At 44.2% G+C, this 121896-nt stretch overlaps 1 protein-coding gene across 7 annotated transcripts; it reads right to left on the bottom strand.

Moving 5' to 3' along the window:
• Nucleotides 1-2167: 2167 nt before the first annotated feature.
• Nucleotides 2168-50148, bottom strand: VANGL1 (VANGL planar cell polarity protein 1). Of its 7 annotated transcripts, XM_058538882.1 has the most exons (11): nucleotides 49102-49586; nucleotides 43048-43131; nucleotides 42764-42885; nucleotides 42167-42268; nucleotides 40731-40933; nucleotides 33488-33620; nucleotides 29040-29647; nucleotides 11137-11270; nucleotides 9570-9702; nucleotides 8442-8676; nucleotides 2168-4828 (listed from the first exon to the last, which is right to left on the bottom strand). In XM_058538882.1, the coding sequence occupies exons 5-11, from the start codon at nucleotides 40799-40801 to the stop codon at nucleotides 4568-4570; spliced, it is 1575 nt and encodes a 524-aa protein (XP_058394865.1). In that variant the 5' UTR covers nucleotides 40802-40933; nucleotides 42167-42268; nucleotides 42764-42885; nucleotides 43048-43131; nucleotides 49102-49586; the 3' UTR covers nucleotides 2168-4567. The 7 variants fall into 7 exon arrangements, with proteins under 7 accessions (XP_058394865.1, XP_058394864.1, XP_058394861.1 ...); XM_058538881.1 differs by lacking the exons at nucleotides 42167-42268; nucleotides 49102-49586 and adding an exon at nucleotides 50049-50148; XM_058538878.1 differs by lacking the exon at nucleotides 42167-42268.
• Between the last annotated feature and the right edge of the window lie 71748 nt (nucleotides 50149-121896).

Below are 121896 nucleotides of genomic sequence, written 5' to 3'. Positions count from 1 at the left end.
GATAATACCTCAAGGTACAGTGACTGAGGGATTGGAATCAAGCATGAGATTTGAAATTCCATTTACTGGCCATGAGACCTTGGGCAAGTCCTTTCCTCTCTGATCATCCTTTTTCTTACTTGCAAAATTGAGATAACCCCTATCTTAAAGGAATTCACATTCTAGAACAGTACCCAACATACAATACCTGATAAACACCTGTTAGTACCCTTCTCTTTCTTCTTTGACCAAATGTTTTGCCAAAAACATGATCCAAAATCTAATTTTCAGAGCATCCTCTTGGTTAAACTCCATATGGCGATTTCAGTGTAGTGTCTAAACTACCTTGATTCACTACTGCACTGAACACCATTCAAGAACTGTGCTGCTGGCTTAAGAACAATTCATATTTTATTTATAACGGAATATGACCACAAGGTTACAGAGTAGTAAATTCACAGTAGTGATTTATTTTTTGTAACAAGATCCATAATGCAGAAGAGCTACCCAGAAATACATCACTTTACAATCGCAGGGTCTCTGCTGGACTATTTAAATATTATGTTAACATTTCTGTGCTACTTGTAGTAATCAATCTTATTGTTTATGAAGCTCAATTTTTAATTTATATTGAGAAATATAGAGTAAGGCTTCCAGGGTGGTGAAGTTGGAGCAGTAATTATCATAGAACTTGACCTTTCTTTCTCTGTTTCTTGCTGTTTTCGGGTCACTGGGTCCTGAGGCAAGAAAGAGTCTAATGGACTTGCCTGCAGGACAGCAGGCTCTCCAGAAGACATTTCTGTGCTAAAGCCATTTACTCCTGCGGAGAAGCCAGTGTAACTGAAGGAAAGGAATACCGGAGGGGAGGGAGAGGTAACTGGCTTTAGAGTAACCTCCCCAAAGGTGGGTGCTGTTAAGAAATCTCTCAAACACAGGGCATGCGTGGAAATACACACACACCCTCACACACTCATCCACATAAACACATTCACAAGTTATCTGCTGACACACACCCATCTGCTACAGATAACACAGATGTTCAGATGTCTAACACGTAATCATACTGTCCATCCAGTAATTACACTCAGAGAAATGCTCACATATACGGAAACACATACCCACACACAAATACATGTCCCCGTTTAGGGAGCCTTACAAAGCAGGGCCCAGATAGAAAAGAGGAAATCAAGAACCCTATTTTGTTGGTTTCACTGAGTGACTGGACACTCTCTCCCCCAGGGGCGGGGGGTATGGAGGGGCAGGGTCACCCATTTCTGTCAGCCCCACAAACTCGTGGCTTGCCACCAAGCTGCAGCTGTATATAGATACATGCAGGCAGGAGTGAAGAGGAGACGCAAGAATGAGAGTTAACATACTCCACCAAGTATGATGGAGAGAGGGGAGCACCTCATCCCTGTCCAACACACATCCGCACAGCCACAACCTCCCCACTGAAGAGGAGGTCCAAGTGCGAGATGCACCACCGCCCACCCACCCACCCACAGGCCACCTACCTCTACCCATTTGCTGTACAGACTTTGTCCTGGCCGCAGATTTGAAAAGGAAGGAGAGAGAGAGAGAGAGGGAGATGGTGATAGTTGGGCAAAAACTGGTCAAGCCTTTTCTCTAGGTTCCACTTTGCGAAGTTCAGTGATAGTACTATGTGTTTTGACTTAACTGACAATGCAAAGGATGGATGAACTACAAAACCTTAAAATCCCTTCCAACTCTAAGAATGCAGACTTTTTAACATTCAGTTCATGGACGATTAAAAATTGTCATTATCTTCAACAGCACACACTTAAGAATGCAAGTTATCTACCTGTTAAAACATCACGGGAGAAGGGAGCCATCTCAGACCTGCACTCCTCATTAAGGTCTTCTTCTCTGTAACTTTTAACGTTCACATTTTAATAACTTAGGTTGAAAGTTATAGAAAATCTATAAACGTTTACGGCAAATGAAATCCTATCTCCTCCGGTGTGAACGTATCACGTATTCTACCAGCCCTAGGGCACAGTTTACCCCCTTTTAAAAAGAACAGCCTATTGATTCCAAGAACTGAAATAAAAACGCATTGTGTTCAATTGTGTGATGCAGCTTTCTGAAACCTTCAATTTTTTTAATGTCATTTACATTGTTCCCACTGCACCAGTAACTCAAGCTATTAAGAGTTTGAAAGTGCAAACGCTTTGTACAAAGATCCTGCATTTTATTTTGTTATTCTTTCAAAAAGGGCTCAATACAAAGTCAGTGTAAAAAAAATCGATATTCAATTTGAAACAGAAACAATAATTTCAGAAAGTTTGACATTCTCCTATGCAAAGACCGGGAGAGAGAGAAAGGGGCAGAGAGAAAATAAATTCTTTAATTTAAACCTTTCTTCACCCTGCTGGGAATGCACACACCAGAGCAATGAAGCCAACTTAACCCCTTCTGGACTGGTAATTTAAGACAGGGTTGGAAGCACAGTATTTTAGAATGCTGATGAATAGTGTCATTATGAACTATATGTTCTATATATGAACTACACGAATTATTTACGGCACTTCCAACTGCTGTGTTGCAGAAGCAGCAGCTTCTGACACATTTATCTGGGACATTATGACCTTTATGCAGCCAAAGTCTCATACACATTCACCATCCCTTGCCCTATCTCCCCAAATATATTTCCTGAGAAAGACATCATCATGAGGAATGTCCAGTTTGAAGGGAACTAAAGGCAAAAACTATGGAAAACAAAAGCACCATGGTTACATGGTATGTGTTTTCCATAAACAGAACCATGTAGTTAAATAGTACATCTTGGCTCCATGCCATACCGACTCCTCCTCTCTTCTTTTCCAACACATCTTCTTTTTCAGCTGAAGGCTGTTGATTCAAGAACACAGTTTACTTTTGCAGGTACAGATGTATTACAAATATCCAAAGCCAATTTTGATTTAAAAAAAATAATACACAAATACTGCACCATTTGTGGAACACACAAACCAGTAAGGGTACATGTGAGTACACACACACGGAGCATTTTGACAGTGTCATTCTTTACTAAAGCAATGTAATTGATTACCCTGAAAACCTGGGGAAAGCAAGACCAAATACTTTGTAAAGGTCTGTCGCGGAGATGGGACAGCCAATGGAGGCACAGATGGCCCGCCTGGTGTCTGGATGTGGCTCCATAATGAGCTCCCCCGCAGCAGGGCTCCACCAGGACGGCTCCTCCACCCACAACCTGGCCATGTCGGCTCCCCTGGGCCAAGGGAAAAGCCCATTCAAACCAGCTGCATTAAGGAACAGATCACGGATGAATCATTCTGGACCATGAGACTGGCTCCCTACTTTCCTTTCCCCAAGCTCTGCAGCTTGTCCATTCCTTCTCCTCACTTGATCGATAACTACAAGTAATTACAACACCAGGTGCTGAACAAGCCCCCACCTGGTAGTAAGTGGCAGAGGTGCGTTGCACAGTGACAGTGGTCAGAAATTGGGGGCTGGGCAGCAGCAGCTGTTGCTGCAGTGGGTCTGCATTGTTTGGGTCTCCCTTGGCAGGGCAGCTTGCTACGAAGCTTTCTGAGAACTTATCTCCCCAGGAAACGAGAGGCTCCACACTGAACCCACCAGTCTCAGAGTCACAGTGCCAGTTTCCCCCGGTCTGTGCGAGCAGTGAGGAGGAGAATCGGGAGGAGAGGGGCCCCTCTGCAGCCTAAAAGGGATATTCTAGCTGCTTGCTCTCCCTGTGTTCTATCTGGTGGCATTCCCTGGTTCCCTATGCAAACAAGCACGGGACCGAGCGGAGGCTGTGCACAGATCCCGGGGGCACATGTGCAGAGCCAGGTCCCAGGCAGCTCTGAAGGCTGGGCTGCCCTGGCCAGGCCTGCCAGCCAGATGGGGGTGCAGTGTGTGTTGGGGAGGGCAGGATGGAGTGACGGGCTTAGGGTCACCTGCTCAAGCCAGCAGGGAAGCAAGGTGAGAAACAGGGTTTTCTCTTTGGGAAAAAAATAAAATCATTAAGAGCTGTAAACTGACAGTGCACATTTTTTGTTGTGATCTTTCTCTGCAGAACCTAAGGCAACAAAGATGAAGGCAGGCGTTTCCTGAACCGCCTGTGGCTCCCGTGGGTGACATGGTACTGGACACTTACATACACAAACCCATCGATGGAGATGTCATGTCTGGTTTCCTGAAGCAGAATAGAGATGTGTCCCCTAGAAGAATGTGAGTGGGTAGACCAGAAGCAAGGGGAGGGCGTGGTGCTGGACGAAAGACAGGGACTAGTTGCTGTAAGGCAAGGCTCCCAAGAACCACAGGCTCTGCTTTGGTTTACAGCTATCACAGAAACGCCGGGGAACGGCTCCTGGAGAAGTCCCATCCACAAGTCAGGCGTCGGCAGTCACTGCTGTCCAGAGCAGACGTCCACCACCTCCTTCCAAATAAAGTGCAGATGGTCAAAGGACACTGGTCTATCACCTGCCAGTTTCAGTCAGCACTGGAGAATAATAATAAAAAAAGATGCCCCTCTGGTATACATATATATATCTCTATAAATTCCTTTTTTTTCTTTTTTAATAAAGCCACAAATATAGAACTTTTAAACAGATGTCTCAGACTGTAAGCGAAGAACAAATTTGTGCGATTTGGGGTCTATGAACTCTTCAGAGAGTACGATGAATGGAATTTTCTTCACATTGACTACAAGGCTGAAGTCTAAGCATTTAAGGACAAAAACGATTCCATCCCGTAATCCGTTTGTCACAGCCTCGTCGCTGACGAGTCTCCACTGCGTAGAGAGCCAGCGCTCTTTGTCGTACTGCAGGGTGGGGCCGGCGCTGAGGTAACGCTCTAGGAAGGCCTGGAAGGAGAGAAGAGAGGCCGTTAGGAAAGTAACACCTGCTCCAAGGGCAGTGCTGCCAGGAGGCTCTCTGTTCTTACACCTGTGAAAAATGTCTTCCCAATAAACCAAGACAAAGCCCAGCTTATCACACGACTTTCCCATCAGACCCTCACGACTGAGTTGTTGGGGAGGGAAGACTTCTCTTTATCCTTCACCAACTTCCAACCAGAGGGTGAAGACGGTGGTAAGCACAGAAGCGAGGAAGGTGGGGTGGCTGGTATCAGTGTTTGCCCAGAAGCCATCGAGGAGGTCCCAGCCCAGTCCCAGGGTACAGGCCCCACTGCACATGCCACTGCTTGTCCCTGTTTGTAGGGTGCCTCCTCCTATGCTGAAAGCTCCTCAGGGCAAAGGCCCGGGCACAGAGAAACACTCCAGAAATACAAGCTGAATAAATAAAGGGATATACTTGCATGCCCAAAAATGCACGCTCTACTACTTAGTGGTTGTGTGACTATGGACAAGTCATTTAACCTCTCAGTAAGTGGAGATGATAACAGCACATAACTCACAGGGCTGCTGTGAGGATCAAGTGCCAGTAGGTAAGTACAACCAATGAGCGATGGTTATTTTATGTTGGATTGAGTGTGTGCACGGCAAGTCCAAGCGATGCCCAGACTCATGTCCGCCTCCCCTCTCATGAGTTCTCGGCCCCAGCAGTGCTTAGCTCCTTGGAGTGCTGACTTCCCCCACCTTCACATGTGCTGTTTCTCCTGCTGAATGTCGTCCTTCAGCAAAGTCCTCTGGCCCTTTAGATCTCCTCAACCCATACTCTGAACCTCTCAGACAGATTAACATGCCTTCTTCTAAGCACCTATAATCGTTGGTGTGACTCCTGTGTGACATTTTACTTTCTGAACAATCATTGCTGACTTGCCTGTCTGCCCCCACACTGGACTTTACTCTCCTGGAGGGCAGCAACTGTTTTCTAAATTTGAATTTCCAATGTGCCTGGCACACACTAGGAGCTCAATAGCAGGTGTATTAAATCAAGAAATACGTTAATTTAGCTGCGAGAAAGAATGAGCCAGTGATACAGTTATAAAATACTGGGATCTACACGCTGGTCCTGGAGGCAAGTCAAGGACGGTTTCTAGGGGGCAGCCCCTTCCATCCACATCTCACTGCTGCTGCTACCTTGTTTCTGACCTGTACGCATATGTTCTGCGGCAGAAAGAAGACCCTCGCCTAAACACACTTCCAATATAAAAACAGCTCTTATGAGTCATAAGGAAAAGAAACAACTCAACAATTAGAGAAATGAAATAAGATAATTTACAGAAGAATAAATATTAATGGAAAATTAACATGTGAAAAGATGTTCTACCACATTAATAATTAAAGAAATATGAATTAAAATAAAAAGTATATGTTCCTGTTCTTATATGGGCAATGATTAAAAAGAATGATGACACTCAATGCTGTCGAGTGTGTGGGGGAAATAAACAGTCTTGTATCCCTAATGCCAAAGTCTAACACAGTAACATCCCAGGAAGGACAATGCGGCAGGATCCACCCTTTGATCCAGCAGTTGCTCTACCAGAAATTTATCCTTCAGAAATACTTGCACAAACGCACAAAGACATATGTAAAAAAGATATTTGCTGCAACACTGTTTAGACCAGGGATTGGCAAACTTTTCTATAAATGTAAATATTTTCGGCTTTGCAAGCTACACTCCGTCACAACGATCAACTCTGCCTGTGTGTAGACAAAGCAGCCACAGACGACTGTAAATAAAAGGGTGTGGCTGAGTTCCAATAACACTTGATTAATAAAAACAGCCAACCCCTTGTTTAAACTAATGCAAGATCTTAATCCAAATGTGCATCAATAGCAACCAGTTAAACAAATCACGGTATTCAGGGGAGTGAGATGCAGCTTTCAAGAGAATGGTCAGATCTGTGTGATAGAGATCTGGGAATACTGACACGAAAAAACAGCCAGAAACAGCTTTAAGTGAAAAAAGCAAGTTTCCAAACTCTATGTGTGTAAGTGCGTTCGTGTACGTGCGTGTGGTATGAGACCCCATTTGTTTTTTTTTTTTCTCCCGTTTCTGCTTTAAGCACACACACACCCCTCTCTGAAAGAATACACACCAACTCCTCATTAGTATGAACAGTTTGGGGTAGGGGAATGAAAACTTGACTTTGTACATTATACTTTAATGTTTGGATTTTTGTATAAAGAATATATTATTTTTAATTCAGAAAAGTATACTTTTTTTAAATGACAAAGAAAGTAACCAGGAAACTTTAAAAAATCTTGAAATAAGGAAAACAGCGGCCCCCGTTCTACGTGGTACGAGCTATCCCTTGGCACAAGCAGGCACACGGGACTCATCTGCAACCACTGTGTTCACATTTTGCATTCTGCTCTTTGTAACTTAATATTCTAACAAAGATTCCTCTACGTTTCAGTAGATGAGATAGCATACTTTATAAGCCACTGTTCTATTTTTAAGTTATTTCCAGTTTGGAGTTATTCTAGATTATTTCGCAAAAATCATCTCATATTCATTCACGTATATATCTGATTGTGCTGAACACTTTTTCTAGGACAGGGATTAGTGAGTCAAAGAACAGGGGGAACCTCGTGGTTTCTTACTGAGTATTTCTGTACTGCTTTCCTAAAGGTTGTTACTGATTAGTGACAACACAACCAGCAGTTGTGCAGGGCGATGTATGAACACAGGTCCCTAATAACGCCAGCTTCCAAATGTTCCACGTGTACTGTGTGCCAAGCTCATTTACTCTCCACCACATGATTTACGTGTCATGTTGCCATATTTAATATAACTTTCACACAACAACCTTACCAGGTAGATACTACTATTATCCCTAATTTATAAAAGAGGAAACAAGCGTAGAGTAACTTACACAAAGTCACAAACTAATTAAGTGGTGGAGCCAGGATCTGAACCAGCCTCTGTCTGAGGAGCAGTCATTTGCTAAACCCTTACTCTATTTTGCCTCCTTGGCCCATCCCTCTATTAGATACATGGCTGTTTCCTGTAATGTCCCTAAAAGTGTGCTCCTATCATAATCTAAAAGGCCAGTCAGTAAAACTAACTCCACAACATCCAAAATGCCTAATGAAGTGATGGCATTGTTTCTACCACTCAACATAACAGCCATTGATTCAGTCCTCACCACCTGACAGGCACTGTTTTAAGCACTTCACATGAATGAACTCTTTTAGTTCCCACAACAACCCAATGAGGTAGGAATTAGTACTATTCCCAATTTACAGATTAGGAAAGTGAGGTACACAGCCATTAAGCTATGTGCCCAAGGTTTCCCAGCTGGTTGGTGGAGCAGCCAGGTTACAATGAGTCAGCTCAGCTCCAGGACCCACAGAGTACCCCTAACTACTACCTATATGGTCTCCAAGTCAACGTCCTTCCTCTGCTTGAATCTGGAGGCCTTCAAGAGGCACACTGAAAAAACAACTGTACCAAAATAACACAAAATAAGTGAGAATCACTAATTCTTATTAGTTGGTGCTTTAGAGGAGCTTTCGACTTTATCACTCCTGGTAAATAGGACTTCCCAGGCTTGGTGACAAGTCACACCTTTGGGGTCATGCTGTTGGTGATACAGAAGGCCAGGTGTTGCAGGATGCTCTCCATGCTGTGGTAGTGCTGCTGCCGGGTGGTGCGCAGGTACTTCTGCAAAGCCCGGGCCATGGAGGGGAAGATGGCCTGGGCGGCCTCCCTGGGGTCCATCACCTCCCCTGGGGCTTTCTGCTGCTCCTCGGCCTGGAGACGCTGGATGTGGATGAAGGCCTCCTCCACTGCAACCACCAGCCTGGGAGGCAATGAAACACAGTAATCAGGCCGCGGCCTGGTGCAGGGCTTGAGAAGTGAGTAGTCATAAGGACCTGGAGTGACTCCTGCCCACCTGCTGTGTCCCAGCCTGCCACCAGTCCACCCAAGGTTCCCATCCTTAGCTGTCACTCCAGATGGTGGAGAGGGGAGGGTGGGGGAAAAGAATGCAAAGGTGAAAATAACCCGTGGAATGGGGCCTTCAGTGTGATGAGGAAGGAGCCCTGCGACCGGGCGATGACTTCTGTTCTCAATTCTGCCACTCATGAGCTTGGGAGACTCACTTCGATCCTTTTCATCTCTACGATGAAGGGCTAGATGAAAAGAGTTCTAAGGTCTCTCAAACTCTGGCCATAAAAGGCTCTGCAGGCACTGAGAGGTGGCTGGTGGTGCAGAAGCAGCCTTACAAGGAGCCAGAGCTGTATCCCCCTTGATCCAGCCACCCACACCAGCAACCCCTGGGAAAAAGGAAGGAAGAGGCCCAGCACACATGATGGAAACCACCTCTGTCCACTTCAGTTAATATAATCAGATCTTGAAAACCAGCAAGGGGGTGTAGGACAGGGCCACTCAAAGTGTGGGCCGTGGGCCAGCAGCTTCCACATTAGCTGGGAGTTTGCAAGAAATGCAAATTCTTGGGCCCAACTCCAGACCTACTGAATAGTAAGTAACCTTTGCGGGTGGGGCCTGGAACCTGAGACCTGTGTTTTAATAAGCCCTCTTGGTGATGTTTATGCATGCTCAAGTTTGAGAAACACTGGAGCAGGATACATTCCAAAGGTTCACACAGGTCATGTTTATAAACTGAAATTTCATTCTAGTGGTAAAAAGAAACGTCTACTACAAAAGGGTGTTAGCGTCAGGGGGGCAATATACCTTGCCCTCCGCTTCTTCACCCGCCGTTCATGTTCTGCCTCTTCATAATACAACTCGTTGTGGCTTGAGTCCCTGCGCCGAGCCGCAGCAGCAATCATCGCCCGGGACTGACCGGTGGCATTGCTACTGGGGCCTTTGGGGAAAGGACGGAGGAGGAAAAACAGTTTTAATGCCATGGGGCTGCAAAACAGAGCAGAAAACTCGTACCACGGTCTGTCAGTACTGTCCACCCATCCCCTGTGAAGCACAGACACCAATCCCAAAAGTAACAGCAGAGTGAACAGTGCCCTGCTCCGTATTCAATATGCTCACAAGAGGAAGGAAGTCTCCCTAAACCCCAATTTGATCAGTGGAAATGGTAAAAGAACTCAGAAGGGGATGAAGAATGCTCGACAATTAAAATGTTGGCCAAAAATAATACACAGAGCGTGCTGAAGATGCTGCTTACCATCTGTTACATAAAGTTTCAGTTCCCCATAAGGGCAGCTGGAACATCATATTTCATCAACAAGACAGTGAGAGGGAACAAGAGGGATGGGAAGCACAGGACAGAGAAGAAAGAAAGTCAAAGGGACATGGAGACATGGACCACACAGGAAAATAAGCCATGCTGGAACGTCATGGTAGCCACAACTTTTACAGAAAATACCAATGCTTGGGGGCTTGCAAAATGGCCCACTTATTAATACAGACTTAGAACTCCTTGTCTCATTCCCCCGACCACTTAACTTTTCAGAAGGTCAAGGCAGATCACATGCTTTCTTATGTATCACCTACTTGGCTAATGACTTGGTTTCGCTAGTGGGAATTTTTTCTAAGTTTTCAGATCACAGGCAAAATTTACTAATGCTTCAGGATTCATGAGAGCGTGCACAGCTCATACAGCCAACAAAAAGCAGGGGAGGATATCGCCACCAAAAATGGTACCGTCTATAAATCACTTGACTTGCTAACAACATGATCCTCTTCTAGGGTTTGTGAAGCTCTTGCCCTCACCCAAGGTGCCCTGGGAGAAGTGACACGGTGTCCTGTTTCTTGCACTTAACTATCTGATAGCCTGGAACCTAGCTCTGATGTCCCCAGCCTGGCCTCTGGCCTCCTGCTACCCCCTCAACTCCAGCTCTTAGTCAGGATTAAGAAATGCCTGTAAGTATCTCACCAGATGTCTGAACTATGGAGAGTTACAGTCTTAATGGATTTGGGTAGCTGAGTCTTTGGGTAATTTATCCAAATTTTGAAAAGCAGCCCTTTCCTAATAGCTTTCAATATAAGATGTTCCCAGCAGGAGGCAGGAAACACACATCACTATTGTTTTCGATCATAAAATCCCAAAATGAATGAACCTCCCACATATGCAGACTATAAATCAACATTCCTCTGAAAAATATGTTTGCCTGCAAAAAAAAAAAAGGAAAAGAAAAAGAAATTCTTCTGAAATGAGAATGTACCATCAAGACAAACACTGAGAGCAGGTAGAACCAAAGGGACCATAAAGTTTAAGCTACACAGTTGCCCAAACTGTGCTCTCTACACCCACCAGAGACACTGTCTGAAGGCCCGTACGTACCATCTACATTGTAGACTTTCAGCCCAGCCATGTGCTTGGCTGCTCGGAATTTGGAGGCTGTTAGAAGGTTGGGGTTATAGATGGTGAAATCTTTATAGTAATTTTCCAGAACCACCAGTGCTGCTCGCTGGATACTGAGAAAAGAGGGCAAAATTAATGCAAAGCTTTTTCATTGAATAAGCAAGTCCTAAGTGATAAAAGTCTTCTTTTGGAGTCAGGTGAAATAACAGAACATCGAGGATAATGTCACACAGAAGGCTGCTGGCTTCACCACACCTTTTGTCTCCAGGATGAGAATTTAAAATGAAACTGAGCCCATCATCAAGCAGCTTCTGTGCCCTCCCCCAGACACATCTCATCTAGCCGATAGTTGAGAAAGGAATAAGTTATAATTCATAACTCAGATTTGTTTCGGCTACACAGAACTTTCCTATTTTTCCCAGTTTACAAAAGAGGAAACTGAAGACCCCAAAAATGTCACGAGACCTACAGATGGTGGCAGAGCTAAGCTGTGAAAGACCAAGATGTAGATTCAGGTTTCCCAGGTCCCAGTGCAGTGTTTCCCCTCCACCTCAGAGCCCTGGTGTAAGCACCACTGGGTTTCAGGTTTTCTATAGATCAGAGCTACACCCACACCAGCAGAGCGCCCGTGAAAGAGGCTGTCTGCAGACAGTTAATCCTGATCCCTCCTCTGCATTCTATCCTAGCCATCCCAGGTCAGCTAGCGTTCCCTCTGTCAGAGGCAGCAAGACCCTTTCCCCTTAGCCCCCTGAACCTCAGCTGAGATTTAATCTTTCTTGGTCTACAGGCGTCCTGTCCCTTGGACTGCTGTCTCTGGTCCTCAGGAGGGGTGTACAAAGGGGACTCTCCCTGCCCCAATGTCCTGCAATCTTAATCTATCACCTGCTTGGCCCCTCAGAATGCAGTGGAGCAGAGAAGAGGTAACACCACCAGGTAGGAGGGTGGATGAGAGAGGGGCCCATACTCGGTATTGGTGGCAAAAGAACATGCTTTTGGTCCTAGATACAGGACACTCATCACTTCAAAGAGCAACTTGTAATAACACAGCATGTTTTTTTTACATACCATCTCATTTGACACCCACAATCATTCAGGGTAAGGAAACTGAGGTTCAAAAATCTACGATCTGCACAACAGCATGCACCTACCAGACAGGAGAGCTGGACTCCAATCTAGATTTGCAAACCTCCAATTTGTGCTCCTCCCCCACGACTTGTGGCCTTTGTGGGACGGTGTATGTACTACACCAACCACCAGTGTGCTAAATTCCACAAATTTATTTTTATCTTGCCCTTTAAATTTTCCTTCTTAATCCCCTGCTAAGTAGATAACCTCACAGGGATTATTTACAATAGCCTGGGCACCAGCACGGGGTTGCCTTCGATTCCTGGATGACCACACTGTGTTCCACAGCTCTCTGGGTGGCTCAGGGAATCCTGACTTCTCACCAAGACAAAGCAGCCCCTACCTATCAACTGGACACTTTGTCAATCCACCCTTCAGCTCCCCTTGGAGCTCTCCTCCCAGAGTTGAACACAAAATCCAAAAATGATCCAGAAGGCCATCAGCAAACCTTTTGCCCGAGTCACGGCAAAGCTTTCTTACTTATATCCCAACAGTGCCTCGATCAGTGATCTGCATTCAGTTGGTGCTTAGTATCGACTTAGATATGGGCACTCATGTGAGACTGGGGAAATCTGATGAGACCAACCTGGTATGAGGGAAGAATAGGTTCCTAAGAATAAATCCACATTTTGAAAGCCTTAGTCATTCAGTTACTCAGTTGCTCACTCAGCACTTTCATTTTAAGTACCTACCTCTGCCAAGCCCTGGGAATGCAAAGACAAGACGGAAGAAGCTGCTTCTTAGCCCAGCATATGTGGAACACAAGCCCTGTGACAACGAACTGGAATACACGGGGTTGAGTAAGCACAGAGGAGACCTCTGACTGCCCGGGGCTTGGGTGGGTGCAAGAGCAGCCCCCTGAGGAAGTGAAGTGGTCTCTGAGTTGAGGTCTGTGTGTCACAGAGCTTTGTCCAGAAGTCCTCTCTGCTCAGCTGGAAGCCTTGCCCGGGGGACCTCCTCCCTGTCCCTCTGTCTCTGGTATTCTCCACAGCAGGGCAAGCGCTTGTCCTTCACCTCCCAGTCCATCAGAGATTTACCACGGCCCTCTCTCTGACAACACCCACACAAACCTGCCCTCTTCTGCACCTACAGCACCTCCCACGCCCGGGCACTGCCTTTTGGCGTCTCCGGGCTTTGTGAGACAAGGAGTCCCTCCACACAGAAATAAGTCTCAGTTTATGTGCACAGGCACACTGGGGTGCGACTATTTCATTCCACGCTATCCAGACACAGAAACATCTCTAGGCTCCTGGATTCCAGCAGAAAATTATTTCCCTGATCAAAATTTAAAAATTAAAAGGCAACTCAGAGGTTATTCTCAGGCCTATCTTCAAAGCAAAGCCTCTTGTGGTTGTTGGCTTGGGTTTTTCTGTTCAGTCAGGCCAGAAGGAGGAGCCCGGGGAGTCACAGTAACTTAGCTGGGGCCTGCGAGGCGGGCAAGGGACCTGGATCGGAGCCTGGTGGCCCTATTTCCCAACCTCTCCACCTCGTAACCACAGACAGTGCACTGGGCTGCCCCAAGAAGGGGTGTCTGCCCATGCCCAGCCCCAGCAGGGCTCCCCTTGCCAGGGCGCACACCACACACTCTGCCACCTTCCGGCACCAGCCTCAGGCAGACGCTCCACACCGGGGCAAGCCCAGCCTGCACACAGCCCGCCTCACGCCAAAGCCCGGCCGCCTGCGGAGTGCTCGGGATGGGGCGGGTAACACGGGACAGGAGTCGCTGACGTTGTGAGCATGGGTATGAGCGTAGGTCTCACGGTCCTCCCAAAGCTCCAGAACCTTCGCTGGCTCAGAAAAACTGAACAAGGGGGGAGGTTCAGGTGGCGTTCTTTTCCGCCAGCACCATCATCTCAACGGGGGCACCAGAATGCCCCACAACCAGCCGTGGACCTGGCCAGCCCCCCAGGCCGACAAGCTGACAGGGAGCTGAAGGACTCTCAGGGGAAGTTCAGAAACACTTCCAAGAGTGGTGCACACCATCGCCTACAGAAAACCATCTGTGCAACACTCGACACATCTAGCAATGTCGGGGTGTGAGAAGCTCCACATAAATGAAGTACCCAAATTTAAAACAAATGGTTCTGAGACGTAGATTAAAATCCAATATGCCTTTTTCCACCTTTTTTAAGAGCGTGAGCTATGTAACATATGATTTAAGTCTTGTTGGTGACTCAGGATGATTATCGCATGCATTAATTACGCACTGTGCCATGTACATAACACAGCGGAGACGTCAGACCCCACAGGAGGCAGAGGCTAACCGTCCGCACGCCCCACGCTGCAGTACAGGCTGAGCACTCAGGCTGTTTCTTCACATCTTTCCTACATTCTCCCTTACTACCGGCCATCAAAGTCATTCCTCGATGCTGTCAACCTACCTGCCTCTGGCAATCATCCTTCTGTTCTCATACAGCCTCAACCTGGATACAAAAAGAGAAAATAAGCTCCAAGCAACCAAGAAGGTGCTCTGCTCCAGCTAAGTGATACCGGCTGTGGCACAGGGTCACAGGAGTCTGATGTCTGTTTCAATATAACGTCTAAGGTCCTTTTCACGTCTGTTCTGGCTCCCGATTCCTGCTTTGGATTGGTGCAGTTTGTTAGATAACTGACTTTAGGATAAAACTACCATACTACTAATATATCATTTGGGTTCCCAGTAAAAGAAAGGACAATTCAGCACCTACCGAGGGGACATCCTGCAGGACACCCTGGCACCGGCCTAAGTCCTGTCCCCACAACGCCAGGATGCAGGAGCACCCTTTTCCTCAGCCAGTCAAGGTTCAGTATCTTCCTGCCTCTATTCCTTGGCATCCTCCAAATATGGCATCTTACAAGGCCAAAGCAGGACCAATTTCTTTTAAGAAGCCTTTTCCAACTCTCTGGTCCCCACTGACCCATCCCTAAGCTCACAGCATCAACAGCCACCACACAAGACTGGTGAGGTCTCCAAGCGTGCCAGTCTCCCTTTTCAACAGGCACGCCTGTGCGAGTCCCCCAACATAAGGGACACATCCTTGGACTTCCCCACTGGTACATAATACTCGTTGGCTCAACTTGCTCTTTTAGGAAGCCCTAGAGTTCCCATAGGTATAGGATCAGTCCTGTGTATATATTTCATAAAACCACAGTGTTTCAGAGGCAAAAAGGGCCTCAGAGATGAACAAAAGCAAATCCTTAAACTAGTCCCAGTCTCTAGACCAGACCATCTCTGGGGAAGGAGGGAGGCAAGAAAAACCAAGTTGGTAAGAAACCCTCATCTCTCATATCACTGTCATATTCAGGGACAACAGGCAGTAACCTGACTAAACAATGCTTATGCAGAAACCCTGTATTACAAGCAGGTGGAGCCTGATGACAGATTGTGGACAGAGCCCTGCCAAAAACCCATGGCAAGGAGCATTCTCCCAAGGCCCTCTGAGCTCAGTTAATACCGCATCCAATACACCCTCCCAGGTCACTATCCAGGGAAACACCCTTTCACAGACCACATGCATTTGTGGAAAACAGCATGGGGATATGCATAGCAATAACAGAAATTCACTTGAGACCTACACATAAAAACAGAAATTCAGGAATCTGAGAAAGCATATGAAAAGGCAACATGGACAATGGAATATTCAAGATCAGAAGAGGCCGATGTTGTTACCAATGGAAAAGTAACCCCCTCAACTCTGCTTGGTCGCTGCTGGTCTAAACTTGAACTCAGGGAAAAGACAGGGCAGCGAGGGATCAGCACCAATGTCTGTGGGAATTCAACAGCCACATTTAAATTTGAAATTCACTGTTGATCATGTTGCCTTACTGGTCTAGTTTCTTTTCAGGACAAAGAAGGCAGAATGTGAAATGTGGTGGCCTTTTGTGTCTAATCAACCACAAAAACACTTCCAGTGTCATTGACAACTGTTACACAACTGCCATAGCAACGGAGAAGAGGGGCTCGCCCTTGTGCTGCACTTCTTAAACAGACTTGGAGAGAAGCATCTCCAAACACAGTTCAAATTTTAGCTCATAAAAATCTGAAAGACATATTTTTGAAAGGTAAATTCTGAAAAACAAAACCAAATTAACACCCTGCATATCTGTAGCTCCGCCTGCCTCCCCCGTGCTCTGTGCCTGTCTGCTGTGGGAGAAAGGATGCACAGTGCAAACGCGGCAGGTCTGGCCCCAGACAACGTGACTCTTGGCTCTTTCATTTATTCTTTGACCTTGAACGAATTAATTTATTTCTCCAAACCTCAGGTGCTTCATCTGTAGGATGGGAAGAACAACACAGAAAATCCTGCTATAACATAAGTGGGCTCAAAAATACCCAACTGGATAAAATGTTTTACTGAAAGGTTAATGCAATGACTGGGGCAAGGGTGGTCTAGGTAGCTAGTCAGAAATTCTAGCAACAGACTATGAGATCCAAATATACTGCCTGTGGCAGTTATCTCCTGAGCTTAAATATCAATGGGGACAATTCCAAAGTCTATGGCTTCCGAAGACTTCAAAGTCAGCTGGAATTTAGGTTAGGAAAAATACTGGAGACTAGGGAGTCCACCCTCCACTTTCCAGCTTCCCAAGGGGAAGTTGCTTGCCTGGTTTGGGTTTGTTTTAAAGATTAAATGGCCCAAAGCAAATGGCTCATAAATGGCAGCACCGTGAGCTTACATGTCCATGTACATTAGGAAGGCCAATCTGTCCCCTACGTGTGCCTGCACTGCCCTCCCTACCGAGGGCCCACCATGTGGGTACTACCACAGAAAACGTGCCAGGATGGTCATGTCCACATAGTTTTCCTTAAGGACTTAGACCATAAAATTATGCTACTCTCTGTTTTTATGCAGTATTTCCTGCCAATATCAGCCTCCTGAAAATCAAGCCTAGCTACAGGGAGGCACTCATGGTACCCGAAGTGGAAAAAGCACTGGGCTAAGAGTCAGAAGGCCTGGATTCCGGATCTGATCCTGCTACTTTGTAACCCTGGATAAGTCATTTCCCGTTTCTCGGCCTGTTTCTTGGCCCATGACGGAGAGATAATGCCAACAATTGCGTGTAGTTGTTGAGAACAGCAAATGAAATAATGCCAGTGAAAGCATTTATAAACTATAAAGCATTATGCAAATACAAAACATTATCATATTACTAATGAGTGTGAGCATTTTGCAGCAAGGGATGGCTTGGTTGGTGGCTAGACAATTCACAGTGTCTAGGCATAAAAGCGTGACCCAACACCTCCACTTACACTGAATCACAAAATTTCAGTCTTCACAAAATGAAGAGAATCTTAGTGTTCACCCAAGCAGAGACACGAAAATCAAAGAAATCAGAGTCTATCTAGTCCCAATCCATGCACCAATTCCTTTTATAATCCAACCCCTGCTTGAAAAGAAAATTCACTCTCACTTAGCATTGATACAACCTTTCTTTAAGTTCTACCCACTGGTCCACTCACCATCTCCTCCTGGACCCAAGCCCCTCTTTCTTGGGAAAGCCCACCAAGTACTTGAAGCAAACAATTGTGGCCACAAACCTCTTCCCTGTTAACTCTCTTATTTTGTAGATAAGGGCACTGAGGCCTAGAAAAGCATTTGTGCATGCACACATACACATTCACACACGCACACACACGAAGTTGTCTATTTCCTATTCATTCACTTTCCCCTGGATTTGACTGTAGCTTCTGCAGTTAAATACATGCTACTAAAGTCAGAAATATTAAGGCTTTAGAGCTTATCCAGTCTGAGGCCCTCACACTTTACAGCCTTTAACTCCTCCCAGAGCAGGAAGAAAGGCCCTCCCTGACAGGGCCAGGTGGGGAAGGCTCATTCAGGTTTTAGCCACCTCTTTTCAAATATTAATTTGCTCCCTTTAGCTCTGTCAACAAAAACAGCTTTCTTCATGCGTGAAAAACGTGAAAGCATTTCTCACAGGCTAATGCCCTACGTAAATGCCAGCCACCCTTATTCTGATTACCTAGGGATGTGCTGACAGGAAAGCACTAAAGAGACAGTGTCCTAGTCACAGAGTACAATCTGCAACAGCCTTCTTTCAGGGTAAGCACTCTTCATCCCGTGAGCCAACTAAGATGCTGACATTCAGAAAAATCGTAATAACCAGCCTCCCTAACTCCATTCACAGGCAAGTATGAATTATGAGCACTTGCTAAATCCCAAGTTCTGGAATATGATGTGAAGAAGACCTCAAGGGGCTTAGACTCTTGTTGGTGGTGACAACCACGCAAATAGGTAGGTACGATCGAGTGACTCAGGGGCTGTGACAGAACACGTGATTGAGGATGGGGGTGGGCGTTTCAGGTGAAGATCCACAGAGGAGGCAAAGCTGAGTTTTTGAGTTAAGTCTTAAAAAATGAATGATGGTCACACCACGTGGACGACGGACTGTAGAGCTAAATCCAGGCAGAGGAAGCAGCATAGGCAGAAATAGGCTGGTGCTAAACAATGTTCCCAAATATCTACAATAAGAGCAACAGGGTCAGCGTTGAGTCATAGAACAGGTTTGAGAAACCTGTTGTCAAGGGTTGAATAGCGTCTCCCCAAATCCACATCTCCCCAAGACCTCAGAATGTGACCTTATAGGGTCTTTGCAGATGTAATTATAATACACTAAGATAAGGTCATACTGGTTTCTTTATAAGAAGAAAAGAGGACACACAAAGACACACAGAGAAGAACGCCATGTGACGATGGAGCCGAGATGAGAGCGATGCAGCCTCAAGCCAAGGAACACCAAGGACTGCGGGCAACCACAAGAAGCTAGGAAGAGAAGGAAGGATTCTTCCCTAGAACCTTCAGAGGGAGCATGGCCCTGCTGGCACCTGGATTTCACACTACTAGCCTCCAAAACTGGAAGAGAAAACTGTTTTAAGGCACCCAGTTGGTGGTCTTTTGCTACAACAGCCTTAGAAATGAACACATTTGTATTTTGGGTAAGAAGGATGGAGGCAGGTAAAGGGCAAGGCCAGGCCAGGAAGAATGGCAAAGAAGAGAGAGGGTGAGGAGAGAGGGCAAATGAGGGTGAGGAGGAAGAGTGTGGGGCAGAGAGGGAGTGTGTGGGTAGCAGAGAGGGTGAGCGGGCAATGAAGACCCAAAGGACACCAACAGTAAAGGCTGCCCAGGTACCAAGGTCTCCCTGTCTCCTACTCTTTAAGGCATGGTTGCTCCCGTGGCTGCATTTTAGGCCTGAACCCAGGGTCTGTGAGAAAACTCTGAAACATAGCACCCAAAATAAAGTTGATTCAGCTTTTTGTGAAAACTCCCAACCTGGGAGAGCTGGCTGATGCCTTAGGTTTTATCTGACTTACTTCTTCCCAGAAGAGTCGACAGGACTCCAACCTGGATGTGCAGGTTTCACTGCTCCCTGGACTTGGAGATAAAGTGACTTCAGTGTGACAAAGAGGACCATTTGCAGCAATATCCATGGGAGTCACAGAGATGCAAATACAGTTAGCCCCTGAACATGTTTGTCGCCACCACCTCCGCTGAGAACCTGGCCCACAATTGTTTACATCTCCTGGCCCTCCCGCCTTTTAATTAAAATGTTTGTCTTACAGCTGCATTTGGGGAGGTAGCTTACACAAGTCCCACACAGATAACAGGCAACGATCACCTTGGAACTTGAGGACAGGGAGCGGCAAAAACGGGAGTCAGCTTGTGCTTATTAACACAGATCTTGGTTAGACTGCAGAAAGATCTGGTGGATTTTCCAGAACCTTGTCACCATAGGGCAGGAGAGACACACACTGCTGCTTGAGACCTTGAGATGCGAGGCAGACTGCCCACCCTGAGAGGGGACACACCTCAGTGGTCCTGTCTTGCTGGCGCGCCCTGCAGAGGCCCTTCTCCTGGCTACACGGATTCCCGGGTGACCCTGGCCTGCTGGCTCCTCAGCTACATGGAAGCTTCAGTGATCAAGTTCTTTGAATCAATATTTGAAAGTGTCCCTGGCCTAGCTGTTGAATACTGGGCTGCAGACAAACCCTGAATCCTCACTGAAAGATAGCAAACTGCGCCTGGAAGCCAGGGACATCCACTCTAACAGCTCCAAGGAGGTAGAATCAGCAGGGTTTGGTCATCATGGAATGGACTCCAAAGCAGTCTGAGGGAGCGTGCAGAGCACTTCTCCACGCCCTTTACTGTCCCCACTTTTTCTGATAACAAAGTATCATCCTGGAAAATACCCTCTCTAATAATATAAGCAAAACCCCACAGCGAGCGTGCCGAGAGGAGAGCACTCTGTCCACACCGGGAGGAGTCTGTGAGGACTAGAAGCAGCTAACAGCGACAGGCAACCACCTGGTTCTTCTGGTCTCAGGAACTGAACAACAAAAAGCCATCATACACGTCATCCCTCGTGGCCGTAACGCCACGATCCACTGGGCGGTTCTGAGTGTGCTGACAGCACTGACGAGACAGCCTCCCTCTGAGCAGATGATCCAGTCATGGCTGGCTGTCCATCTGGCTGTCCTTCCCACAGCAGAGAGATGCTGGCAGGCCTCTCACACTAGGAGGACCTACGAGACATGCTTCCTCTCAAGTGACAGGTTTGGCTATTGCCACAGTCTGCTTGGAGAGCTCAAGCCCCGCTTCCTGGCCAGGGCACAGACCCCACCATACTGCCACCTCCCTGTACCATCCACCTGGGCTGCACCCGCCCTGCCTGGGATGAGAATTCAGCTTTCTCAATGCTTTAATTTACTGTGCTGAATCACATTAGATAAACATCAAAGACAACCGCCTGCGTAGGTTTCTCTAAGAAGGAGATTTAGATAGGGGCTAAAAGCACCTCCAGACCCACCCAGGATGCTCGACTGGCCGCCTCTTATCCAGCTTCACACTCCTCAACGTGGCTACCTCTGGCCTTGCGAACAACTACAGGAGCACACAATGAAAAGTCTAGAGACTGAGGGCGACCAGCCTGGCCAACTGGATCTCTGCTTGCAGAGACTGAGCCAGGCCAGACACAGGGCAGAGCTGGGCAGTGGCTTGGCCGCACAGGGAAAGCAGGCCCCTGTCCATTTGCCTTCTTGAGTGTTAGCACCTTACACACACTCTACCAAATCACACCCATCAATCCATGGGTGAGCCTGCAGAATGCCAGGCCCTGCCTGCAGTGTGAGTCCTCAGGAAATGGAGCAGCACGTCTGTGGCCCTGCGGGAAGGCCATCGAAACCAGCTTTATGTCCGTCCACGGCCTCCTTCCCCGTCAGTGGCTGCACTCTGTGAGGGGCGACTCCTCCGGGCCTCGGAGCGAGGCTTGCGGGCAGACGCTGTGCGAGGGAAGCCTTCCCAGTTGTGGCTGCTGCCAGCAGCAGCTGTGCAAACACTGGGTTGCAGTGTCCAGCACCTTACACTCTTATTAAAGCCACTTTTAACAGGCACCACAGGGCCAAGCCACAAACGGCAGCTCCGAGCTCGACTTCGCAAGTCTCCCACAGTCTAGCAGAGTCTGAGCAAAAACCCTCACACGCACTTTTTAGCTCTTATTCGTTTTTATCCTTTGCTTTTTTAGGGAGTGGGGCTGAAGACTGGCAAATATCTTTACTGAAAAGTAGTTAAACAAAACGTACATTTCTAAAAATGAAATTATACATGAAACCATGATCATAAATAACACGAACCAAAACCTCTGGTGGTCATTTAAAAACAGCCCCAAACTTCACAGCCGATGGCGCTGGGCCCTCCCGAGACCGTTGGTATTAGTCTTGAACATGGGAGGGAGTGGCCACAGCCCAGGGTGACAGCCAGATCTACTCAGCAGTGTAATCACCAGCTTGGATATTATTTGACCCAGAATCACAGACAAAAGATTTCAAGGGGAGCTGGATACATCCTGGAATTACTGGAGTAACCTTAACCTCCCCAGGAGACTCTCCCTTTCTCACTTCTAACTAGAAAACCAAGTTCCATCCCAAGAAGCAAGGCCCCACTCAAGCTGGGAGGACACAGGCGTGGGCTGGGGGAGGGACAACATGAGCTCTGTTTCACCAGGGTCCAGCTATGCTCATTGAAGCCTGTGGCTTCCTGGGGCTTTGGGGTCAGAAGTCACCAGAGCGCCTAACAGTCCTGTCTTAGCTCGGGCTGCCATAACAAAATACCATAGACTGAGAGCCTTAAACAACAGAACTTACTTTCTTACAGTTTTGGAGGCCAGAAGTCCAAGATCAAGGTTTGGCCGATCCAGTTTCTGGTGAGGGCTCTCTTCCTGGCTTGCAGATGGCTGCCTTCTCACTATATCCACACGTGACCTTTCCTCAGTCCTTGTGCACAGGAGAGAGAGACAGAGAGTGCACGCAAGCTCTCTGGTGCCTCTTCTTATAAGGACACTAATCTTAGCAGATCTACGACTTCATTTAACCTTTACAGACTCCATCTCCAAATACAGCCACAGTTGGGTTTAGAGCTTCAATCTATGAATTTTGAGTGACACAATTCAGTTCGCAGCATCCCACCTCTGGCCACCCAAAAGTCATGTCCTTCTCACATGCAAAATATATCGAGTCCATCCCAATAGCCCCAAAAGTCTTAACTCATTCCAGCATCAACTCGAAGTCTCAAGTCCAAAGTCTCATCTAAATATCATCTAAATCAGATATGGGTGAGACTTGAGGTACAATTGCTCTCCAGCTCTGAACACATGAAACCAGACAAGTTATGTGCTTCCAAAATACCACGGTAGATCAGGCGTAGAAGAGACAGTTCCATTCTAAAAGGGAGAAATTGGAAAGAAGAAAAGGGTGATGGGTCCCAAGTAAATCCAAAAGCTAGCAAAGCAAATTCCATTAGATCTTGATGCTTGAGAAAAATCCTCTTTGGTTCAACCCCCTGCCCTCAAGACCCACTGGGGTGGCAGCATCACCTCCCTAAGGCTCTGCAGAGTGGCCCTGCCCAAGCAGCTCTCTGCAGTGGCCACCTGGCCCACTGAAACCAAGGTGGGGGGCATCTTCTGAAACCAACAAGGAAGCAGCCTTGCCCCCTGGGCCTGTGGTGGGAGTGGCAGCCCTGAGGATCTCTGAATCACCTTTAGAGTCACGCTTTCCTTTTCTTGAAGGATAATGCATGTTCACAGCCTTCTTTCATTCCACCACACTTTCTCTGTTTCCTTTAGTCCCAGCTGACAGTGTTTCTACTGGTATAATCCCATCTTTATTCCTGGCTTCTGCTGAGATGGCTGCTTAAATCCATGGTTCAGCCCCATACTAATCTCCATATCAATGGTAATTCAGCCACACCCTTGGTATTCCCTTCAGTACACGCTTCCTCATGTTTTGCAATGTGGATAGGCTGAGAATTTTCCAAATCTTCAAGTTCAGATGCCTTTTTGCTTAACAATTCCTTCTTCATGTCATCTCTCCCCTCTCACATTCTACTATAAACAGTAAGGAGGACCCACGCTGCACCTTCAATACTTCATTTAGAAATCTCCTCAGCTAAATATCTAATTCCATCACTTGTAAGCAGTCCCTTCCACAAAACACCAGAACATGAACACAATTCAGCCAAGTTCTTTGCCAATTTATAAAAGGATCACCTTTTCTCCATTGTCTAATAACATGTTCCCCATTCCCCCCTATGAATTTTGAGGGTAACATATTCAGTCCAAACAGTTCAACACAACAATGTTACAATCATACATAATTATAAACTTGTTCTGTTTGAAAAGCAATCCAAGAATCATTTCTTCTAAAGCACAGGTGGTTCTGTGACCAGTAACCAGACCTTTGATAAAAAGGTCCATGGTCAATGCCAATTTATAAGATACTCTTAGTCTCAATGAACAAAGCATGCTTAGAAACCCAAATCGTTAAAGCCTGCTGACTGAATTAAGAACAACGGAGCTTCAGCAAAATAAATATGTTACAGAATGGGTCATTGTGAATAGACAAGTTTCCTAGAGGGCTGGGACAAGAGTGACATCTGCTTTTGTGGTCTCAGTCTCTATCTTTGCTGATGACTATCAGCTATCACTTCTCATTGATGTTCATGTGCCTCCTTATAGCAGCTCTTTCTCCTATTTGAAATATGTTACTTCTGGCCTTTTTGAGGTATAAAAGTCAATAATTAAATTTGTTGGAGCTCTATGAAAAGTAAGAATAAGCAGACTCTGAGAAGGAGAGCCTGAGGTTGTGGGTGTCTGCTACATGGTGGACCCCAATGAACCAACCCTCACAGTACTCCCCACCTTGTGCAGTCCTCTCTCCTGAAATCGGGCCTGGGGCCCTGACTTGTTTTAACAAGAGAATGCAGTGGAAGGATTACTGGGCCAGTTCCTGGTCTAGGCCCTAAAAGGCCTGGGAACTTCTGCTGTCGTGTTCTTGGGAGCCCTGAGAAGTCTAGCTCCCCTAACAAGGAGACTACTCCCCCACAGAGGGAGAGAACCACAAAATACATGGAAAAGGAAGAAGCCCAGGCCCAGCTGACTCACCATGAACTGCAATCACACGGGGACCCCTGGCCGAGCAACCTAAGAACCTTCTAGCTGAGCCCAGCCCACAGAACTGTGAGAAATAATAATAAAATGATACAATGTTGTTCCAAGCTACTAAGTTTTGGGGTGGTTTTATATAGCAATAGACAAAAGAAGTCTTCTTTGGGATATGTGACATACAGAAAGTTAAAAAGGTTTGACCACACAAAGGCTCAAACCTCCTTACTGCTGTGGTTAGAAGGCCCAGGCTCTGTTTGCTAACTGACGGAATAAAAGAACCAATGGGCTAAGGAATGCCTGCAGAGTGCAAGTCAGCCACCTCTGATGAACCTCTTCATTCCTGAAGCTATGAGTTAAATGAAATAGGCGAAGGTACACAAAAATAGCTAGCACCCAGCCTGGCACATGGTAAGCACTCAAAAAATGCTTATGAGTTCATTCATGCGTTCTTAAAGCAGGGACGTGAATGTGAACACATCTATTCAGAGGCACTATGGTGAAATGGTTAAGATCATCCTGGAACCAGACAGCCTGGGCTGAAATCCTGACTCCCACAAACACAAACTGTGTGGTTGTGGACAATCTACTTAACTCTTCTGTGCCTCAGTTTCCTCATCTGAAAATGAGGATAATAGTACCTACCCTCACAGGACTGTTGTGAAGATTAAATGAGTTGTATGTTAAGAGCTCAGAAGGTACCTGGGACATGGGAAGGACTAGGTAATGGTTCATTGTTAAGGCTTTTGTTGTGTCTGTTGTTCTACATCTCAGACTTAGGCAGTCAATTACTCTAGCTTCTATGCTGCAAAAGTCACAGTATTTACCTTTCAAGATTTCCAAACTGAGAAATTATTAATCAGAATAATTAAATGTCATTTTTAGTCTCTTCTCTCTTTTCTTCTGCGTTTCTCCCCTAAATATAGTCAGATCAAAACTCACCAGTCTTTGGTGAAACCCTGGAAGAGTCAGCAACTCATTGTGAGAATGAGGCCACAAAAAGTGACCAGTGAGGTGTGTGTGGAGAATGGCAATCCAGATGTGCCGAGACCCCAGGATGCTGTAGGGGGGCAGAGGTGTGACATATAGGAAGGTCCTTGTGGCCATGAGCAGCTTCCTCAACTTACAGCTTGAGGCCCTCAACTGTAAGGGGGGGCACCATGACCCCACGTGCCCCCACTCCTGACAGGGTGGCGAGGAGTAGACGGAACATCCGAAAAGCCCCTTGTAATCCCTCAGGCCCCGGGCAAAGGTCAGGAAGTATCTGAATCTTATGGTGTCTCACTTTGAACAATAACATTTTCTAAAAGTTTTCAAATAAGTCCAAAACCCCATTCCTGCCAACGAGGAGGACCACAGCAAGTACCTTTTATGAGAGCTAACAAGAAGCATATTTTCTTCAAGAAACTAAAGAACAGACATTCTTTTGACAACTCTCAAAAATAGCTCGGTTGATTCAATAAAATCATCTTTGAAAACAAAACACAAAAAGAACCCACCATTGCTCTGTACCTAAGCCCAATAGGTCGCTGCTCCAGGGAAGCTTCACATAAAGGGAGGGCGGAACGGAACAGCCTGATTGCATGGGGTCTGATGAGGACCTGCTATTCTGATCCTGGCGACTGGCTCTTTGTCTCTTCTCATTTCCCCTTTCCTCCTGTCTGCTTCTACACTTTACAAAAGGGCTTAGAAGTTATATTTCTGGCCCAGTGACTCTTCCAGCACCGCTGGGTTTAGACCAGATTTAGCCCAAGGACCGGCGGGTGACTGAGCCCACAGTGCCAGCAGGGAGAGACGCCAGCCTGCTCCAGCTCACACAGACTGGCTGTTACACGGCAGCCGGCCCTGCCTGAGGGCTCTATTCGCGAGTACAGACGTCTCTCCTGCCTCAGCCTTCTTTCCACCCCATAATCAGAGTCTCACGTGAGGGACTAAGGGGGCAAGGCAGGGAGAAGAGGAAAACAAAGGGCCCTGAAGGGAACGAAAGGAAGACACTGGGACCATCACACTCCCCCAGGGCTGCTGGAAATGTCCGCCTTTGGGTCTCCCTGGGGAGCTGGGGTTTATGGCTCCAGGGTTAGCGAGTAAAGACTGGGCAGTTGTTGGTCGCAGTGAGGACAACCACGGGCGGTTTGCAGCAAGCCTGCGGGTCATCCATGCAACCAATCTTGCCACTCCCACCAGGTCTGCCCCTGGCTGGCATAACTATAAGGTGAGGTACCAGGGCTGCCGCCAATTTTCTAAACACACCACAGGCATACTGTCCTGGGGCTGTTTCGTTTGTCCCCTCCCCACCCCTACCTTGACTCAGTATTAGAGGGAGGAGCACGTGGCCCCCCACCATCCTAGACGTCCTTCCCTTCCCTAGATGCATGCCAACTAGGGCTGAGGCCACAACACAAAACCATAGCAGGCCTCACTGCTGGCTACTTCCATTTACCGAGTCCCAAATATCACTCGTCTCTCTGTGACCAGAGCTGGATTTCTCTCCACCCCCTTAACGTTCGGCAAAACCTGTCCTGTCCTGAGACAGACTTGTTTCCCGCTGGGCTTTATTGCTGCCACTGTCTGAAATTCTCCCGGTCCTCCTGTGTTCCCATCACCCGTACCCAGGCCTGTGTGAGCAACTGTCCACTGCGCAGCGGTGCAGTGCACTGCTCTCCCTCCAACGGACCGTGAGCTCCACTAGTTCTAGAATAGAGCTTTGAAGGCAGCCATCCTTGTGTCTCTGGAGCCCCCGTCCTGCGCTCTGCATGTAGCAGATGTTTAATACAAGTCTGCTGGTCATTCTCCAACGTCAGATGCGGGGAAAGAAAGCTGTCTGAGATGAACAAGCAGCAGTGACTTACTTGCCTTCAGAGTCCTACAGGTATCTGCCAAGGACCCGAAACACCTGATTCTGCTGCGTAGAGCCTGTGAATCAGATACTGATTCCCTGCAGGGTCAGTCAGAGGGGCAGCAGCCTTGAATGTTAAACCACTCAGTCCTCGGGTGGCACAAGCTAAGCCAGAGGAAGGAAAGAGGGTGCGGGCCAACACTGAGAGGGTTTGGCAGTGTGACCTGACTCCAAACCGGGATCCGGCCACCTCCCTGGGCCCCAGCCAAAAATATGACAAAGCCCATTGTTCTGATAGCCACTAAGGTGCCCTTGCGATCTTGGCTGCTTTGCCAGCTACGATATCACAGCAGTAATAGCTACAATTAACTAAGGGCTCACCATGTGCCAAGCAGGTTACACACATTGGCATGTACTGCCTGAGGAGGCAGGAAGGCCCAACGAGAGGGCAAAGTCAGACATCCCAGGTTATCCATGCACGCAGTAACCATGAGTGCCAACTGTGTGCTGTGCTCTAGGCCAGGCACGCAGAAGCGAGACACAGCCCCTGTCCTCAGGGAGTTCATAATTTATGGAAGAAAACAGACAGACAAATAGGCCAGTAAACACAAAGTGAGAGATGCCATAATGGGGGCATTAAGTCAAGCCTGGCTTCATGACATCTGGGTGAACCTAAATGAGGCTAGCCATGTTATTTTGTACAAATTACTTAAATCCCCTAAACTCCAATTTCCTCATCTGTAATAACAAATTAATAATACCTATGTCAAAGGGTTCTGTGAAGACTAAATGAAGTGCTTACCTCAGAATAAATAAAAATAAAATAAATGATTATCACTCTTTTAGTTAACCATAAAATAATTAGATTTTATGCACAGATGTAAAGTATGACATCTCCATGTATTTCTAACTTTTTCTCTTGCACACATTTTCAAAACATTCAACCTTTACAAGTTGGAGTCTCTAATCTGCACTTGATTCTTTCCTGGAGGGTCACCAGGGTGACTATATAATTTATTGCCCAAACCAGGACGTCTCTGAGAATGAAAAAAAGGAATGATTAATAATTCTACTAGGATAACAGGGTAAACCAGATGTACCATTTTGGGCAAAATGGAGCCACTGATCACTTTGTCCATCATTCACAGGCCGATTCGAGGGGTAAGGTCAGCAGCCATCACTAGGCATCCTTCCTTCATCACTTCCGGGAGCTGCCAACAACTCGGAGAGCAGGCCCAACAAAATCCCAACCTGGATGAGAGCCAGCAACTATGCCACCCCATTCAGAAGTCGGGCAAGTCAATGTACACGAATACCCCCCCACACACACATACATATGCACACACATACACCCCTTCTCCCAAAATGTGAAGAAAAGAGTCAGACCCTGGTCCTGGCTTGGCAGCTGTCATCACCCCTCACCTGCTGAAGACCAGCTGTCTTCTAGCAAGGTATCAGTAGTCCTTCCTGCCTCCCGAATGTTCCCCCTTACCTCAGGTGTCCCAGGCTGTAGAAGCGGGACTCGCCGTCGGTGGAGCGGACCACCTGCAGCGTGAACATGGGCTGCAGCTGCCTGAGCTCCAGCAGGACGATGGCCAGGTAATGGATGAAGAGGAGGGCGTCCACGAGGGAGACTGCGTATTGCACAATGCCCTGGTAATTTCGGTCCCGAGAGTCCAAAATGCGGACCCCATAAAAAAGCCAATAGGAAACCACAAAAAGAAAGATGAGGACCAACAAAAGGGCACGGAACACAAATACCCGCGGCACGTCAGCCCTCTGCTTGCGGAAAAATAGTGCCCAGGTCCCGATGAGCAGAATGAGGAGTTTGAATGCCACAGAAATGAAGAGTCCCTCACAAATCGTGCCACAAGGCTCCAGCTCATCCCTCCACAGGATGGGGGGTAAGAGGATGAAGGCAATGGGGGTGAGGAAAACTAGAAGTCCAAGAACCGAGGCAACGGTGAGGCCCAGGTAGCGCTTGCAATCCAGTCCCACGCTGTCCTCCATATCCTTGCTGATCCTGGCAATGTCCTCCTGGGATATACTGTGCTCTGAGGTGCCTGTGATGGCCGTGGTGGTCTCTCCCCAGTTGTCATCCTGACGGGGAGAAAACAACGAGGATGAAGAGCCAACACGGGAGGTCACTGGTAAAAACCACAAAGCAAGAACTTGGAGACACAGTGGACATGGAGGGCCCACCTCACTGAACCGACCCACAGGCATGGGCTTCCTAGAAAATGGAAGCTTAATGCTTTAAATACAGATATTTTTTTAACTTCAACAATTTTCACTGAAATTTTTAAAAATGTATCATATTTACCTTTTCAAACAGAAAACATAATTTAACTTTTTTGTTTGTTGGTTTCTTTGGGTGACTCATTAGTACAACATTGATTATCATCGCTGTATTGGAATCCCCCCCGGAGGCTCGGAGGGGCTGGGGCTGTCTGCCCCAAGACAAACAATCCCCTTGTTAGACTAACGCGTGAGCGCTCACCTGTGGCACAAGGAGAGCACCCTCTGCATTTTCTTCTCAGTTCCTGGCTGGGTTATAAAGGCTTACAGAGTCCAACATCTGGAAGTGGGGAGTATCACACCACACCTTCCAGCAGCTCCGAAGAACGAAAAGCACGGCAGGGGGACTTAACGTTGCCATGTGCAGATCAAAGCTTACTTGTAGCCACTACACATTTTTTTTTAAACCTCCATGATGTTTTCAAGACCCATAAGTATCAGCGTCAAGCACTCTTTGACAACACTTCTCATTGAACCAGCTAAGCAAATTCAAGTATCTATGGCCAGGACAGCTCAAAAATCCCACCCCAAACACATGTTCTTATCACAAACTGAACATCAAGGTCATAGAAATACTGAGATTACTATAACGTGTGTCTTTTTCACTTTCTTGCTTTCTCTCTTTATTAAACTTAGAGGTAGTTCCGAGTTGGAGCAAGTAGTCTCTCCATTTAACAAGATCCAGTTGTTAGGATTTTAAACAATTTTGCTATTTCACTGGTAACTGTCTCCATTCCAAAGCAACAAAAGAGCGAGAAGGCAATGAAAAGCCACATGGGGTCCAAAGAGGTTTTGCCTCTGAGATTTGTGTACACGATTTAACTTGGAAAAAACAGTCAGGTATAGGGTCAATTTGAATGAAATTAATGTAGAAGATATCAACTTAGAAAAATCTAGTTTAAGTTAACAGCTTAGACAGAGAGCTATCTCAGCAAGATAGAGATCTCATAACTGAACACTAACTTCAAATCTAGTAACGATCAAAAAAACACGATTTATGAAATGTACAGGCTGTGGCAGAGAGGCGGTGGCGGCGAAGGTCTCGACCTTGAACAAACAGTTCTTCAACTTGGAAAGTTACAAGTATCACACGCAAGGAGGGAAATTACTATTTAAGACAAGAGCCAGGAGCAACCAGGACTCAAACGCTGCTGGTGGGAGTATAAAATGGTACCACCACTCTTAAACATGGCTCTGGCAGTTTCAGATAAATTTAAATATACACTTAACTATATGGCCCAGCAATTCCACTCCCAGGTTTTTATCCAAAATAAATGAAAACATATGTGCACAGAAAGACCTGTGCAAGAATGTTCTTAACAGCTTCCTTCATAATAGCCTAAAAGGGTGCAACCTCAGTGTCTGTCCATGAGGAGAATGGATAACAAATTGCGGTATATTCACACCATAGAATGCTACTCATCAAAAATAAAAAAGAATGAATTGCTGAAACATGGATAAATCTCAAAATCATTACGCTGAGTGAAAAAAAGTCCAAAACAAAAGAATATGATTCCAATTATATTAATTCGAAAACAGGCAAAAGTAATCTACAGTGATAGAAATCAAAACAGGGCTTGCCATGGAGGGGTGGGGTGGGGGCAGGGATTGACTGGGAAGGGCATAAGGGAATATTCTAGAGTAATAAAAAACATATCTTGATAGGAGTGTGGGTTATATGGGTTTATTCAGCTGTTAAAACTTATCAAACTGTACACTTAAGGTCTGTTCATTTCTGTGTGTAAATTTACTTCAATTTTTAAAAAAGAAAAAAATCATTGGCAGGAGAAATAATAGCCACAAATTCAAAGATGGACAACTTGCTTTAAGAGAAGATGAGCTCACAGGCTAAGTAAAATAATTTACTTTGTAACACTCTGAGTGAAGGCAAATACTGGATTCCATGTTTTGTACTGGGCCTACTATTCAGTTGATCATCAATGCTGAAATAACTATCAATAGCCTTGCGGTAGTATTTTGTTGACCACCACATGGCTCTGACTTAGCTACTCACCCTTTTTCCTGCCAAACAGTTGCTAACTAAATCCCCTGTCCATTTTAAGAATGTGTGCATATGTGTGCCTAAAAAATGTAGATGTCCAAAGAGTCCTCTCAAGCTTGAGGTTCTTAGAACAGAAAGGATCGAAGATCCTCTAATCCAATCCTCTAGATTTTCAATGAAGAAACCAAGGCTCACAAAGGTTGTGACTGCCCAAGGTCACAGAGCTACTGAGAAGTACAGCCTCCAAATACCCATTTCAATGTTTTTTCCCACCACATCATTCTGGTGTAAACACCAACAGCTTCCCAATGCAGCTCCCACTAAGCTACAAGATGTAGAGAAGATGAAAAAAGAAATGCCTTCATGGTGAGCCACCAGTACCTCTGAATCCACATCTAGGAGAAAACTGACTCCCTGCAGCACTTGAGAGCTGTCCAGTCTTAGGGGCGGCCCCATCCCTCCAACCATCCCTCCATCTCCCCTTCCCAGAGCCAGGTAAGGCAGTGCAACAGTAAGTACCCACGATATTTACTTATCACTGGACAATCCCCACATTCATCCCACAGCTGCAACTTTGGGTTCCAAGAACACCCTGTGGGCTCTAAGAAATTCCAAGTTCAACCCATCTATCTGCTTATAAATGTACCCAGAGGTACAAAGAGACATATGCTTATCAATAGTGCTATATCTTCACAGCTGTGTGTGCATACATGGCTTTATTTTGGGCCAAGGCTGGCCGTGCATATACTTCAAGAGCTGTGGAGGATGTGCAAATATGTTTCTGAGTATAGCTCAGATGTTTACTTAAGTCAGGTGGGCAGCCAGACAGTTGGGACCCAGAGAGAAAAAAGCACACAACGTTTTTTAAAAATTAATGAATTGCCCACATTTAAAAATAGGGTGATTTCACATTAAATCCTAATTTCCAGCTTTTCTTAAACATTGCAAGACCCAGGAACACTGAATTCCTGAGCAGTATTAAGGGTTCGGACCTGAGGAGTTCTGTTCCCTTGACAGAGGAAATACACTCTCTAGTTTGCCACAGATCCCATCACTCCACGCCACAGCCCTGACACTGAGGCGCCACACAGATTGCTAACTATCCCAAGTCTGTCTGATATATTTTTGCCCCTTCTTTGTGACCCAGGGCCCATTTCTTTCATCTATGTTTTCCTACCAGGCATCTAAGTGTGCAGCCCCTGGTTTATTTCATATACCTGGTAGTGATGCTCACTCCGGGCTGTCCTAACCTCTTTGTTCTTCTTCCCAATAAACTCAGGGTTTCTGGAGAGGGAGTTTCCTTCCCTCTCTTTTACTGTTCCACTTTGGAATGAGTCTCCAGAGACTCCAGCCTATAACTTTTCCCTTCTCTGCCCTGTCAGCCTTGCTGGCTTCTTTTCACCACCATTCAAAGCAGGCCAACCAATCACACTTCAGAAGAATCCTCAGGCTGGCCAACGGCAGGACAGGCTGTCCTTAGACCAACAAGAAACCACAGGACATAGACAAACTAATTAACATGCTAGAAAAATAAAGATAAAAACCCAAGAGAACCTATTGCAACAAGACTTAGGAAAACATTTACCAAAAAGAGTCTTGATTAAGTGGCAGTGTGCTTACAGACTGCCTTTGATCCTTACCTGAACTTCCTCCGTTCGAGTAGAATCATTTGCCAACAGGGGCTCTCCAGTGGGAGCCTGAATGGTGACAGATTTTTCTGACCCTCTGCCATCTTTACTCCGGGGGGATTTGTGTCTCTCTCTATTTCTTTCCCTTAAAAAAAGAAAGATAATCAGCATCAAAATACGTTATAAATTTCATTTTGAATTTAGGAAAATTCTACACATATACACACACACACACACACACACATTCAGTGCCAATACCCACCCATCGCCACCCCCCTGCAAAGAGTAAGCTGGCCTTTACTCCCTTAGTATTATTTTTTCCGCCATTCCAAGACCTAAAATAAAGACTGTCTCTCCTCCTCTATCAACATTGATCATATTTTTTCAAAGCCTAAAATTGTGAATTTTAGAATTTCTCTAGCTAAGACATATTTTATTGTAAAATTACTGACTTGATTTGATTATAATTAGCCTAAATTTATTTATAGGACATTTTTATTGGGACAACACTGCAAAACAGTTAAGCTCTGGTGTGTCCAAAAAAATCTGGGACACACTGTCACCTTACACCTTTGGACAAGAAGAGAAGAAAGGAAATTCTAAACCAGTACAGAGAATCATTTACTTCTCATTCTTATAAATTCAAAACTAAAACTCATTCCCATAGGTTCTAGCTGAACTCAAAGACACCCACAGAAACAGACAAAAGCTAGGACAAATGTCACCAAGAGGTGAATGTACAAGTGTCTGTGTATGTGTGTATGTGTGGTGTGTGGTATGTGGCTGGTGTGTGTGTGTGTGTGTGTGTGTGTGTGTGTTTTCAGGCCTGACGAACTGGGTGGTCTTCCAGGATGCCTGTGAAAGCACCCTGCCGTGAGTCAATCTTGCAAATCACTGCGCAAAGTCCAGAGGTCACAACCTGGGCATTCACCACCTATGGAAACTGGCGCTCCTGCCGCCAACTGTGAACAGTCAATGCAGGAGCCCCCACCAAAGGAGCCCCTCAGGGGCCAAGAATAAGTTCCTTCAACCTCCTCTCCCACAGGCTGCCTTGACATCAGTCCTCCTTCCTTCAACCACTTGCCCTTCTTCCCAAGGTCTCCCAGGCAGGACAGAAGCATTGCACACAGACTCTGGGGACAAACAGAACTCAACTCTGCCCTTGCTAGATGTTTGACCTTGCACCAGTTATTCAACCTCTGAAAACCTCAGTTTCCTCATCTATGAGATGGGGATAATGATAATACCACAGATAATGCATGCAGTGCTCAGTACAGGGGAGTGGAGTGAGTGCTCAATACGCAGTAGATATTATTGCTATTTCTATTAGCCAAGGGCAAAGAGCGGTGACCTGACTTTGTGAAGCAGAGTATGTGTAACTTGGAGAAAGAGATGGAAAGGGAACTGTTAACACACAATCGAACACCTTTCCCTCCACAGCACATCTCCTATTAACCTACTACTTAGCTAACAAAACCACATGCAGACTTCCTGCGGTCCAACTTCTACCTTATCAATACCTCCGTAGGATAAGCATTGGTTAACTCCTTCAAAGAGCAGGGAGGCTCCCACTGCCCCAAAGCATAACTTATCATTACAACCTATTGCTAAATTAGAGCCTAGAAACAGACGTGTTGTGGTCAATTCGGGTGTTTTGTTTTAACCAGGCAGTTAGGGAAACAGCAGGGAGAATTTGTTTGTTTACCCAGAGATGTATCCACCAATGCTGCTCACTCCACTCCTCACCCCAACCGACTGAGCACGTTACTAAGTGCTTTATCATGTTAACTTCATTCAATCCTGACAATAACCCCATGAGGCCATGTTATTGTCCCCATTTTATAGACAAGGAAACTGAGGCTCACAGAGGTTAAGTGACTTCCCAAAGTCATAGTAAGTGGCAGAGCAGGATCTGAACCCAGGTCTGTTCCCGTTGCCTCATTCGTACCCACTCTGCTGTACTGATCTGAAGAGCAACAGGAAGATTCAGTAGCATAAATATTCCTGATGTCACCCTCACACCCTCCACTTGAACTACTAGAGCTATGAGATTTGCCTTTGCAGCTCCTGCTGGGAGTCATGACTAGACTGTGACCTTGGATAGCACAAAGCTGTGTGCCCAGCTCTCTGGGCTGCCAAAGACAATCACTTCAAAAGAACTCACTGTGAGAAACAATAAACAGTTTGGGAGATATTTCCCACATGCCTGGTCAGTCCTGAGAATGAATTGTTTAGACTAAGTCTAGAACCACTGCTCCCCAGGGCCCCCCATCGGCCAGACCGAGAAGCCTCCTCTTCTATCTTACTGTTTCCATGTTCCCAACTGCTCTCACATCCACCATTCCCTCTGCTGTCAGCCAAGTCACGTGCTCCCCTAACCCATCCATCTATTCACCAGTCCCACCGGTCAACTCCTGCGACAGCACAGATTCCCCTGGAAATCAACATTCTTTCACTGAGTGCCAATTCCTAGAGCCTAGACACTAGCGAGACAGAAAACAGGTGGGGAGCCACCCAGGGCTGGAAGCAGCCTCTCTAGGCCCAGTCATCACCCCGACCTCCACTCCACCCAGCCTGGCTCTTAAAGGGCCCAACAGCACCCAAAGGAGAAGCGATTGTCTAACAATTCCCCTGGTAACATCTGAGGTAAACTAGATAAGAGCCTATTATCTGATAACCCCAAGAAGGTTTCTCATCCCTCAGAGCCAGAAACCCTAAACCAGCGCTTGTCAAACCTGAGTTGCAGAGAAACCACCTGGGGTGCAGATTTAAGCATAGATTCGCGGGCCCCACCCTCAGAGTATTTGTCTGGAAGGGAGACAACAGTCATCTGCGTTTTTCACCAGCACCCCAGGTGATTAGGACACACACATAACGCTCCAGGAAATTTCTCTCAAGGCCCTCCCACCCAATTGTTCCTGGGGGAGGAGGTTGTTGGAGTGACTGCTCACGAGTCAGCCTACTTGTGAAATACTCTCAATAATGTGAGCCGCAAGTGTAATGCTCAGCTGCACAATGTTGCAATGTACAGGGGCTTCTTTACTAAAATAGCATTAAGTGGCTGAGGCTGGGAGAAAGGCTCACGACAACATGCATCAGACAGAGGGACGCCAAGAGCCTTCCACACACTGTCGAATGGCGGGGGGCGGATATAAAGCTCGGCCCATCAACTCAATGTGGGCTGCACATTGTGCTGGTCCTTGATGTCAAGGGAGTGAGACCTGTCACACAGCTTTTATAAAAAACACCGGTCCTGAATTACTGCTCCAGGAAGGGCTCTGAGCCAGTAGTAAATAGAGAAGTCCAACAAAAATCCTGCCATCCGGTGCCCCTTCCAGTTTGCACAGCTACGAGCCACAGTATGGCCGCTTCTCTGCAGCAGGTACCAAATGTTCACCCCACAGTTCCAAATGCTGCGACTCCAAGGACACACCGAGTGCCCTCTGGGAGAGGGCTCCCCTACGGGGAAGACAATCAGTTCATGGTGTTCAAAAGAACGGAAGTAGCAGCCCAGGGGAGTAAGGCTACCCAACCACTGAAAGGGGTCTTACAAACACATGCACACATTGGTGTTTCTCCAACTCTGCCTAAGTGGGCTGGTCTGGATCACCTGTGTGCCTTTGCTGGGCAGGTGTGTCAGCCACAGGAATCTCAGTCTGTCTCCACACAACCTCTGCCCATATGAGTAAAGACAAGTATATTTGTGCGTGTGTGCATGGGGGCGGGGGGAAGCAAGCAATAACACGCAGGAGGCCCAGGCATGTGTCTGCACCCGCATGTGTGTTTGTAAACGTGTCTATTTAGGCGATTCCAGAACTGAGCCCTGGGGGGCTGCCGTAAAGCCCCTCTTGCTCCAGCCAGAATCCCCGTCAATTCCCACACCGTTCCCACTTGCAGTCGGCACTTCCTGGGAAGATTATTGAGCTCTGTTTCTGTTGTTTCTCTATTTCTATTTAGGGAAAGCCGGCCCCACCGGTTACTCCTCCCTTTCCTTCTCTACCACCACCCACTACCTGTGCTTTCTCTTGCTCACTGCCGGGCCCTGGCTGGCTGCTTCCTCTCGGCACCGACCCGGGTGGGAGGGCTGGGCAGAGGGCAAACCGACCCTAAAGCAGCCTCAGAACAAAAGCACCAATTCCCCCACCGCTCAGGCAGCCCTCTTCTGGACAATGCATTTTAGCACATCAGTCACATGAGTTACCCTTCATTTCTCTTTTTTTTCCCCCTACCAGTAACTCCTGCTATTCTCCATCCAGCACAGCGCAGGGGAAAAAGCATGGGCTTCCAAAGGACCAACAAGTTGGGCCTGAAACCTGCCGAGGGCACCTACTAACCTTGTAACTTCAGGCAAATAACATTGCCTGTCTGTGCCTCAGTTTCATCATCTGTAGAGGACTCCCTCCCACAGTTCTGGGACTGCTGTGAGGACGCAGGATAATGACGGGGTCCTCGCAGGCACTCTCCAAGTGGTCATTTACATCACTGGCAGCTATGTATTTAACTCAGGGAACTGGTGCTCCAAACCCAAAGGTTAGGCGAGGTCGGCTGGGGTCTGCACCATTTTCCCAGCAAGTTAACTGGACACCCTCTGGAGGCAGCAGGCATCACAAAACCAGGCCCCTCACCTCTTTGTTGGAAAAGAATCACTTGTCACCTGCTTGGAACGCACCCAGTCCTCCAAAGATGATAACAGTGGCTTCAGGCATATCAAGTTCGGTGCACTTCATTACTCCTCTCTGAGTAAGAGTTCTACTAAAATTACCAAACAAGGTCCCTCTCCTTTCCTACTCTTTCTTTTCAAATTCCCGACAAATCACTGAGCAGAGCAGCCTTCGCAGGGGCACTCCTGGGTGAGACAATGCCCTTGGCTGGGTCGAGGGCCTGCTCACACGCCTGTGGGTACTATTACTGCCTAAGACTCTTTATGGTCTGACTAAGTAATCCCTGGCACATACTATCTACAGATGACGACCACTGCCCCACAGTTACTACGCCCTACAGTGCCCTCAGTCAGAGACTTCACCATGTGTGGGTGTGTTTTTTGTAAAGAAGCCATGGAGTGCACCCATAAATCTCTAATGGTCATCCCCTCACCCAGAGCTTTTCTGAGGAGGCATGCAGTAACATTCCTTGACTAATTTATTAAAAGTCTCAGCTTGTATTATCATTTGCCAAGTACTTTCCACATGGGTCCAAAAAGGCACTGAGAGGTCTGCATGCTATTTTAATTGAAAGTTATAGTCTCTTAAAGTGACCACAAGAGCACTGCAGTATCGATTTCTGGGGGTCCCAAGAGGGCTGGGGAAACAGCAGAGCAGAGCATGGGCGCTGAAAGGTGACAGTCGGGACACAAGTGTAGACAAAGGAGGCCAGAGATGGTTTCTACTCAGAATACTGCAAGGCAGCCTCCTCTGTTCATCTCCAAGCACCCAGAGAACCCCAAATTCCTACTTCCATCATTGTGGTGTAGAAAAGGGAAGCTTGGCACACTGACAAGGGAATTGCTCTTTCCAATTAGGTCCAAAGACTTTGTATTTTAAAACAGCTGTTTCTGGTATTTTATAATTAATCTGATATGTTTATCCACTGGTTGAAATTTGTGATTAAATTTTTATCTCCTGAGGGTTTCTGACTTGCTCAGGACCTGGACTCTGGTGTGTTACTTTCAGCCTCACTCAGCAACACTCCCTTCTGTTTCCCATGCTGACTACAAAGGCTTGCCTGGGCTGCAGCACAAGCTCTTTACATCTTTTCCCTAAATTTTTATGAATATAAGAGCAATACATGAAAATCTAGAAAATAATGAAAGTTTAAAAAAAAACACCCATAATCCTAATAATCCTATACTTAGAGACAACCCTGGTCAATACATTAACTAACATTCATCTTATCACAAGAATATATAACTATTATTATGTACAAAGTTTTGACTCTTGTTTTTTATAACAGCCTCATGAACATTTTCTCATGTCATTAAACAATCTTTGAAAACCTTTCTTTTACACTCTTTTACTCAATTCATATTTTTATTTACAAAATACACACCTGTAAAAGACTGAACGGGTACAGAGAGATAAAGCATGAATGCAAGTTCCCGTCAGTCACCATCTTGCATTCAGCCCCCTCCGGGTGGATGACCACTCCCAGCAGCCTGGAGAATATCCTTCCAGACCTCTTTCCGTGTGTATACACCCACATGGGCTCACAAATACATAAGTCAATTAGATACATATATCTTATTGCTGTTTTGACAAAACAAAATCCCACTCTGCCTTCAGCTGCTTGCAGGAGGAACTGCTCAGTCAGGGAAACACCACGACAATCACCATTCCCAGCCTACGCAGGGCTGTGACCACAGGTGGGCGTTTGGGCTGTGGCCAGTTGGGGCCTTGAATGTGGTGCTGAAATGCCAAGCCATTAATAGAATGAATACAGCCACTGGTTAGTGACCTCCTACTATGTGCTATGTTAATGCTTTACCTGCATGATCTCATCTAATCCTCTCATCAGCCCTGTAAGGGGGGTATTGCCACACTCATTTCACAGATGAGGGGTCTAAGTAAGTAGAGCACTGCAATTTCAGCACCTGCATTCTTCACCAGTACAGTACCACCTCTTCATTTATTCATCACCTCATTCCTTCGCTCACCATTCTGCAGGTCTGTAACACAGCAGGCCCCACGCATACCAGTGCAGACCTGTTCATTTTGCACAGAGGAGGGGGGATTTGGCCCCCATCATCTAGGACAGCATTTTCAAAACCCAGGCTTGTTCCCTGGGAAGACTGACCAGTCAGAGAGAAATAAGGTGCCAGGCCAATCCCACCACTGCAGTATATAAGCCTCATGGCAAATGCATAATGGACAGTGAGTCAGCAGCTTTGGGTGAAAAGCTACAAATTAAGACTTTTTTTTAAACTTTCATTTACCTTCTTGGTAAAGCTTTGGGAGAACTGTCATCTACGAGAAGTACTTAGAAATGAAAACCACTTCCACTGCAGGGAGAAACTTTAAAATCAATTGCCAGAAATTAAGGTCATCAACTGTAATGGCAGCTATAAAATGTAAATTGGTGGTGTAGTTACTCCCAACGCATGTTAAATGCTCTTCAAGCTCAGCTTCTCACCAGTGGACTGAACCTCCAGTGTCAACAACCCTGCCACCCAGAGTCACCGTTTGAAAAGTGAGTCCAGAAAGCTCGACCCACCTGCAAGTTTCCCCAGAAGGAAAAGTGGAACAATCAATAGCTTACATACCCTTGTCTGTGCGATTTTTTCGAATGACTTGAATAGTAAGAATATCCAGAATATGTGGATTCGGTATCCATAGCAATGGAGAGCTTGCTCTTGATGAAGGAGCAGGGGCTGTTTCTCCTTAGAGGTAGAGAATTTCACCTATAGACTCCTAAAACCTCAAAGGGTCTGGGAATCAAGGAGCCACTCTTCAACAGGAACAAATTCTGGGAAAAGGGGGAAAAAAAAAGACATCAACCTTCTAAGCCAACCTAAAGGGGCTGGAAGTCAAATGACAGCAGGTGCCTCCTCTCTGGGGTTTCGCCTATGGACAAGTGAGCCAGGGCCAAGCATCTGAGCACTAAATGCTCCACTCACGCAGCAACAAGCTTGCCCAGGTGTCTGGGAGGGAGACAGGCAGGTGCCAGGCAAGCCCAACCTCGACCACAGCAGTGCAAAAACCGGAGGTGGGAGAGACCTGGCCCTTGGCCATTTCCTGGACACAGCCTCCTCGCATGGCTTCAGGCTGGAGGAAGCGGCTTCCCACACCCACTGCCCTAGAGATGGTGCCCAGCCCCCACTGCCAGTTTGCTGGTTACAAAAACAATACCCAGGGAAGTAGCTTTTAATGGATTTGCTCATAGTTTCCGAGAGCCAATTAAAAAAAGGTTTTCAGTCTCTTTAATCCAGGAATCCAAAATCTAAACTAATTTATGTTAGAGAACTAATTTCTTTTTTAAAGAAAAACTATCATTACCACATTGTCTATAACAGTAAAAAGCTAGAAACAATCTAAATGCCCAAAAAACAGAGGAAAAGGTAAGGAAAACATAGTTCATCCACCTAAAGAAGTATCACATAGCTGTTTAAAATGATAATTACAAAGAGTGGAAATTTTTATGATATAATGGTAAATTTAAAAAGCAGGCTAAGGATTGTAGATACACAGTGAATCACCATTACAGTTACAATCATATAAAATCGTTACATAAGGACAAGGATTAAGAGGAACATCAGAAAATGAAAGCAGGTGATTTATTAGTTGTCGGTGCCTGGGTCTTTTCCCACATTTTCATTAGACACTGCTTTGCAATAAAAATGAGTTGGGAACATTTCCAAGTACATTCCTGAGCGCCACATGCTAAACCTTAACTTCTAGAAAACTGAGATCCACAAGTTCCGTCTCTCTGCACCCCTCACCCCAGTGCTGGTCTCCGCCCAACGGGCTCCTCCTTCCAGAGGCCCTGGAAGCTGAAACTGCAAACAGAGCGGTGAGATAAGTGTGAAGAAAAAACAAAGGAGCTGCAAATGCCGTCCCTACCTCTACGGGAGGAGGCCAGCTCTCCGACCCCAGCAACCACCTGCACGTCTGCAGGGAGTCGCCTGCCTGCGAGCCACAACACCTACACAGCCCGAGCCTCAAGAGCCTCAAGAGCCGCTGGGGACGTGTTCGCCCTTACCGTTCATTCTGCCCAGAAGTGAGGCCCTTCACTTGCGTGGTCTGTAGCCTAGGGCCAGCCTCCCTTGTCCTGGAGGTCGTGGCTCCTCATTTCATTCCTCCTCTGCCATCAAGAGCCCAAAGAGAGGAGTGGGGAGACCTGGATTCCAGCCAGAGCTCCTCACTGTCTAGTACAACCTGGGACAAGCCCCTTCACTTCTTGACCCTCAGTTTCCTCATCTGTCAAGCTGGGATAAATCAACTAGCCAGCGTCCTTACAGGAGGGCTGATCTGAAGCTGTGAGCAGATACAGCATCTGGAGCGGGGCTCCAATCCCAGGCTTTCCTCGCTTCTTAGCTATGTGACCTCAGTCGACGGATAAACCTCTCTGAGCCTGCATCTATAAAATGCGAATAACAGCTGTGAGGAACAAATAAGCTACAACTGTGGGGCGCCCCGGCACCGGCTCCAGGTGCGCTGGGTAAATGGAAGCTGTGGCTCTCAGCACTCCCAACCGGTTCCAAAACCCGACACCCTCCCTGTCTCTCTCAGTAAGAGAAACACTCAGACAGGAGCAGCCCTGAGCTGGTGCCTGTGCTCTCTTCCCACCAGAGCTCACCTGCAGGCAGACGGGACCACTCGCATCTCAGGCCAGGGCTGACTAACCAGCTATGCACCAAGCCAGGCAGCTTCCCCTTGGAGCTTTAGGTTTCCTCACCCGTAAAATGGAAATAAGGCAGCCTATTTTGAGGGGTTAGCATAAAGATTAAATGTGAAAACAAACGTAGTAGTTTTTTTAAAAAAAACGTTAGTTTTGCTCTTGGACCACTTCCTCTTTCCCAGAGGACTTCAAGAGCCCGCTCATCTTTTTTGCCTCCCTACTCTGCCTCCCGCCATTTTCACCTGCAATTTCAATGAGCTGTCAGCACCTTCGAGTCTCACTTCCTTTCTGCTCCGGGCTTTGCTGCTTTTTCATCTGCTCCATACCTGGCAGACACCAACATCAGGAGGTGAGCCAAGACTCTCAGGCCTGCCGCGAACCGAGCCTCATTCCCCGAAGGCCCTTCACTCAGCTCCCTGCTGACCTGTAGATTCTAACGCCCAGCTGCTTGGCCCAGAAACCCCACTGCCCTCTTCTACATTCAGAATTAACCCTCCACAACTCCTACACCTTTTTCTGCCCTCCAACCCATAACTCTTGATTCCCCTTTCCAGCCCAACTTCTAGCTCATTCTGGCTAAATGCTGCTGGGGTGTCTCCGAGGCGGGCGGCCCAGGCCCCACTGAGCTGGGCTGATCCTATTCACGCTTCCTGGTCATGACACTGCGAGGCCGACGCTTAGCTCTCGGAGCTTCCGTTTCTCCCCTGTAAAACGAGGCCATTCAATATGATCTCTTCCTAGGCTTGCTGGGGGCATTAAACTAGACGCCCTACGTCAAGCCTCTGGCACGTGGTGACCCAAGTTTCATTCCCCTCCTCTGCAAGAGGACGTCATTCTCTGTCCTCATTAAAACCTCCGGCCGTCCATTAAGGCAACTCCAGGCATGTCCCTCAAAGGAAACCATGGGCTCCTAGGTGCCCTTTGGGGAAAGGCTCTACTTAACTCTGCCAGCGCCCTTGTCCCGTTTCTCTCCCACAGTTCCTGCCTATACCTATCAAAGGTGGTCTGTATGCTGCCACTCCCTCCCTCTCGATTGTCACGCCATCCTCCATCCTTAACACTCCAACGACAGCTCTAAGTTGGCCAGAGATTGCTATGCGCCAAATCCAAACATCACATCTTGTCCTCTGTGCCCTAGACCTTCTTATCCCATTTACCCATTCATCCACCTGCATTATTTAGTCAGCAGCTACGAGAGACCCTGCTAAGCACTGCTAGGGGCACAGCAGTGACACGGCACACTGCCTGTCCTTATTCTCGGCTGCTGGTCATCCTCCAATCTGATGGTGCTGATGCCACCACGTCAACACGCCCTCCCTCTCCCCATCAAGCTATCCCTGAAGACTCAAAACTCACCCATATTCTTCTCCACCCATGGACTTACTCTAGCATAAGCTCCTTGGAGACAGAAGCTATTATTGTTTACCTCCCCCCAAGATATGCTGAACATAACAGGTACCCAACACTCACTCACTGAGAGAAGAAATCCCCGGTGCACGTTCCCACTCAGATGCCTCTTGCTCCTGAGTGGGATTATCATCCCCCTACAACTCGCTCTCCGGTGCCCTGGCCTGCTCTTGCCTGTTTCCTCCACCAGGGCAATACAATCATCCTATCGAGCCTATAGATCTAGCCCTGTGCCATTTTCAATACTCTTGCCCCACCTCATCCCACACACCCTACTGTCACTAAATGCCCTCTGTCCTCCGGGACCCTCCCCTCACTCTCCTGGTTCTTAACCTCCTCCAGGCTCTGTGGACGCAGGGCTAAATTCCTACAAAGCCTGCAGGTTTCCTCATGAATCCAGTCCTCAAAGAGCTCGGGCCCTTCTTCTAAGTCATACTGTTCCTATCACAGCTATCAACTCTTGCCCGAGATCTGAATGGGGATTAAGAAAAAGAAACGAGGCAAAGTGACAAAACCCAGAGTGAACACATTTTAAAAGCCAACGCAAGAGCTTCGATAGAGTCAACGGAAAACATATCCTGAAGCTTATCGCTACAATGATATATTTATGAGATCATTCCCTTGTACGCACAAGAAATTAGCAGAACTCAGATGAGGTCAGAGGGATGCCTTATCAGGAAGATAATAAAGTAATGAAAAGAATCAGGTTCCCTGGGTAATAAACTGATAGGCTGCTGCACTGGCGTGAATGAGACAGAGTCACATAAGGTGTGAATGTGGATCCTGGAATCTGGAACTGTGCCTCATCATACTGACCCCTGACATGACCCACACCATGCTTGGCCCTGGCTGGCCAGCAGCCAGAGTGATCTTTCAAGTCATAATGTGGACGTCACTTCCCTACCTAACACTCTTCCATGGTGTCCCAGTGCACTTCGAGTAAGACACAGACTCTTTTATTTGGTCTGCAAGGCCCTGCCACTTCTCCGGCTCCATTCTCCTTCTCCAGCTCCAGGTCCTCTAAGGCACCAGGCTCTGTGCAGCCTTGGGGTTGCAGCCCCTGGCAGAGCCCATATATCAGCTGGTAGTCACTCTTTACACGCCCGTTTTGCCCCAATTCCTACTCATGCCTCTCAACTTAGCTACTGCGTCTTTTCAGAGGCCTTTCCTGATCCTCCCATCTCCATCAGGCCCTTCACGGTACCCTGTGCTCTCCCCTTGTATCAAATTTATTGTGTGATTACTGACTGTCTGGCTCCTGTACAGACAGTAAGCCCCACGAGGGCAAGGACCACCTTCTCTACTGCCCCTCCAGCTCCTACAACAAGGGTTTTTGTGGCAGACCTCAGGACGTGGAGGCCAGAGGTTCAGCGTGGAAGAAACTTTAGAGACTGTCTATCCAAATCCTCAGTTTTGTAGGAAAGGAAAAGGAGGCAGCAAATTAGATTCAGCAGTGATGTCAGAACCACCAGGAGTGGAGCTGCCCTGCGGCTCGCACAAGTCACACTCAGTTGATATTCCAGATGCACCAGGTAAAAACTGGCAGCAGTCTCTTTCATCCGCTGCCCGAGAACACCCTGACCAGCTGCCCCCCACCTACTGGCCCCCTATCCTTTATCCCTTAGAGCTACAGGCACTGCCTGGGTGGGAGATGGAGGCTAACACCGGGACAGGGTTGGAGCTCGTCGAACCACATCTCAGGAAGGCCAGGAGGGCAGTGTTGAGACAGGTGCACAGGGCACAGGTGATGGAGGGGCAGCATCTTGAATTCTCTAATTTCCAGGCAAAAATGTCAGAGAGAACCTCCTTCATCACCCTTTATTAAAAGCAAAGCAAAGATCAGTGGCCTCAAAGGGAATCTTCCCCTCAAGTCACGTTCACTCACATAAAATATACCTGACTACTACTTAAAAGAAAAAAGTGGTGTTCAGAAAAATCATGAGGGAAATAATATGTTACGGTAATGACAGTGGTAAACATAAGCCAACCTTCACGAAAAGGAAATTATAAAAAAGTCAACAGCTCTGCCTAGAGCTATTAAGTAATTAAGTGAACTCTGGTTTGGAGCGTTACCTTGCAAAGGCTACAGAGACACACACTGAACTTAAAGAGCCATTCCACTTCTTCTGCCGTGGATGTATTTCCAAGGCAAAGAAGTTTCTGGTGCCACTGTGTTTATCTATACTATGTACAATTACTCTATTTGATTTTTATCATACATATAATTCTAAAGAGTTTATTATTATTATTGTTTTGAAGCTAACATTTTTCTCAAGGCATCTATTTTTAATTATATGGTACTCAAAGGGAAAATGAGAATTTAAATAATTCTGTTTAGAGTCATCTTTTCTTCTACAGAGGAGAAGCAACGAACAGAGGTTTTGGAGCTAGACTAGCACTGTTCAAATCCTGGTTCTGGTACATATCAGCTGTGTGACCTCAGATCAAGTTACTTAACCTTTTGGTGCCTGCTTCCCTAACTATAAGAACAGAATTATATTTTACTTACTTTATAGGCTCACAGTGGGTATAAAATGAGATAATTCATAATCATTTAGTACAGTGCCTAGCACATGGTAAGCACTCACAACTGTGGGCATTATTATGATTCAATAAAGTAAAATTCCTTCAGTTAGGAAGAAAATCTTTGTATGGCACAAGACTTCCATATCATTTTCATGGAACTTATGTACATTGTTTTGGTCTATGCCAGTCTACCTTTAATGAACACCATTAACTGTAGCTAAGGAATTTAGTGATTTCCACTCTGTTCTTTGTAGGCCTCCTTTTACTGTTCCCAAGTTGGAAGTGATTATCAGAGAGATCAGAGAAAACTGTGTGTTTTACTGGGTTTATTTGGAGGACCTCGGGGTTATACAGGAGGACGGAGAGAAGAATGGCAAGGTCTGCAAAACATTTTGCGGAACTTGTGGTCTATAAACCATAAAACACCATCCAGGTCACTGATGTGAGGATCAGAGGGCTTGTGGCATTTGTGACAAACCCAATGATTCTTTCACTACAACAGAGCTCTTATAAATGAATGATTCTGGGCCACTATTCTCAAGGAAAGAAAACGTCAACTTCATTTTACCTGTCTTGCCAATGATTTCAACTCAGCTTCCCAGAATAACTGCTCTTGGCTCCAGTCATTAATTACCTCTGAAACACCTCCAGCAGCTGGGTATAGATGTCTGAGAGCTGTGAATGGTTAACACGTCTGGGGTTCTATGATGTATATTTGTTTTCAAGTGACTCCCTTGTCCCGTTAGATTTTTAAGGTTCAGAAAAATAGATTTCACAAGTACTACCTCCTCTGTAAATCTCATGGTGCCAGGTCCAATGACCGCTGTCCAATAAGCAGGATTCAGAAGGACACTGATGGGGACAGACAGCAGCAGAGCACACATGCACCATTCCTCAGGCTTCAAGCAAGACCAAAGCCACTAGCAGAAACATGGTCCAGCCTCGAGTCCACCTCATCCTGTCTTGTCCACCTTCTGGAAAATGGCATAGTACCATGCCCAAATCACATGCCCATACACAGCTAGTCTCCTAACCACAGCTAGTTCACTTTACAGAGACAGGACCGCGATAATAATCTAACAGCTTACAGTTATTGAGTGCTTACTATGTGTTAGGCACTGTTTAAGTGATTTGCATGCAATGTCTCACTTCATGCTCAAAACAAGCCTTATAAGGGAGATAAAATATTAATTTCATGTTACAGTTAAGGAAACCAAGGTCATACACCTGGTGAGCGCTGGAGCCAGGGCTTGAACTCTGAGAGTTTAATTCCAGAACCTGTGCTCTTAGCTAAGGAAAATTTATAGCAATGTAGCAATTACCAGAATTGTTTATTTACACAGAGGAGGGTAGGCAACAATCATCAATTGTCCTAAACCACACATAACCCACAAACAATTTTGCAATTTCAACTCCTACTCACAGGTTCAGTGTCCCAAGCACTGTGGGGAGTCCAGGAAAAAAGAAACAAATCTGAAACAGTTCCAGCTCCTAAGGAGCTCACAGCCCAAAGGTGGAAACCTGCTATTAAAATACAATGTGGTAAGGACCCATGCACCCCAAATGCGGCTGAAGTCTAGGGTGACAAAAGGGTGTGTTTGTGAAGGGGAGGGAGAGGAGAAGACCATTCTTCACCCAGCGCTGTTTCTTCAACAGACCAGGATGACACGGGATTGCTGCTTGTAAAGAAACTTTCCTTTATGGTTTTGTCCTGTTGCTCAAATACATAACACAATAAATTTTATTTCTCCCATTTTATTTACAAATTAAGTCGTAACCAAGTCACACTATCAACACTCTGAGAATTTCACACAAGATGTTTTCCCTAATTATCCTTAGAGACAGCAAAGTTTGGGAATGCTAAATGTTCATGGATTTGTGGTGTTATTTCTTTGAACTGTAGAATAAAAGTTTCCTCCCACAAATCAAAGCCCCAACGATATCACATTGATTTAATTTAACTCTAAAAACTCTAATTAGTGGTTACATAAAATGACTAATTACGTCTCCCTGAATTCAGACAGTTTCTGCCATCTCACTTAAATAGCCTAGGAGCTGTGTAATCAACCCACCCACTGGATGGAGAATGCTAATTAGCATTGTTGATTGGTGACACAAGTTATAATATTTTCCAGCAACCCTATAAAATTTATAAACATATCAGTGAAAATGCCAGATTCTTTACAGCTTACTAGCTTTTGGAATAAGTGTCCAAAACACATGCATTTTCCAACCACAGCCCCGCCAAAAGGGTTTAACAAAATGCACGTGCCAGCCACACAATCATCATAATAATGCGCTCTAACATCTCTTAACGAGCAGCTAAACGAGCTCACAACACCTTCGCGGCGTGGGCATTATACCTGGTTTGAAGATGTGAAAACTGAGCAACAGATTTCTCGGCTCCAAGTCTCACTAGCTCATCTCCGGGCGGCCAGGCCGCGGCTCCGCCCCGCTCCTGCCTCCAGCACCGACACGTTTAAATTTTTATAAAGCTTCACACTTCTCCGGGCGCGCTGCTTGGGGCAGTTCAAAGACTGCAGGAGAAAATGAGGTCCTGCCCGTGGCGAAGGCTGCCCCGGCGCGGTGAGATTTCTCCAAGTGGCACACTCCGCGCAGACTTGCCGGTCGCCTCTGCTCCACCCCGGCGTTTTTGAAAGTAAACTCCTACCTGCCTGTTGCGCTCTCCGATGCGCAACCGGACTCGCCCCCCCCAGGCCTCCGGGGCCGGCTCAATTTTGTCAGCGGGGTGTGAACACAGGCCAGCTCTGTGCCGGCTTCTGGCCCAGGGCCGGGCGGCCCCCGGGCGCTGGCGGTTACGGGGTCGAGCTGCGCGGCGGGGTGGGAACCACGGTGCGCGCCCGGCTCCTGGGGAGCGCAGGGCTGCCGGCCCCCGCTCGCACGGCCGCTCCAGCCGCCCGGTGCTCCAGGAACGCTCGGCCACTCCCTGCCGGCCGGAACGCGCACCCCGAGGGCGCACCCCAAAGTGCAGCCGGGAAGAAGGGGGAGTCCGAGGCGTGGGGGGAATGCCGGGACCCAGGAAGCGGTGTGCGGCGGGGAGCGGAGCGAGGGGCAGGAGGGGCGCACCTCGCGGGGATGGCAGAGGAGTGGGATCCCGGGAGCAGAACACGGGGTGCGGTCAGTAAGAGGGGAGGCGGCTCCGGGCCAGAGGCGGGAGGAGGCGGTGACCCCGCGTCTGGGGTGGGGGTGCGGGAGGAGGGCTCAGGAGCTCGCAGGGTCCGGGGTGGGGGCGTCTCCCTGCGGAAGGTCTGCGCGCTGCTCGTCGCGTCCGGCCTCCCGCGGGACTCACCTCCGCGCCGGCCGTGCAGGCTCCGCGGCCCGCGGTCTCGGCTCACGGCGGCCCCGGCTCTGCGGCCTGCGCTGGGCTCCGGTACAGGCAGAGCCCCGCCGCCGCCGCCACCGCCGCACTGCTGCTTTCCGCTTCCTGTCCCGGCGCCGCCCCGCAGCCCGAGCCCAGCCCTGCGAGCCCGGCGCGGCCGCGAGCCAAGAGCAGCGAGCGCTGCCGGCCCCGCCGAGGGCCCGGCCCACCTGCAGCGGAGGGCGGGGCCGGCCGGCCTCTCCCCACCCCGCAGCCACGCCACACCCGGGCACGCTCACGCGCGCACACAAACGCGCGTGCGTGCACACTCCTACACACACAGACCCCAGGGACTGACCACACCCACACCCACACACACACACACACTCACTCACATTCACTCACTCACTCACCCTCACATCATAAACACATGGCCAGGGAGTGACACCCACCCAACAGCCCAACGTACTTGCCCCCTCAAACTTACAGCCATACACACATACTCACAATCATGCACAAAATCCAAGCCCGTTTGCCCTCACGGGAGCCCCAACAAACATATTCACACGGCCCGGAGGCTAACCGCCCCACACACACTCGTATACACACATTCCAAGAACTGACCCACAAATATCCATATACAACCACCTCAACCCATATACACACTCCCACTTAAACTCACATGCAGCCCAGGAAATGACCAGGCAAATAACCATACACACCCGGGCCCCCATAGCCAACCCTCTCCCTCCTCCTCTCCTAACAGAGCAGTCGCTGCCCCCCAACCCCAGTCTCATAGAAACTACTGGAAGAGCACATCTCTGAAGGCAGGCAGCCCAGGTTCCAATCCTGATTCAACCAGGTCTGCTTCCATCTCTGAGTCTGTTTCCCTGTCTGAAAAGTGGGAGAGGATGATAATGCCAACCTTGCAGGATTGTGGTGAGGATTATGGAAAGTAGCTTGTGCCCAGTAGGCACTGAACAGCTGTCAACTATGTATATGAATATTTGCATTCTTCTTACTTCAATATCTTGTGTGGATAGGGTTAGGGATCCACGTGGAGAGTGTGGAATCTGGCTGGGACCTGAAGCTGCTTACATGACCCAGTTCTCGAGCCGAGATGGTGTATAATGAAGTACTGTGTACTGTGGGCAGTTGGGGTGGGGAAACACACCCACCCTGAACTAGCCTAGTTCAGGGAGCTTGAGTCCCCAAAGCCCTCACTCCCAGCCCCACCTCTTCCCCACCCCCTCCAGTCCCATTCTCTCTCCCATATATTGCACTTCTTCAGAGGACATATGTTCAATGCAGTCAATCTTGACCCCTCCCCAGCCCGCCACCAGGCTTCACTGCTCACTCTGGCAGCCCAGGACATCTGCCTCTCTCCCTCACAAACCTCTCCCCTGTCTCCAGAGGGCTAGGGCTGACCCAGGCAGCCATCTTCTTAAGGGTAAAGCCGGTTGTCTATCCACCTGAATCAGTGCTCAGATACAGGAATGTAGAGCTTTATAAAAATGTGTCTCTTTCATCTTTAAAATGTAAACCCTTCAAAGTTACAATGGGCCAGGGATTTCCAATTCTAGCTCTGCTGCTCCTGAATAGCCGCCGTGTGATATACAGATCCTCCGTGCATGTTCGTGGAAAGTGATTCTAATTCACTATAGTTTAAGTAAGCTACCTTGCCATGTGGTGCTTTTGTGGCAAAGAGGGGTAGTGCACAATAAACTCTATTTTAAGATAATAAATTCACCTTTAAATGCCATCTACTGCTGGTTTTGATCCAACAATCTCAAGTATTCAAGTTTAAAAGGTAAGAGGTGGACAACTTCTCAGGACCTGAGTGATGGTCTGTATGGCCTGGAGGCCTGCCCTGGCTCCCACTGTCTGTCACAAAGTGAGTCAGCATTGCTCCAGGTTTCAGCAGGCTTATACAGCTCTTGCCTCAAGTCCAGTTCTCCAGCTTAACCTTACTCAGTAATAAAGGTGATAAGTGGGCTCCATCTGCCACTCCTCTGTCTCACGTAACCATTTGTTCCAAACTCAGCTAGGGAAGTAGGATACTATGTATTGGGTGCTCTTAGGACTCCAGCATGACTGTATGTTCCACAAATTCATGAATATATTTCTCCCTTTCTGCCCATTCTCACAGCTTTCCCAAACCTTAGAATGCTACCCACTAAAATTCTTCCTGTCTACCAAGATCCAACTCAAATGCCATCTCTTACACAAAGCCTTCCCCGGTTCTCCCAACCAGAAAATATTCTCTTCACCTATTTGAATTCCCATGGCTCTCTGGATTTTTATACTTACCTTCTTACCTCGTATTGGTTATTTGCTTCTCACTCTTCAATAATGTATAAATACCATGTCTTATTCATCTTTTTTCTATTGCAGATCTTTCCACCTAGTAGTTACTTTAAAAAATACTTAGCAAATGAATGAATGACTATAAAATATCACTTGCCCTTGGGAAGTTAATAAGCTCACCAGGGAACAATCTAGTTGAAAAGTTATGACATAGGCACATAAAGATAGTTGGCAACAAAAGAGAATATGTAAAATGCTAAATGCATTAAAGGCAGACTTTTTAAGAAGTCACTTATCCAGCCTCAAGAATTCTGAATACACCTGAAAAACAGTTAAGTGAGAAAGGCCTCTGATCAACAAAATAGATTGTACAAAATCCATGCTTTAAATTGGATAGACTTTATAAATAGCAGAATCTCTCGTATACTCGGCAACTATTTACACATAGTTTACAAACATTTCTAAGAAGTTTCATCATCTGAGTCCTAAGCCCACTATAGATTAGAAACATATTAAAAGAGAAGGAGGTGATGTCAGGAAACCCCAGGGACTGCAAAGGGGTCATTGTGAAGATTGTTTAATCACAAAACTCATGCTCTTTCTTGTTACCAGTTACTCCCCCTGGCACACTGCCTCATTACAGAATAATAGTGTTCATAGTGATGACCTTGAGTTATGAAGGTTAGATGGATATTCTATATACAGTACTTTAGGAAGACATGAAAATAATATTAGAAAAATTTCCATCCAAAATGTTTGAAATGTTAGCGCTGATTCTTTAAAGGGCCATTTTCTGTAAAATCTATGTGTAGGATCTGTTTATATGTTGATAACACCAGGGATGAGGTGCTAGGCTGTAGATTATTAGTGCCCAAGGAGAGTGACACGGGCCTGGCTGGTCAGGGTCACCTTGTCCTCACGTTGAGGAAAGAAAGGAGTGGGATAGGCATAGGTGGAGGACAGTGGCTGGAACAGTGGCTGGCTTATCTCAAGTGCTTAATAAATATGAGTGGAATAGGGGGTAAACGGTGTTTCTGTTTGGAGTATGGGCAGGGGTGTGGAGAGAGCGGTGTCCGGGATATAGTCAAGGGCAGTGAGCAGAGCAGTTAGGCTCGAGACAAGGACTCATGCTGAAACGTAGAGGATTCAAAACTGAGTGGCTAGGATTAGAAGATGGAGAACTTTGAACCCAACACTAGTGTTTGAACTTTCTTAAACAGGCTGGCAACATGGTATTCATTCATCTTTTCATTCATTCAAAAACTTAGACTTAGTACCTACTGCGAGCCAGGCAATGTAACTACTAAGGATACAAAGCTAGATAAAGTAACATTGATCAGTGAGTCAACAATTTATTCAACAAATATTTATTGAGCAGTTGCTATGTGCCAGTTACTAGTCTAGGCTCTGAAGATACATGAAAACAGACAAAAGCTTCTGCCCTCATTGAGTTTAAATTCTAGTGGGGAGACATGGAGCAACATGTGTAGTGTGTCAGATGGTGACAGGTACTAAGGAGAAAACAAAGCAAGATAGGGGATGGGGGACTGTGGTGTGTCCCTCTCTCTGGGGAGGCTCCGGCTGCTTGAACAAAGCCTTGCTATCGAATATGAGAATGCTGTGACTGAGACCAGAGGCGGGACGGGACGCTGTGGGGGCACAGGGAAAGAAGGGCCAGCTCAGCCTGCAGAAGCACACGGCTTCACCTGGCCGTGACCCTGGAGCAGAATTTGAAGGATAGGTATTTGGCAGATAAAGAGGAAAGAAACCTTCTGGGCAAAGGCACAGAAGTGCGACAGAGGATGTCCAGGAGGCCTTATCTGACGGCGGTGTGCAGTGCTGGGGGAGAGTGGGGGTGGGGATTCCGCAGGAGGCTGTGTGGAGCTGCAGGTCTGGAGGGATGAGGCACTAGACTGTGCTGGTGTCCCGGGGGAAGGACAGGAAGGCACAGTGTTGAAGCAGCATGGCTCCTCGGGGCGCCTGCAGCAGTCTGGCCTGGCGAGAGCAGAAGGGAGGAAGCGGGGCTGGAGTGGGTGGGAGAGGGGCAGGCAGGACCTGGAAGAGAGGGGCAGAGGCCAGAGCTCAGAGGGCTTTATATGGTGGGCTTAGGAGTTTGGATTTTACCTGGTAGGCAGTCGGGAGCTGTTGAAGGGTTTTATGGAGAGGAATAAGATGGGCTGACTTGGCAGTGTGCAGAGGTGCTTCCTGAGGAAAGAGTGAAGGCAGGGAGACCAAAGAGGAGGCTAGTGAGACACAGCGCAGCCGACGTGATGAATGGGCCCGAGTTCCTGCAGCCTGCTGCAGCTATCCTAGGCGAATCTCTGTCACAGATGGGGAACCAGGAAGAAGAAATAGTTCAAGGAGAAAAGCTAAGTTCAGTTTTAGACATGCTGAGTGTAAGTACCTTTGAGATGTGCAGGTGCAAACAATAGTAGGTCACATTTGTTAAAGCATTTAGATATGCCAGGCGCTGTGCTGACTGTTTTACTCACTACAACCCACGTTGTAGGTATTATATCCTCTACGCTTTACCGAGAAGGAAACTCAGGCATAGTAAGGTTAAATAAGTTGCTGGAGAGCACACAGCTGCTAACTGGTGGGACCAGGCTTTGAACCCAGGTTGGCTAACCACAGATTCCCCATCTTAGTCCATAAGTTATACTGCTTTTTGGCAGTGTGGGTTTAGAACTTGGGAGGAGATAGGCTAGTGACAATGAATACAGTTTTCAGAGATTATGTGTAGTTGACAAGGCAGGAGAGAAAAGAGCCAGAAGTGGGTGAAGAAATGCAGACTGTGTGAAGCAGAGAGGTAAGACAGGGACATGCAGAGGTGAGACAGGTGTTGTTTTGTTTTGATATAGGAAACCCTTAAGCCTGTTTATAGACCAGGGAGGAGAAATCTTCAATTTTGAAATTTAAGCAAGAAAGGGTAACTTGGGAGACAGGTGGGAAGACTAGCCTTGTGTGGGTACAGACAGAGTGGCCATGGGAGGTCAAGGGCATCTCAGTATTCTCCACGAGGTAGGAGGCAAGAAGCTCCGACAGAACCTGGGAGATCAGGAGACGGAGTCAGGCCAGAGAGAGGAGGTGTATCTGATGGCTTCTCAGGGTCCCTTGGAAAATCTGATTGCCACTGGGAGGGAAACCACAGAAAAATACACCTTCCCCAATTTTTTGCAAACAATTTGAATGGGCTCACAGACCCTGAAGGCCTTGGAGGGATCCCAGACATAGTACTCTGTAAAGTCTATTCTGTGTCTAAGAACTGTCATCTTTGATAAATTGAGTTTGAGGTGAGAGTGGGATGTCCAAGTAGAAATCTGAATGAGCAGTTGAAATGGTGGGATTTTCTGTTAAATAGTTTTGTTGTGCTTGGGAGTGTAACCTGTGGAAAAAGAAAGCAAATGTGCTCTGTGTAAAGCCACCAGGAGCACGGGGCCTAAACAAGAAGTCATGGCCACGGACCAAGTGCACTAACTCCTCAGTGGGGCCAGGCATCCGTGTCCTGTGCTGCTCTGCAGGTCTGGGCAGGCAGGCCCACCCCCAGGCCCAACGGCTATCATTACCTTGGGGGCTGGGAGGGAGCACTGGTAGAGCTCAGATCTCAGGTGCTTGCTCCTGCCAAGCCTACCGTCAACCCCTGCACTTCAGGAGCCTTGTTATCAGTGAAGAGGGGCAGAGAGCCTGATCAAGACACCAGTCAGTGCACATGGCCTTGGGGCTTCTAGGTGCTCCCAAGGCGATTCCACTTGCCTGGACAGTGACAAGTATCACACTCAGGGCCAATCGTGGGCAGGGCTGGACTAGCTAATAAAACCTTCTGGGGCCTGAAAGTTTCTTCTTTAATGTTGTTTTTACTCTGTGGAGTCATCATCAGTAACTCATTACCTATTTATGAGAAACACTTGAATAACAACCCCCCCCCCCCCCCCCCCCCCCGCATACCACGTTAAGCTAATTACTTGGACTAACACCAGGTGGCGTTATTTCCCGAGGGTGAACCAGCCTGTGGCACTGCTGGCCTGAGCTCAGACTCCTCCTGGCTGTGGAGCAGACGCAGACATGGAAGGAAGGCCTCAGCTTCTGGTCCACAGGCAGCTCCCCTTTCCTCTTGAGTCGCAGTCTCCATGGGTGCTACAGAAGCGGAGGGCCAAGTCTGAGCATAGTAGGACAGCACCATTAATCCATCTTAGTGATCAGGGTTTGTATTAATCGTGCCTTTTTATTTTCTGTATTTCTGATGCTTTGACATCTGGGGCTTTGCTGACCCTGGAGGGACTGCCTCTCCCAGGCCTAGCTAATTCCTAGAGATGGTAAAGACTCAACTGCAAGTGTACTCTTTATGTGCAAACCAACTGATCTAGAGCCTGTACCCCAAACCCCATCCATCCCCTTTATGGAGCTCTCACACTCTGGACCACCTCCACCTACACTAATCCCCTCTCCGGGCCAGGTACCAGACAAGTAGAGACAGCCCCTACACCCCAGAACCTACTGAAATTATTCAAACTAGCCAATCCTAAGCCTGGTTACCCTGCCTTGCTTGTTCCTTCTCACAAGAAATGACAATAAAGGCTCTTGTCCACATTTTCTTCCCACTCTCTCTGCCTCCTGACTGACCCTGGTGCTTCCTTGGGTGGCCCTGCGTGGTGTCCCCCTCCTCCTCCTGGGAACTGTCTTTTCAAAGGCAATTGTCTTTTGTTCTGTTGGCCTTATCTACCTGAATAATAATAAAACCTACATTTTAAAACAGGGTTTTGGGGCCAGCCCCGTGGCTTAGCGGTTAAGTGTGCGCTCCGCTACTGGCAGCCTGGGTTCGGATCCTGGGTGCCCACCGAGGCACTGCTTGTCCGGCCATGCTGAGGCCACGTCCCACATACAGCAACTAGAAGGATGTGCAACTATGACATACAACTATCTACTGGGGCTTTGGGGGGGGGGGTAAAAAAAAAAAAAAGAGGAGGATTGGTAATGGATGTTAGCTCAGGGCTGATCTTCCTCACAAAAAATAAAAAATAAAACAAAAAATAAAACAGGGTTTCTATTGAAACTTCACTGATTTGTGAACCTATACATAAATGACCAGACAGAGAGAAGGAATTAATATTTATGTGTTTATGTGTCAGGCATTGTAATAGTCACTTTTTCACCTATTATCTGATTTAATGGTATTTTCCTGGTAACACTATAAAGTAGATGCTTTACAAAAACTCAAATAGGTTAAGTGATTGTCTCAAGGTCTCAAGACTGAGGCTAAACCCAGGCCTTCTGGTTCCCAGCCAGGACTTTCCTACTGCACTGGTCATAGATAAATAACATGGATTTCTTTTTGTGGTTTCTTTATTCCCTCTTCTCTTCTCTGATTAATGTTCACTGCCCCCACCATCCTCTAGCATTTTTCTTTTTTTCTACTTTTCCCTTTAAAAAAAAATTCTTTGCAATGTTATTTGTGATTTTTTCCCCATAGGTGGAAATTTGAAAGACAAATAAATCATAAATTGCAGCATATAATAAAATTCTTTCTTTTAAATATGAAAGACTTTAAATTCTGAACTTATAATCATTTTTACATTTTAAGTTCGATAATAAAAATTTCAAATATGTACTTTGTTTTAAATGCTTTTTAAAAACACCAGGGCCAAGATAGAGTAACAGGACTGGATTTACCTTCCCACATGAAATAACTATAAACTCGGACAAAGTATATAAAACAGGATTCAAGAAATTGGACATCAGGTAACAGAAGACTGTGATCCCTGAGATGTAGGATCCAAATTACATAATCTCTATGATTGCCCCAACTGGCTGCCTAAACAGTTTTCAGGCTGTGGTACAGGGAGGGGAAACCAAGCAGAGCCTAGTGGTCTCCCTGCATTGAAAAGGTAGAGCTAGGATTCAAGGAGACAGAATAACAGAGATGGGAGAGCTGCAGGTAAAGAGAACTCTAGAAAAATATAGAGGATCCCCTCAAGTATTCAATTGAGTACTGTTCGGTGCATGTGTGTGAGGAAAGAATCCCCTGAATGGATAAGAGGGAACAATACCTAGAATCACACAGAAAAGTGAACAGTATCTGTTATGACCAGCCAGGCTGGCAAACCTCATAATGCATAGGGCATTGGGCAGTGTAATTAGAAAGGTCTTGCCTCAGTAGTGTGGCAAAAAACCCCTACATTAAATGCTGCTCTGGTTGTGCCAAGCAAAGCTTAAAAGGAAGACCTGAATGTTTCCAAGCCCTTTGTGTTCCAGAACAAAGCTCAAGAATATTTATGGAATGCACAAATATCCAGCAGCCAACAAAGTAAATGTACAATGACTGAGATTCTATAAAAAAATTACCAAACATGTAAAGAAGCAGAAGAATATGATCCATAATGAGGAGGAAAATTTATCAATTTAAACTAACCAGAACTGACACAGATGATAGAATTAGTAAAAAAGACAATAAACAGTAATTCAAAAATCTAGAGGGAAAATTAAACATGATAAGCAGAGAAATGGAAGATCTAAAACAAATCCAAGTTGAGCTTCTAGAGATGAAAACTACCATGTCTGAAATAAAATATATACCAGATAGGTTTAACAAAAGATTGGACATCACAGAAGAAAAGATCAGTGAACTTGAAGACACAGCAATAGAAACTATCCAAAATGAAACATAGACAGAAAAAAGGGTTAAAAACAGAAAGTGGACAGAGCATCAGTAAGTTATGGGCAACTTCAAGTGCATAATATACATGTGCTAGGAGTCCCCCAGGGGAGGGATGGAAAAAATAAATGAAGAAATAATGGCCTCCAATTTCGCAAATATGATGAAAACTATAAACGCTCAGATCCAAGAAGCTCAATGAACTCTAAGCACAAGAAATATGAAAAAAACAACACCAAGACCCATCAAAATCAATTGTTCAAAACCAGTAACAAAGAGAAAATTCTTAAAAGCAGCCAGAGAAAAAAGAATAACAGCAAATTAATCATCAGAAACAATGCAAGCTAAGTCATATATTTTCATAATTTTAACTTTAATGCAAACTAGATTTGCTTTGTAATTCCTTATAGGAATCCATTGATTGCTCCTCTGATATTATGTGTGCACTGGTATTAAATAAAATGTATGTGACTCCAAAAAAAAAGAGAGACAATGGAGTAACATCTTTAAAATACTGAAAGAAAAAATGATTAACTTGGAATTCTATACAACAATATACTTCTATACTCAGTGAAAATATCTTTTAAAAATGGAGGTGAAATAAAGACATTTCCAGACATAGAAAATCTGAACGAATTCATCACCACCAAGTTCATCAGTCTTTTATTCTGCAATGTATAATCTGTTGTTAATCCCATCCAGTGTACTTTTTCATTTCAGACATTGTAGTTTGCATTCTTAAAGTTTGATTTGTGTCTCTTATATTGTCCATCTTTCTACTTAAATTTCTGAAAATATGGAATGCAGTTATAATAACTATTTTAATGTCTTTGTCAGCTAAATTTAACATCTGTATCAATTCTATATCATTTTCCAATATTGGTTGATTTATCCCCCCTCATTGTGGGTCATATTTGCCTGCTTCTTTGCATGCCTGGTAATTTTTCATTGGACGCTAGACATTGTATTTCTATAAATCTTCTTGAGCTTTGCTCTGGGATGCATTTAAGTTACTGGAAGCAGTTTGATCCTTTTGGGTCCTCCTTTTAAGATATGTTATGTGGTAGGGCCGGCCCAGTGGTGTAGTGGTTAAGTTCGAGTGCTCCACTTTGGCAGCCCGAGGTTCGTGGGTTTGGACCCCGGCCACAGACCTACACACCGCTCTTCAAGCCATGCTGTGGAGGCATCCCACATACAAAATAGAGGAATATTGGCATAGATGTTAGCTCTGTGACAATCTTCCTTAAGCAAAAAGAAGAAGACTGGCAACAGATGTTAGCTCAGGGCCAATCTTCCTCACCAAAAAACAAAACAAAAAAAAGATATGCAGGACCAGAGTTGTGTTCAGTCTAGGGCTAATTGCTTCCTAGCACCAAGGAACACCTATTTGAGTACTCTATCCAATGCCCTATGGATTACGAGGTGGGAACAGGCACTATTCCTAGTTAGTGTGAGTGCCAGGTGCTTTTTTCTCTAATCCTTTTGGGTGGTTCTTTCCCTGGTCTCGATAGTTTCCTCGCACTCATACACTCACCAGTACTCTGTAAAGATGTTAAAGGGAGCCTGAGGTTCTCTCTCTATGCAGCTTCCTCTTTCCCGTACTCTTTACTGCAGACTCTAGCTACCTTAGATTCCCTGGACTCTCAGCTTGTCTCCTTCTCTCATGTAGTCTTCTGGGCTTTTCCTGGGATTACCTTCCCTCAACCACGTTGGGACCTCTCCCAAAGGAGTAAGCCTGGGCGATCACAGGTCTCACCTTGTTAGTCCATCTCTCAGAGATTCTGTCCTTTGTTGCCTAGTGTCAAGTGTCTTGAAAACCACTGTTTTATGTATTTGGTCCAGTTTTTGGTTTCAGGCAGAAGGATAAATCTGGTCACTGTTATTTCATCTTAGTTAAAAGCAGCACTCCTGGACCATTTACATGTAATTTAATTATTGATGTGGCTGGCTTCACATCTAGCACATTGCTAGTTTTCTGTTTATTTGACTTGTTCTTTTCCCTTTTTTTCTTTTCCTGCTGTCATTTGTATTAATGATTTCTTTGTGATTTCATTTTATATTCATCACTAGTTCATTAATTATATTTTTTAATAAAAGACTTTTTTAGAGAAGTTTTAGGTTCACAGAAAAATTAAGAGGAAGGTACAGAGATGTCCCATGTACCCCCATACATGCATAGCCTTCTATGCATGTAATCTACACATTCGTAACCTTCCCTGTTGTCAACATCCCTCACCAGAGTGCTACATTTATTACAATTGATGAGCGAACCTACATTGACACACCATAATGACCCAAAGTCCATAGTTTATCTTAGGGTTCACTCTTGGTGTTGTATGTTCTATGGGTTTGGACAAATGTATAATGACATGTATTGGTCATTATAATATGATACAGAGTATTTCACTGCCCTAAAAATCCTGTTCCCTGCCTATTTATCCATCCCAACCCCCCCCACCCCAGTCTTTTTACTATCTCTATACTTTTGCCTTTTCCAGAATGTCATGTAGTTGGAATCATACAGTATGTAACCTTTTCAGATTGGCTCCCTTCACTTAGTTGTATGGATTGAAGTTTCTTCCAGATCTTTTCATGGCTTGGTAGCTCATTTTTTTTAGTGAGGGATAATATTCCGTTGTCTGGATGTACCACAATTTATCTATCCACTCATCTGCTGAAGAACATCTTAGTTGCTTCCAATGTTTTCCCTCCTGTATCAGAGAGGAGACTTTCGTCAGCCTCCTGCCCTGCCCGCAGTCTTTCTTGTGACCACCCAGTAAAGGCTCATGAAGAAGAGCTTGCCAGTGAAGCTGATCCGCCCTTGGTCTCCAAGAATTTGTTAGCATGTTAGTTTACTTCTTACACATTTGTTTGGCAGCCACATCTTTCTCCCTGGCTCTGTGTGTGTCCCCCTTTGCCTTTGAAGGCCTTGTCCCTCCTTGAAATTTGATTTACATTGTTTCCCTGTGAACTCAGGTCTCTCATGGGCTCCATATAAGTTATAATTTTGACAGAGAAAGACAAATACTGTATGATCTCGCTTACATGTGGAATCTAAAAAAAAGAAAATCCTCATAGAAAAAGAAATCAGAATTGTGGTTGCCAGAGGCGGGGGTTGGAGAGAAGGGAAATTGGAGGGAGGTGGTCAAAAGGTACAAACTTCCTGTTGTAAGATAAATAAGTACTAGGATGTAAGGTACAACATGATGAGTATAACACTGCTGTTTGGTATATAGGCAAGTTGTTAAGAGAGTAAATCCTAGGAGTTCTCATCGCAAAGAGAAAATTTTTTTTCCTTTGTTCTTTTCTTCTTTCTTTTCTTTTTTGTATCCATAAGAGAAGATGGATGTTAGCTGAACCTATTGTGGTAATCATTTCACAGTTTATGTAAATCAAGCCATCGTGCTGTATGCCTTAAACTTATACAATGATGTGTGTCAATTATGTCTCAACAAAACTGGGACAAAAGAGTTATAATTTTGTAACTTATCCAGCTTTTCCTCATTGTTAGGGTGGGAACAACATTCTTTCCAGCTTTCTTCATCCTGAGAGGAAGCCTCATTCTCTTATCATTGGATTCGCTCTTTTTCTCAATGGCCAGAAGTGAGGTCCCATTTTACACACAGGAAACTGAGCTCTTGGAGAGGTTATGCTCCTCGATTGGTAGGTGATGAAACTGGGACTCCCCGGCTACCAGAGATGTGTGAGGTCTTCACTGGGATGGGGGGCAGGAGAAGACAGGCAGAAAGCCTGAGGGTCCTGGGAGGTGAGAGAGCAGGGTAACAATGATGGCGCATGTTGGGTTGGCCACATGAAAAGGGACCTGGTGAGGCTCCCCACCTGCAGACAGAGTGGGCAGGGACAGGGTAGAGGCACCTATGTGAATAGCTTGAGGGGTGGGGGAAGGTCTAATGCCAGAGTATGTGAAATCCCACCATTAGAGATTCAATACCTTGCCACATTCTCCGTCCCATGTCTTTTAAAATGCAAATCTTTCTTAGACAGGTAATATGTTTGATTCTTTTGGTTTGGTTTTATGTTAACAGCATGGGTTTTGAATCCGTTAGAACTGAGTTCAAATCCTGACTACCAGTTACCAGCAACAAGCACTGTGAGTCTTTTGTGTTTAGTTTTTAACCCTTCTGAGTGTTCATTTCCTCATCAGTAAAATGAGGAGAATGATACCGATCTTAAAGGTTTGTTGTGAGGATGAAATGAGATAATGTATGTAAAATGCCTCACACAGTGTCTGCCACAAGAATCATCCATTTGTCCATTCAGTCACCAAATACTTATTGAGCAGCTGCTAGGGGCAGGTGCCACTCTACTTGCTGGGGATTCAGCAGTGAACAACACAAATTCCTCCCCATTATGGAGTCCATCTTCTAGAGCGGGGTGGTAAAAAACAAGTAAACAAGTAGATATAAAATATGTCAGGTGGTAAGTTCTTGGGGAACAACAAAGCAAGGAGGAAGGGAGGGTGGGGGGAGGGTGGTCAAAGCCCTCTTTCCTGAGGTAATATTTGAGCAGGGCCTGAAGGAAGCTAAGGCACAAGCCTTAAAGATCTGGAGAGAGAGCTGTTGGAAGAGGGAAGAGTGAACACGAGGTCTAGAGCCCGTAGCACGCAGGGTAAGTGAGAGGAGCCATGGGAGGGCTGTAAGAGAGGAGAAACATAGGCCCACTTTCACCCTGGGTGCTCTGTGGAGTGTAGATTGCAGGGAGGGAAAAGGTGTAGACACAGGGACACTGTTTAGGAAGCCATTGCAATATAAGAAAATGATGGCTGGGACTTGGGTCTAACTGTGCGGGCGGTGAGCAGAGATCAGATTCTGGATAGCAAGTGGAGCTGACAGGTTGTGCTGATAAGCAGAATGTGGTGTGAGAGAGAGAGCAAGGAGGACTCCACGTTGTTTGATTTGAGCAACTGGAAGGACACACTTGCCAGTTACTGAAATGAAGAAGACAGTAAGAGGGGAAAGTTTGGGGAGGGAGTGGGCTTCGAGTTAGTTTCGGACGTGTTTGCTCAGACACCCAAGAGAATTTGTCAGCAGACAGATGGACATGTGAGTCTGGCATGCAGAGGACAGGTTAAGGCTGGAGATGACAATGGACAGAGTGAGGTAGGCAGTGTTTGGGGAACGGTCCTTCTTTTTCTCATGTAGATATGGCTGTAGGAGGGTGTAGAGAAGGTTCTGGAAATAAGGGCAGGACTCTGACAGTTCACACCCAGGCTCCACCCCTTCCCAACGTGTGTTTTTGCAGGTGATTCCTTGACTTTGAGCCATTTCTTTGTCCATGGAGAAGGAGCAGGACCAGATAATCTAAGGTCTGACATACTATGGTTCTGTGGGTATTTCATGAAGATTCAGATACCCGTAGAAGAAGAGGTAACACAGCAAACTATTAACAACTTGTGGAGGTCCATCTATCAGTTATCTACCTGGGGAAGCAGCGAAAAGATCCTGAGGGTTAAAACCCACAAAGTGTTAAGGGTGGGGGGTCAGGTCCCATCTGGAAGGATGTGAGCACTGTTCTTCAGAGTGGAAGGGAGCAAAAGATGGGCTTCACAGTGGTGTCCAGAGTTGCTCCAAGAGTCAGCTTCCCACACTTGCTTTCTAGGAGCCTGGCCATCCCAGCAGCTGAGAGGCCTGTCCATTTTGCAGCTCAAACCCAAAAGCTCCACCTTCCCGAGAGAACTGACTCTCTTTCCTGAAGGGGGCCGTCTCCCTGCCTGGAAGCGTATAACACTGCAGCTGCACAATTCAGTACAGGATTCCTGTTCTATGACTAACTGAAGAAAGTAGTTCTTTGGCCTGAAACCCACCAGTCTGTGATTAGTGTCCCCTCAGAGAGTGTCCTAATGAGGTGGAAACTTCACTTAGCCAAGAGAGAAATTAAACAGTGTTGTTAGCATTTCAAGTTGTCAAAAGGGGAGCAATTATGGAATAAATTATCATTAAAAAAACCCAAAAGCAGTCAAGTCAAATTAAGCAAGAATATAAGTCAAGCCATGCATACACGGCTTGCTGGGGTTTGAGTAAAAATGGTTGAGAATTACATGCAGTAAGTGGCTCGCTGCAAGGGTCATGCTGGTAAGATGCGAGGCCCACTATCAGAGGATCAATAGAGTCTTAGCTCCAGGCCATTCACAGCTGGGAATTGGATGCCACCTCCATTGGTCCAAGGGAGACAGAGACAAGAATGATAGAGGGCATGGTTCTCAAACCCTGGTGCACTTAAGAATCATCTTTCAGACTTGCAGATTGCTGTGTCCACCGCCAAGATTCAGTATGTTTGGGATGTGGCGTGGGATTCTGCATTTTGACAAGCACCTCAGGTGCTTCTGCTTCAAGTGATCATGGGCCACCCTTGAAGAAACACTGATATAGGAGGGGAGGGTCCCAGCCAAGGAGGGTTGGGGATTAGGGGAGGGTTTCAGTGTTTTAGGGGAAGGTTTTGCTGACAGTGGCGACTAAAGCCTAGACCTGGACAGACCAGCAAGGCAGCAATGGGATCAGGCTGCTAATGGAGTGTGTGCGGGCTCACCCCTGGTGGCCAAGTATTGGGTCCACGTAAACAAGACATGCTCTCAGAGCCCGAATGGCAGGCAGGGGAGTGGAGAAACTAGGAGGAAGTGAAGGCAGGCGGAGGGTGTCTGTGACTCCCCCTGGGATGAACAGGGAAGGAAGAAGTGGACAATTTGCTAAACTATGTGCCAACAATTTATGAGGCATGTGTGTAGTGTTTGTGTTTCAACCATGGCTAACTTTGAAATGAAAGGGCTTTGTTTCCAGAAGATTCATTAATAAGAGTGTTACCACTACCTTGGTATTCTCTCGCTGAGTAAAAGAGAATTTGTTTTTGAACCAAGAGTCAGATTTTGCAAAGAAGAAAGCCTGTCACAGAAGCTTGTTGATCTAAATGGGAGGATGCATTCTAGACGGGTGGGCTAGCATGGTATTTTCCTTCCCTCTGGTGTGGAGGAGAGGTTAGACTCTAACTATGAGGACGTGTAATGTGGTTATGAAGGAGATCGCATTAGCTTGTATGACAACCTCATGTAGGCTCATCACCTCCACCTGCGTCAACACAGTACTCTAGGAAAAGTGGGCGATGAGACAAGTAAGCAAGTAATATAGAAAGAGGATGCAGACTTGTTTTAAACCAGGCAGTAACATTAGTTAACTTTTCAACCTGCTTCTTGAATAGGATCATTCAGCTGAGATCATAGTTTTGTTTCATTTGGTTGAGGAAGCAATTTATAACCCTGGACAGGTATAGAAATAAGTATAGAGATAAAGAAAAAACAGGTACGGAATTTTTTCCAGTGGGTCATATTCTGTGGGATTTGTAACAAGTCTTGAAATTATTCTGCTTTATATATGCTTGTCTGCTTTTCTGTTTTTATGATGTTTGAAACAGATAAGAGAATCTGAAATACCACATTTACAAGATTCATTTATTAATTTACAAAAGTAGCGTAATTGCTGGGAATAATTTTGCTTCAATTGCCTGGAAGAATCCAATATATTAAATTTGTGGTTGTACTTTCAAATGTCTAAGGAAATATGATTAATTAAAAAATAAGTGGAGTAAATGTTTAAGAAGGATTTAATCTGTTAAACTTAAGTTAGTTGAACATTGATCAAAGAGCCAGTGGAAACGATTTTTTAAATTCTTTTTAATTGCTAGATTTGTAAATAGAACAAGACGATTTGTGGGTTGAACTTGAAGGTTTAAGATAAAGTAGGCTTTAACAATTAAAACTTTCATATACTGCATATTAGATCAAAAGAACACACAATGAACTGTGATTGGTGTTTTCCAGGTAGAAAAGCCTCCTTCCCCATTTGAAAAAAAGAAATGAAAAATATTATAACCACATGCTCATTGGCCCCTGCAGGGTTGCTCCAGGTCCTGCCCAGCATTGGTCATTACTGCTCACGTTAATTTCTGCCAACCCTACGAGTCAAAAATGATATTTTGTTATTGCTTTAATTTACATTTCTGTGACTACAGTGAGGTTGAACATCTTTTCATCTTGAATTGGACATTTTTGGTGGTCTCAGAATTCCTGCTGAAGCCTCAAAGCTATAAACAGTAGGTGATAAATACTGGTGTATTCTAAAGAGAGGCACTGGATCCCTCCCAGTGGGCATGTGCTAAGGGTGCCATGCTGGTCCGGAGGTTTCCACCCACCCACCTTGGGCCTGTAAAGAGAAAGCAGCGAGTCAGTGAGGAAGGAAGGAGATCCTGAAAGGGAACCAGCAGGAGTGGAGAACACCACAGTTTCTTCTCCTCTCCCTGTGTGGGGGATCCCTTATCATCAAGCCAAATATGAGGAGCCCAAAGAATGCTGTTCTTAGAAAATGGGGGAAGTAATTTACTTGCAAAGAAGGGTGACTGACCTTTTCTCACCCTGGCCAGCTCTTTACTCAGGGGTTTGGGAGGAAAGGGAGTGTTATCTGCATTCTGCCAGGGGACACAGTAAGGATTCCACTGAAAATGAAGCTATAACTACTACCCAGTCATTTGGGTAGTATGGCAGTGGAGCAGAAGCAAAGGAAGGAGTCACACTGTTGGTAGGGAGAGTTGTCCCCAGTTACCATGAGGAGCTGGAGTCCAGTTGCTGCTGCACAGTGCAAGTACGTCGGGAACCCTGGGGATATCAGAGGGCCCGACCCTCTGAGATGAAGTTCTGAAGCACCACAACAGGCAAGCAACCTAGACCCACTGAATTGCTGGCTGAGAGGAAGGGAAATCTAGGGGTGGTGGAGGAGGGACATGATGAGAGTAAATTGTAGCTTTGGCACCCGTTACAGCCGTGCACACGCTAGTTTATTCTGCTGTATCTTAAGTCTGACCACAGACTGAAAGCTCTGTAGCAATTTGGACTTAATTGCAGGCCTGAGTCTGATGGTGTAAAGAGGGATTGGTTGTACTAGACACCTCTTATGTCGGGCTTCCCGTCTCCTCAGGTCACCCTTTTCACTCTGGTCATTGCTGAGGCAACCAGCTGAGCACAGGTGTAAACTGACAGTGTCTGGCCTCAGCTGCATCGCATATCTCGAGTTCTCTTCCCCAGGGTTTCTCTGGCACTGCCATGTCATATGCCCACACGAGCCCACTCGGCCGTTCTCAGACGTGTGCAAAACTGGAAGTGCGAAGAGAGTTAACACCTGTGGGGCAATCCAACTGAGTCCTCCAGGAAGCAGATGCTGAGATGGAGTTAGGAGTGCAAGTGGTTTATTTGGTGTTAACTTCTGTGAAAGATAAAATTGGGGATGGGGGCCAGAATTGGGTAGGAAAAATCTTCAGACCACAATGGAGGTCAGACACCTGTGGAAGGAAACGGGAGGAAGCAGGGTTGGACAGGGAGACCCTCAAATGGTGAGGCAGATCTGACAAAGTTTGAGCTCACCAGGGAGCTCTGGAACAAATATTGCCCATCAGAGGAGTCAGACCCATGTCGGGCAGAAATGGCAAGGTCCCAAGACTCACTGTGCTCACTCATTAACTGGGCTGCCCCAGAAGAGCATGACTGGTTCAAAAGCTGAGGCAGATCCTGGAGGCACTGCAGCTGGAGGCTTTCGGCTAAGCGCACTCCTTGCAGCTTAAATGGCAAATTCTTTCTGGAAGGGAAAATCGAACAACACACCTCCTTGGTTGCCACATTAACCAATGGGGTTAAATTAAATTTAAACCAGTGGATTAAACACTCCCCTCTTCTATCCCTAGGGCAGACCATCTACATTCTGCAGGGCTCCACAGAGGGTCCCCAGCGGGCCTGAGTCCTGGTTGCCTACAGCAATAATCAGCTCCATAATGCACCCTTGGCTTGATTTTCCCCTCTTCCTTTCACGCTTTCCCTAGGCCCTCACTCTTGTTCCTCAAGATCACTTCTCAGACTGTCTGTATGCAAGCCTTGGTCTCAAGCTCCGCTTTTGTAGGAACCTGGCTGAGACTGCTGGTTTACTGCATTTCTTAGTTCAACAGCGCCCTCTTCTGTTGAAACAGTGAAGTTCAGTTTCTTTAACGAATGGAGTGTGTGTGCAGTGTCGTCAGTGACATGCTTCTGATTTTGTGATACTATGTTTCTGAGGACACAAATTCAAACATTTCTTCCTCCTTTCCTTTCACTATCAAGCCTCTAAGGGATGCTTCCTTCTTCCAAGTTACCTCTCTCTCCCCCTAAAGTCCTTAAGGCGTACACACTTTCTCTGATCTACCGGGTCCCAAACTTACAGCTAGTGTTTCCCCACTCAGGACTGAAGGCTCTCCTTCCGGTACTGTACTCAGGTGGTGGTAATTTATCTCCTGATACTGCGTGGGTCTTGTCGCACCTCTCTGCCACAAAGTCCCTGCTGGATTCTCTACTCCAGGGAGGGCTCTAAAGCTGGCCCGGCTCTGCTCCATGCATAGGATTATTCCTCACTTCCATAAATTGTCTTCCAGTGTAAGTGTGGGTCACGAGTAATCCTATGTGTTCTTATTACTCTGTATAGTTTTTGGAGGATGTCTGTAGAGATCCTCCTCTGGGTGTCTGGGATCAGAAGTCCTGATTCAACTTCTATTCCAGTTTCCTATTTTTTTTCTTGAGTCAGTATTGAAATTATACCCAGAAAATTGTCATTTTTACCTGTTTTCAAATTTATGGCATAAAATTTAATTAAAATATTTGCTTATAATTTTTTAAATCTTTGCTATAGTTTTTTTCCTCTCTTCATTATGAATTTGGTTATTTGTGGTTTTTCTATTTTTTTTTTTTTTGATGATTTTATCCTAGGGTTTTCTAAAGTATTCATATTTTCAGTGAAACAACTTTTGGGTTTATTGATCTATAACTTTATTTTTCGTTTCATTAATTCCTTCTCTTAACTTTATTATTTCTTTCCTTCTGTTTTCTTTGGATTTATTCTATTATTCCTTTTCTACCTTTTTTTTGTGTGTGTGTGAGGAAGACTGGCCCTGAGCTAACATCTGTGCCCACCTTCCTCTATTTTGTAAGTGCGACATCTCCACAGCATGGCTTGATGAGCTGTGTGTGTAGGTCCGTGCCTGGGATCCAAACCTGAGAACCCCAGGCCACCAAAGCAAGTGCGTGAACTTAACCACTACGCCGCTGGGCCGGCCTCTCTAAATTGAATAGTTAACTCATTAATTTTCAATCTTTCTTCTTTTCTAATATAGATATTAAAGCATAAAGTTTCCTTTTAGATAGTTTAGCTTCATTCCAAAAGTTTTTTTTTCTTCTTCAAAGCCCAAAAGTTTTTATATGTAGTGTTTTCATCATGATTCACTTTTATTGTGTCCTAGCACAGGTCCTTAGAAAGCAGAGCCTGAAGGGACAGTTAGGATATTAACATATTTGGAAGGTACTAGCCCAGGGCAGTGAAGGTGAGGGAAGAAGAAGCGAGGCGAGGGAACATGCAAAGAAACGTGATACGATGCCCAGTTGTGCAGCGCAACTTCACGGCGCACCGTGGAACAGTGGCTGGTTGCTCAGCAGCTGTGTTCACTCAGTGTATTGACTTTCTCCAGAAAGGCTGCAAGGAGGGACCTCACCTCAGAGTAACCTGCAGGAAGAAAGGGAGGCGGAATACACCTTCCCAGCTGCCTTTCATCTCCCATTTCCCATTGGTCAAGATTCAGACTGTGGGATACTCATTCCTCTACATGTCCAGGGTGTGTCACCAGGGCGTCCACCGGCTGTTCGGGAGGCCAGATCCCACACCCCACAGTGAGGTGCTCACTGAAGTCCAAGTGTAGAGGCAGCCTGCTGTGGGGGCAGCGACCGAGAAAGAGAAAGAAGGGGGCCTGAGAGACTGCCAGGGCACCAAGAGGTGGTACCCAAAACACAGGTAATATCTAATTTCTAGTATGACTACTTTTTTGACTCATCAATTATTAAGAAATGTGTTTATAATTTTTCAAATATATGGATTTTTAAAGCTGTGATTTTTAAAAATTGATTTTATGTGTGCTTGAGGAAAATGTGAATTCTCTAGTTGTTGAATGCAAAATTCCATGTAGGACCATTAGATCAACCTAGTTGATTGTATTATTCAGATCATTTATATCCTTGCTGATTTTTAATCAGGACTGATTCATTAGTTACTGAGAACAAATGATAAAGTCCATCATAATGGAATGATATATTTCTCTTTATACTTCTGTCAATTTTACTTTTTATAGATTGGGGATGTTAGGTACTTATACGTTTAGAATCACTATTTTTTTGCTGATAAGGTAAATATTTCATTTTTATGTGAAAATTTCTTTATCTCTAATAATGCTGTTTGCCTTAAAGTCTTTTTTTTGCTAATATACACCAATTTCTTTTGGTTAATATTTTCTTGGTGTATCTTTTTCCATCCTTTTACATTCAGTTTTAAGGATACGTACTGTATCTTTAATTTTCAGCTGTGTCTATTAAACGACACATAGAACAATTTTTAAAAATCCAGTCTGACAATCATTTTCTTTTAACTAGAGCTTTTGGACCATTCATATTTACCATGATTACTGAGAAATGCATTTATTTCTACTGTCTCATTTTTCACTTTCTATTTGTGTCCTGTTTTCATTGTTTTTTCTTCTTTCTTGTCTTCTTTTGGATTAATTAAATACACTTTCTTATTCCATTTTCCACTCCACTAGTTTAGAAGTTAGTCGCTCTTTTTCTCATATTACAATAGTTATCTAGAAATTGCAACATGTGTACTAATCTAAGATAATCCATCTTTTTGCTATCCTCCCAAAGAACAAGAGAAGCTGAGACACTAACTCTGATCATCCACTTGCAACTAACATGCTATTGTCATGCTATTATCATTCTCTTTTTAACTTCATATGGCATTATTATTATTATTGTATTATATAGTCAATATCACTTAGATTTACTCACATCTTTACTCTTTTATTTTCTCTTTATTTTTTCTCATGTATCAGATATTTCTTCTGGAATAAGTTTTCTTCTTTCTAAAGAATTCTCTGGAATTCCTTTTAGTATTGTCATTTGCAGTCAATTCTTTCAGTTTTTGTTTGCCTAAAAGTGAATTTATTTCATCTTTGTATTTGAAAAATATTTTTATTGTTTTATAATTCTAGTTATTTTTCTCTCAGCAAATTAAAGATATTATTGCACTACATTTTTTCATCTGTTATTATCTTCAAGCAGTTATCTGTTTAATTGTCAATTTTTATAGCTAATCTCTCTTTTCTCTGCTTTGAAGATTTTTTCTTTGGTGTTCTGCAGTCTTTATGTGGATTTATTTTTATTTATATAATTTATTTAATAAACATTTAGCCCTTTACTAGGTGTCAGGCATTTCTAAGCACTTTGTAAGTATTAACTTATTTAAACCTCAAAATAACCTTATGAGCAGGTATTACAAATGAGGATACTGAGGCCCAGAGAGATTAGGTAACTTCCCCAAGGTTACACAGCTCGTAAGTAGTAGAGCCATGATTTCAACCAACACAATCTAGGTGGGTGAGGAGCAAGACAGATTCAAGGATAATTCCAAGTTTTCTGGTCTGGTTTGGGAATATAGTTGTGCTTAAAAGAGCTAAAAGAAGGAAAAAATGTTGTGATGATTAATTTTATATATCAACTCTACTGGGCCATGGAGTGCCCAGATGTTTGGTCAAACATTACTCCTGGTACAAAAATCTGTATTAGTTCTCCAGAGAAACAGAAGCAATAGAATATATATGTACACACACACACACACACACACACACACACATTTATTTATTTATTTATTGTAAAGAATTGGCTCACATGGTTATGGCGGCTCACGAGCCCTGAGATCTGCATTTGACCAGCTGGGGACCCAGGAGAGCTGATGTTTCAGTTCGAGTCTGAAGGCAGGAAGAGACTGATGTGCCATCTGGAAGGCCGTCGGGCAGGAGACAGTGCAGCAGTGGGCTCTTGCTCGTGCAATTCACTGATCTTGCCGTGTTCCCCACCACCTTGAAGCAGCTGGCTTGATAGAATGGAGCAATGGCCTCCTGAAGACTCAGCTATAGTGCCAGCTAGGTGGCAATACCCTGCAGGGCTGGGCAAGGTTCTTCAGAAAGCTTTATATGCTCTGAATCAGCATCCAATGTATGGTGCTTTTTCTCCCATAGCCTGGATTCATGGGTCCAGGAATCAAGGGGTGGAAATGACAGTGGCACCACTCACTATTACCCTAGTGACCCAGTAGCAAAATTTTTTCTTCCTGTTCCCATGACCTTAAGCTCTGTTGGCCCAGAGGTCTTAGTTCCAAATGGAAGAATGCTTCTGCCGGGAGACCCAACAATGATTCCATTAAACTGGAAGTTAGGAACCGCCACCTGGCCACTTTGGGTTCCTCATGCCATTGAATCAACAGGCAAAGAAGGGAGTTACTGCGCTGGCTTGTGTGACTGATCCTGGCTATCAAGAGGAAATTGGACTACTGCTCCACAATAGAGGTAAAGAGGAACATGTCTGGACTACAGGAGACCCCTTGGGTCGTCTTTCGGTATTACCTTGCCCTGTGGTTAAGGTCAATGGGAAACTACAGCAACCCCATCCAGGCAGGACAACGAGGGGCCCAAACCTTTCAGGTTTGGGTCATGTCTCCAGGCAAAGAACCAGTTGAGATGCTTACTGAAAGCAAAGGGAATACAGAATTGGTAGAGGAAGAAGATATATATATACACACGCATGCATATATTATGTATGCATATATAGGTAAAATATTTTTGCTTTCTTCCCTCTCTTATTTCCTTATCATGAAACATAAGATGTATTGACTTATTATCATAGCATTTAAGTATTGCTAATTTTACATCATAGTATTTAGGTTACTGGATATCAAGGAGAAGAGTATCACTCAAGGACTTTACCTCCTCTCCTGGGGGAGGGGTTAATGCATTTTCAGTTGTACGCAGGATAGTTGTCTCATGTTAGGTGTAATTACGATCTTCTTATTGTCTTTATTTGGAGATTAAGTATGGTTTAAGGTGATGCGATGGCTGCCAAGTTGACAAGGGGTGGATTTGTGATGGTTAATTTTGTGTGTCAAGTTGATTGGACCATGGGGTTCCCAGATATTTGGTCAAATATTATTCTGGATGTTTCTATGATGATGTTTTTGGATGAGTTTAACTTTTAAATTGATAGACTGAGTAAAGCATATTGCCCTCCCTACCGTGGGTGGGCCTCATCCAATCAGTTGAAGACCTGAATAGAACAAAAAAGACTGACCGTCCCCGAATAAGAGGGGGTTGGGGATGAGGTACAGAGATTCAGAGGTGACTGTGTTGAATTTGTAGGTCTGTTTCTAGAGATATAAAGCAACCAGTCAAAAAAATACCAGCCTGAAACTCATGAGATTTTGCTGAAGATATGGATTTAGATATGGTCAGCATGGTTCTTAGAACCATGCAAGTGTACATAATTATCTACACAAAACAGGACACTTAGAAGATATAGTCCTTCACAAGAGTTGTTCTCAAAGTGTGGTCCAAAGCCTTGCCTCACAAACTCCTGAGAGGCTAGTTAGGAAAACACATTTCTGAATTCCCCCCAAGGCGAACTGAATTAAAACCTCAAGATCTAGAGCCCAGGAATTCTCATCTTTAACAAACATCCAGATGATTTTCAAGCATGCTGAAGTCAGAGGACATCTGCACAGCGAGAAGGCTGACTTCCAGGGAGAGCTGCGTGCCCCATCGGGTGACAGGTGGCCCCTGAGTCACTAGATGGCGCCAAACACACACTAAATCTCTAGTTTTGCTGATCCCTCAGCCAGAACATAGAAGGACTTGTAAAAGGCTCCCCTGAATTCTTTAAAGGAAAATCTGTAAAAGGATTTCTGCCAGCCCTTCCTCACAGTGAAGGAAAGACAAGAACAGCAGGCACTGTCAATCACCCCTAGAAAGGCCTGCCCAAAAGAGGCTAAAGCTACTTATTGGTAGGGAGCATGTAAGTAGAATTCCCTGCTGATTGACTTTCTTGGACCACACTTGTTGCACCAGGCAGATCTGAGAAGTGATGGTGGGAATCTCCTAAGACCCAGTTGGAGGCAGAGCTGTGGACAGCCAGGGGTCTGCTTGCTTCCCCCCAGCCCTCCCCGTCAGGGTGTCCGTAGGCCCCCAGCAGAGGCAAATCTCTAGGTTTCAGGGTCAGGTACAGGTTCTGGGTGGCCCCCCAGAATCAGGCACATCCTGTACCCTTTCCTCAGAAGCAATACCTCCTTCTGCCTTTCCTAGGAGAGCCGATAATACTACAATTGTCTCTAACATCCTGGCTCAAAAACATTCGCTCTTTCTGCTCTACCCTCTGTCTGTGTGCTCACACAGTCTTGCAAGCCTCTGACAGAACAAGGAACCACCCTTCCATTCCTCTGCCTTTACCCTAGACCCTCAGCACCTCACACCTGAGCCATTTCCACAGCGTTTGACTTCCACTCCCATCCCCTCTAGTCTGTATCCCATTGTTGGATCTTAAAGCACTACTGTTCAAAAGTCTCAACCCTCAGCCTGGCATGAAGGACCCTCACCTTCTGGACCTGTTGGTATGAAAGACTGTTGGAGCTCCTTGTGTCAGAGAGATATTAATGGAGGGGGGCTGGGGGTGAAGAGGAGACCTGGGGGGCCACTGGGTAGGTGAAGAGGGAAGGGAGGAGTATCACAAGCTGAGGAGAGGGATCCAACTGGGAGGGTTCAATCAGGAGCCCTATGGAGAGGAGGCACACCTGGACAGGGGAACCCAAGAGGGCTCCGTGAGGAAGCACAAGGGAATGGGCAGGATTACAGAAAACCAACAAGAGATGATGATCACAGCAGTGCTAGCAACAGGGAGAGGAGAGCCATTGCCATCCCTGGACCAAAGATGGAGTGGAGGGGCAGTGACTGGAATCTAGCGGGAGAGCTATAGCTGTAAGAGAGAGCCAGGGCGGGGGGCAGGGGAGTAAATGCCCCTCCCTCACCTTCCTCGGATCTCCACTGCCTGCTTCCTCCCCTCTCTGCTTCCTTGGATCTCTGTTGGGTTCTCCCTTTGGCCAAACCCAACGGGGAGCCAGAGGACAGGGGAGCCCTTTGATGCAGGTGTGAAGTTCAGCCTGAGGCAGAGAACAGAGGAGAGAAGGCAGAACAGGATCCTGGAGGAATAAGAAGAGAATGCCCAAGGCGAGACGGTGGGACCGCGAAAGACACAATTTGGTGTTCGGCCCTTCACAATTGCATCATGATGGAGTGGGACAAGTGCTGGATTTTTGGAGCCACAGGGGCCTGTGCCAGCCCTAAAACTTATTCCACTATGGACACTTTGGGCAGGGTCCTTAATGCCGAACATGTAACAATGGGAAAAACATGTATCTTTCAGTTTCGTGCAGATTCAAAGAGATAAAATGTGCTTCTAGTATTAGCCTGGTCATGGCCAGGGGGGAGATGTGGGGACCCAGGGCAAAGGGTCTCTGTCCTTGTCATGTCCCCACTATATGCCTGGGAATCCAGAGGATATTCCAGAGACTTCTATTCCTATGGCTGGGCCCAGTGGCTTGGAGCTGAACCAAACTAGCCCTCAGCCTTGGTCATTGGTTCCCAGAACAAGCACAAGGACTCTCCTGCTGCATTCTCTGGACCCAAGACAGCCATAGGGACTGAGAGGTAACACGTCAGACCAGGCTGGGCCCACTCAATTGTCCTCAACCCATCCTTTTAACACAGCATCCAAGGGTCCTCAATTCTGCTTTTCAGAGATGGGGAGGTTTGATGCCTACATGGTTATCTTCCCTAACCTCGGTGCCCTCCCCCTCCTCAGTCCTGCTCTTCGTGTTCTCAGGGCCCTGTGAGCCCCCACAAGCCCAGGCAGGCCGAGCAGTACTCCTGGGGCCCAGGGCTGGGCATGGGAATCTATTCCTGCAAGAAGGGGACTTGGCTGTAATCCCAGGGTCAAAGAAATGACCATATACAAATGACCAGGAGACTGGACTGGATTGGCTCTGAGACTGGGTAGGGCTGTTGAAGGATGGACTGGGGTCCTCTGGTCCTCTTCACACCCAGATCGAGAAGGAGCTGTGTCCCCCACAAGGCCCAGCACCAGCCTTGTGTTTCTACAACCAGTCTACTTTCTGTCACGCTCACAGTCTGACCCCCTCCCACACACACGCAGCCCCTCGCCGCCTGCCTGGGGAGGACCACACTAGAGAACAAGGAGTGAGGAGGCATAGCCAGGAGGGCCTGAGTCTCCCCTGCACAGGAAGCCTGAAATGTGACCCCAATATTATCTCCAAATGTGGTCATTCAGTTAGTGCTTTTTTGTTAAAAAGCATTAATGAAAAATTTATAAATTGCCTTTTTTATGATCCCATTTTGGCATTTATCCATTTCTTAAAAATATAGCAGAAACTTCAAGAAATGGATGTGGACTGGGCCTTTCTCAGATTGTAAAAGGGCCTGCTCCAGAGGGTCACAGAGTATCTGTAATGATACAGGGTCCTAGTACAGGTGAGTTCTAGCTCACATCCCCTCACCCTCCCCTCTAAGGGAACCCCTTGAGCTAGGAGAAACCCACACGTAGATTCTGATCTGGCTGTGAAGCAGACTTGGCAAGGGCCTGGGCCTGGGGCCTGGGGCTGCCCAGCATCCTCTCATTTCCTTAGGGTGGGTGGGCCAGCTCTTCTCTAACACACAGGGCCTCCAGAGGTCCATCCAAGAGGGGCTGCGCCTCACAGGCTGGCTTCTCCAGCGTCAATGGCAGCTGCCAATACCCACACATGTGGAACACACAGGGGACACTGGTGAGACTTCTCCAGGTACCAACTCCTAGGCTGGGTGCAGTCAGCGGGGGCACCAGAGCCTCAGAGTCTCAGAAACACACATGCAGCTAGGGAAAAACACATACTGTGGACGCTGACCTCCAGAGGTAAAAGCCTTGGCAAGCAGAAGCTGCCTCTGAGGATTAGAAATATGTTAAGCAAAAACAAGTAGGTCAGGCAGCTTATTAACGTGCTAATATAATAGGCACTGGGAATCCTTGAGGGAGGAAGTGATGATGATAACAATACAATAGCTACCATTTACTTCTTGCCAGGAACTGGGCTAAATGTTTTACAGACCTTATCAGCCACCCTAGACTGGATATTTGTTTTCTCACTCCATAGACGAGGAAATTGAGGGCTAAGAGAGATTAGGTAACTTGCTGGCTCACGCAGGAGTAAGGGATGGAGAATTTCAGACCAGATCTGTCTCCCAAGCTTTTAACACCAGGGTTTCATGTCCCCATTCCTGGAAGGGAGAGAGGGAAGGTGGAGTCTGGCAACATACCCCAACTTGGGCCAATGTGGCTAAGAGGCAGCATTATCAAGAACCTAAACCTGCCCTCCCTCCTCTGATTTTAAAATCTAATCTCTCTTGAAATCTCAATTCAGAAACTATCTCTTCTTTGCTGCAAGTCAACTCTTCATTCATTCAGTTATTCATTCATTCATTATATTTTCATCTGCTCTGTGGTTCCAGTTGCTGAGCTCTGCCCTGGGCCTGCCAGGATAATGAAACATGCAAGTGCTTTGAGAACCTTGGAGGAGGAGTTCTTCTGCCTAGAGGAGGAGCTGGGAAGGCTTCCCCAAGGGGGAGGTATTTGAGCTGGGCCTGGAAGTATGCTTGGGTTTGGTGTGGGAATCTTCTGATGGAGAAGTGGAGGTAGGCATTTTAGGCAGAGAGAAGAGCATGCTAGAAAGACAAACCCAAGAAATTATCTTTACCGGACTTTACCTGCAGTACCTATAAACTTAGGTAAATCCCTCTTTTCTCAAAGCCTCCCAAATTTGCAAAGGTCCCTGGCTTTCCAGGAAGTGACTTTCTTTATTGCCTGTGAGAATGGGACCCTAGAATCCAGGAAGTCAACCCATATTCCCAGTAAGGCTTTGTAGGCATCAACTACACTAGTAAAGTAGGTCCTTGTTCCTTAAAAAGTGGCTGGTCGTACCTAATTCAATGAGGATCATCTTCAAATGTGACACTCCAGCTAAGGTCTTGGTTGCACAATTTAATTGTCCAATTATATCCTGCTAAGAACTTATGCAAATAACTATATTGCCACAGAAAGCAAGGAAACTCGGAATTCAGAATTTCTGATTTGGGGTTCGGGGATAATCAGATATCATTTTTAGATGTTTGATTTCAGTTTACAAAAGTAGAGTTTACTAAATTGATTTGGATTACAGAAAGTTTCGGAAGAAAGAGAAAAGACTTTCGTATATACATGGAAGATAGACCATTAAAATGATACCACCAATATTCAAAATATATAACCACAAAGACTGTCCCTCATCAGTTCATTTAGTCTTATGTCACGAATTCTTGTTCTGCTGGATCTTGATTAGTAGTCTGCTTTCATGAAGACATCTGTTTCTAAACTAAAATGAGTCTGGAAGTCCTGCCTCAGTCCACTACTGTGGTCTGAAAGGTGTCTAATCAATGCCAGCACAGAAGCCTGGACCTAAGAGGCTGGTCTTTGAAGTGTCAATAGTTAGTAGTACATGGTACAGTCCTTTCCCACAAGCCAGACCCTGAGGTGGTCATTTGCTGAAGACACCAATGCTGGCCTGTAGCTTATAGAAGAGACTTCAAGCAAGCAGCTGAGTGAGACAAAAGCTATCTGTAAATGACAGTGTGACTGAGTATATCAATGGACAAGGGCCAGCCTGTATACAAAAGTAGAACTCTGACCCATGACCTGTAGCAACCAGCCCAGGAAGCCAAGCTACTATCTGTAGCAACCCGTCCAAGAAGCCAAATGATAATTCCTATAGCCGTCAGCCCAAAATGGCCGGAACTTGATCAATAACTGACAGCGTTCCTAATTTTTGCCCCTGCTTCCAACTTAGGGCCAATCAGAGAAAGCCAAATATGCTCCCCTAGCTAACCACACAAGATGCCCCCCTTCTAGTTAGCCTGCCTCTGGCTTCCCCAGGCCAACGACCTCCAATCAGGGCACACCTGAAGCCTCCTTGTTTCCACTGTAAAGCTTCCCCACTCGTCTGACTGCCTTTGAGTCTCAGCTAACACACAAGTGATGGTGTCTGACTCCCTTGCTATAGCAAGCTCAGAGTAAATAGCCTTTGCCTATTTTTATTTGAGTGGTTTTTGTTTATTTCCATCACGTAGACCTAATGGCTGTGGTTATTTTGTAACTGATCATTTTCAAATGTGAAAGGTCTGATGAAAGTTCATAAAATGAAAAATGCAATGGTCAAGGGAAATTGGTTGTTTCAATGGCACATGAAATAAAGATAAAAAATCTTGAAGGTAGAATATAATAATCCCAAGAAGTATTTTTTCTTAGAATATTAAGTAAAGAGATTCAGTAAGTATGGAGTAGGGCCTAGATATTTGAATTTTTATCAAACTCCAAGAATAAGTCCGATGTGCATCCCAACTTGAGAGCCACAGGTCTAGAAGATGCTTTATGCAAATAAAAGAAGTAAGATTGTGGCCAATTAAACATTTTAATAACATGCAAAATTATTACTGATAGTATGATGCTGCTGTTTTCTAACATCAGGCAAGCACCTCTAGGACTCTGATAAGTATAGGAAAATGCAGCAGAACTATTTCATCAGAGTTTTGATCAGTGTTATTCCACAGGGAAAAAACACGTTATGGCAGCAGGGGTATTGACAAATATCCAGGGACTTCCTACAAGGCATACATTTCCTGGAATATTTATATTAATAACATTTTACCTAAGCAACTTCAACCTAAGGTAGGTTGAGTGTCTTTCTGACAACTCTTCCCCATAACTCTTGTAGTAGAAGCACATCAAATAAATCTAATTATTTCTAATACCTCTCTTTTTATAAGGTAAAAGAACAAATCTTTGTAATTTTCCAGGAAACTGGAAAGATGGTTTTAGATGTGAGAGAAATTCTGGAAGCTTTATTTTTTCCTATACCTAGGATACAATTTTGAGTAGGCAAAACTTAAAAAAAAAATGTTGTAAGAAGAGATTTGGTTTGGAGAGAAAAAGGGAAAAAGAAAAGGAGGAGGATTGGCATAGATGTTAGCTCAGAGCCGGTCTCCCTCAGCAAAAAAACAAAAAGAAAAAAAGAAGAGATTTAGATACATGATTAAGATAGGATCATGGGTGACTGAGAAACAGTACTTGGTTACCTATTCAATCAAAATGACAATAAAACATTTAAAAGTAAACATAGAAGAGCATATGTGATTGAAAAGAACCTTAGTTTTTTTGTAGGTGAAGAACCTCTGTTTTGTTTTGTTGCTTCTTTTTTGTTGAGGTAAGAATGGTTTGTAACATTATGTAAATTTCAGGTGTATATCAGTATATTTCAACTTATGTATAGACTGGGTCTTATTCACCACCAAAAGTCTAGTTGCCATCTGCCACCTGATGTATGTTTCCCTTTACCCCTTTTGCCCTCCCCCACCCACTTCCCCTCTGGTAACCACCAATCTCTTCTCTGTAGACCATTATATTACACCATACACAAAAATTAACTCAAAATAGATTTAAGGCTTGAATGTTTTTTCTTAAATAATAAAAGTCCTAATAAAGTCAATAAAAGTTCAGAAAATTATTCTGGTGAGACCCAGAATCTCTATTATATAGGTAGATTATAAAAAAGGTAGAGAATAACCTTTTATGTAATAGGCAAATGCATTAATCCATAAACCAAGAAGTAAGCCCATCAATGTTGAATGAACTTTGCTATAGTTTTAACACATTTCATAGCTTTTTTTCAGATGCAGATATGTTAAGCCAAATCAAAGTAATTTAATTTTCCAAGTGTATCGCTTTATTATTCTCTTTCACATTCTGGTACAAACTAATGCTTTACTTTAGGACAGCAGTTCTCTCTCAGGGGTCCATGAAATCTAAACTATTTTAATAATAATACAAAGATGTTATTTATGTTAACATGCAATGCATTTATCATTGCTATCTTTAAACGAGTCAATTAATAAATAAGTATATTAAAATTTTTCTCAATATCATTTTCTAATACCGATAATATTGACAGTTATAACTCATATATAGAAGCTCTTTGAGATCTGTTGTAGGCAGCCTCTAAGATGATCACTAATGATCCTGCCTCCTAGTATTCACATCTTTGTGTAATCTTCTCTGTTTGAGTGTGGGCTGGACTTATTGACTTGCTTCTAATGAATAAAATATGACAGAAGTGATGGGATGTTACTTCTGATATTAGGTTACAAAAAGACTGTGACTTCCTTCTTGGATGCTTTCTCTCATTCTCTGGCTCACTTAGTTTGAGGGAAGTCAGCTGTCATGTTGTGATCTGCTTTATGGAGAGGCCCATAGGGCAAGAAACTGAGGAGGGCTTTTGGTGAACAGCCAGTGAGAAACCAAAGATCTCTGCCCAGCAGTCCATGAAGAACTGAGTCCTTCTGGCAACCACATGAGGGAGCTTGGAAGTGGATTCTTCCCCAATCGAGATTTCACATGAGACTGCAGCCCTGGCCAACAGCTTGACTGCAACCTCTCAAGCTTTCCAAAGATAAAAAATCTTTTCATACTTCTACAATAAGAGATAAGGACCTTTCTGAGTTAGATACAGATAAACACACAGACACACAGAGAGCTTATAGCTTAGATCTACAACTGAAGCCTGTACTCAAGAATCTATTCTTTGAAGGATCAATAGTTGAAGGTCCCTGATGTGTTCCTTTCTGTGAAGCTCTGAGATTCCTTCTTAGATGAAGACACAAACTCCAGCTTGTAACTTAAATTGGAGAGCCATCAGGCAAGCATCAGAGTAAAACAAAAATTATTTGTAGATGACAAAGACTGAAAGGCTGAGGTTAATTTATTACAGTAACCAATAATATCAGAATATAAGGAAATAAAATTCTCTATTAGGGTAAATTTCATATGAGTTTGATCAATGTTTTCCCCTGAGACTATAAACATATTATGGGCAGTGAGTGCATTGAAAAATTTCCAGGGGCTTCACATAAAGCATACAATTTTTAAAATATTTATATTAGTAATAGTTTATCTATTCTAACATAATTCAGAGAAGGCTAAGTGTTTTTATGATTTGATAATTCTTCCAATGCAACTCTTACAATAATGTTGAGCTGGTTAAGAAATATAGAGCATGCCAAACAAGCCTAATTATTCCTAACGTTTCTCCTTTTATAAGACAAAATAACAAATTGTTGCCATTTTCCATGGGCCCTTTGGGTTATCTCAAAGATACATTTAGGTGTAAACAATATTATGGAAATTTTGTTTTATTTTTTCTAAACTTAGAGCCTGATCTTGAGAGGACAAAATGAAAAAGGTTATCAGAGGAGACTTGAGCACTTGATTAAAATAGGGTCGTGGGTGGCTGAGAGGACAAAATGAAAAAGGTTATCAGAGGAGACTTGAGCACTTGATTAAAATAGGGTCGTGGGTGGCTGAGAAACAATACTTACTCACCAACTTAATCTAATCACAATAAAGTATTTTAAAATAAACATAGAAAATAATTCAATTGTATAGAAACTTAAAGCTTTCACAAGTGAAGAAATACTGGATTTTTAAATCAAAAACATCATAAAGTCAACATAAAGCACAGAAAATTATTCTGCCAAGATGGAATCTTTGATTTCTAGGTAGATTACAGAGATGGTAAATAATAACCATTCACATTGTAGATGAAGGCATTAATCAATAAACCAAGGAAGCAAGCCCATCAAAACTGTCCAAAATTTGCCGAAATTTTCATAGAATTCATAGTTTATTTTTAGACTGAGATCCTTTAAACCAAGGCAAATAAAATTCATTTTCCTCAAGTTTTGTCCTTCATTCTTATTCATACTAGAACAAACTGACATTTTAGGACAAAACTATTCTTTTCCCTTGAAAAACAAAAGCACAAGGAGTTGTTTTTCTTTGTCATTATTGTTCTTATATAGTTTTAACCACTTATATTATTATTACTTTTAATCAAAGTAATCGATTTCTGTTTTACAGAGAAAACTGGGAGATAATTGACGTCTGTTGTATACAATCATTTTAACAGACTAGAAAAGATCTTGAGGACACAAAACACAACTTTCTACAGCCACCCAATCCTTTTATACCTTCCTAAAATGGCAAAAATGACCATGTTTATTAAATGACCCCAAAATGTAACCACTCTATAGCATAGGAAAATAAAAGCCAAAGTATAAATTAATCAATGCCTGTATCCAACATTTTCTTTTTCTTGACTCAATTTAATATTAGTTCAAGATTTTGTTTCCTAAAATCTTGAAAATCATGTTTAAGCTGACACATAACACGACATAATTTCTGTTGATATAAAAAGTTTATTGAGAAAAAAAGTAAAGGTTCTATTGCCACTTGGGAGTCACTCTGGGAGCAAAGAAAAGGTGCCTAGGCTTAAGCAGCCCAGGATGGGCACGTCTCATGCAAGCGATGTCGACCCTAGGCTCTTAGGCTAGCTGAGTGATAGAAATTGAGAAGATGCCCAACCAAAGTCACAGACAAGGCTTTATTGGGGCTTATGCTCCAATAGAGCATAAAAGAGAGACAGCACAGGAGAGATGGCTCTCTGGCTGGCTCCCTGAAGGGAGTCGTCATGAGTCTTTTATGGGGTCAAGAATGCGGACTAGTGTCACGATTCTGCTCCTCTGGAGGCATTCTGCTTCCCTCTTCCTGGTGGTGTGTCTTCACATGACCCGTTGGGGTTGCGGTCCCTGCGCCTGCCCTGTAGGTCCCACGTGGCGGTGTTGCTCACTACCACCACCCCAGGAAGGCCCTATGGTGGTCATCTCGAGGCTTTGTGCACATGTGGGAGCTGGGGTCGACGCTTGGGGGATGTTTTGCTATTGGAAGGTGGTTTATCTTGACTTCAAAAATAGCTGGGCTGGGAGGTGCCAGACCTGGTGGTTAAGGGTGAGGGGCAGGGTCCCGTCCCTGTTGTGTCTCACAAGCAGTTTACCTGGCTCCCTCAGGAGAGTGCACTGGAGCGCCTCGGTTATGGTGATGACCGCCAAAACTGTGGAAATATTATTTTCAAAATGGCAAATTCGTGACTCTCATAGAAGTTTAAAATGAACATGTATCAAAGGTTTTATGTAACTCTTTAATGAGGGAACCAATAAGATGTTAAAATCAGTTTAAATCAAGATTTGACTTAAAGTAATTTATAGTCTCTGTGGGACAGAATTCTTTTGCATAGTTATGGACAGGAATCGTTTGCATTGAAGAAAACATTTGCATTACTATCAATGCAACTTAACCTCTAATTCCACAGAGTTGTGAAACAGCCTAGCCAATAAAGGCAGTCGGAGGTACACAGCCCCTGCAGAGTTAGACCCTCCCCGACAGTCCCACTAGACAGGGCCAGCATTCCACTGAATGCACTCCTAGGAAGTGCTTTTCTTCATTTTCAAGTCTTTGCTATTTTTTTCCCTGAGAAGCTAGGGGTTCTTTTTTTGGAGGAGTTAAAGTGTCTGTGTGGGGTGGGTATTAATGTATCAGCAATGAGACCAGACTGTGAAAGCCTCCTGTGCAATGCAAAAAAATCTGGACTTTCCTCTGTGTACAGTCATAAGGTTCTGAAGGAGAGGAGTGACATGATCACTCCATATATTTAAAAAAAAGAACTCTGGTATCAGTGGAGGGTAGTTTAGAGAAGAAGGAGATGGAGGAGGGAGTCCAGTGAGGAGGTTGGTGTGATGGTTTTGGGAAAGGACAGCCTGAGGTCATTAAATAGTCAGGAAGAGGAGACGATGAGGTATTCCCGGGGTAAAACCAGCTAATGCTTGGCAAGGTAGGTTCAGAAATCCAGAGATAGGATGCATCCAGGATTATCTAAGGTTTCTAACTTCCATTGTTGGAGTCTGGGGATACAGGAGAGGCAGTAGGTTCCAGAAGAATGAGTTCAGGTTTAGACATGCTGCATGAGAGAAGGCCTAAAAGCCTTCATCGACAACATCTAATAGTTGAAAATACAGCTGGGAGTTAAGGAGAGTGGTCAGGGCTGGGAATGAGGTGGAATGGCTGCGTGGCCCAGTGAGTGAGACGAGAAGACGGTGGGCGGTGAGTCCTGGCGAAGTGGAAAGGGAGCCGTGAAGAAAGGTGGGAAGCAGTGGTCACGGAGGTGAGAGAGCAGCGGAACACTTCCTTCCTCTGACCATTTATTCCACCCCTTGTGACATTTATTATCACTTCCCACTTTTGTTTGGAGGCTATTTGGGAATACCTCTTCCTTAACCAACCGCATTTCCCCTATATAGCTCCAGTAACTAGCATAGAGCCTCGAACACAGTTGCCATTCAGTACATATTGAGTGAATTAATGAAAAGAATATGAAACAAAGCAGAGATTAGAGAGGAGTGTAAGCCACAGAGGAGAAACTGAGAAAACCATCTGCTAGGAATATCTCAGGGGAAACATCAGGACCACATTGAAAACTGTGGGGGTGGGGTAGGGAGGCACCCCAGGGAGACATCAGTAAAGATGGGGGCGAACAACAACTTACTCCATTCTGGTGGCGATGTGCCCCAGTGCAGCCTCTTGCAGTCCACTGGAGCAGTGCTGTCTGCAGTGGGGCCACAAGCCAACGCATTGCCTTCTGACCACATGTGCAGTGTGCATCCTTGTGGGGAGGCTCCCCTGGAAAGGAACTGGGTCTCCTCCTAAGTCTCCCTACATAGCTAGTTGATTGATTGTCCAAAGAAAGCACTGACATTATCACCAATGAAAATATCCAACTCACCAAGAAGCTTAAGCTCCTGCTTTTGATTTCACCCCTGTGAACAGGATGCGTACTCCATTCTCTCTGTCAATGTGCACATTTCCTCCTCCACTATTTCCCCTGCTGGGTCTCCTGTAACTGGTTGATGCCTTGCTCACTTCATAGTCATTTTCTGGCACTGTCGAACTAGTATTTAAAAGTAAAGATTTTATGTTTGTCAGTTGCCAGCTTTTTACAATGCTGATTTTTTGGCAAAAGTTGACTTTTGGTACTTTATCCTTGATTTCTGCCACATTAAAGCCATAGGAGCCAGGGGTGGGCCTGAGGCATGCCAGGTAACATGACCCACCCCTGATGAGAAAGAACAAACTCCCCATCTTATTCCTCTCGCAATGGTGCAGTAATGATTTAACTTTTTAAACGTTCTTCATTTAACACTCATGGTCCTAATATGGCAGAAAACAATAATAAACATTAAAGCAACATTTTCCAAATATGTCAAATCTCATCTCAAACATATCAATAAGACCAAATATTTTAAATTCTGGGCAGATGGTGCATTTGTTTAGAGCAGAGTTTCTCGTCTCTTTTGACTACAAGGATCCCTTTAAAATGTCAAACAGTTTAGTTCAGCCTCACAGGACGATCTGAACTTTTAATGAACATTCTGATGATTGAGAAAACATGACCAAAAGCTCTTATGGATTCAGTAACTCTTTTAAATGAATTTACAGTTAATTTATCAAATTGTTGTAGACTGCCACTCTATTGGTCCGCAAAGAATCAAACCTCCTGGTTTCGTTTCATGCCACATTGACTCTGGACTTGGATGGCGTGATCTGCTTGGCCAAGGGGACATCAATAAACTTGACATGAGCAGCACCTTGGTAAGTGCTTGCCCACTGGGGTTTGCCTTCTTGGAAGCCAGCTGCTATCATGTGAGGAAGCTGGTCTAGCCCCTAAAGATGAAAGACCATAAGCGGAGAGAGGGAGACCCAGGTGTCCCAGCTGAACTATCAGCCCAGTCACAGCTGATCTGCCAGCTGAATGCAGCCCCATGAGTGATTCCAGGCAAAACCAGTAGAACCAACCAGCCAATGAACAGAATCAAGAGAAATAACAAAGCATTGTTGCTTTATGCCATGAAGTTTTGGAGTAGTTTGTTATGCAGCAATAGATAATCAAAATACAATGGTATTTACATAATTTGAAATATATTAGTGTATAAATCATCGTTCATTCATGTAATAAATGTTTGCCAGGGCCCAGTAAATACACATTGTCCAGACTACGCTTGTAAGGATCCATGGACCCTTTGTAATAATGCCACGGCCCCAGAACGTCTGAAACTCACAAGTAGGAAAGGAAGTCTCAAATTAGGATAATATTCCATATAAAGTATTTTCAAAGTTAGGAAAAAACTGGAACTCCTTCCCCACCCTGGCTCTGTACTGCAAGCAGACACTTTCATTCTGGTGGCTTGATCACTGGTCTGAAAATAAAGACTGAGCTGTGGTTTTGTAACAACCTGAGTGAATCATTTTTCTTTGCTCTGCTGCCTGATTATTTGCTGTACCACTAGTTCTGGACAAACAGTTTGTCTTTAACAGGGACTAATCATGTGTTAATGTAGCCCTTTACAGTTTATAAAGTGTCCTTCATTTTACAGAGCACTTTCATGTATATCTCATTAAACCTTGAAACAATCCAGGGAGGTTGTTTGCTCCAGGCCCCTTGGAGCAAACATACTTGCAGGGGGTCAGCGCAAATCTGTCACCACCATTGGACAAATGGTTTTGAGCGCAGAACTCATGATGGTTGGGCATTTTCATAAACTTGTATTAAAGATGATGCTCTCATAAATGACATCTTCATAATACAATTCAAAAGATGATCCTCTTTTATCCATGGCATTAAGTCTTTTTTAATTAGAATTTTAGGTCAATTTCTATTTTGTTCTCTGGAAGTTTTAATTAAGACAGAAAAACTTTAATATCTCACGTCCTTCATAATATCCTTTAAAAGTTTGGATTTTTCTCTTTTTGAGACCTCTGTTCCCCCAGGGATATTTTAGCAAGAAGAATGTGATTCAAAGATTTCCAGATGTTACTTTTCAGATGTGTCTCAGCATGCATCTATAAACCATCTGGTAGCAGCAACAGCTGGATTGGGTCCAAGTGTAAATGTTCATTCAGGTAAAAGGGTATTAACAGAAGAAATGGAACTGATTAGTGGTTTGTCAACTAAATTTGTGATATTGTTTAATCAGCTGTTGAAATGAGCTCTCAGTAACAAAGACAGGCTTTCAAAATTCTATAGTCAGTTTTCCTTCTTGCTCAATGTGGGTATTCCTCACCTGGATACTCCAACCCTGTAGCTAGGTCAGAAATTCTGTTTAGTCTTGGAGTATACTCTGCTTTATTTGAGTGTTCTGAAGCATCCGTGGTGTTGCTTCCACAAATATTAAAAGACCTTTGCATCCCGGTGCCTTTCCAACCAGCGAAAGAAAGGATTGTCTCTGAAATGTGCTAGGGATGCAGGTGTGGAAACAGTTAGTGGGTCTCTGGGATGCTGGTAAGTGTACATCTTGATCATCCTACTTCTGACTCAAGAAACTGCGTAAAGCGTAGGCAAGTGGCAGAATTCCCACCTTCTCCCCTAGTTCCTGGAATGAAAGATAATACCCCCAGCCATCTGATTCTGGGACCTCCAACAGAGTAGGATCATCTAATTAATTCACCTCCTCTTTTTTTGGAAGTTTTGATAATTATGTCAGGGACTGGGCTAAACTTTTCCTAGCTATAAACTAAGTTTTAACTCTGCAAATTGACAATAATGAGGATAATTAGTAAAAAGTATTAAAATTAATTAAAAAGTTTTTCAGGGAAAATATTCAGTCTACATGTAAAAAAAGGACTTCCAAGCACCTCAGAAGCAATTGATTTCCTAATTTAAAGATGGTAATAATAGCAAGTATTTATTAAGAATTTACTGTGTGCCAGCCACAACACAAGATAGAATAAGGTATAACAAGAGCAACTTAGAAGGGGAAGAGGAAAGTGACTGAATTGACTTAGTATAAGGAAATAGGAGGCTATCAGATAATGGACTATCTCATACAGAAGATTTTTTGCCCAAACCTCAAGGTAACCACTAAACAAATAATCAAATTAAAACCACATATGATAAACAAAGAGAAAACTAGAAGAATCATAAGACAGAACAACCAAACTGAATTGGCAGTCCAAAACAAATGGGACAAGAAACAAAGGAAATGCAAAAGAACCAGAAAATAAGTGACAAAACAGCAACATTCAACCCTCATATTTCAATAATTACCCTAAATGTAAATGGATTGAACTCTCCAATCAAAAGATACAGAGTGGCAGGATGGATTAAAAAGCAAGACCCAACAATATGCTGCCTTCAGGAAACACATCTTAGCACTAAAGACAAGCACAGGCTCAGAGTGAAAGGATGGAAGACAATACTCCAAGCTAATGGCAAACAAAAGAAAGCAGGTGTTGCCATACTCATATCAGACAAAGTAGACTTCAAGATAAAACAGGTTAAGAAAGACAAAGAAGGGAAATATATAATGATAAAAGGGACACTCCATCAAGAAGACATATCACTTATAAATATATATGCACCCAACATAGGAGCACCAATGTACATAAAACAACTATTAACAAACCTAAAAGGAGAAATCAACAACAACACAATAATAGTAGGGGATCTTAACACCCCACTTACAGCAATGGGTAGATCATCCAGACAAAAAGTTAATAAAGAAATATTAGACTTAAATGAAAAACTGGACGAGATGGACCTAGTAGACATATACAGAGCACTCCACCCAAAAACAGCTGACTACACATTCTTCTCAAGCGCGCATGGAACATTCTCTAGGATAGACCATATGTTGGGAAACAAAGCAAGCCTCAATAAATTTAAGAGGATTGAAATCATAACAAGCATCTTTTCAGACCATAAGGCTATGAAACTGGAAATGAACCAGGAAAAAAAAACTGGGAAAGTGACAAAAATGTGGAGATTAAACAACATGCTACTGAACAACCAATGGATCATTGATGAAATTAAAGGAGAAATCAAAAACTATCTGGAAACAAACGAAAATGATAACATGCCATATCAAACCATATGGGATGCAGCAAAAGCGGTCCTGAGAGGGAAACTCATAGCGATACAAGCCCACCTTAACAAACAAGAAAAAGCCCTAATAGGCAACCTTAAATTACACCTAACAGAACTAGAAAAAGAAGAACAAACAAAGCCCAAAGCCAGCAGAAGGAGAGAAATAATAAAAATCAGAGCAGAAATAAATGATATTGAGACCAAAAAAACAGTAGAAAGGATTAATGAAACAAAGAGTTGGTTCTTCGAGAAGATAAACAAAATAGACAAACCCTTAGCCAGGCTAACTAAGAAAAAAAGAGAAAAGGCTCAAGTAAATAAAATTAGAAATGAAAGAGGAGAAATTACAACGGATACCATGGAAATACAGAGGATTATAAGAGAATACTATGAGAAATTATATGCCAACAAATCGGACAATCTAGAAGAAATGGATAAATTCTTAGACTTATACAACCTCCCAAAATTGAACCAAGAAGAAATGGAGAATCTGAATAGACCAATCACAAGTAAAGAGATTGAAATAGTAATCAAAAACCTCCCAAAAAATAAAAGTCCAGGACCAGATGGCTTCTCCAGTGAATTTTACCAAACATTCAAAGAAGATTTAATACCCATCCTCCTCAAACTATTCCAAAAAATAGAGGAAGATGGAACACTTCCTGAATCATTCTACGAGGCCAACATCACCCTGATACCGAAACCAGACAAAGACAATACAAAGAAAGAAAATTACAGGCCAATATCGCTGATGAACATTGATGCAAAAATCCTCAACAAAATATTGGCAAACCGAATACAACAATATATTAAAAAGATCATACACCATGATCAAGTGGGATTTATACCAGAGACGCAGGGATGGTTCAACATCCGCAAATCAATCAACGTGATACATCACATCAACAAAACAAAGAATAAAAACCACATGATCATCTCAATAGACGCAGAGAAGGCATTTGACAAGATACAACATCCATTTATGATAAAAACTCTCAATAAATTGGGAATAGAAGGAAAGTACCTCAACATAATAAAGGCCATATATGACAAACCCACAGCTAACATCATACTCAACGGGGAAAGACTGAAAGCCATTCCTCTGAGAACAGGAACGAGGCAGGGCTGCCCACTCTCACCACTCCTGTTCAACATAGTACTGGAGGTTTTGGCCAGAGCAATTAGGCAAGAAAAAGGAATAAAAGGAATCCAAATAGGTAACGAAGAAGTGAAACTCTCACTATTTGCAGATGACATGATTGTATATATAGAAAACCCTAAAGAATCTGTTGGAAAACTGTTAGAAACAATCAACAACTACAGCAAAGTTGCAGGGTACAAAATCAATCTACAAAAATCAGTTGCATTTCTATATGCTAATAATGAACTAACAGAAAGAGAGCTCAAAAAGATAATACCATTTACAATTGCATCAAAAAGAATAAAATACCTAGGAATAAATCTTACCAAGGAGGTGAAGGACCTATACAATGAGAACTACAAGACATTATTGAGGGAAATCAACGATGACATAAAGAAATGGAAAGATATCCCATGCACGTGGATTGGAAGAATAAACATAGTTAAAATGTCTATATTACCTAAAGCAATCTACAGATTCAATGCAATCCCAATCAGAATCCCAATGACATTCTTCACAGAAATAGAAAAAAGAATACTAAAATTTATATGGGGCAACAAAAGACCCCGAATAGCTAAAGAAATCCTAAAGAAAAAGAACAAAGCAGGAGGCATCACAATTCCTGACTTCAAAACATACTACAAAGCAATAGTAATCAAAACAGCATGGTACTGGTACAAAAACAGACACACAGATCAATGGAACAGAATTGAAAGCCCAGAAATAAAACCACACATATACGGACAGCTAATTTTCGACAAAGGTGCTAAGGACATGCAATGGAGAAAGGAAAGTCTCTTCAATAAATGGTGTTGGGAAAACTGGACATCCACATGCAAAAGAATGAAAGTGGACCATGTGCTATCGCCATACACAAAAATTAACTCAAAATGGATCAAAGACCTGAAGGTGAGACCTGAAACTATAAAACTCATAGAAGAAAATATAGGCAACACACTATTTGACATTGGGTTTAAAGGAATCTTTTCAGATGACATGCCTACCCAGACTAGGGAAACTAAAGAAAAAATAAACAAGTGGGACTTTATCAGACTAAAGAGCTTTTATAAGACAAATGAAATCAGAATCAAGATGAACAAACAACCAACCAGCTGGGAGAGAATATTTGCAAAACATACATCTGACAAGGGGTTGATCTCCATAATATATAAAGAACTCACACAATTGAACAACAAAAAAACAAACAACCCGATCAAAAAATGGGCAGAGGAAATGAACAGACACTTCTCCAAGGAAGATATACAGATGGCCAATAGGCACATGAAAAGATGCTCAACATCACTAATCATCAGGGAAATGCAAATCAAAACAACACTAAGATACCACCTCACGCCCGTTAGAATGGCTATAATCACCAAGACAAAAAACAACAAATGTTGGAGAGGATGTGGAGAAACAGGAACCCTCATACACAGCTGGTGGGAATGCAAATTGGTGCAGCCTCTATGGAAAACGGTATGGAGATTCCTCAAAGAATTAAAAATAGAGATGCCCTATGATCCAGCCATCCCACTACTGGGAATCTATCCAACGCACCTGAAATCAACAATCCAAAGAGGCTTATGCACCCCTATGTTCATTGCAGCATTATTCACCATAGCCAAGAAGTGGAAGCAACCTAAGTGTCCCTCGACTGACGATTGGATTAAGAAAATGTGGTATATATATACAATGGAATACTACTCAGCCATAAAAAAAGACAAAATCGTCCCATTTGCAACAACATGGATGGGCCTGGAGCGTATTATGTTAAGTGAAATAAGCCAGAAAGAGAAAGACAAACACTGTATGATCTCACTCATATGTGGAATATAAACAAACACATGGACAGAGAAAACTGGACTGTGGTTACCCGGGAAGTGGGGGTGGGGGGTGGGGGATGGGCACAAGGGGTGAAGGGAGTCATATATGGGGTGAAGGACAAACAAAAATGTACAACCCAAAATCTCACAATGTTAGAAACCATTAAAATATCAATAAAAATGTAAAAAAAAAAAAAAAAAAAAAAAAAAAAAAAAAAAGAATTTACTGTGTGCTAGGTATTTTGCTAATTGATTTATATAGGTTACCTCATTTAATTATCATATTGAACCTATGAGGTTCTCTTATTAATCCTAATTGTATAGATGAGGAAACGGAGCTATAGGGTATAAAGAAACCTGCCCAAGGTCACAGATCTTGTAAATGATAGTTGAAGTGAGAGTTGAACTGAACTAGATTGATCTTAGACCCGACATCCTTAAACACTCAATTATTCAACTATGATACTACTCAATGATTACTATTCATTCATTCATTTAACAGAAGCTTATTTAGTCCCAGTTCAATAATGCTTAATCCCTCAGTTTAAGAAGTTTGCAGGCAATGATGAGACTGGCAAATAAATCAACAATTAGAAGACAATGATAGATGCGAACAGTAGATATATGCAAAGCGTGCTATGGGAGCACTAAGAAGGGGAGTTTAAATCAAAATAAAGAAGACTTCTGAGAGCGAAAGTCCGTTATTGAGGAGTATGTGTTGGTTATAGAGAGAAGAGGGGGAGGGCATAGCAGGAATGTTCAGAGACATGAGGCAGCTAGCCATCTTGGAGTCCACCTGGACTATCTAACTTTATTTCCTGTGTCTCAGAGTTTTATTCATCCTTAAATCTTGAGAAGAAATGTAAGGGCTTAAGCAGGAAGGCAGAGGATGCAGGTGGAGACAAGACCATACTGTATGTTAGAGGAAATTCTTGGGTGGCATCATGGAGAGTGGATTTGAGAGGGGTCAGACCAGAGCCAAAAGTCTCTGGGGATAATCCAGGTCACATGTGATGAAGATCTGAATTAAAGCAGTGGCAGTGGGGAGGGCAGTGGATGGGTAGGAGTCGTGATAGAGAGGTGGGATCAGCAGGCCTTGAAGACTAGTTGTATATGGCGGGGAAAGGGCAAGGAATGGGGTGGTGAGGGTGAGGCGAGTCTAGGAGGACTGCTCATTTCTGGCTGGAGCAGCTGTGTGAAGAGTGGATGACTTTTACAAGACCAACCTCATAGGGGGAGGAGATTTTGTGGAAAGATAATGAGTTCAGTTTTGGTCATGGCAGTTTTCAGTTTTGGATGGGGCAGTTAATAAGATAATATTACATAAGGTACTTAGAGTAGTATCTGCTACATGGTATATAAGTATTGTTGAATAAAAAGTTAGTTGTCTGGTAGACAATTAGATACCATATATTGTTCTGGAGCTCAGGGCGGGGTCTGGGCTAGAGACACAGATCTGGGACTTATAAAAGTGGTACTGGCCACCTTGGGCCTCCCTGAGAGTCCCCAAGGGTGCTCTACAGCATGAGCAGAGCAGAGGGCTGAAGACAAACCTTGAGGCAGAGGAGACTGAGAGGGAACTAACAGAGAGGGATGAGGAAAAACAGGAATAAGTGGTGTTCAGAGGTAAGGCAGGAGGGGATTGTAAGAAAAAGAGAGTAATTAATGTTATCAAATGACTCACAGAGGCCAGATAAGATATAGACAGAAAATTGTCCATGGGATTTAACAGTATGTGGTCATCAGCGACCTTAATGAGACCAGTTTTTGTTAAGGGAGTGTGGGCAGCAGTGAGGAATGAATAAAAGGAGACAAAATGGATGCAGATAAGATAACTTCGTCCGAGAGTTTAAATGTGGAATAATAGAGAATGAGGGCAAGATTTGGATGTAGGTGTAGGATTGAGGGAGGTTGGTTGGTTTGCGTTTTTAAGAAAGAAGAATCTTGAGCTTCTTGGCTGAGTGGGGAGAGAGCAAGAGGGGAGACTGATGGAACATGGAGGCAAAAAGAGATGGGACTCAGAGTTCAGAGGAGCGATGAGCTATCGATGGCAGAAGAGGACCACAAGAAAGGGAGATGGATGCAGGTGAGAAAGTGGTAAGGCTGGAAGAGAAAAGTTGCCTCTTGGACACCCAATTCAATGTCTCCTGCTCAGTTCTTATCTCTGTAAAAGCGGCTCAGCCCCAATTCTATTCTAATTCCTCCCTTGCGGAAAATTTCTTCACTTGCTTTTGTTATACAGGGGTGGGCTGGTTCTCCTCCTCCCTCTCAGAATGAGTCTTTTTTATCTTCTCGTCAGGTGCTTCTTTTTACCTTCCAGCCCTTGAGTGTCCTTTGAGGATTTATCCTTGGCGATACTTTCCTTTATCTCAACATCCTTTGGACAGTGGCATTTATGGTTTCAGAATCACCTACCACTGGCCAGCTAGTCTCTCCTCCTGAATCTCCCCTCCTCAGGTTATTTTTCCTCTCCAATGATTTTATGCACGGCCCAAGATTGACGCATTTGAAGAGTTCTGATCATGTCCTTCCCTTCCTCAGAAATCCTTGATGACCAAATCCCAACCCAACCTTCCAACCTACTTCTTATTACTTGAAAATATTGCCTGACTCACTTATCAGTACAGGGTTCTTTGTTCCCTCCATCCCCTTTGCCTCTCAACATCCTCATCCTTAGTGTATTTTAGCATAATAATGTATCAAAGTTATGAGAGGCAATCAGTCTGGCAGGAGAGAGTGGTTTGCCCTCCAGGGGCTGCTCTCTGAAGACAGCATAGATCTAGGAGACCAGGGGGCTTGGCAGCAGAGGTAAAGAAAAGGACAATGAGGTGAAGCTGAGACCCTGGGGCCAAGGAGTAGAACAGCAAGGAGGAAGACCAAAGGGGAAAGCACTCCCAGGCACCCTTGCTAAATCAGATCAGCTCTAACCCAAGGGGAGCAGCAAAGAAATGTTTGTTCTGACTTCTGGACCCCTGACTGTATCCATAGTAGACAACATTTGGGTCCCTTTTGTATGTATTTTCCACCCCTGTGAGTTGTATCAGCAGGGCTAGCCCACCCTCTAGTTACTGAATGGCTCATGTTCTGGTACACATCCCAGGCTTTCCTGTTTCTATGTCTTCGCTCATGCTTTTCCCCTTGCCGGACATCCTTCCCACACATCTCCACATCTGCCAATCCAAGCTAGTCTTCAGGAGCTAACTCAGATGCCACTTGATGCATGAATATTCCTATCATCTCCCAGGTAGTAGCAATTTCTCCCTTCCCTGAACTTCTAATTTGGTCAAAGTCACCTAGAGGTCCATTTTTTTCAGAACCAATGGTTATTCCTGAAGAACCAGGAAGGGTCTTTATTCTTCAGCCCTGGAGGAGCAAAGGGAACAGGTGAATGGAAAGAGAATAGCCAACTGCTCTCTCCCACATAGTTTGATAATCACAAAGGGGAAAATTGTACCTCAGCAATATGGAGGTCTGGCTGGTCACCATCATAGCCCCAGGATAAAATTTAGCATTAAAGGAGAGAAAAGGTGTGTATATGTGGCAGGCAGGCTGGGGGGGGGGGGGGTCTGTTCTAGATTTTTAAAAATTTGAGAAAGATAACAACCAAATGCATCTTTGATTGGGTCCCTATTCCAAGAAAAGTTTCAGGATATCTTTTTGAAATAATAAGGGAAATTTGACGTGAACTAGGTATGAGATGATATTAAGGGATTGTTAATTTGGTTAGTGTGTAATGTTAATGGGGTTATGTAAAAGAATGACTTTTTATGGAAATACCTATTGAAATATTTTGGGATGGAGGGTCATTATGTCTGTAATAGTTCAGCAAATATATATATTTGTGAGTGTATGTGTATAAACACATATATATACATATATATAATACGTATAATATATAATATGGCAAAATTCTAACTAGCTGGTAGGTTGTTCATTATGCTGTTTTTTAAAATCTTCTGTATGCTTAAAATTTTTCATAATAAAAAATTTTAAGTTAAAGAATAAAGTTAAGAAGTGACACTAGACTTCTTGGCCAGGTAGAGAGAAGAAACTAGGACTAGGATGGACTGAAGCCACCATCATGCCAAGAGAGAATTGGTCTCGAGTTTGGGTGCAAGGCTCCTCACCAGAGGTAATGCTATTTCCTTCACCTTAATGGTGAGAAGGGAAAAAAGAATGGGGACACCTTCATTCTTTTGTTTAAAAATTCATGTAATATTTATGAAAGCCTATTCTGTCCCAATACATCCACACATGCTAATTTATTTAATTCTCACAATAATTTTGTGAGGCAATTTTTGTTCTTATTATTCCCATTGTATAGGCGAGGAAAACGAAGCCCCTAAATTCAGTGATTTTCATTAGATTCTAGGACTAGCATATGGCAGAGTGAGAATGTGATTCCAATTCTGCAGATTCCAAGTCTTATGTCATTCTAAGAACCTGCGATGTCCTTTCCTGGGTAATAAAGGCCAAACCCCTCAGGACAGAGCCCTTCAGGCCACAGAGCTGGTCTTGGGGGGATTTGGGAGAAAGCAGAGAGGCCCTTGTTTGGGTTATCCCTAGTATCCTTTGGGTATGATACTTTGCAAAAATAGACCATTGGACCAATCTGGAGGACCACAGTGTTTCCTGGTTTTATCCCAACATCTCCTGAAATTGTGGGTTTGCTAACTGCAATGTATAGAAATGTTTGATGATCCCCTGTCTAGCCATTGGGTCAGCACACACCACACAGGTACTTCTCTGATTGCACCAAGGGAGTGCTATTGGTGATTTCCAAAAGTAGCAAGGAAATCCATCTGCAGTTGGGAGCCAGGTTCTCATGAAAGAGGGGTTTCTGAATCAGAGCAGACAGTAGACACTCGACCACATCAAGGGGGAAACAGGCTTTCAGGCAGACGTTGAGTTGCAGCATTGGGCAGTGATGACTGATTAGCCAACCGCAGGGCGAGACACGCTGGGCTCCTCGACTGGAGCAAAGAGGGAAAGTGAGACTGGAAGGTGAACTGAAGCAGGCAGGGAGGCATGAAGTATCAGGATCTACGAACATCTGGGGATGCTTAATCGGGAGGAAATGTGGACCTCCCACACAGTAGCACTTTCATGAGCTCTGATTATACACTAGGGTACAGAAAAAAATAACAGAAACTAGCGTGCTGGTAAATAATAACCTTCCTTGATGCATGAAACCTGCTGCTTTCTCAAATCTTTTCCCTTCACCATGTTTAAAAGGCAAATGATGCCAAGTGTATCAGTGTGACAGGAAGGGAGCTAAGCGTGTGTCTAAACATTGACAGCTCCTGGGAGGCCCATGACAAATAGGAACAACCTGAGCCACTGACGGGAGTGGTGGCCCCAAGATTCCTCTGGGAAATTTACAAAAATGTAACTTAGGTCTTTAAGTCTCAAAACCAGCACATGAGTTGGAAAGGCTGGGTGGGGCTGGAGGGTGAGGGATGAGGGAGCGTAGGGGCAGGACCTCAGCTCACTCACTTGTTCACTCACTCACTTATTTACTCATTTATTTATTCATTCATTCACTCACTCATTCATTGATTCTGTATAGTGTTAAAAATATGTGATCTAGAGTCAGGCACATCTTGATTCAAATCCCAGCCCCATCACTTGAGAGCTCTATGAACTTGGGCAAGTCACTTAGTCTCAGTAGGCTTCAGTTTCCTCATCTGATGCATGAGAGTCTCTGCATCATGGAAATGTCACGAGGAATCAAACGCATAGCCCAGTAATATGATAATACCACCACTGGGGCAGGCACATGATGGGTCATCATTCGATATATACTATTATTGTTATTGAGTCTTTTAGTAAATAATGATGAGCTCTGGGCTAGTTGCTGAGGGTGCAAAATGGTAGCTCTCGGGGCATATTTTTACCCTCCACTTGTGGAATGAGATATAGGCCGCTTCTTCCAGGTCTATGTTCTTCTTCACTTCTATTTCCTTTCCTCCCACTTTCCCATGTGCAGAAAACCTAATGGATGGAACAAAGGAGAATGGAGGCTCTGTGGTCAGAGGAGATAAGAAAATGTGAACATTCTAGAACCTTCTCTGTGCTTGGCACACAGCACACACTTGATAGTGAATAAATATTGTATCTCCAGGGGGCCAAGTTCTCAGAAGGAGAATGGAAATTTTTATCCAGTTTTCCTGGTGTTTTGATTAAAATGGAGTCACTCATTTGGAATTCAGCAGTCACAAACTGGGGGCCAATGGATCGGGTCTGGCCCAGCGGACAAGTTTTGTTTGGCCTACACAGTATTTTAAAAATGAGCAAATTTCACATAAAAGCCAAGATTTCTGGCTTCTCCCCCAAAAGGAGAAGCTCTTGCAACCCTAGGCCTGCATTCCCATGTGGCAGAGAGGGTCTGCCCCCTTCCAGAAGGCTTTCCCTCTCTGTCTCCTCCAGCTGCCACCCGCTATTGTATCACAGCCTCCTGTGGCTAGGGCACGGCCTTTTCACACATTTTCTGAGTGAGCCACGATTTCATTGGATCATCTTGGCCAACCTTCAGGTGATCACAGGTGAGGAGAGTAGAGCCAAGAGGACTCCTGGCACAGCCCTTTCTCAAACCCACAGTCTTCCCCCTGCACTCCTTCCAGGGCCTCTCTCTTGGGCTTTAAGTCCTGATGACTGATCTTTCTCTTTCCATCCAGATATGTTGGCTCCGTGTCAACATCACCGACACCACCCTTCCTTTATGATGACTCCCCTTCCAGGCAACAAGAAAATGATTGAATGACAATTATTGTGGCATCTGATACAAGGGCAATTGCCCTCTGGTTAGCCAACCACAAGATGGAACAGAGCTGCACATTCTCTGCATACCTTCAGCGTGACTGAGAGAGATCCTATAGCGCCGGCTTTGCTGATTCTGAGATCAGGACGTTTGAAGGTGAAGACAGGAGGGATTGGACATCACATAGAACAGTGGCTTTCAAGCTCCCGTTGTTCTTTTTATTTCCTTTAATCAGTGGCACACTTTTATTTTTTTCCCAAATGAACTCTTTTAAGACCAGAGCTTCCCCCTGGTGGTACATCCTTGGATCCCTGGGGCCCAGAGATCCTGGATTGAAAAATACTGGTCTAGTCACACTCTTTTACAAATGAGGAAGCAGAGGCCTGGAGAAGGACAGTGGCGTGTCCAAATTCATGGAAGGAGTAAGTGGCAGTGGACTCAGAGAGGCCTCATTGCAGGTCCCGCCCTTTGCCCTCTGGCATGCTGTCCTCAGCGGCAGCTCCCCAGAGCAGCACTAACAGCTGGACCCCTGGTGTGTCACTCCAGCTGGGCAGATGCGGCCTTCACTTTACAGCATTCAAGCTGAGCCCCTGTCTGGCTGAGTGACAGGGAATCATAACTCTGAGTTTCCGGTTTCTGGGTCTGTCCAGAAACCGGAAACCAGTAGTCCTCACTACTGCTGTCTCCCTGGAGCAGCCAGCCCCCGAGAGGGCCCCAATGCTCCTGCCTCCTGGTATTCACACCCTTGCGTAGTCCCCGCTCACATTGTGCCAGTTTGGTCTGTGTGACCAATAGAATATGGCAGAAGTGATGGATATCACTTCTGAGATTAAGTTAAAAAAACACAGCAGCTTGCATTTCTCTCTCTCTCTCTCATCACTGACTCTGGGGAAGCCATGCTGTGAGCAGCCCTATGAAGAGGCTCACCATGAGCAACAGAAGTCCACTGCCAACAGCCACCGAGGGTGCTTTGAAGCATATCCTGCAGCCCCAGTCCTGTGTTCAGGGACTGCAGCCTGGCTGACAGCTTGACTGAAACTCTCTGAAAGACCCTGAGCCAGAACCACCCAGCTAAACTGCTCTAATACCTGACTCACAGAAGCTGGGATATAGTAAATGCTTGCTGTTTTAAGCTGCTGAGTTTTGGTGTCATTTGTTACACAGCACTAGGTAACCAATACACAGCGGCGGTGCAATGATGTGTGATGAAGGGCATCCTTAGGAAAACTTTAAGATCCAGGCAAAAAACATAAATGTTTGGGTTCCTATAGCTAAATATCATTCTGAGGACATGAATCAAAAGCCAGAATTAAACAGTGTTATTTCATCAGATTCAATCAAACCTTTATATATATTTATGGGATTTTTTTGCCTTTTTAAAAAAGAACTACACAGGGAATTATAGATGGAGGGCTTTTTAAAAATTATTATTGAGATAGAATTTATATAACAGAAAATTCACCCTTTTAAAGTGTACAATCAGTGGTTTTTATTGTACTCACTATGGCATGCAACCATCACCTTTAATTCTAGAACATTTTCATCACTCCAAAAATATGCCCCTTACTTGTTCCTACGCCCCATCCCCTGGCAACCACTAACCTACTCTCTGTCTCTATGGCTTTGCCTATTCTGGACATTTTGTATAAATGGAATCATACAATTCTTGGATCTTCTTGGCCTTTTGTGTCTGGTTTCTTTCACTTAGCATAATGTTTTCAAGGTTCATTCATATCCCAACATACATTAATACTTGATTCCTTTTTGTTGCTGAATAATATTTCATTGCATGGATATACGACACTTTGTTTATCCATTCATCAGCTGATGGAGATTTGGGCTGTTTCCACTTTCTGGCTACTCTGACTAATGCTACCATGAACATCGTGTACATGTTTTGCATGAACATATATTTTCAGTTTACTCAGGTATGTATCTAGGAGTGAAATTGCTGGGTCATATGGTAATTCTATGTTTAGCTTTTTTTTTTTTTTTTTTTTGTGAGGAGATCAGCCCTGAGCTAACATCCGCCAATCCTCCTCCTTTTTTTGCTGAGGAAGACAGCCCTGGGCTAACATCTGTGCCTATCTTCCTCCACTTTATATGGGACGCCGCCACAGCATGGCTTACCAAGCAGTGCGTCGGTGCGCGCCCGGGATCCGAACCAGCGAACCCCGGGCCGCCGCAGCGGAGCGCGCGCACTTAACCGCTTGCGCCACCGGGCCGGCCCCTATGTTTAACTTTTTGAGGAACTGCCAAACTGTTTTCCACAGTGGCTATACCATTTTACATTCAAGATGGGTATTTTTAACCTAGTAAACAGTCTAACAACTGAAAAAGAATGAAACATCAAAATATGCATGTAATTGAGACCTAGAGAAATTTACTCCATTATATTTGTGGCTCTGCTTTTGACTTTTCATCATTTAGCATGTGCCTCGGCATTGCACAGACTCAGGACTAGTTGTTGTAGTTGAGCCTGCTAGTTGTACCCTGACATCCATTCTTCCCTTAGTAACTTACCCCTTGATTTTAAGCTGGCACCTCAGTGCCCAAAATAAGGGTGATAATTCTCAGCTTTTTCTGCAGCTAGTATGGTGACTGACTGAGTTCTGGTAAATAATATGTAATCAGAAGTTTGGTATGTGACCTCTAAGAAATGACCTCAAGGGAAGGAGACATGCCTTTTCTCCTCTTCCTCTCTCCTGCTGCCTGGAGTGCAGATGTAATGGCGAGCTCAGGCTGCTATTTTGGACCAGGAGGTAGAAGTTGTGTGCCAAGGAAAGCAGAGCAAGAAAATAGAAGACACCTGGATCCTTAATGTGACAGAACCCTAAACTAGTCATGGGTTGACTACTTCTGGACTTCTTTATGTAAGTGAAAAATAAATTTTTATCTCATTTAAACTATTGATTTTGGAGATTCTGGTTAAATCTAGTTGAACTTAATCCTGAATAACCAAATGCTTAAGGGGTAGTGACCCAGTTAACTCCTAGTCACACCTTGGATCTCCTAAGAGAAGCCGTCTCTGACCATCCTGACTTGTGTCTGTCTCCCTGGACTCCATGAGGATGGGCTCTGTGCTGTGTTCTGCTCACTATTGTCTCCAGCACAGGGTCTGGCATATGGCAGGTGCTTAAAGAATATTTGTTACATGAATCAATAAATGACCCCAATGTCTAGTTGTATGATCTTGGCACTTAATTTCTCCAAGCCTCAGTTTCATCATTGGAAAATGGAAGTGTCTACCTCACAAGGGTGTAAGTATGAAACTAGGAAACACTGGTGAAGTGTGCTCAGCAAGTGTTAGCTATCAGCATCGCTCTCACTGTCAAGGGTTCTCACGGACCAGGTGTGAGCAAGATGGTTGAGCAGGGAGTAAATGCATCATGAAGAGAAAAGGAGACTCTCTTATCCTGATCTCTCAGGATTACAGGAGAATAATAACCTGTGGGCCTCTTCTATCATCCACCTGCATGTGCCACTGGACCAACACACATGTGTGTGTTGCTAACTGATGTAGGATTCATCTTAGACACAAAAGCCCACTGAGATGCGTTAGTATTAGAAAAATAGTAAAATGTAATGGGAAAAGCCTGGTATCTGTTTTCAGAAAAACCTGGGTTCAGATATGAGCTTTGTCAACCTTGGAAAGTTACATAGTCCTCCTGAACACCAATTTCCTCATCCATGAAATGGAGACAATAATATAACTTATCTGGCAGCACTGTGTTGAGGATTAAATGTGAGAAAGTCTAATTGCCTGATATGTGACAAACGCTCAGTAAATGGGAGCCAATACTGGTCATCAGCAAAGACTCGAGCACTCCCATTGGGTGAGCTTGCTCCTTTCTGGGATGACGAGGCCAGGGTGCCATGCTGGGTGCTGGCAGACAGTGCTCAGGAGCAGCAGACAGGGGTTCTGTCCTTAACAGCACCTCACCCTGAAGCGAGCCAGATGAGGAAGAGCCACATGAGGTCTCTGGGCCCTGGTCTCCTTGGGATCCGGGCCAGGCCAGGGGAAAGAGAGTCTGCTATAAAGGTGGTCAGGGCAGGGCCTCCTCCCACCCGGGGGCTGGCCTCTGCCCCCTGGAGCAGCACCTGCCCCTGTGCTTGGAGCATGCTTGAGAGCCATTCTTATCACTTCCCCTAATCAAGATTCATTCAGTCCCAACTTTCAGTCTTCGTCTGTGCTCTCCCCTAGATCCGACCAGAAATGGTAATAAATTAGGACAGAGCTCTCTCCCCTCAGGCTCTCTAGGTCCTTTTCCTGTAGGGAGTAGAGAAAGGCAGATGATGAACAGCAGACCTAGAAGAGATTCACAGGCCCGCTCTGCTACAGTGGATGTAACTGGAGAGCCGCCCTGCCCTGGCCTCCAAGACCAGAAGCATCCTCCTCAGCCTGAAAGAACCACTGGCAACATAATTTGAGGGCCCCTTGCTAAACATTATTAAGAATTTCAAGATGGTGACAGCAGACCATTGAACCAACCATGGGGCTCTTCTAAGCACAAGGCCCTGATTGACAGTACAGGTCACATGCCCAGGAAGTCAGTCCTGCCCTGCAAGTCCAGAGATTACTACAGCTGTCAGAGAGATTCTCAGGGAGCAGGAAGGTCTCCTGAGCCCATGTTCATGCTTGGGATGGCAACGAAAGGAGGAGTGAAGGTGAAGGGTTGGAATGGATACTCATGGCCGAAACTTCTTGGAAGACAGAGCCTGGGTATCTACATGTCCGTTTGCCTGCAGTGCCCAGGACCGAGCCTATTGTGCACGTCACCTTCTCATGTGGGTGGCCGGTCCTTGTGGGCATCCCCATTTATCATGGTGGGGTGGGCAAACACAGGCTCTGCTGCTTACTGGCTGAGCGAGCCTATAGCACCCACGGGATTTCCCCCTCCTGCCTGGATTTTTGTTGTCTGTCATCTCCCTTTATCCCAGCTGAAGTTGCTCTCCTCCATATACTTCAAGGATGGGGACTCTGAAAATTCCACACTTATGGGCCAAGCAAATCAAAAGGCACATTCCTGGCCATGGATGGGTGCTGGGCGCCTGACTGCAGGTTTGGGAATGTGGGGTGCCCACCCACTCATACACTGCCTTTCCCAGAAAACACATAGATCACACACTCACACACATGCACACTCACTCTTCACACCTCTAACCCTAGAAAAGCACACACTCATGTCACAACACTGCCTCTCCCCACACACACACGTGCATGCACACACACACACACGCAAATATGACTTACCCATGTCTCCTTTGGATACAAGCCCCAAGTCAATTAAAAAAAAAGTGAGGTCGTGCTATGCTCTGAATGTTGGTAACCTGTAAAATTTATATATTGAAATCCTAATGCCTAAGGTGATGGTTTGGAGGTGGGGGCTTTATGAGATGATTAGGTCATGAGGGAGATTAACGTCTTATAAAAAATGCCTGAGAGAGCTCTCCTGCCCCTTCTCCCATGTGAGGACATAACAAGAAGTCTGCAGTCCAGAAGAAGACCATCATCTGACCATACCAGCACCTTGATCTTGGACTTCTAGCTTCCAGAACCGTGAGAAATGAATTTCTATTGTTTGCAAGCCACCCAGTCTGTGGTATTTTGTTACAGCAGCTCAAATGGGCTAAGACAGGTCAGAGGGTGGTGTGGGGTGTACAAGGCTTCTGCTTCCTGGAACATCTCTCTCCTCACTCATCCCACCAAATCTTCGTGAAATTCTAACACCCCTCCCCAAAAGAAAACTGAAAAACGAAACCAACCGAACAAAAGCTGCCTGGCTTACATGCCCCAACCCATGGGGTGGCTGAGGCCTCTTTGAAGGACCCTACACCTAACTCCTTGATTTGGGGTCAGCCCTAAAATAGAATTTGTGTTTGTATTGAGGTATTGTGATATCCCAGAAACACTTTAAGAGACCTGAGGATGAGGGGGCTGCATCCATGTGGAATATTTAGAAGACATCATTTCACATGGACCCCAGTTTTCAAATTATAACAAAAATCAAATACTCAATTGTTGGTCACAGCACAATAGTAAAGAAAACAGAAGGAGGCCCACTAGCTTTCCAAACAAAGATCTTATTCAGCTTCCCGATCACACATGTTGAAATCTCCATTCCCTCATAACACTTGAAATTGCTTCAGCCCATTATGGGGCCAGGGATCACTCCCTCTGGAGGCTTAGACAAATAGCCAAGTTCCTTAGGTGAAGGTCATCATCGGATTTGCTTTCCTACCAGATGGTTTCCAACCGCCTGGATGTCATCCCTCCCACCTCCTGGCCTGCAGCTGGAGTGACCACTCTTGCAGCCAATTTCACTTTGTCTCTTATGAGCCTCTCCCTTGGCAGCTGTCCCAAGAAAAGTGAAACTTGATGATGGAATTTAAAAGTCTTTAGAAATGGAAAACTAAGCTAGGAAGCACATAATAAGTGTTTGATAAGAAGAATGAACGAATAAATGAATGAATTTATTCCATGAGCCAACAACCTCATTAATAAGGGAAAAATATATATATATATCAGGATTTTTTGAAGTTTGTTCCTCAGCACACCCGCTCTAGAATCAGCTGGTGGGTTTGTTAATACTACACATTTCTGGATCCTACCCCAGACCAGCTCAATTAGAATCTTTGAGAGAATTGACTTGGACTCGGCATTGCTAACAAACAATGCTAACTCCTCAGGGAGTTTCTTGGGTTAACAGAGTTTGAACAGCAATGTGCCACAGGCTCCGTAGCCTCGAGAATTCTGAACCAATGACTGTCAGTCAAGGAACTCTGTCATCATGAATAATATCAAGTGGTTCCTTTTCTTGAATAGCGGTCTGGGGAAATATTAACAGATACTCACTTTGGTTTGTGGGCTGAGCTAAAGCAAAGAAAAGCCTAGTAGAGCCAAAGGACTCATAAAAGCAAGTGCATGAAATATGCTACGTCGCGTTTCCGCGGTGAAAGGGAGCCCAGTGACTGCTGTTTCCTAGAGAAAAACAGACGATGTCGAACAATGCATTAAAATGGTGCCTGGTTACTGGGAATTTCACAGGGAACTCCAATTTCGCTTCATGCAGACAGCAAGCAGAGCAGAAAAACAGAAGTGCACGTGGCTCCAGAGCACTCTGATTTCAGAAAAAGACAGGGGAGTTTTCCTGAACAATTACTCTCCTGAAAATACCAAGTGCCAACTACAGAGCTCACGTCTAGACTCAACAGAATATCGTGTCAGTTCGAAGGACTATTTCATGGCTGCTAAGAAAGCCTGTAATGTTACACAATTAAATCGCATTAAGTAGAGCTTGCTTCCAAAAATTTATCTTCATGGATAAAAGCTCGTTGTTGCTTCACAAAGGGACCATCTGTAAAGAGGTCCCAGAATCAAAGGAGCATCCTGCTGACCAGTGTCCTTACCTTTTTCAGAAGCTGTGGGGACACAAACTACAAGTTCTTACTTGTTAGACAGAAAAAATCACTGACTCCCTAACTTCTAGGGGGCAGAACAGTGTGGAGTTTCATAAAGGTATAAAGTTTCTACGTAAGCCTTTCTCACCTGTTCTTTTCACTGTCAATTAATTCTCCATCATGCCTCCCACCCCCACACCTCACAGCCTTCCTCTTTCTTCTGTGGGTTTCTCGCTTTAGACAAAATTGGGAAATAGGGGAAGTTTGTCTGCACAGCTCCTCACCTTCCCTCTTGGTCCCGCTTTTCTGCCTCTCCCCAGGGCCCGAAGCCCTCATGCTCTCCCTCCATCTTCTGCCTCTGTTCACCAAACATAGGCTAGTATGGGGTCTGCCCAGAGCCTGAGGCCCGGGTCTATCCTGAGTGGCTCACAGCCTGTTACATACTGCTCCCCACCAGATTTCATGAGGACAAGAGTCTAAATGTCAGTGACTGAAAGTGGCTTAACACCACCCCCTTTACACGGATAACTTCCAAACCATCCACTGACTTGGCCATCCATCTGCACCTCAGATATTCAACTACTCACAGCAAATGGTGATCCTCACAGTGGGTCCAAGCTGAGCCAGCCCTGATAGCCTAGTGGTTAAAGTTTGGCGCTTCACTGCTTTGGTGACCCAAGTTTGGTTCCTGGTTGTGGAACCACACAACCTGTCAGTTGCCATGCTGTGGCAGCAGCTCACATAGAAAAACTAGAAGGACTTACAACTAGAATATACAACAATTACTGAGGCTCTGAGGAGGGGGAGGAAAAAAGAGGAGGATTGTCAACAGATGTTACCTCAGGGTGAATCCTTCCCAGCAAAAAATAAAATGTAAATTAAAAAAAAAATGGGTCCAAGCTAAACTGTCGTCCCTCATTCCTAGGAATATTCTCCTAACTCCACTGTTGGCCATTGGTGCTGATGTGAAGTGGGGGATTTGATCTTTGGACCCTCTCTTCCATATTCCTCTCTCTATACTCCCTCCCAGCTCTTATGAAGTCCCTTTTATACCATATCCTCTCAAATTTACAGTGAACATTTGTCCCACTTTGCCCGGAAGAGTCCTAGCTTATGTCTGTTATCCGGGTGTCTCAGCTGGGTACCACCTTGTTTCACCCTTAGAAATGACCTGGTATGAATGATAAATTATATGGTTATCCTACTTACAAAAAAAGATATAACGATTAATCATTTTACCTCAGTGTGAATTTAAAACTATTCTCATGGGCATTTGCACTTTAATCCTTCTCTGTATTTTTAAATGGAAGTTAGTCCCTGCTTGAAAAAACGTAGACACCAAGAGGTAGGATGAATAAATATTTTGAGGTGCAAAGGGACAGGTTGCTCACTGTGGCCTAGAGGCTGATGAAAACCAGAATAAGCCCATCACAGCGCTTATCACACTGCATTCTAATAATCTGTTTACTGGTCCGATGTCCCTTCTTTGATGTAGCCGTTGAGAGCAGGGACCAGGCCTTATTTCTCTCCATCTTTCTACAGTTAGGCAACTGGCCCATAATAGGCCCTCGTTAAATATTTGTTGAGTGTATAAATAAAGCAAAGATCAAAAGAATGGAGTGAGGGGTGGGGAGGGAATGAGTCTATCAGGTTATGACTAATGTATATAACAGTCCAATCACCCTGAGCTTAATCAAAGGCTGAATGGAGGGTTGCTAAGAAGCAATAGTTCTTAGAGGTGTGAAAGGGAGAGATATGTTCATAAAGAGCAATGAGTCCTTTCTATTCCTGCAGGTCCTTAAAGACATATGTTAACATCTCTGTACTTGGCACATAGAACACGTGGAATAATCATTTGATTTTTTTTATGAGTAAAAGACAAAACTCCAAACTATTAATTGTGCCTGTATGGTGAGTATCTGTTGTTTAGAATATCCAAAAGAGCACTTTCCTTCCTTCTCCTGTAAGTATTCCTTCTCCCCAAACAACCCTGTGGCTTGAACGGGATTTGCCATTTTCTTTTCGATCCCACCCCACTGGCCATAGTGATTGTTTCAGAGGTCAGTACATATCTAACCTGAGCCAGGCCAATCACATCAACCCTCTGCCCTGGGCACCACTGATTGTTCAGAGCTGGACCTGAAGCAAGCCCAAGATGGGCCAATGAGAGACTTACCTGTGTTTACTTTGAGAGTCTCAGATCCCTGGGGGTGGAGGTGTGAGCCTGTGGATTGACCACACCTCCCACAGTGAAGAAGGAGCTGTTCTCAGCAGGAGAGATGGATGCCAACTTGGAGAGAAGCAGAGTCAGAGGGAGCTTGACAGGCATCCCTGGGCCCCCCTGCAGCACCCACATGACCTCTGTCCACCAGAAAGTTTGAATAAGTTTCTGTTATCTGCCACCAGAAGAGACCTAACTCACTCAGCTTGATGCTCAGACTCAGCCATTTCAGGTGAGCTGAATGTTATTCTTGGTACAAAAAGATGATTTTGTTGCATTTTACGTGTGTTATCGTTGTCCTCATGCAATCATGAGAATCCAGCTGCTAAAACAAGTAGCTCTCCATGTAATTCAATTCCTTGTGAAACCCAACACAAATGACTTATTTTCAAAATTCAGTTTTGTTTGTTATGAAAAATCTAGCTTTATTTCTTGTCATTGCAAAATTTTATTTAATGGTTCAGAAATTCACTTTAAAACATTCAAATGACTCTTGTCTACATTAATATATTTCCTAGACTATGTCAGTCAAATCTTGATTTCTGTTTTTTGCATATCTTTTGTCCTCAGAACTTCTGCAGCTGGCTGCCTTTAAGTACAGCTTAGCTACTTTACAAAGAAAGATATTCTTTTTTCTTTAAATTAAAATAGATACAGAAACTGCTTTGAGCTGCTTCCCTCTTCTCATGGATTTCTTAGATCTGGGACACATATTTCTGTTTCATTTCAGCCAAAAAGCAAGGAGAATATAAGTAGTGAAATAAATAATACTGATGTAAAGGACATGAATTTTTTGTTTGCACACAAGATTAATATACACTATCAATTATTGAGACTACCAAAAAAGCTAACTCAATCTTAGGCTGAATAATGAAAGAATATCTTCGGTAATAAGGAAGATGATTGGTAGTTCTCTACTTTTCATTTTTGAGCCCAGTGGAGTATTATTATGTGCAATTCAGGATGCCGCTCCTGAAGAGTGATATTCACAAACTCATCAAGTTCCAGTGTCCAGGAAGCTGAAGATCTGAAGTCTGTGACATTTTGGGGAATGGGTGGGAATACTGAGGATGAGCCAGAAAAGAAAATAAACTGTGGAAAATTGAATACTACGATCGTGTCAGATGGAAGAGAATAACTACTTATCAAGGATCTTACAGAGGGGATTCGGGCAGAGCATAAAGATTTAGAAGTCTAGAATCCTTTCTGCCTGCTCTTCTGCTATGGATAGCAGAGCAGAGTGCAGAGCAAGTGCAGACCTGGGTTTGGATCCTAGCTCTGCCATGTGTTATCTATGTAGTTCTGGGCAAGTTTTTAACCTTGGAGAGTCTCTATTTCTTCATCTATTAAAAGAGCAATAATAACATTAAACTGCGGTGTTTTTGTGAAAATTAAATAGGGTAAGTAAGTATCACCCAACTACCCTCAAGTTATTTAGCCTTCTGGGTCCTTCACCCTTTCCTTTCCAAAAGTTAAAAACAGGCCTCTCATACAGATATAGAATGTATACACGCCAAAGACTTATGTAACTCATTGACGAGGGAAGCTCCAGAATGGTAAAGCTGGTTCAAAGGAGTATGGTAGAGACAGAAATATTTATAGTCACTGAAAGAAAGACTGTTCCAATAAGGTTGCTAAATGAGTGACAAAACTGGTGAATGATCCACAGGGCAATAAAACTGCAACCTTTGAGGATTATCTTTTCTCTGGGTGGAAATCTTTTCACTGGGATTATCTTTTCTAGGTGTAGAGGAGGGAAAAGTATTTTCCTCTACCCATTTTAGGTTATTCTGCTGAGGCCCTGTAAATAAGACTGGCCAAAGACAGACTAACAAGAGAAAAACAAGCAGAAGGTTATTAGCATATGCCTAGTTCTTACACATGGGACAAGTGCGGTCAGAACCTGGGTTTATAGATCATTTGAGGGCAAAGCAAAGGAAAAGTGGTGTGGGGCTTCTGGGCAGTTTGAGGGACTATAGAGAGGAGGCAAGTTAAGGGCAGGTGACCTGGAAAAGTATGGTTAATAAGGATCATTTTGTAAGGTGGTTTAGTACCTCTTCCTGGTCCCACAGGGAGATACCTTTTAAAAATTGAAATTTCCTTCATACATGTAAATTTCCTTCGCAAAAAGAAAATGCGTGCCCTGTTTTTAGAATTTTTCCTACATCTGCTGGTTCTCAGTGGCCTGTAGCTCAAAATAATCCATATGTCAAAGAGGCGTATTTTGAGGTGGCATCTTCTGCTACCCCTTATATGGGGGAAAAGACATTTGCGTTAATCAAAACCACAATGAGATATCACCTCAGACTTGTTAGAATGGCTACCATCAAAAAGACAAGAGATAACAAATGCTGGCGAGGATGTGGAGAAAGGGCACTGTTGGTGGGAATGTAAATTGGTACAGCCACTATGGAAAACAGTATGGAGGTTCTTCAAAAAATTAAAAATAGAACTACCATATGATCCAGCAATCCCACTTCTGGGTATTTATCTGAAAGAAACAAAAACACTATGTCAAAGAGACATCTGCACCTCCATGTTCATAGCAGCATTTTACAATAGACAAGACATGAAAAAAACCTATTGTCCATCAATGGATGAATGGATAAAAAAGTTGTGAGATATATATATATAATGGAATATTATTCAGCCATAAAAAATGAGGAAATCCTGCCACTTGTGACAACACGGATGAACCTTGAGGGCATTGTGCTAAGTGAAATAAGAAAGACAGAGATAGACACATGCTATATGACCTCATTTATATGTGGAATCCAAAAAACAAAATCAAACTCATAGAAAAAAAGATCAGATTTGTGGTTACCAGAGACAGGTGGTGGCGGGAGAGGGAATTGGATGAAGGTGGTCAAAAGATACAAATTTCCAGTTATAAGATAAATAAGTATCAAGGGTGTAATGTACAACGTGATGACTACAGTTACCACTGCTGTATGATATATAGGAAAGATGTTAAGAGAGTCAATCCTAAGAGTTCTTATCACAAGGAAAAAATATATATGTATATGTATATATATATATTTGTATCTATATGAGTTGATTGATGTTAACTAAACTTATTTTGGTAACCGTTTCATGATATATGTAAGTCAAATCATTGTGCTGCGCAAATGTGAACTTATACCATGCTGTACGTCAATTATATCTTAATAAAACCAGAAAAAAAAGACATTTGCATTGTGGTCAGATAAGGATCACTTTCAACAAGTTAACATCCACCCTTACAGAGTTGTAAAATATCCTAATCAATAGTAAATAGTGAGTCAAATGCCCCCAGAGAATGAGCTAATCCTTGGGTGGGCCTGCTAGGTGGTGCTCCAGGCTGACACTCACAGGATATGCAGTCATCCTGTTGACTATTTCCAAGTTGTTGATCTTTTCTCCTCAATACTTTAATAGACAAACAAACTATCTCAAGCTCCATCCCACAAAAGTCCAGTTCCACCCTCAATTTTCAGAGGATTCCTGGGGTCTTAGATTCTTCTGGTCACTTTGATTTCCTGCCGTGATGGTTAGCTTTGTATGTCAACCTGGCCAGATTATAGTACTCAGTTATTCAGTCAAATAGGAATCTGGGTATTGTTGTGGTTGTTTTGTAGATGTGGTTAACTTGTAACAGTTGACTTGTAGCTAAGACAGTTACCTCAATAATGTGACTGGTCCTGATCCATTCAGTTGAAAGGCCTTAAGAGCAAAACTGAGGTGTCCCTGAGGGAGAAGAAATTCTGCCTCAAGCCGGCAATATGAGCTTCTGCCAGAGAGTTTCCTGCCTGCTGGCCTGCCCCTAGATTTTGGACTTGCTGCCCCCACAATCAAGCAAGCCAATTCCTTGAAATAAATCTCCTAATGTATATATATCATATATGATATATATATATATAGATATATATGTATCTCCTCCTGGTCCTGTTTCTCTTGCCAGCCCTCTTGCTTCCTGTGGCTACCTTCCTTACTCTGCCCCAGTTTGCATTATGCATTGGCACTACCAAACTTCACTAGTCCAAGGCAGAGTGTGTCACCATCTTTAACAGAAGCTTCAGGGATAATGGAGGATAATACAACAGGACTACTGGATATCATTTTTCTTAATAGCCATCTGTGAGCAACGCAAGAGGATTTCTCACTGGTCAGCATTTCCTTGATCCCAACCTGTTACTATGTTGGAACCTGTCCCAGAATCTGTCCTCCTTAGCTCTTTTCCTGGATGCTGGGTCTCTAAACTTCAATCTCCTCCAACTGCCAAAAGAAAAATCAAAATTGCCCTCACTCTATTATACAAAGAATATAAATTCCATGGAGGCAGGAATCTTGCTCTGTTTTATTTCCTGATAGATCCCAAGCACCAAGAACAATAACATGCAGTAAGGCACTCAGTAACCACTTGTTGAGTGAACGAATGAACGAAACGGATGCAAAGCTTTCTCCTCCCAATGACTCCCATTCTAGTTTAGTCCTCAGTGGCCTACTTTGCATAACTTAGAAGTCCACTAACAATCTTTGCAAAATAAATTGTCCCCTATCTTTTCCTGGATGGTTGGCAGTAGATAGGTGTGATGGTCAGTTTTATGTATCAGCTTATCTTGGTTATAATAATTAGTTATCCAAACACTGATACAGGTGTTGCTGTAAAGGTATTTTGTAGATGTAATTAAAGTCCATAATCAGTTTATTTTCTAAGGGAGATTATCTTGTAGCTAATCTGGGTAGGCCTGATACAATCATTTGAAAGGTTTAAGAGCAGAATTGAGGCTACTCTGAAGAAGACGAAATTCCCCTGTGTATAGCAGCTTTATCCCATGCCCAAGAGTTCCAGCTTGCCCTTCCTGAAGGCCTGCCTTCTGGATTTCAGACTTACCTTGCCAGCCCCTGCAATTGCATAAACCAATTCCTTGTAATAAGTCTCTTAATATATAGCTTCTGCTGGTTCTGTTTCTCTTGTTGAACTCAGAATGATACAATAGGGTATAGGGCTGGTGGCCACAGTAATATTTTTTAAAGCAATTTTTCTTTCCTTTTTCATGTATAATAAGACCCTAGCATAGAGCCTAACGTATAATGAACATTAGTTAAAAGGTAGCTATCATTACTATTCTACAACTCAGAGAAAACCATCTAAATCCAGGACTTATTTGAATTTCACCAGCCTTTGAAATTCTAGTTATTTCTGCCAGAAAACCTTCTCACACTTAATTGGTAAATGATTAACTAAGGGATAGTCCAGATCACTACTATCATTCATTTTCAATCCGACACAAGCACAATTGTGGAATAAGTTTTCTCTCTGATAAAATATGTTTAATGGAGTAGGATTTCAGTGGAGGTAACCTATAGAACTGCGTAGTGGACATCTGTCATCTATAACAGCCCCCATCTTTTAAACTGCACCTCTCCACATTTTGGTATTTTCCCATTGTGAATCCTGCCTTCTCAAAGAATTGTTTCTTTTAATCCTTATATTTCCTAGCCTCCTTGCTTCTAGAAAGCAGACTTGTGACTTAGATCTCATAGGTCAGAGTTACCTGAGCAGGACTTGGTTTGGAATGAGTTCCATGAGGCTGGGCCTGGGTACTGGCATGGGCCTGGGACAGTGGTGGGAGTGGCTCCCTTATCACAATTCTATGGCCCTACGAGTCATTCCTGGAAGTCTGGTCTAGAACCCAATGCTCCAGCCCTCCCAATTCTGTGAGTTATCCAGTATCTCATAATAAATCCCTTGCTGTTCAAACCGACAAGAGTGAATTGACTGTGAGTAATTAAACATCCTGACTGGTACAAATGACTTGGGCCATGGAAGATGTTCTATACAACTTTGCTGAATTAATTACATATTTTATGTTTAAATTTATTTTTAAAATAGAAATGTAAATTATGCCCATGGGGGGAAATTTTGCTAAGAGTACAGGTGAATATAAAGTGAAAAATAAGTCTCCATCACCCTCCTTGCCCCAACAACCCTCCAGTCTGACTCCCAGAGGCAACAACCATTAACAATTCTTCTTGAGTTCATTCAGAAAATGTTGGTATATGTATACACACACATATGCACATGCAAACACACACACAGCCCTAACTTATTTAAACTCAAAAGGAACATACTATACTCTTCTGTAACTCAATTTTTTTTTACTTGATAATGTATCTAGACATCTTTCTAAATTAGTACATATGGATCTACTTCATTATTTTTAATGGTTGTGGGGTAATCTAGTATATGAATGTGCCTTAATTTATTTAAACAGGCCCCATTGATGGGCATTTGTGTTGTTACTAACTTCCTGCTCCTCTATCCACATCCTTTGTAAGTTGGTGCAATGATGTGTCTGTGTACACACACACACACACATTTGCACATTTGTGAAGTTTATCTATACAATAAATTCCCCAAAGTGGAATTGCTACATCAAAGGGTGTACAAACTTTAAATGTTGATAGATATTGCTAATTTCCCTTCCAAAATGTTACGAAAATATATATTACACTCAGCAGTTTTCCCCTCAGGCATTAATGAGCTTTAAACTGCAGCAGCTGGATTTTTGTTTGTTTGGTTGTTTTTAGAATTTTGCCTCTTAAACATCGCTTTCTGGGTTTATTTGCTTACTCAAACAAAAGAGCAGAGGCAAGGAGAAGAAAATGAGACAGAACAGAAGAAGAGAAGACAGAGGCTCAGACCCAAGGCCTGAGGAAAGCTCAGCCTAAGAAGCAAGGCTCAGGCAAGGAAGCTTGTGCTGGCAACATGTGACCAGGCAACGGGTTCCTCGGACAGGGGGCAGCCTGCGGGATTTACTGCAAATCATCAAATGTAGCGCTGCAGACACAGCAGACTAATTAAGTGGAATATGTCAGTGCATATGACATAGAAGCTACATGAAACCAATCTACACTTACATGTCATGTCCTAGCAAACGATCCAGTATTCTGGAACGTGAACAAAACAAGCTATGTGTGTCTATTCCACGACTTTGGTGAGACACCTGAAGCCTGTATTGCATGAGGTGCTGCAAACCTTCTCACATCACTGATATAGTCAGCTCCACTAGCTACGGTGTAAAATTAACATTGACCATCAGTGTTTCTCCAGCTCTGTTGCCTCCTGCTTTTCGGGAAGACTAACTGTCCTCATAACCCTTCAAGTAGTTCTGACGTCCTCAGGCATTGTCCACATGTGCTCAGGAGATTAATTCTTTCGTCTGCCTATGTAGAATCATCTTGGAGCCTCTTCAACTTCTCTGGTGACTGTGATGGTGTCTTCTCCAGTTGTCAATACCCAAAGAAGCAATTGTGCTACTGGCAGTGAAAGAAACCAGAATATGTTACCCCAAAATATGCTACTTTGGCGTAAGGATTATTTTGAGCTGAAGGAATTGAGAAGAAGCAGATAGAAGAAAAGCTCCCCGCCTTTCCTTTATATCCTAAAAGCAGGACATAAATTTTCAAAGGTACCCTTCCTCCCCTCTCTACCAGGAAGGACAAAAGTTAATCACTGGGACAATTTATCAACCTGGAGAAGGCACCGGAGGAATCTACATGACACACTTTACTAACTAGCCTTTATTTACTGTTAGTTTCTCATATATTTACCTTCCCAGGGTTTGCTACTCTTGGAAGCCTAAAGCTTCTTTCCTTTGTCCTGTCATTTCTCTATAAATTTATTGTTCTTTGTTGAGGATATTATATACGCCTGAATTCTAAGTCACGTCTTTGAGTTACTCATCTCTGAATACTCCCAATTGTTACATGCATGATACACGTTAATAAGCTAGTTTGTTTGTCTCTTGTTAATTTGTCTTTTATACAGAGCTCCAACCAAGAACCTAAGATGGGTAGAGGAAAAATTTTTCATCCTCTGTAGTAGATAAACTTCTAGGTAGTCTTTCCAGAACACAGAAATCACCCTCAAGAATATCCCAAGGTTTACATTTAACAATTTGCAATTGCTCTCAGTTTCCTGAGACAGAAAGAAAGCCAGGTCTAATGTAGAGTACCTGGGTGCTCTCTCATAATTTTGTCATCTCTCAAAGACTCTCCTTATCCCTTCCTAACACTTAATTTTTAGCATGGAGAGAATTCTCTTGGACAGGGAAGCAGAAATAAAGCAAGATCCAAAGAATCCCGCTGTTTCTGTGTTACTCATCAACACGGCACCATAAAGCTCAAATCAGGGGCTTATAGCTTTTTCTTTTGGGGTATACTTGAGGGGGATGTCTATATTCTGAAAAGGCTACTCAAAAGTTTGTATTTTTAAATGAATAATACTTTATTAGAATTGTACATTCAAAATCCCAGTTCTTGTATTTTTAATTCCAACTTATGAATCTTCTATATCAACTCATGAATCTATTTATTCACTAAAAAATAACTGCCAGGCTTTGGTCCAGGAACTGGGGATAAATCAGGAACAAAACGAATGAAACATCTTACCCTCATGAAGCTTACATACTAATGGGGGAAAGACAGAAAATAAACAAAATGAACAAGTAAATTATATACTATGCTGGAAGGTGATAATTCCCATGAAAACAAATAAAATGGGGGAAGGGAGAAGGGAACACATTTTAAAATAGGGTGGCAGAAAGAGGCTCCACTGAGAAGGTAAACACCTTCAAATATTTTATTTTATTTTATTATTTTTTCCAGCTTTATTGAGATATATTTGACAAATAATATTTGTACATTTAAGTTGTATACCATGTTGATTTAATACACCTATAAACACCAAAATGATTACCACCGTAGTGTTAGCTAGCACCTCCATCATGTCACATTATTATTTCATTGTTGCAGTGAGAACATTTAAGACCTGTGCTCTTAGGAACTTGCAAGTACACAATACAGTATCATTAACCATAATCACCATGCTGTGTATTAGGTCCCCAGAACTTACTCATCTTATAACTGTAAGTTTGCACTCTTTGACCAACATCTCCCCATTTCCTCCCCACTAGCCCTGGTAACTACCATTCTACTCTCTTTCTATGAGTTGAGCTTTTTTAGATTCCACATAAAAGTGAGCTCAGGGGCCAGCCCTGTGGCGTAGCCATTAAGTGTGCGTGCTCCGCTGCTGGGGGCCTGGGTTCTGATCCTGGGTGCGCACCAGTGCACCGCTGTCAGGCCATGCTGTGGCGGGGTCCCATGTAAAGTGGAGGAAGATGGGCACAGATGTTAGCCCAGGGCCAGTCTTCCTCAGCAAAAAAAGAGGAGGATTGGCATGGATGTTAGCTCAGGACTGATCTTCCTCACAAAAAAAAACACCCGTGAGATCATACATTATTTCTCTTTCTCTGACTTATCTCACTTAGCATAATGCCCTCAAGGTCCATCCATCTTGTCACAAATGGAAAGATTTCCTACTTTCTCATGACTGAATAATTTTCCGTTATATATGTGCCACATCTTCTTTATCCATTAATCTGTTGATGGACGCTTGGATTGTTTCCATATCTTGGCAATTGTGAATAATGCTGCAATGAACATGGGAGTGCAGATATCTCTTCGAGATCATGTTTTCATTTCCTTTGGATATATACTCAGAAGTGAGATTATTGGATCATATGGCAGTTCTATTTTTAATATTTTGAGGAACCTCCATACTGTTTTCCATAGTGGCTGTACCAATTTACATTTCCACCAACAGTAAACAAGGATTCTCTTTTCTCTACATCCTTGTCAAAACTTGTTATATCTTGGCTCTTTGATGATGGCCATTCTAACAGGTGTGAGGTATTATCTCATTAGGGTTTTGATTTGCATTTCCCTGATGATTGAGCACCTTTTCATGTACTTGTTGGTGATTTGTTTATCTTCTTTGGAGAAATGTCTATTCAGTTCCTCTGCCCATTTTTTAATTGGATTGTTTCGGTTTTTTTGCTATTGAGTTGTATTAAGTATTTATATATTTTGGATTTAATGCCTTATCCATGATTTGCAAATATATTCTCCCATTCCATAGCTTGCCTTTTCACTTCGATTGTTTCTTTTGTTGTGCAGAAACTTTTTTGTTTGACGTAGTCCCACTTACTATTTTTTGCTTTCATTGCTTGTGCTTTTGGTGTCATATCCAAAAAATAATTCCCAAGACCAATGTCAAAAAGTTTTCCCCTATATTTTCTTCTAGGAGTTTCACGGTTTCAGTTCTGCATTTAAGGCTTTAGTCCATTTTGAGTTAATTTTTGTGAGTGGTATAAGACAGGGGTCCAATTTCCTTCTGCGTGTGGTTATCCAGTTTTCCCAAAAACATTTATTGAAGAGACTATCTTTTCCCCATTAAGAATTCTTGGCTTCCTTGTCAACTGCTAGTCGACTGTATATGTGGGGCATTTCTGGGCTCTCAATTCTGTTCCATTGGTCTATGTGTCTATTTTTATGCCGGTACCATACTGTTTTGATTACTACAGCTTTGTAGTATAGTTTGAAATTAGGAAGTGTGGTGCCTCTGCTTTGTTCTTCTTTCTCAGGATTGCTTTGACTATTGAGAATCCTCATAGTTTCATACAAATTTTAGGGTTATTTTGTCTATTTCTGTGAAAAATGCTATTGGAATTTTGATAGGGATTACGTGGAATCTGTAGATGGCTTTGGGTAGTATGGACATTTTAAAAATATTAATTCTTCTGATCCATGAACATGGGGTATCTTTTCATTTGTTTGTGTCTTCTTCAATTTCTTTCATTAAGGTCTTGCAGTTTTCAGTGTACAGATCTTTCACCCCCTTGGTTACATTTATTCCTAAGTATTTTATTGCTCTTGCTGCTACTGTGAATGGAATTTTTAAAATTTCTTTTTCGGATAGTTTGTTGTTGGTGTATAGAAATGTAACTGATTTTTGTATGCTGATTTCGTATCCTGCAACTTTGGTGAATTCGTTGGTTAAATCTAACATTTTTTTTTTTTGGTAGGGTCTTTAGGATTTTCTGTATGTAAGATCATATCTGCAAACAAAGACAATTTTACTTTTTCCTTTCGAATTTGGATGCCTTTTATTTCTTTTTCTTGCCTGATTATTCTGTCTAGGACTTCCAGTACTATATTGAATAGGAGTGGTGAGAGTAGGCACCCTTGTCTTGTTCCTGATCTTAAAGGAAAAGCTTTCAACCTTTCACCATAAGGCATAATGTTAGCTGTGGGGTTATCATATATGGCCTTTGTTATGTTGAGGTGCTTTCCCTCTACACCCAATTTTTTGAGTATTTTTTATCATGAAAGGCTGTTGTATTTTGTCAAATGCTTTTTCTGCATCTATTGAGACAAACATAAGTTTTTATCTTTCATTCTATTAAAGTGATGTATCACATTAACTTATTTACATATGTTGAACCATCCTTGCACCCCAGGAATAAATCCCACTTGATCATGGTGTATGATCCTTTTACTGTGCTGTTGAATTTGATTTGCTAATATTTTCTTGAGAATTTTTGCATCTATATTCATTGAGGGATATTGGTCTGTAGTTTTCTTCCCTTATAGTGTCTTTATTTGGCTTTGGTATCGGGGTAATGCTGGCCTCATAAGATGAGTTTGGGAGTGTTCCCTCCTCTGTAATGTTTTGGAAGAGTTTGAGAAGGATTTGGGTAAATTTATCTTTAAATGTTTGGTAGAAATCATCAGTGAAACCATCTGGTCCTGGGCTTTTCTGTGTTGGGAAT

The sequence above is a fragment of the Diceros bicornis genome, chromosome 4 (genome assembly GCF_020826845.1).
Source record: "Diceros bicornis minor isolate mBicDic1 chromosome 4, mDicBic1.mat.cur, whole genome shotgun sequence".
Classification (NCBI taxonomy): domain Eukaryota; kingdom Metazoa; phylum Chordata; class Mammalia; order Perissodactyla; family Rhinocerotidae; genus Diceros; species Diceros bicornis.
This window is presented reverse-complemented; position numbering and strand designations above follow the sequence as displayed.

What these genes read in the sequence shown, in the direction of transcription:
- VANGL1 (XM_058538881.1), bottom strand. Translation starts at nt 40,801, where the DNA reads ATGGATACCGAATCCACATATTCTGGATATTCTTACTATTCAAGTCAT. An exon ending in TACAGCCTGGGACACCTGAG is followed by an intron (nt 11,271 to 29,039) that starts GTAAGGGGGAAC and finishes CTCTTTTCTCAG; the next exon opens with TATCCAGCGAGCAGCACTGG. An exon ending in GAAAGTCTACAATGTAGATG is followed by an intron (nt 9,703 to 11,136) that starts GTACGTACGGGC and finishes CTTTCCCCAAAG; the next exon opens with GCCCCAGTAGCAATGCCACC.